The sequence below is a fragment of the Taudactylus pleione genome, unplaced genomic scaffold (genome assembly GCF_031769625.1).
Source record: "Taudactylus pleione unplaced genomic scaffold, aTauple2 ptg000711l, whole genome shotgun sequence".
NCBI classification, from domain to species: Eukaryota; Metazoa; Chordata; class Amphibia; order Anura; family Myobatrachidae; genus Taudactylus; species Taudactylus pleione.
The window spans coordinates 5,813,992-5,958,170 of record NW_028285113.1 but is presented as its reverse complement, the minus strand read 5'-3'; the positions used below and the strand labels follow the sequence as shown (position 1 = coordinate 5,958,170).

Sequence of the window (144,179 nt, the reverse complement as noted above, 5' to 3'; positions counted from 1 at the left end):
CAGGGGAAGGGAACAGGCTCAGGTGTGCAGCACAGGACCGGTGCTGGAAGCCTAGTGCCGGTCCTGTGTAAATGTGTAGCGCTGACCGCACTCATTTCGGTCGGCGCTACACTGGTGGCTAACTAGGGTGGGCCGGACCGTGGCTTTCCCACAACTTCCAGAAGTGAGCAAAGTCTCTCCCCAATATTGCATCGTACATCAGACCATGCACCAAACCCACAGAAACTATAGCAGAACCAGATGGTGTCTCGATGTTCACCTCGGCAGTAACATAATATCGAGTATCCCCATGTATGCAGGTCACACCAACAGTTTTCCCCTCATGCCGCAAGGGGTTCACCAGCTCAGCTTTTATAAGTGTCACCAAGCTACCAGAGTCTAACAGTGCCTCTACTCGGTTGCCATCTACAGTGAGTACACACATGTGTTTATCAGTCTCAGCCTGCCAGTCAGCCGTACAGGCTATCTGTGCAAAGAAAGACCCCCTGCGGTAGACATGAGCAGTATCACATTGCATAGGTTCAGTTGTAAGTGAACAATTAGCGGCAATATGGCCGAAGCCACCACATCGGAAACACTGAGTCATATTAATGTCTAGTCGTTTACGAGGCAAGAACCTTCCTGGCCTGGCAGGCCTGTCTCCAGGTTCTACACCCTCAGTCTTAGGTACATTCCACCGCCCAGCACCCTTCTCCCCTGGAACAGTCTTACCAGTGTCTGTGGGAGTTCGCCGGTGCGCCATCGGGGCTCGGTGGGGCATACTCATCAGCTCCTCAGCCGCCACGTACCTCTCCACCAGCTCGACCAACTGGTCCGCGGACTTAGGGTCTGCATGGCTCACCCACTTGCGCAGAGTCACAGGTAATGATCGCAGGTACCGGTCCATCACGACCCTTTCCACGATCTGTGGTCCCGTCAGCGTCTCGGGCTGTAGCCATTTTGAGGACAGATGGACGAGGTCATGCATCTGTGAACGTGGAGGCTTATCCCTATGGAACTCCCAGCGGTGAACCCATTGGGCACGAACAAAGGTGGTGACTCCCAAGCGAGTTAGGATCTCCTGTTTTAGTTTTTTATAGTCCTTGGCATCAGCCAGGCATAAGTCGAAATAGGCCTTTTGTGGCTCTTCAGACAAAAAAGGTGCCACCAGACTTGCCCACTGCTCCTTGGGCCAACTCTCCCTTTCGGCCGTTCTTTCAAATGCGGTGAGGTAGGCCTCCACATCATCGCTCGAAGTCATCTTTTGGAGGAAGTGACTGGCTCGTATGGAGTGAGTGGTGGCGGGAGGACCAGTGGTAACATCTCTGGGCTGGGCGACCAGGTGCTGTACCACCTCTTTTATGGCCTGGCTGTTTTCCGCTAAGGCCTGGCGGATTTCCTCGACGGCGACCTGTTGTTGCCTCTGGGCTGTCTCCAAGGCCAACAGTTGCACCCTGGTGGATTCCTGCTGAGCCCAGGTAGATTCCTGCTGAAGTTTGTTCGTCTCCTGCTGAGCTCTGGTATATTCCTGCTGAAGTTTGTTTGTCTCCTGCTGAGCTGCTGTAGCTTGGAGCAAGGCCTTAATAATGTCCTCCATTTTGTCCTGGGGTGTAGGTTGGAAGCTGAACCTTGCCTCTCTGAGCATTGGCTGACGCCTCCTCTATGGGACTCCAAGGACACAGTGTTATTTCCACACTCACAAATTGGGTGTCTGTCCCTTTAATTTTTAAACGGAAAGTTTTCCTCTCGCTGCAACTTCAGTGTGTGTGGTTGCCCGCATTCTCCACCATATTGTGACACAGTTAGGTTAGGGGGTCCCTCTCCTGGGTAGAGGACTCCTTCCTTACACACACAGCAGCAGGGAAGCAGCACACCAGTCTGGATGCAAGTACAAGCTGGTCGGCGCCAGTCTTTATTGTACAATGTCAGAAATATAAAGAAAACATAAATATAAATCCTAGCCCTGTCAGGGCACTAACTTCACAGGTAGTTCCCTCACTACCAGCACCTGGCAGGGCCTAATGCCCTCGCCAGCAACAAAAGCACAGCACAACACTCACAGTTAGGTTTCCAAGTGTCTCTGAGCAAACTCCCTGCCTGCTCTCCCAGGTGAGACAATCAGCCCTAAACACACTAGGCTTACATTGGCCACTCTCAGGTGGAAACCCTAACAAGCCTGTTACCAAGCTAAGAGAACCAAAACCTGGAGTGGCCGTGGGTGGAGCCCTCCCTCTCCTCTCACCCACAACCCCCAGGTCCCAAACCGGCTTTTCAAAAAACGAGACTCGAGCCTGCTACAGTGCAGACTTTCTCCTGGGGGTTTAGAACACATAAGACAGGAATCTGGGACCAATGTACCTGCCACAGACCACTTTACCAGTGATCCTATCACAGTTGTTATAGCAGAATGAATGTGATTACGTGGCATACATCAGGGCTTAACAGTGCCCTATGCTGACCCCACCCCATTTGCACATGTCGTCGTGGATAGGGGGCTGGGCCACCTGCACCCGGAAATGCAGCAGTGCCCGGTGTGGATACAAGTACACTTAACAGGGTGTCTGCCTGTAGAGTACAAAGGACGCCACGAGCAGCACTGACACAGCGATGCTGGCTGTAGAGTGACGTTCCAAGCACCCTGCTAGCCAGAAGCCATGACCGTGGGGCAGCGGTCGCAAACTCCTAGTTGCAGCCCTGGCATATGTTGGCATATACTTTTTTCAGCACAGTTTAAAATAATTTTACATTTAGGGGTCTATTTAACATAGGCAATAAGCACTAAATCCTACAAGAATAGGAGATGACTTATTTCAGGACCATAGAAGGGCACTTATGCACCCTGGTCCGGCCCCTCCACCTCCCGGGCATATCCGGGACTATTAACTCAGCACTTGGTGATGCACAGGGCAGCCCTCCAGGCTGCAACTGGTATAAATAAATATAAAGTAAATCTTTGCTGCTTGATACTCCGGCCGTCGGTTCTGGTTCTAAAGCAAAACTGACAGTTATCATCCATCGGGTTTCAGCTTGAATTGAAGCCTGAAGCCTATGTCAGCCAGTTTTTGCTGCTCTAAATGCTTTAAGTTGAAAACCAACGGCAAATAGAAGTTTAAAACTGACGACAAACCCGTCCAAACAGAAGTACTTCACAGATCTGTGCAGGCTTCCTTAGGTACAAAATTTGAGAAAGAGTTAAAAAACTAAAAAAAATGATTGCCCCCCCCCAAATCCATAACGAGCTCCAGACCTCTCAGCCGGGATGCAGTTATTATACCGACATGCGGCATCCCGGCTAAAGAAATCCTGGCGCCGGAATGCCACTGCCTGGCTACAAGACCAGCGCCGGAATACTGACAGTAGGTGACATCCCGTTGCCGGAATCCCGACAGCAAGGATGCCAAACGTAAGTATAGCGGGGCTGGTTAGGACAGCCGCGGGGGGGGGGGGGAGGGTTATTTTAAGCATTTACGGTGGGGGGTAGGGGTAGGCTAGGAGAGGGGGAGGTTAGGGTTAGGTAACCCCGGGGGGGCTAGGGTTAGGCACCACTGGGGGAGTTAGGTTTAGGCAGTAAGGGGGAGGGTTAGGTTTAGGCACCAAGGGGGGAGGGTTAGGTTTAGGCACTAACGGGGAGGGTTAGTGTTAGGATGTCGAAACAGGGTTAGGGGGATGAGGGGGGAGGGTAATTATACTTACTCGACCCTTGTCGGGATCCTGAGCATCGGGATGCCGCTGTCGGTTTATTGACAGCAGGCATTCCCACTGCCGGGATTTCATACCCATTCCTTCTCAGCCTAGGCTGGTACTGGAAAATAGGAGGGGGGTGGAGAGAATGGCGTAGGGTTCCCACCAGTTTCCAATAACCAGCATCAGCCGGGGGGAATAATGCCTAAGCAGGGGGGCACAGTGAGTGGTGTCTCCATGCCATCACATTAACCAGCCCCAAACTGGTCAGCCCAGGGCTGGAATTCCTCGAAAAGTGGGGACCTCAAAAATAAAATGAGGTCCTCCTTCCCGAGGAACTACCAGCCCTGAGTTTCTGTGGCAGTGTTCGCTTTCAGCTAATCAGCGCTTTCCCATACATTCCTATGAGAGTGTCCCCAAGTGAGACCTATGGGTGCCTATATTGACCGCAGAGGACCGCATCCATGGATTTGGTAAGTTTAAAACTGTTATTGTTTATTTATTTATTTCAATAAAGGATACCACAGCCCGCAGTCCACCTGTAATGGACATTATTACTTACTTTTTTTTTACCATTAATCCCGCACCCACCATCACCAGGGGGTGGTAGTTCCTCTGGAGGGGGGACCCCATGGCTCAGCACCATTCCCCCCCCTCCCCCGATTTTCCAATACCAACTGGTGCTGGTTATGGAATTTAGGGGGAGGGGGGGCACAACACATTTTTTTTCCAAATTAGCTTTCTTAACTTTTCAATCTAACAAAGCCTGCACAGATCACACTGATCTATGCAGTGCATCTACCAAACTCGCCTGCCCAGGCGGGTCTATTGTTTGGGTGGCTTTCCTGCCATTTTGCATTCAGTTTTTGGTTGGTTTTAAAACCGACTATAATTAAATCTCCAGATCCTATTCTCTATGTTGAAAAAATCGAAATTTGGTCCGATGTTGTAAAGTGTTTTTAAATCGGGTCTTTGGTCCTTTTTCTATTATAGTAATTGGACGGTTTGCAAAACCGAAGGAAAAACAACCAAAAAACCCCAAAGTGACCTGTAGTAAATAAACCCACTTTGTATTTTTCTGTGTTTGAGAAATTCAAGCAAGGGAAGGATGTATGCAAAGAAACCTGTCTGATAAATAAATACAGACAGGTCTGATGTATGATCTATTCGGTAACAAGAGCATCTACACTTTATGAAGCACAATGATTTAATAAGTTTTATTACACTACACTATAAATCACCTGCTCATTTTTATTGTTCCAGAAATATATACACTAACTTCTACCTGTCACTCTCACTGTAAAAATTATTTTCAAGTGTCCATGTATGGGTTCTCCTCTACAATCTTCTGCTTGTATATTTTTCTGAGTGTTACGGGTTTTTTTTGTTTATCTGCATTTTCTAAGGGGGAGATGTGTCAAGCCTTGGAGAAAGATAATAGAGGTTGCCCGAAGTAACCAATCGGCATCTAACTGTCATTTCAAATCCTGTGCTAGATAAATGACAGAAACTGATTGGTTGCTTTGCACAACTCTCGCTCCAAGGCTTGATACTGTACATCTCCCCTCCAGTCTTAAAGATTGCTGTATGTTTGTCCAGTGCACTTGTCAATTATTTTACCACCAAACTGCTGGGAGACTGTTCCATGGCCCATGGCAGGGGCCTGTCACCCATTCTGTAACAACGTTCTTCCCTACTCTATGTTACCGCTCAGTCTTTCGGCCTCCAATTTTCAAGTGTGACCCTTTGTTCTAGAAAACCTCGTATTTGTAAAAATGCTGATCCCAGGAGCACTAATGACATCCTTAAAAGTTTCTATCCTATCACTTCTGTCTCCTCTCTCCTCTTCCTACCCTAACCCTCCCTTAGTGGTGCCTAACCCTAACCTCCCCACTAGTGCCTAACCCTAACCTCCCCCCTAGTGCCTAACCATAACCTCCCCACGTTAGTGCCTAAACCTAACCCCCACTCCCCGCACCCTAAACCTAACCCTCCAGGGGGGGTGCCTAGCCCTAACCCCCCCTAGTGGTGCCTAACCCCCCTTTCCCTACCCTAACCCTCCCAGGGGGGTGCCTAACCCTAAGTCCCCCTGGGGGTCCGTAAACCTAACCCTCCCGCCAGAATCTGTATGATTTACCGCCGGGTCCATGCCCGGTGGTTGGAATCCCGACAGCGGCATCCCGGCAGAGGAGGAAGTCCAGATCGTCCGAAGGAAAGTATATACTAACCTATTTCTACCCCCTAACCGTCCCTTAGGGGTGCCTAACCCTAAACTTCCCCCCCAGTGCTTAAACCTAATCCCCCCCTCTCAGTGCCTAAACCTAACCCCCCCTCCACGCCACCTAAACCTAAGCCCCCCCCCGGGGGTGCCTAATGCTAACCCCCCCTTCCCCTAGCCTAAACCTAACAACCCGGGGGGTGCCTAACCATAAGTACCCCCCCTGGGAACCCTAAACCTAACCCCCCCCCCCTCGGCGCCCGATGTCCCTTCGATCGGGATGCCGGGTGTCGGTCTCCTAGCGTATGTCTAATGACAGACGTCGGCATATCGACGCCTGTCTTTAGGCCCTTGCTGGGATATGACAGTCGGGAAGCTGGCTGTCGGGATTAGGTCTGCCGGCTTCCCGATTGCATACCCTCCCGCCCCTGCGGCTAATCGCTAAAACACCTGGCTTGTCTTCGTTCGGTATGCCGGGTGTTGGGATTTTGCAGTGGGGCCAATGATAGGCGCCGGGATTTCGACGCCTATCTTTAGTCCCATGTCGGGATGTCAGGGTCGGGATAGCGGCCACCGGTATCCTGACTGCATCCCGTTTAACCATACTTGCTGAGATTCTGGGGCAGCCAGGTTGGCACAGCGAGAGGGGGCGTAGGCATGACACTGCATATGGTGGTGTGGCCAGGGACATGAGACAGCATTAAGAACAGTGCAGGGGGCATGAATGCGCAATCGTATCAGCGGGTTCACGATGATGCAGTTCAGCGCAAATCATGTCATCACCCCTCTCCCCTGTGGCGGGCATGGGGAGATCCGGGGGGTATGCGGCTGCGATTTTTGGGAGCCTCATGGGGAGTAGGCAAGTATGATTTACCTAATTTGTAGTTGCCTGATTCAGAAGTGTGCGCGGTGTTGATATGCCCGATATTTTACGTCTACGTACTGCATCTGGGTCGCACTGCGCATACGCCCCGATGGTTACCGCTGAAAGTTCGAATTGGACATAGAGGGACATATTCAATTAGCCGCGATAAGCCATTTTCTGCAGAAAAGTTCAGCTGATGATGTCATTTCGCCAGGCGAAAACTTATCCCTGTATTCAATTCCAAAGACTTTTCGCCTACGCTGAAAATGAATGCATTGGTATAGGCAAAAAATATTCGCCTATGAAAGCAGGCGGAAAAAAGTGCAGAATTGCAGTTTTGGGGTGCAAAAGTGGGAAACTACCCTGCACCCTTGGGACAGTCCCCCAAAGGTTAACTGCGTCAAAAAAAACAGAAAAAAATTAACGAACATCCCAAAAAATTACTTTGAAAAATGGGGCAAAAAAAAAACAAAACAAAGTTGGGGTGCAAACTTAAAAACTAACGAAAATAAGCTTTTGGGAGGTTCGCAAGTATGGGGGAGGTGATTTTTATATTGCAGGTGCTTGCTGAAGGTGCGTTTTTAAGGTTTTTTTAAAACTTCACTTTTGCGATTTTTAACCATGCTTGCACCCATTTTCATGTACCCCAAATTTGCTGGGACTACTTATTTTCTCCCAAAAAAACTGCTAAATGCAAAGACGCTAATTAGCAGCTATTGAGAGCATTTGAGTACCCCATATAGCTTCAGCAGGGCTATACGGGGGCATCAACAATGATCCCCAATGTCAGTGCATCTTTTGGGGGGTGTCAGGCTGGTTTTCCCAAATCTGATAGCACTTTTCGCCTGTTTGAGTTTCGCCGGATCCCGTTTTTGCGCCCTTTGGAATTGAATAGGGTGAAAAGCGGGGCCGCACCCAAAAAGTTTTCGCCTCCAAAACACGCGAAGTCGGCGAAAAGTACGTCAGGCAAAACCTTTCCAACTTTTCGCTGCTAATTAGAGAGGCAAATTCAGTGGGTGTTTCTGGATGTGGCTAGCCATATGCGGACGTGTCGTGGTCAACGACTGAATCTTTACCGCAGTTACACTGCCAACAGCGGCCATGTTCGGATGGAAGTTCCGCCCCTCCATAGGACTGGTGCAATGTCCAATGGTGCCACCATTGGTGCGTCTAAATATGCATAGCGGTGCAATGTTAGAAATGAAGGGATCGCTAATGCAATCACTTCATTTCTCCTTCAGGAGCTGGGAGCACTACTACATGTGCCCGGCCTCCTGACCTGCCATGAAAAGTGCTGGGGAGGGATCCTATGGATCCCTCTCTCGGTAACTCTTGTGATCTGTAGCCTATAGGCGACCATGGCTATCGCTCCTGAGTGCATCACATTCCAGAGCTTGGTAAATTCAACAAAAAAAAAACAGCCCCCATAGAAACCGATAGGGGCTGCTTTTACAAGCAAAAACTGGGGGGCCACAGCAGATAAACATAGATACCTGTTTGTGGGTACCAGGGATATCACACAAATATAATTTGATAAATAGACCCCTTAATAATAATCTGAGGGACAAATGAGCAAGAAAAATGACATATAGAATAAGAGGAATCGATATGTAATGCCGCCGGATCTATTCCCGGCAGACCAAATACCGACGCCAGAATCCCGAACAGTGAAGATCCCTACTAGGGATGGTAAATACCCTATCCCTCCCCTCTCCCCCCCCCTAACCCTCCCTTAGTAGTGCCTAACCCTCCCTTAGTGGTGCCTAACCCTAACCTCCCCAGGGGTGTGTAACCCTATCCTCCCCCCAGTGGTACCTAACCCCCCTTCCCGCACCCTAAACCTAACCCTCTCTGGGTATGCCTTACCCCATCCACCCCCCAATGGTGCCTAACCCTAACTCCCCCCTTCCCTTAGCCTAACCCTCCCTGGGAGGTCCCTAAATCCACCCCGGGGGAGCCTAAACCTAACCCTCCCTCCCTAACAGAAAGTCCCTGCTGACCTTCGTTCGGGATTTCGGCGTGGGGCTAAAGATAGGTGTCGGGATTTAGGCGCCTAATTTTAGTCCCTGGTCAAGCTTCCAGCATCGGGATTCCAACAGGCGACATTCCGGGCGGCGATATGTTAACTGCATCCCAAATAAAATTTGATCTATTTATTATAGGAAATAAGCGGAAACTCCCTATTTAACAAAGCTCTGGCATTGGGGAAACCTAATTAAGCAGGGTCACAATCCCCTTATCGCTCTCGCTGTTAAAAATGTCTATACCGAGGGGCATGCAGTAAAACAAAATGCTTCATCAGGGACTGAAATGAATAATACATTTCCTCTGTAAAGTGTCATATTATGTAGGCGCTCTATAATTTACTTCTAGTAGTAACTGCAAAACACTGATTTGGCTACAGGCAGAATTCATCAAGCTTTGCAGCAGAACGTGAATTAGCGCAGGATTTTCAACCCCAGGCCGCACTGAATTAGCATAAATTGTGCTAAAGTGATCATCTCCCTTGAGAGCAGCGAGTTATTGCAGTTTGCCAAGATACATGTCAGTGAGTCATAGAAACAACATAGAAGTTGGACCTAGTCCATGATAAATAGGGACACTTTTACTTTCATGTTATTCTTATGATTCATGAGGATCTCTGAAGCCTGTGCTCAATAAGCGATCCGTGATATCCTTCGCATACTGGGCCCGATTCAGCAAGGATCGCTATTGCGATTACGCACACAGAACGGCCGATTGCTGTGTACTGCGCATGCGTATACATCACAGTGCGCCCGCACGAAGGCACATCGCAGTGACATCACACGGCGATCGCAGTGACCACGCATACCCATCGCAGAGTGATTGACAGGAAGTGACCGTTTGGGGTGTTGACGGGGGGGTGGGGGTGGCCGGGGAAACGCAGGCGTGTCAGTGCGTTAGAACACCTTTACAGGGGCGTGCATAAATTAGCCACTGCGATGCCGTACGCAGCTTGTGCGTTCACTGCGTGCGATGAGGTTAGCAAATTCCTGAGTAAGGTCAGACCTGTTGTAAGTGTGCGTGAGGCTGCGATGGTACTCGATATTACCGATGGTTTCGCAGACTTGCAAGGTGTTACGGATGTAAGGGGAAGTGTGCGTCCTTAGGTTGAGCTGCGACGGCATAGCGATCGCATACGTTCGCAGTGGGTCTGTGGGCCTGATTCAGAGCCGGACGCTATTTGCGCTCGCTCGTTCAGAAAAAGGGGCTGGTTATTTAAATGAACCATTCACTCTTTGCGGTCTGTTCTGAACGAGCGAACAAAGCATGCGAACGTAATTTAAAAAAAAACGCCCCCTGGCCGCTCGCATCATACGTCATGTCCGCTATTTATTAGATTAATCGAGTACATCGAAAGGCGTATGAACTGCTCGCTATTCTTGTGGTTGGTTATAAAACAGCCAAGTGACGTGGTCAATGACGCTGCTTTGTTAAGTATGCACACCCTTAAAACACCCGTTTTGACCTTTAAGCACGTCTGCGTTCGGATCTCCACTCCCCGTTTTCAAGCACCTTCCCCTGTTACCACCCACAAACTCCTCATTCTGTCACTCAAAATAGCAGGCATTCGCTATTTAGCGAGCACACAATTTTCGGCCGCACTGACTGGTTCGCGCATGCGTATTAAAATCCGTACGCATGCGCAGTTGTGCGAACATCGGTAGGAACGAACGAGCGGCTGCTTACGAGCGGCTCTGAATCAGGCCCTGTGTGCGTAATTGCAGCTGCGAGCGCAATAGCGATCCATAATGAATCAGTCCCACAGTTTGCAGTCTGTCACCCTAGTCACATGCACCTGAAATAGTTATTGCACATCAGGCATTACAAGCAAATTTTAATCAGCATTAATAAACTCTCTATATAAAGCTTTCTTCAGGTGCATTACTACTTCCCATAGCAACATTTAGCTAGGGACTTTCCCACCAGTACCCAACACTCTGCTGTAAATAGAACAGAATGAAAGCCTCTTCGTTCTAAGGGCCATGTGCCAATCTGGTGTATATTCCAAAGTGCCCCGGAGGTCACGTCTCCTGCACATATCCTCTCCCACTGGTTCTCATAGCCTTAGGGACAATGGGGGCGATTCAGACCCGGACGCAAAGCAGCGCACTTTTGCAGCCATCAGGGGCAGGGTATGCAAATTCCGCAATCACACAGCCAGGCTTAAGGACGGCCTCTATGTCTTAGAGAGCGACGGCAGAGCGAGCGCAATCCGGTCTAAAAACACCCACTTTTCTTTCTTAACACACGTCATCTCCAGGAAGTGTATGATTCATCAGAACCATCGAGAGCCATCGGAGCTGTTCGCAGCCCTTGAGGTCAACCCTACCCCACCTGTACCCCAGACTGTAGGCTGAAATGCAACCAAGTGACGTGTACAATGACGCTTCTATTCTAATTATGCACACCCATAAAGCGCTGTTTTGACGCCCAGACACGCCTGCGTTCGCAGCACCACTCCCCGTACACAAGCACCTTCCCGTTACCACCCATAATAGGCACTGTCACTCAGTAGCGTCCAGTCTGTGTACTACGAGCGCACAATTCCCGAGCGTAGTGAGTGACTCGCGCATGTGCATATTGACGCATACCCATATGCAGACGGGCGACTATCGGCCATAGCGTGCGTTCACGGCTTAGCGTCCGGGTCTGAATCAGGCCCAATGTCTTCTCCATCACCCCTGCCCCATTTATTTTATTGACACATACCTCAGGAACGGTAGGGATTCACAGGCACCCAAATTATCTATGCACCATTTCTAAAATGTGCAAGGGCTGAGACGCCCAGTTTCCGCATCCGTAGTGGCAGCATCTTTAGGTGAACGCAGGCATGCCAGTTCGTTTCAACACCGTTCCAGGGGCGTGCATAAATTATCCACTGCAATGCCATACGCAGCCTGAGGCCTCATAGAGTGCGCTGAAGTGAGCAATTCCTGAGTGAGGTCTGACCTGCCTTAACTGTGCGTATGGTTCCGATGTTACCGATTGTTTCGCTATATTGCCCTAGTATACGGATGTGAGTTAGGGGAAGTGAGCGTCCTTATGTCAGGCTGCGATCGCAATGCGATTGCAAACATTTGCATTTCACCGCTGATATTAGCAACTGCGGTGCGAGCGTTCTAGCAGAATTGTGATCCTTGCTGAATGAGGCCCTGAGTACGGCCTCCGCTGTGAAGTGTCTGAGTGTGCAAACACTTTAGTGACACGCCCATAAGACAGACCTTCCCCGTGCATCTGTTTCGCCACCTCCCAGGAACGCCCGACACTTTTCCAAAAAATCTGTGATCACAAGCGCGCCTTTGTGCATACACTCTGTGTAACGTATATGCACTGTGGGAGTTTTTAGTGATTTTGATGCATTGTGCAGTAGCAAAAAATCGTTAAACTTCGCGAACATCAACATTTCCTTGCAAAGACATCCTCCTTCGTCTGTGGCTTCTGAATGAAGCTTAGGAGCCGTACAGTGATAATCGCACTCTTCAGTCATCTCTTTCATCTAGAGTCTTGCTGTAAAGCACAGCCCCTGACCGGCCGCGGCCGCCGCTCCAGTCCCCGCCTCCCGCTGCTTCACTGCTACGGTGCTCCAGTGCCTACGTGACCAGCAACAGGTAAGTTGGGGGGAGGCACACAAAGTAAATTATATATTGCCCCCCAATATAAAATGGTTCCGACGCCCCTGACTGTGCCCTAGACATCTTCTACTATATGATCAGAAGCAATTTGCCAAACCCATGGTCCAAGGGACTGGCATGAGCAGTAGTGTCTCTATCAGTGTTTCAGCGCCCAAGTTAAATCTGTTGTCTTTCTCGGATATAACACATGCGTCATTACCTTTGGCTGTGCCCTCAGCTATGGTGCCAGGAGACGCTGGGACATTTTGTTTGGTGTGTGCAACTGTTTCCAGTGCTAGGAAAAGATTTAATACCAAAAGTTACAACTCTGGTATTAACTGCTACTTTTTTCCAAAGACAGTGATTCCATTTATCCCTGGACATCCCCTCAGGGCTTCCAGGTGGGAGGCCCCTCTCTAGTCTCTTCTCCTTGGCAATTAATAAGACTTCAAACAAGTCCTGTAAACCTCCAGCAACTCCACTAACTTCCCCGTTTGTTGCTACTATGTAATTTTAGATTTTAAGTTGCACCCCTCTAGGGACCACTGACCACCAACCAAGTGGAAGGATCTACAGTATTATCTGTTGGAATGGGCAAAGCAGACAACTCTGTGTAAAGAGCTGGGAACTTTATGTACTTAGTGCCTGATTCAGACCCGGTCGCAAAGTAGCGGCCGCACGCAATGAGCGTTTTTTCGCAAACTGCGCATGCGTACAAGCCGCAGTGCGCGTGTGCGAACCGGTCAGTGCGATGGGAAAGTGCTCGCCCGTAGCCCACAGGCGGGCTGCTATTTTGAGTGGCAGAATGTGCCGTTTCTGGGTGGTAACAGGTGAAGGTGCTTGTAAACGGGGGTGTGGATGTGTGAACGCAGGCGTGCCCGCTCGTCATAACGGAGTTTAATGGGTGTGCATAATTAGCAAAGTAGCGTCATTACACAGGTGACTGGGTTGTATTTTAGCCTGAACTGCTTGCAATGTTGTGGTGGGAAAAGGCTACCACAAGCGCTGCGAGCAGCTCCGATGGCTCTCGATGTTCCTGATTAATCCAACAACTGCCGGAGATGACGTGTGTTGCGAGTGGCAAAGGGGCGTCTTAATACAGGTGCGAGCGCATAGTGCGGCCGCTCGCTAATACTTAGTGGGCGGCTTTACGCGATGCAGAGCGAGCGCATGATTTAAATAGCCGGCCCCTTTTAGCCAGCGAGCGGCCGCAAATAGCGTCCGGGTCTGAATCAGGCCCTTAGGGCCTGATTCAGACCCACTCGCGAGCGATTAGCGCTCGCAAGCGAGTCGATGGCCGGGCACTGCGCACATGCGCCGTGTGCACAGTGCGAGCCCCCGAGCAAGCGAGAAATCACTCGCTCCGGCACTCGCATCCAAAAGGGGCAGCTGTCGATCAACATCACCCCGTTTGGTAGGCGGGTCGGGGGGGGGGGAGTGGCTGGCCAAACGGAGGCGTTCCTGAAGGAACGCCTGCCGTTTGGGGGCGGCCCCACTGACATCACGAGTGATGTCAATGGGGAGCTTCTGGCTCTATTAGAGCCTTAAGCTCACTGGGGCTTGCAGCAGATGAGATCCTACCACAAGGGTCTCATCGCAAGCCCGATGATCGCGACCATCACCTGGCCGCTCGCAAAAGCTGTGGGTGGTCACCCACAGCTTAACGAGCGGCCAGAAGGCCGGACCAAAAAAGAAAAAAAAACGCCCTTCAGACCTGCGAGCTGCAGCGAGCGGGTCTGAATCAGGCCCAAAGGCAATGTTGCTTTTCATCCCAATATTTTTTACTATGCATGTGGGGAAACGTAAATGCTACACAGGAGTATATCAGTTCAGTCCACAAAAGAGCTGTTTCCACTATGTGTTTGTGATAGATGCATTACAACCGAAAAGACATCTACATTTGTAAAGGGATAAATTTGCTAAGCTGCGTTTCTTACAGTTCCCACGCCTTCTGTGGTGTTGAACACTTGATTTCAAGGGGCAATCATTTTAAATTTAAAGCATGCCGGGTTTGTCCTGCATTGTCCCAGTCTGCCCAGGAGCTGGATGGTATGACCCAGGAATGGGTGCCGCACAAATCTGCCAGCTGTGCTTGCAGCAATGTAAAGGCGATTGTGAAAGACAGGAGGAGGTGAATGGGCAGCTTAGTGCTTTTTAGCGCTACTCAGAGGTGTAGTCACGACCAGTAATGTGACCACACTCCTTTAATATCATGACACCGCCATGACCCGACTCAGGTTGCTACCATGCTGGGGGATATCCAATAAAGGTAATTTACTAAACTGCAAAGCACACAGAGTGCATAACTGTTCATATACATACCGATCCGCCCTCACCTGTTGTCAGCTGTGTCACATAGGTATCATAGTTGACAACAGTTTAAAATAATCTCCTTGGACATTTTCACTGCTGAGTATGTCCACGAGGGTCACCCCCAGTACTGGCCCTAGAGGAACATGAAAGACTATGAGAGCTAACGATGCACAGAACGGATGAGGGGAGGAGCCACAGCACGATAATCGTCGCACTTCCATACTGTATACTGCAAGATGTATTGAAGTAATCGTTCAGCTTGGAATCAGCTGAATGATGTCTGAAACGATCAGACAGCTGTTATTCAGATGTTTTCAGGCTGTGAATGATTACCGTTCATTTCCACACACCGAGCGATGATGGTTCAGAACAGTCATTTCATCGGCTAATCAAAATGGTTATTGTTCATTGTGTGGCCAGTTTAGACCACCATCGGCCTCCTCAGACGTGGGAACTGCTGTGCATGGCCAGCTGCAGCAGCTCTTCATATCGTTCGGTGGCCAGTCTCCCGGGTATGAGTATGTGACATAGAGGCTTATTTGTCACACCTCTACCTACAGGGTGATAGGTAAAAACCCAAGGTGTCTGCAAAAACAGGAGGCAGACCGGGCTAAATGCCCTCTGGGTTTCTATTGCAGTACACAAACACACAGGTGCTCCATATGGGGGTAACTGATTTCTTGTTTTCTGTGATTGGTTTGTAGTGCTTGGATGGAGGATAAAACGCTGCTTGTGCTGGTGGGCGGGGTGACCGATGGCAGCTAGTTCGCCGGTGACTAGGCAGCTGATTTGTGTCTAGCTAGGCGAGGGTCGGATAAGTAATGCACAGGAGGCGTGGTGCAGCTTTGCAATAGCGATCCTTGCAGAATCAGGCCATCTGTGTGGTCCACACTACACTGACTAAAACCACTGTCTTGGGCTGTGGCTGGCGGCGCCCCTCCGTGCCGCCAGTCCGATGGCGCCTATGGCACATGCCCTGTTCGGCCCCCCCTAGTTACGCCACTGCTAGAGAAGCTTGAGAAAATGGGAGATAAAAAGTACTGTTTGGGAGAATAAACTTCCATCAGCTAAATGGATGGGGAAAAGACAAAGGCAAGCTGCTCAAGTTCCAATCCAGAACCAGCGCCATGTTTTTGCTTTTTGCCAACTCCCTCTAGAGTGGCCTAGAAGGAATTAGCAAATAAAGCCAGAAAACAGGCACAGAATGTTTTAATGATTTATTATTCAGCATCTTCACTTGGTGGGCAGTGGCCTTTAACCTCTTTTGCATGCCGCCGCCCCCTAGGACTTCCGGGGTCTTCTATCTTCATCTGATGGGTGACGGCTGTAAGCTCTTCAGGAGCCCTTCTCAGCTCCTCCTCTTCTGTTGGACTGCCTGCCCCTGCCTAGCGCTGGCAAATTTAAGCAAAGCCAAGGCTCACCATGGCCATCTTGAATTTCAAAAGTGGTGTAGTGAGCGAGCCAATCACAGCTCACGGCACCATTTTTAATATGAGCTTTGCGTCATAGTGCCGCTACCGCTGCCCTACGCCCGCTGCAGTCACTAATAACTGACGGGGACTGGATCCTTCAGAATCCAGGTCCGTCGCCGGTCCATGCCCCTCTGAAACTGAGACACTAGGGCGTCCCGAAACACAATGTTCGAAACGCCGGGATGCACGTCTGGATTCTGGGACCCTCCCTGTGTGCGCCACTGGGGTTATTTCAGCAGTATGGGGTCAAGGTAAGTTGATGAGTGAGGGTTATTTCAGTGGATCACGTATGGAGTCAGGGAGCAGTGTTGAGTGACCGATATTTCAGTGGGTTAAGGGATGATGAAGTGGTGATGAGGGGAATTACAGTGGGTGAGGTATTGTGTCAGAGAGCATTGGTGAACGAGGGGTTATAACAGTCGGTCAGGGAGTGGTTGCGAGCGAGGGTTATTTCAGTGGGTGAGGTATGGTATCTATGAGTATGTGGGTAGTAGTGGGTAAGAGGTACTTTATCCAGAATTGATGGACGGGGAAAAGGTATTTCAGTGGATGGATGATATATTTGGAGAGGGGTAAGTATGGTGGGTGAGGTAGTGTAGCACAGACAGCAATACTTACACCTAAGCCTGAACTGACATTGGGCCTGATTCAGACCCACTCGCAAGCGGCTGTCCGCTCGCAAGTGGGTCGATGGAGTGCACTGAGCATGCGCACGACGGAGGGAGCTCCGTCGTGCGCATGCGCCAGACGCGACGAGCAAAGGAAAGTCCTTCGCTCGTTGTGTCTGATCAAAGGGGGCGTGCTGTCGATGTTGATTGACAGCACGCCCCCTTTGGTAGGCGTGCCGGGGGCGTGCCTCCCTGACGGGGGCGTTCCCACGGAAACGCCTCCCGTCAGAAGCCGGCCCACTGACATCACTAGTGATGTCAGTGGGAGTGATTTTGGCTCTGATAGAGCCAAAATCACTCCGGAGCTTGCGGTTGAAAACCTCAACCGCAGGCTCCGGCTCGCAGTTACGATGGTCAAGACCATCGCGGCCATCAAACTGCACGCTCGTATAGCCTGTGGGTGGTGACCCACAGCTATGCGAGCGTCCAGGAGGACGCTCCATTTTCATGGAGGGCGGCCCTCATTCAGAGCGTGCGCTCTGCTCAGAGCGTACGGCTCTGAATGAGGGCCATTGTCTGTATCTCAGCTATTCACTCCTACATACATGCTCCATGTAAAGCTGGGTACACACCTACCGATATGTGTACTCAGTGATGTGACGCCCGACGGGCCGACATATCGGGCAGCTGGTACACATTACACGCTCCGGGGCCCGACTGCCCAATATATGTCGGGCACCGGCGCCATCCACTATGCCGGCGTCGGCAGCTGGGTTGTTCCGTCGGCCCTACGTGCAGGCCGACGGAACGTCCCTGATGGACGTCCTGTGGGAGAGTGCATGGTCGCCCATAGTGGGAACACATTTGCTGATGTGGACGGTATGTCGGCCTATCCTGCTGGATCGGGCAACATATCGTCTAATGTGTACCCACCTTGTGTAGTACACACACACACACACACACACACAAGAACAGTGTCGATAGATTACACAAAATAATAACAAAGCCATAGTAAGGGGGTAAGGCTCTCAGCCGATATGTGCCCCACCACCATGCGTGACTAGTAGCGGCTCACGAAAATGGGGGAACAGAAGGTTACAGGTGTTCTTTCTTGCCCAGGGTGCTAAAACCCCTGGTCGGGTAAACCACTATCTACATATCAGAGCCTGTGACTAGTTAAATATGGGGTTTTTAAAATTGTACAAACCCTAAAAGGTACTACTAACACGAAGAACAACTCGATCTATTATGATTAACAATCAGATGTGCGATTAACCACACACACTGTGCTATAATCTAATCTGCCTGATTAGTACAATGCAAAAAACTAAATTCAGTTTTGTTCTAGTACAGAAACTAGTGGCATACAGGACATTGTAGAAGCCATTGGATTAGCATCACAGTGAATATTTAGCTCCTCTCTGGGAGACTAGGCTGCTTGCAAACACCATGTTTATATATTGGGGTATATATTGTGTGACAGGAGGACTAGAACCTGGGAAAGATAAACGCGTATACCAGGGGCTGTTGTCTCATTCTGGAGCCATGAAGAAGGAGACAGGAAAAGATGATTGGTAGATAAACATTCCAAGCTGTGATCTTCCCCAAGCTGTGTCAACAGAACAATAAAGACACACACACACCTTACAATCTATTTGCCTGGGAATCGAATTTCAGGGGCATTCACTCTGTTGTCCCGCATTACTTTCGGCCCACCATTTTACTAAAATGCAGTATCATGGAGATTAAACGTGTGGAGCCTATTTGCCTTAAGCAAATGCCAACCATCTGCTTTGCAAATTGAGTATTGGTGCAATTACGATCTGTGTCTTTCTTTGTCCAAAGCAAATATTTCTGATTGAACAGTGACAAAATAAAAAGAATACAACCAAAGCTGGGTAAACATTACACGATGTGTGTATCCGGCCGACGCACGACTCGATGAATGACATATCGCGCGGTCGTTTGACACCGCGCCATCTGGTGACTGACCGCACGATATGTCATTCACCAGCCGCACCCACGAGCATGGGGTCATTCATCAAATTGACAGTTTGAGCAGCATGTAGGCTCGATCTGTCCATGCGACGAACGACCAATTGGGAGCGTGCCTGGTCGCTTATAGTCTATATATACACTTGGCGATGTGAATGGTATGTTGACCAGATCCGCCAGATTGAGCGACATATCGTCTAATGTGTAAAGCATAATTGCCGACATTCAGCTCCCTCCTTCCAGGAGGGAGCTGAATGTCTGTATACAGTGGGGGGCGTGGCCTGGCGATGATGAAGTATTGGGGGCAGGGCCGGGGGCGTGACCGCGTCATCATGGCACTGCCCCCTTTTCAGAATGCCGAAAATTAACAGCATTGTGAAGCAGGGGGCAGGGCCACAATGATGCGATTCACTGCGAATTACATCACTGTCACCTTCCCCCCGCTGTGTTTTTTCTTTATCGTTGCTGCGGGGGTAAGGGGGGACGTGACGGCGGGCGCTGGGAGTCTTGCCTGCCTTTCCAGGGGGCTGGGAGCGGCACCCGATATTTGGGAGGCTCTCAGCCAAATCGGGAGGGTAGGTAAGCCTGGTGTAATGTACCCAGCTTAACAACGCAGATCACATTATCTTCACTATCTTTTCTAGCATACACAAAAGATAATGTTTCAGTTGAACTTATATGTGATTTTACTTTTACATAAAATACGAATTCCCACACTGTGCCTACTTACAAAAAACGCATACGCATATGTCAGTATATAAACTTCTGCGTAATGTTGACTTGCATCTCCTTGCACTTGTAGAGCCAATATGGAAGAACGAGATCATCCTGCAATTATGGTAAGCGAGTAATGGTAACAGAAATACATACGAGGCATCCCGCAGTACATTGCAGTGCATAGCTTATAAAACCAACACACGTCAGGTGCTATTGTCCTTAGACCGCATTAAAATTGCATAGTAAACGAACGCACCTGTCACAAATTATAAGGCACAATGATCCCCATGGGTACATACATTTTCTGAAAATGTTTACTGTTTTTTCATAAACAAGTAGATCTTACTGACTGCTTTTGGGCTCATTTACATTTGTATGTGAGGCAATTTCATGACACGCCTCCCAGATGTAGCAGTACACACCCACTTTCATGACACGCCTCTCAGATGTAGCAGTACACGCCCACTTTCATGACACGCCCCTCAGATGTAGCAGTACACGCCCACTTTACCGCCGCACTCATAGGTGTTTCTTTCACAATCTCTAGGCAAGTATGATGCTACTGTGCCCCCACCCACTTCTACTGAAGTGCACATGGGGAGGGGGGCATGCCAAGCATTTGGAAGTAAGTTCAATTTTTTTATTTACTACCAGTTATTTATATAGCACACCAGTGGCGTAACTAGGGTATTTGGAGCCCAGCGCAAATGTAAAAATGGAGCCCCCCTCCCTATATGCGCTGAAAGCCTAGCGCCGGTCCTGTGAAATGTGTAGCGCTGACCGCACACACTGCAGTCAGCGCTACACTGGCTAACTAGGGCGGGCCAGTACCGTGGCCGATGGCACCCCCCCTCGCTGCCGGTCCCACGGCGCCCAGGGCATGTAACCTGCTCGTCCAGCCCTAGTTACGCCACTGTAGCAAACACATATTCCGCAGCGTTTTACAGAGAATATTTGGCCATTCGCATCAGTCCCTGCCCCAGTGGAGCTTACACTCTATGGACCTGAGTCAGACCCGCTCGCTAAGGCCCGATCGCTCGCTCTGAGCAATTTTCGCCCATCTGCGCATGCGTCTAATTCGCAGTGCGCATGCGCAAGCCATTCGTTGCAATCTGGTTTTGGAAGCTCGTAAGCCACTATCAGGTCGCAGCATTGAGTGACAGACAGTGCCGTTTGTGGGTGGTAACAGGGGAAGGTGCTTGTGAACGGGGGAGTGGATGTGCGAACGCAGGCGTGTCTGGCCGCCAAAACGGCATTCATAATTAGCAAAGTAGCGTCATTGTACACATCACCTGCATGTATTTCGGCCAGCACTGATCGCTGTGATTGCGGCAGGCTAAGGCAACCCCAAGGGCTGCGAGCAGCTCCGATGGCTCACGATGATCCCGATTAATCCTTTATTTCCCGGAGATGACGTGTGTTGCAAGTGGCAAGGGGGCGTCTTCAGACATTTGCGAGCGCACTTTGCCGTAGCTCGCTAAAACATAGTGGGCGTCCTTACGCAATGCAGTGCGAGCGCTTAACTTAAATATCCGCCCCCTTTTTACCAGCGAGCGATCACATCTTGCGAGCGGGTCTGAATGAGCTCCTATGTTCCCTATCACATGCACACACACTAGGGTTAATTTTGTTGGGAGCCAATTAACCTACCTGTATATTTTTGGAGTGTGGGAGGAAACCGGAGCACCCGGAGGAAACCCAAGCAAGCACAGGGAGAATATACAAACTCCACACAGTTAGGGCCGTAGTGGGAAATGAACACTCAACCTCAGTGCTGTGAGGCAGTAATGCTAGCCAATACACTGTCTGTGCTTCCCAAGTGATATAAAAAAGTGCAGTGTCAGACTGGGAGGGGCCCACTGGAGAAATGCAATTATAGGGGTCCATGGAACAGTGCAACAAATGTCAGCATGCCACTTCCTTCATGTTACCACACTGTGATGTGAGCATGGGTGTGTACAGAGATCCAGAACATGTATCTGAGCAATGAAAACATTAATCTGCATCCCAGTCACCCGTTGTCACACACGCACGCACACACACATGCCATACATGCAGACATTCAGTTCCCTCCTTCCGGGAGGGAGCTGAATGCCTGTGCAGGGGGCGTGGCCAAGCGATGACTCGGTTTTAGGGCCGGAGCCGGGGCAGAGCCACACGATCGCGTCATCATGGCTCCGTCCCCTCTTCACAATGCCGAAAATATCGGCATTGTGAAGCAGGGGGCAGAACCACGATGACGCGATTCAGTGCAAACCGCGTCATCGAGCCCCCCGCTGCAGGGCTTTCTTGTAGTAGTTGGGGGGGATCAGGCGGCAGCCGGGAGACTTGCCTGCCTTTTCCTTGGGGTCGGGAGCGGCACCCGATATTCGGGAGGTTCTCGACCAAATCGGGAGGGTGGGCAAGCCTGACGCGCGCACACACACACACACACTTTTGCCCTAGGCTGCAGCATAATCAGCCTAATGTTTGACCAGACATTGTCTATAACTTACACACACAGGAGGCAGCCATTTTGTGGGCTGCACCTATGTTATATTTACCTACATTTAGGACCAGAGAACCCAGCGGGGAAGTCCTTGTGGTAAGTGTAAGTGGCGCAGTGGTGGGGGGCTGTGTTGTGATGAGGTGGTACTTGCCATCTCATCACATACCTCCACACAGTACATGCCCTCCACTGGGCCAGCATGAACTCTCTGCAGCCCTGGCAAGTGCAGATGGTGGTGGCAGCACAATTTGCTCCACGACGGCCCCACGGTTATGAATAGTGGGCCTGATTCAGATGTGGACGCAATGCCGACAGTTACGTAGTTGTGTTTATCGTCCGACTACGCTTGCGTCATGGTCGCACTGCGCACGGTACCGCAGTGATTCTGCTCGCAGACAGGATTTCTTTGCAAAGTGATTGACATTCTAGGACAGTTTGGGGACAGTTATGGGGAGTGGTGGCAAAAACACCGGCGTGTGGTGACTGTTTTCGGGGCGTGTATCTGCCTACATCTCCCCCGGCCATTCTGCATGACCATAGGGCTAATCAGGTGGTCAATTATTGAAGGCTCTGCGACTGCCGCGCATTTGTATCCAGTTTCTTGGATATGAGAAGCCGGCGGCGGGCGCCTCAATACATTTCCAGGCGGTAGCGGCATTAGCGCATTTTCGCACGGCAGCTGCGTACAGGATCGTATGCTGCGATTGCATTAGCGTCCATCTCTGAATCAGCCCTGTGAATATTACTATTTGAGTTTTAAATTTGTAATTAGCCTTGGACAACTCACTTGGATGGGGACAGATTGTGCTCAAACTCAGTAGCTGATTCAGACCCGCTCGCTAGGATGCGTTCGTTCGTAGCTGGCCGATATTTGCAATCTGCGTATGCATCGCAATGTGCGTGTGCGAACCACTGCGAAAGATCGGGATGCGTTTGCTCGCCCAGCATAGACTGCCCAGCAGAGTGAGTGACAGGAGAAGCCGTTTGTGGGTGGTAACAGGGGTAGGCCACTAGTAACGGGAGAGTGGATGTGCGAACGCAGGTGTGCCTGAACGTCTCAACGCCGTTTCAGAGGCGTGCATAATTAAAAGGCAGCATTATAGTACACGTCAACTGGTTGATTTTCACACTGAAGTGACCACAGTGCTTGCGGCAGGGTATAGTCAACCTCAAGTGCTGCGATCACATCCGATGGTGCTCGATGTACCAATGGTTTCAAGCACTTCCAGGAGATGACGTGCGCAAGTGGGCATCTTATGAATGGCTGGTGGGCATCTGCATACACAAAGTGATCGCACGCCAAGACATAGTGGGCGTGCTGATGCCTTGCCGTGCGATCGCTGCCTTGCTGGGCGTACGCAGGAATTGCATACGCTAGGTGCGAGTAAACACATCTAGTGAGCGGGAATGAATGAGCTCCTTAGTACAAACCTTTTAGTCTAATGACAGTTCTAAAGTTTTCAGCACATTTTTGAACACTGGAGCTGATTGGAGAACCGCTTTTAAACCAGTTTATTCAGCTTTTCTCCCCCGTGTTGGCACTAATTCCCAGTACACAGGTTCTCAAACTCGGTCCTCAGGACCCCAAACAGTGCATGTTTTCCAGGTCTCCTCACATAATCGCAAGTGAACTAATTACCTCCACCTGTGGATCTTTTAAAATGCGTCAGTGAGTAATGGTTACACCTGTGCACCTGCTGGGCGACCTGGAAAATATGGTATGTGTGGGCTCCTGAGGACTGAGTTTGAGAAGTGCAGTGTCTGGACAGGTAGGACTTTGATAGTCCAGCTACAGGCACCAAAAGGAGGCTACCACCGGCGTTTATCATGCCAAGGTTACATTGGGTACAGGGAAAGTTCATCTGCAGATAGGGGCGTTTCAAGAGAGACGGAAACGGACGGAGACTGCACATGGGCCCCCTCCTCTCTCTCCGACAGCCGGCAGCGCACCGGTAGACTCTGGGCACTAGTCTGTACCATTTTCCAGATGTTTTCCATACTGCGCATGCACAAAACGCCGGGAAAATAGTAGAGATGAACTTCGGGGATCCGAGGCAGATACGAGTCGGCTCAGGTTTTCCCGCCTGACTTGGATCTGAAATGAGGCAAAACGTCATTATCCTGCTGTCGGATTCTCGCAGGTTTTGGATTCTATAAAGGTCCCGCAATTCGCTGCCATTTTTCATACCGGCTGTGGAGAGTGAAGAGAGGGGGAGCTGGGAGCTGTGCTGTGCTGTTGTTATTGTCAATACTTAATACATGTTACTGGCTGGCTGTTGTCTATAGAGGGGCTGGCTGGCTGTTGTCGTGTCAATAGAGCTGGCTGGCTGTTGTTGTCTTGTCCATAGGGGCTGGCTGGCTATCGTCCTGTCCATAGGGGCTGGCTGGCTATCGTTGTCCTGTCCATAGGGGCTGGCTGGCTATCGTTGTCCTGTCCATAGGGGCTGGCTGGCTATCGTTGTCCTGTCCATAGGGGCTGGCTGGCTATCGTTGTCCTGTCCATAGGGGCTGGCTGACTATCGTTGTCCTGTCCATAGGGGCTGGTTGTTGTACTTGTCCTGTCCAAAGGGGCTGGCTGGCTGTAGTGCTGTGTTGTCCAGGGGATGCCCTCTCCTTCAGGGGTGCTCTTCACCCACCCCAGTGTGAAAAAAAAAAAGAGTGTTAGCCACACTTGTCATCAGTGCAGGGGTGCTGTGCTGCTGTCTGTTAAGGGGCTGCTGGCTCTTTTCAGGGGTTCACCCCAGTGTTAAAATAAATAAATAAATAAACACATTTTTTTGTGTGGCGCGTTAGCCACACCTGGCTGTCACTGTCATCGGCGTAGCTGCGCAGGGGTGCTGTGCTCCTGTCTGTCGAGGGGCTGCTGCCCAAAATAATAAAAATAAAACCAACAAATTTTTTGGTGTGTGGTTGTGTGCGTAGTGAGTATGGAGAACAGTCATATGACCAGAGAGCAGGATCCACAGACCAGTCTTGTAGCTGCCAGCAGCAGTCATGATGACGATGCAAGGCCGTCAACATCTATGAAGGCCAATGTACCAGGACTTAAGTCAGGCCAAAAAGTCAGGCTAAAAAAATCAACTTTTACCCTGTTAAAGCAAAAACAAATGTAAAGCTAAGTCAGCTTTAGAGAAACAAAAAATTGGCAATATGCCATTCAATACACGAAGTAGCAAGAAAAGGATAAGGCATTGGCCTGTATTTATGATGACTGATGGTTCTAATGATAATTTGAGCCCCACTGCTTGTAGGAGAGGTACAACAAAAATAAAAATTGTTAAGATGAGTAAGACCCCGGAACCAACTGTGTGCTCTGAAAAATCAGAAATCCCCGAGGAGAGTCCAAGTGTGTCTGCTGTTGCCATGTGTGAGCCTGGCCTTTTTAGTAATAGTGTACTTGAAGAGGATCCTCCTTCCACCATCTGTGTGCTTCTGACATAGAAATCGAGGATGCTTCTGTGGAATTGCACGAGGAGGATGAGGAGGATATTTATCTAGTTGGCGATAACAACAAGGATGACGAGGATGTTGATGATTATGAGGATGTTGATGGCGAGGATGTTTGTGTAAAATCTGTAAATCAGGCAACAGTTGTTGCCCATGGTGGGAAAAATCCCATTGTTGGCATGCCTGGGCAAAGGACCAAAAAATCCACTTCACATGTGTGGAATTATTTCCACCCAAATCCGGGCAACCATTGCCAAGCCATTTGTAACCATTGCCACGTAACAGTGAGTAAAGGTAAGGACCTTAACCATCTTGGAACCTCCTCCCTGTTACGTCACTTGCAGTGCATTCATCAAATTGGAAAGGGTATTTCAAATTCTAAAACTTTGGGGTCAAAAAAACGAACAACAATCAGTTCAGTGTCACATAGATGCTCCCTTCTATCTGAATCCAAGCGCCTGCAATCTCCACAACACCTGCATCATCATCAACATCCTCATTCATGATCGGAAGTAATTTAAAAAAAACAATTGACTATTAAACAGTCCTTTGATAGAGGAAGTAAGTATAACAGCTGTCACCCAGTTTCACAGTGGATCACTGACACCATGACGGCTGTGCTAGTATTAGATGGTGAAATAATAAAAAATGAGGATGATAGTGTGGGGGAAGTGCAAAAGGAAGATGAGGGGGACATTTGTGTCCTATCTGACGCTAATGTGGATGTTGATGATGAGGATGTCATGTGCGTAAATCAGCCACCAGTGGCAGCAGTTCTTGCTAATGATAAAAAGAAAGCCAGAAAAGCCAAGTGTTGGGTGTGGAATTATTTGAATCTAAATTCTGACAACAGTTGTGAAGGCATCTGTTCCATTTGTAAAGCCAAAGTTAGCAGAGGAAGGGATGTTAACCATCTAGGCACCTCCTCCCTGTTACGTCATTTGCAGCGAGTTCATGCAATTTGTTTAATAAAATTATAATTTGTAAATTAATAACAAGCAGTATCAGCTACCAGCAGTTTGGACCATAACATGCAATCTCCACCACCAACACCCAAATCTTCAACCTCCTCCTTAATAATTGAAGGTAGTCCTTCCAAAAAATGTTTTGTGGAGGCCCAAACAAACCAAGGAGTTCAGCCTCGAAAGTGTCAGTCCTAGTGGCTAAAGTGCTTGGTTTGTTAAACTGTGCATGTCTTTTTTGTGGGTGGGAGGGACAATTCCATCTTGCACCTCTTTACATTTGGAACAATTTGGGGCATTGCCGACTGACATTATTATAGTTTATTAAACTGCCATCCTGTCTGCCACTGCTGTGTGGCAATGTTTCATAGATGTCCTATATTTTTTTAAACTATCGTGTGTTTGTGCCGCTGCTCTGTTGCTTACTTTACCCAGCCAGCTCGCTGCAGCCTTTGGCCTATATTGGTGAAAAATAGTGAAATCCATATTGTGAGCTATGAGGTGGTTAAAAATGCCTAGAAATGCCTGAAAATGATTGTTATTAAGGTTAATATTACTGTAGGAATAAAAACAGGCCCAAATTATGTAGTTTTAGCTGTTTATATTATTTTTGGGAAAAATACAGATCCAAAACCAACAAAACCGAAAAACAAATCACTAAGGAAAAAAATCCAAAACCAGGGGAGATCCAAAACCAAAACACGGGGGTCGGCGCACATCTCTAGTCACAATCTTTCAAAACTAATGCTCGCCAACTATTGTGTTTTTTTAATAAAAATATAAAAAAAATTAAAAATCTTAATCTTATCTAGTATAACTTATCCAGTCTCGCTTTATTACTTTTTTGTTCCACCTTGTAAAGCGCAACGGAATATAAATAACTGTTAATAAAGAGTACCTTAGTATATTCTTAAAAAACTGTACACAGATAAAGCCTCGTTCATGCGAGCGGCATTTATCCGACAATTCGGGAATAATTGAAGCCCATGCAGAGTTGTTTTTGTTTATTAATTTTGGCAAGAAAATCATGGGCGCCGAGGAAAGAAGAGTGAATACAATAAAGGAACAAAAGTGCGGGTATGTTATTTGCAGATATACGATATGCACGTGTCTAAGTAAATATCCGTCCTAAGTAAAAATGCGCTGCGTTCACAAATGGGTGGACGGATTGTGTAGAAGCCGGATAAATAGTTCTCATGTAAGCAGCACCTTGATGCTCCTATCCCCTTATGTGTATTGGCCGTCTGACCTAGACAAGCTGATTAAGTGAAGCACTTGATTGATGGGTGCAACACTGCCCCATTCATCCACAAAAATGAAAACAGAATCTTCCCTTATTTTTTGAAAGAAACCAATTGTTTGCTTACGAAGGGGGTTACGGCCTCCTGTCCACAGCATGCAATAAGTCCGCTGATAATCTCAGCACAATGAGAAGTTTAAATCTCCTCACGGACAATGCAATATCTGGGGAATGTATTTACGCAGAGGTATTGCATATTAATACGTCCCAAAGGCTTATTTTTTTTTTACCGTATTTATATTTTCCCCAACACAGACAATGAGACGTATTCTACTGCAACACCTCAAACACACCCTTAAATTAAGTCTGCAATTTTTTTAGGGATACTGTATTTATGTATATTGCTATATATTTGGGTGAATAATGTATGCAATAATAAAGTTTCAAATAAATAAGGCATTTCCCCTACCCTTTAAAGTGTAAGCTCTCACAAACAGGACCCTCTTCCCCATGTGCTTTTCCTTCACTTACTATTACCTTCAGCACCTAACTCTTGATTTCTGCCACCACCATATTCACCATACTCAGGGCCGTATCAAGACTTGTGGGGGCCCTGGGGCAACTAAGTTGTAGGGGCCACAACCAATAAAGTTAACATTGACCTTCTCCACCACTACTATGCCCCTGCATGATAGTAGGACACGAGAGGTGGCATACAGTGGGGGGGCAGTGCGGCCAGCATGGAGGGTGGTCTCTAGGCAGCGAGTCGCTGTCATTGCAATTGGCTGGGGGAGGGCACACACACTAGAAGACCAGGAGCAGTGCCCGGTCCGTTACCTCAGGACCCCGGACGCTGTGACTGGTGAGTATTCTGCCCTTTTTTCCCATAACTACAGCAACATTTTTGTATTTTTATTTAACTGTAGATATGTTTTTATGAAATAGGTCATATGATAGCATGGCTATGGGCGTAACTACCATAGGTGCAAGGGGTTTCTGACTGCTGGGATACCCAGAGCTTAGGGTGTCCCATCTTCCTTGTCAAAGTTACGTTTGTTTTATACATTTCCCACCATTGGGTGGTACATAGGGCATGCTTGCCTACCCTCCCGATTCACCCAGGAGCCTCCCGAAAATCGGGTGCCGCTCCCAGCCCACCGGAAAGGCAGTCAAGCCTCTCAGACCCCGGCAACCCGTCCCCCCACCCCTGCAGTTACAGTATAAATCCTGGCAGCGGGGTTTGGGGCGGCGACGCGATTCGCACTGAATCGTGTCATCGTGGCCCCGCCCTCTGCTTCACAATGCCATTAATATCAGCATTGTGAAGAGGGGGCCACGTAAGTAATGGAGACTTCTGCATTCTAACTGGAGTACTGGGCAGCGATGTCATTACATAGAGCATCTAAACAGACAAGTATTGCGCTTCAGCAGGCCCAAAAGAAGGGAAAACACCAACTTTGAGGCCTTGAACTGCTAATAATTGTCCATGGACACACATGGAGCTGTCAATAACAATTTGTGCCTCAGGCCTCAGCTTGTCTCTTGTGATTCGATTGGTTGCAGCATTTCCGAGAACATTGGTTGAGCGACACAAAATGGCTGCTTCTACTGTGCACAGATGACTTTAAATGTACATACCGTGTTAGTGGATAAAATTAGCTTGAAAAGTGGATTTCAGCTGATGCTCATCTCACTATACAGCACAACCCTTTTTTTGACAAAATGGTGACTCGGCATATTTCGCCCTGGCTTTATGGAAGGGTCACATTATCAGGAGTCAGCACATCTTACCTCCAGTCTGCACTTTTCCCTTAGTGAGTAGGACATTTCTGTGGCTTCAATTCATGCATCTGAGGAGCCTGAACAAGACAGTGCAAACAAACAATCATTCTGGATGAGTAAAGAAGATGGAAAAACGACTGGTGGAAAGATGTGCGGTAATGTGACTTGTATTACCAAATAGTCGAGGATCCAGAGTCTTTGAATTGTGATAAGTGTTTTTTATTCAAGATCCAGCTGTCCTTGCATACTTACTCAACAATAAAAACACTGTGCCACTTTTTATTATCATTATACTCTGTTTAACTCACTTGAATTCTAGAAGGTCCTAGCCATTAACCTCCCACAAATCGTCCCTGATCCCACTGTAAAAGAGGTGCCTGGCGTCACGTTAGGTGTGAACAACATCTGCCATCTTCCCACCTCTCTTCAGTTCTGCTACAGCCGTGGGACAAGAAAGCATCAGGTTCCCTGACCATGGTGATACAGTCACAAAGACTTTTGTTTTTTTATTGCCCTCATCCATTTTGACTATTTCCAGAGTTTGTTTACCTATGAATGGGTGACATTTATTTCCTATGGTAGGAAAAATTTACTTTATTTTTACTGTGCGTATGTTTACTGCCTTTTTATGGCCGGGGGTGATGCTCTGTGTTACTATATACTGTCTTGTGTTATCCTCAAACATTGATCTTTGAAACCACAGTACTTTCTGTTCTTTTATGTTCTGTACCATGATATACTGCTCAGTGTGATTACATTTTATGTGTCTGTACGCAAGGCCATTGAGATAGCCGCATGGGCCTGGTTACTGAAGGGGGTGTGACCAAATCCATGGTGGCATGGCCATGCCACTTTGGAAACAAATGAGGGAAAATGCTATGCTATACAAAGGAAGACATTCATCTCTCTAAGCAGTTGGTCTTGGCCTATCCAAGAGGCCATAGGTTCTGGTAATCAGTACCTGCTCCCGCCCCATCAGCGCCCCCTACCTTTACCATGCTATACTGTTCATTATATTTACACTCTATATGTACTGTACCTTCATATACTATTCAGTGCAGATACATAACAAAAAGCCCTGGAATCTGGTGCAAATTTTGGGTATTTCTCCCTTTTCATTTGTCACTAACGCTACACTTATTTTGATGTCTTTTCTGTACTGAAATCTCCAAAAGTATGGTGTACCAATGGGGTCCTGTTGTGGTACAGCTTTAAAGCATGTTTGTTTGGTTCTATAGAGGAGCTCTGGTATTCCTCATTCCGAGAAGCAAATTGAACACTGACAAAAGATTAGGGACTCCTTAATTTGGAAATCAAAACCAGGACATGAGCAACTGTCTACGAGACAGAAGCTAGGAACCTGGGGCATATATATCTCCCCTTGACAACTTCCACACTGTTTCTGTCACATTATATATACAGGGATGCAGTCAGGATACCAGCGGTCGCTATCCCGCCCGATGATATCCCGACACTGACATCCCGACATGGGACTAAAGATAGGCATCAAAATCCCGACACCTATCATTAGCCCCACTACAAAATCCCGACACCTAGCAAACCGAATGAAGGTAAGCCGGGTGACTTAGCGTTTTGCTGCGCGGGGGGGGGTGCAGAGGGTAAGTTTTAGGGGGGGATTAAGGATAGCCCCCCGTGGGAGGGTTAGGGTAGGGAAAGGGGAGGTTAGGGTTGAGCACCCCTACCCGGAAGGGTTAGGTTTAGGGTGCGGGAAGGGGGGGTTAGGGTTAGGCACCACTAAGGTATGGTTAGGGTAGGGAGAGGAGAGGGTTAGGGTACTTACCTGCTGCAGTCGGGATTTCAATCCGTCGGGCTGTCGCTGTCGGTATTTGCTCGGCGGCTAAACAGTCGGCTGGCATTACATACCGATTGGAAACCCCCTTCCCATCTAGAATGGCCGACCTCCATGTCACAGACAAATGTTGAAATACAGCAGCAAGTTCAAGTTGAAAAAAAGCTTAGGAGAAATACAGCCAGTGGGAGGAGGAATGAATAGCAATGTGTGCCATTGAGAGGTAGGACAATAAGTAATACAATGTCATACAATTTTCTTTTGGTGATTTCTTTGTCAGATTTTGGAAAGGGTATTTCTGTGGATGGGGTACTGTATAGTGTCAGGGAGTGATGGAGAGCAAGAGGATTTACAGTTGGAAAGGCATGGAGTCAAGGACGGGTTATGGGCATAGGCATGCACCTGCGCACCCCTTGTGCAGCGCCAACCCAAAGAATCGGTCACTAAACCAGGATCAGCAGGCACTCATCCCGGCCGTGTACCTGGGGACGGAGCAGCAAGGCAGTGACACCCCTAGGAATAAGCGAGTGGGCCGAGTTGGGGGGCGTGATGGTGCAGGAGCGTGGCAGTGTGGGGCCATGGCTATGCACACTTAAAAAGAAAACCCTGCACATGCCTATGGTGGTGGGTGATAGGTACTAGGGGAGACATATTGTCAGGGTGGTGGGTCTCCATGCTTGAGACATAGGGCTTTCGGAGCCTATTTTTCCATCGTTGGTCCCCTTCCTGCTGGTTACACCACTAGCCCCACACTACTATTTGTTCCAATTAAGTAAAACAGTTACAGGTGCTTATTCCATCTTATTCCACTCCTTTGGTTTCACTAAAAAGCAGAATGATGGATGGGAAAATAGGCAATATAAGTGCAAGATTTCAGAGTTTGCTAGTATCAGCTTTCCTATTTGTAGTTCAGTCATATTAGTAACATTTCTTATCGTCCTGGGCAGTAAAATAATGCTCGATGTACAATCTCTGATGAAGGCCCCTATTGCAAGTAGATTTAAAGCAGCAATAATTTAAATGGCAAAACCAGGTTGACTTTGCCTTTTAAATTACTGCCGCTTTAAATCTACGGATTAACTTTCCAGGAATCGCTCCAGTTCCTGCAACTCGCAGGCTAATACGTATGGGCCGAAACCTTGGAAAGAGCAATAACTGATTTAAAGAGACTGTAGATTTGTTGCCTAATGTGCAGGAGAAAGATAGAATTTATGAAGAAAATCCTAGTTCCATACATTCGGTCCAATAATTTTTGAGGACAAGAAACACTACGCTGTCCAGACAAATGGTCATCTGTAATGTATATTGCAATTGCAGATTACATTAACCAGAAAGATATATATGGCACTCGCCCCCGTTCATTTTCCGGAATCTGAGAGTTTCCAGAGCCATAACTAGACTTTTTAGTGCCCTGTGGCAGAGAGAGCATTGGCGCCCCCCATTCATTAAATAGGGACATAAGATGCACCAGAAAAAGGGCCATGGCCTCATGGGGAAGGGTCAGGAAGGGATAGGGGAGGCCAGGAGATGCTGGGGATAAAGGAAGAGGAAGCTACAAGTGAGAATGATAATAAACAGGAGAATTGACAGGCCCAAACAGCGCCCCTTGTCCTGCGGTGCCCTGTGCCATGGCACCAGTCGCACTCAGGGGCGCCGAGAGGGGAGGGTCCGGGCTTGCTGGAGGGGCATGGCGGGGTCTGGTACTGCTCCCCCCCTCTTTCAACACAGCAGCCCAGCACACCGCAGCGTGCTATGAGGCAGCAACAGCAGTCTCCTATGCCTGTATGCCGCTTGATCGCTCCCCCCACTGGTTATGCGCTGGGCTGAGGGGACTCAGAGCGCCCTCCTCGACAGTAGAAGTGGCGCTGCAAAACTTTTTTTTTCCCTTAAAGGGGTGTGTGGCCACGCCTCCCACGATTAGGCCACACCCCTTTTACCCAGGCCCGCCGCGGCTCTCAGCGGGCCTGGTCGCACTATCCTAGTTATGGACCTGAGAGTTTATATTATAATGTGAGGAGATACTTTGACCAAGAACTGTACCTGCCTATGTGGCCGCTTTAGTGCCGACAGAGACGGTGACCCGGTGGCTGCTAGCAACACCCCCTGCGGTGACCGACAGTACAGTGCCTCCAACTCACGGATGTGTATGGTCCTAGAGAAATATAATGCAACAGCTAAATCATAGCTAAATCTATATTATTAGAGCTAATGTATCAATTCTTAGATATTCCTCCCATCCTGTAATATCATGTAATGCTCAGAATTGTACTAATTCAGTATTTGGGTCAAATGCACATATAGGCAGCGGTTCCACCTTTGGATAGAATTACCTTTTCAGTTTTTATCTTTTTTATTTTTCTGGTGAAACCATGCTGTACTGCAGGTGGGGCAGATGTAAAATGTGCAGAGAGATTTAGATTTGGGAGGGAGGTGTCCAAACTGACATCTAAATTGCAGTGTAATAATAAAGCTGTGCAGTATTTGTGGGCTACATACAAAAGCAGCCAGTATTTACATTACATGCAAAAAAATGTATGTATTACACCCCTTGCATTGTAACATGGTTTGTCCAGGTACACAGTTAAGTGCTAATTCTCACTCTGGGCCTGATTCAGACCCGGTCGCAAGCGCTGAGCGCCCGCAACCGGGTCCATGGTGGCCCAGAGTGCATGCACACGACGGAGCCGGCTCCGTCGTGCGCATGTGCGAGACCCGGATAACGACGGGCAATACGTCGCTCCGGGTCTCGTACCAAAGAGGGCGTGCTGTCGATGTTGAGTGACAGCACGCCCCCTTTGGTGGGCGGGCCGGGGGAGTGGCTGCCCAAATGGTGGTGTTCCCATGTGAACTTCTCCGTTTGGGGCGGCCCCACTGACATCACGAGTGGTGTCGAGTGATGTCAGTGGGAGAGATTCCGGCTCTGCCTGAGCCGAAATCTCTCTGAGGCTTGCGGCAACGAGACCCTACCACAAGGGTCTAGTTGCAAGCCCGATGGTCGTGATGATCTTGACCATCGTGACCATCTACCTGGCCGCTCGCTATAGCTGTGGGTGGTCACCCACAGCTATGCGAGCGGCCAAGAGGCCACTCTAAAAAAAAAATAGCCCGGCCCTGATTCAGAGCGAGTGCTCTGTCAGAGCATCCGGCTCTGAATCAGGGCCTCTATTCCCACAGCTGAATCAGGCCCTCTATTCATAATCACTTAATTTCTAAAATTAACATTTTCACCTGCAGTTGCAGAAATTAAGTTTTCAGGCCATTCATAAAGAAGGTAAAGCAGGAGATCTCACATATATCTCCTTCTTACCTTCCTCTGGCGGAATAGCCCGCTGTCCCCATACACTAGTATCACAGATATCTCCTGCTTACAGTACCTTTCTCTCCAGGAATGGCCCGCTATCTCATACATGAGTATCACAGATATCTCCTGCTTACTTTTCTCTCCAGGAATAGCCCACTGTCCCAATACACCAGTATAACAGATATCTCCTGCTTATCTTTCTCTTCCGGACTGGCCCGCTGTCCCCATACACTAGTATCGCAGATATCTCCTGTTTACCATTCTCTCCAAGAATAGCCCGCTGTCCCCATACACTAGTATCACAGATGTCTCCTGCTTTCCTTTCTCTCCCGGACTGGCCCCCTGTCCTCATAGACTAGTATCACAGATATCTCCTGCTTACCTTTCTCTCCAGGAATAGCCCGCTGTGCCCATACATTAGTATCACAGATATCTTCTGCTAACCTTTTCTCCAGGAATGGCCTGCTATCCTCATACACTAGTATGACAGATATCTCCTGCTTACCTTCCTCTCCCGGAATGGCCCGCTGTCCTCATACACTAGTATCACAGATATCTCCTGCTTACTTTTCTCTCCAGGAATAGCCCACTGTCCCAATACACCAGTATCACAGATATCTCCTACTTACATTCCTCTTGCAGAATGGCCCACTAACCCCATACACTAGTATCACAGGCATCTCCTGCTTACCTTCCTCTCCAGGAATGACCCGCTGTCCCCATACACTAGTATCACAGATATCTCCTGCTTACCTTCCTCTTGCGGAATGGTCCGCTGTTCCCGTACACTAGTATCACAGATATCTCCTGCTTACCGTTATAAAATATTTTTACACTGGGGAGAGCTCCTCAGCCCGATCCACAGCCGGTGGGCGGCGCGATCAGCTTTGCTGTGATGTAAGGGGGGGGGTTTGGCGCCGGACCCCTCGAGCAAGCTAAATTGTGGTAATAAGGGAGTTATTATTGCCACAGTATGATTGTGAAAGTAGCTGTCATCACAATCAGCGCGTATATGACCAGTCTGTGTGTACATACTACTGTGCAGGGCCATAACTAGCTATGGGCAACGAGCACAGAAGCTCTGTGGGCGGCACCATCGCAACCCCACGGCCCTTTCTCTTGGCTAGCAGGGTGCCCCTAAATGGCACACTGCAGCCAGGATTGCTGCTGCAGCAGAGCGCCCTGTGGACGCTCCAGATGGGTAATCTGCACAGAATATGCAGCCGATAGGGTGTCCTGAGGACTTACTGGAGCTGCCAGTCACGCCCCCTCTGCGTGATGTAATGATCATGTGCGTGACATCATGATGTTGCACCCGATCAGGGGGCGGGGCCGGCACAAGGCACAATTATGCCCTGTTACGGCTCTGCTACTGTGTATACTGTGGCTCAGATATTTATAACCTGCATTATTGTCAAATGTATCACTGGGACCCGTTTTACAATCCACAAATGTCTGCACACACTAATAGCGGCCATCTACCTACTGCATCTCTTATTATTCCCAATAATAAATTTGACAGGTGGTTAAGGGAAAATATTGCTATCTATGGACCCAGATATAAATTATTTTGGGCGAATGTCTGTGAACACTATAAAGATTACCTTTTGAAAATAAGAGATTCATATTTCAGCCCTCTGCTCATTTCAACTCCATGCTTTTAGTTATGTCACTAACTTTTTCACCCTGAGCGAGTCTGAAGTTCCTACTAATGAAATATCTTCTCAGCAAGGGACTCATTAATAACTCTGTTTCATTGCCATAGGGCTTATAGTAAACATAAGTGGCACCTTGTATTCTTTAAAGGCAAAACAGTAATGAAGCAAAACATTAATGCAGTCTGTGAATTGTGTCAAGGAAAACAGGACGTTAAATAAACCTCACAGATCCATAACTGGGCAGGTTCATGCTTGTCCGTCTCATCAGAAATCCCTGCTCTCCCATTATCCTTAATCTGCAGCTCATGTTTTCAAAAGTATTATAGCAGGGGGGATGTAGTCAGCAGGTTGAAAGTAACAATTATGACATTTATAAGTCGACACCACAACTGGTCGCCATTGTCAGAATGTCGACATAAGGGTTAGGCGCTGTGCTAGGCTGAGAGGAGGAGGGTTAAGCTGAGTCCTGACTGAGCGATATCGTTTAGTGTTTTCCCGGCAGTGCTGTGCTCAATGTTGTTAACGACTACACTGAACAATATCATTAACGATATCGTTCAGTGCCGGCACCCTCCCTTATCTCCCAACCTGCACAATCTGACGATATCGTCAGGTTGGACAGCAGGTTAAGGCAATGAACAATGTAGTCAATAACCAGGGGGAGCGCACTGAACGTTGACGGCATATACACTGGCCGATAATATTGGCTAGTGTGTATGCGGCTTTAGGCTGTGTGTGTGTTTGTTGGGGGGGTTAGTTAGTCACTAGAGGGAGGGTTAGGGTCAGGATTAGCCTACCCTCCAACATGACCCGATCCATTAGGTACAAAATGCTCTGTTCCTGGACTTCCCACATAATTAATGATTGCAGTCACCTGTGGTGAGGTAGGTGATTGATGAGCCAAGTGTTTCTACACAGGTGGTTGCAATCATCAATTAATAAGGAAGTACAGGAGCAGAGCATTTTGTACCTAATGGAACGGGTCATGTTGGAGGGTCTGGATTAGGGTTAGGGGAGAAATACTCACCTAACGGCAGAGGATCGGAGCTCTAACCCGGAAGTGATGGTCACATGACCGCCAGGACTCAGAAGACAGTGCTAGAATCGCTGCAGCCATGAGAGCAAGTAAGTCACCGCTGGGCCACTGGGATGACATTCTAACACCAACCTTTCCTTTCATAAAGGAAATATAGAATTTGCATTTTAAAACAGTTCCACAGAATATTTGCCTCAAAGTGAATTTGGCTGCAGAATTTTGCATGTTTCTCTGGCAGAAATGTACCTTAAAGTGTTCCTTGGGGAAGTCCGCCCATAATTTTTCTTCCACTTCGATTTCTTCCCCTTTACACGCCAAACACACCAGCAGAAAGTACTACATTATTATTATCCTTTATTTATATGGCGCCACAAGTGTTCCGCAGCGCCTTACATAGTAAATGAACTAATAGGTGAACAAGAACCAAGTAACATACAGTACATTACAGTGCAGGACAAGGACACAACTTATATACATTGCTGAAATAGTGATTAAAGCACTCACAATAAGCAGCCGGGAGTTGGCAGTCCTGTGTTAGGTGCCCTAATGGGGAGTAGAGAGTAGAAGAAAATGTAAAGAGAAGCACATGAGGGAAGAGGTACCTGCTCGTGAGAGCTTACATGAGGCCTAATTCAGAGTCAGACATAAATCCAAGTTCCAGCTTTTTTGGGCTGCAACTTGCAATTTTTTGTTAGCGTGCATATGTGTATTTTTGCACCATGCATCTTTTTTCAGGGGTATGCCACACTTGCGCCTGTGTATGACTAAAGCTGGGTACACACTATACAGATATATCTGCAGATGATGGTTGTTCGTATACAGGCCCGCCAAGAGCCGTGGCGGGCCCCGGTAATAGGGGGTGTGGCCTAATCGCGGGAGGCGTGGCCACGCCCCCTTGCCGAGAAAAAAAAAAAGATTTGCAGCGCCGCGGAGCGGCGCTGTGCGCTGGGGAGAGGGGGCGCTCTGAGCCCCCTCAGCCCGGCGCAAAGCCAGGGGGGGCGCGATCAGTGTGATCGCTCCCCCGCACAGGCATAGGAGGCTGCTGCTCAGCAGCCACGAGCAGTCTCCAACTGCGGTGCTGGGCTGCTGTGGGGGGGGGAGTGGCGCCAGACCCGGGCCCCTCAGGAAGCCCGGGCCCGGGTAATCTGTACCCGCTCCCCCCCCTCTCGGCGCCCCTGTTCGTACAGACTGAACAACCATCATCTGTGCCTGCCCGCAGGTCCCAACGACCACGGGGCGTGTCCCGAGGGGCGTGTCCTGTCCCCCTCGCGGCTGCTGCTCTGTGTGTATGGGCAGTCTGCCGACTGCCTGTACACACCTGCCAATGGACAGATATGTCTGCAGACATCTGTCCATCGGCTGTGCAGCATAGCCAATGCGAAATCGACATATCGCGGGTACACACTGCCCGACGGGCAACAGATACATTGGCCGTTCAATTGATTGGCCAATATATCTGTCAGTGTGTACTAGGGATGTGCAGGCTCGGTTCTACTCGGTTCCGTTCGGTTTTTTTTACCGAATCTTATTGGGTTTCAGCTGTCACGAGTTTTGGATAGCCAATAAGATTCGGTAAAAAAAAACGAACGGAACCGAGTAGAACCGAGCCTGCACATCCCTAGTGTGTACCCAGCTTTAGGGGCCAGGACTGGGATGGGCGTGAAGATGTGGACAAAGTACAGAAAGGGCGTGGTGTGGCAGTGTAGTCGTGAATTGGGACAAAAATGGTCGACGAAACGTAGCTAGTTTTAGGGGTCAGACTTGTACTGCGGGTGCTATAAAACTGGTGCAAATTGCACAGTTATGATGACTGTGCCTGAATGGTCGTAAAGTTTTAAAACACACCCATTTACGCAGAAAACACTAAGACTGCTGGAACAGTGCAGGCTCGTTTTACACATATAAAGAACGCTTCATACTTAGGGGCCCATTTATCATTGACCGTTTTTGCAATGCGATCAGGACATGCCAGTAATGCCCCTGATCACATTGCAAAAAGCGATCTCTATGGTCTATGTATCATCCTGGGCATGCAGGGACACGGGCTCCAAAAGGAGCCCGTCCCTGCGATGTCTCCGGTGTCGAAGCTGGATAATTGGCTGAGACAAGATCAGCTTAAAATTAGATCACAATGACGCCATCTTGCGACTGACTGCAAGACGCCATCTTGAAAATGAGATCGCAAGATGCCATTTTGCGAATGGCCGCCCAGCGCCATTTTAGCTAAACTCACACTTAAGTACATATGGCGATGTTACTATTAGCATTATGCGATTGCATTTTTTCACTATTTCTCATACACACATTAATACACACAATTGCGCTGTTAACTAGTCACACATTAGCGAATGCATAAAATCTTGTATGAAAATGCTGTTTATTAGCCTCATGCGCTCGCATCTGCCCCAAGTTAACAAGGGTCTTTCTATCAAACCCCACATACTTACACATTACATATTTACATACAAGGTTCCATAAGCTTTAAAGTATAAGATTCAAGTTTGTCCATTTATTATAATTGCTGTGAAATAAAGGTTATTTAGTAGCTCAGGTTTAATACATGATAAGTATGTCGTGCTCGGTATTATACGGATCTGCATCCTCTCAACAGCTTCCCGGTATCATCGGTGGGATTTGCATTAGGCGGGAAACAGAGGCAACCAGCTGTCGGAGGCTGGACTGTGTCTATTTGAATCAACCTGTTAAATGCTCTGTAACAGATGCGTCCCCCTTGGGAACCAATGGCATCAGCGACTACCCTCTCTTTTATGCTGTCTGTTTCTGTGAGGGTATAAATGTGTGTGTTGTGACCCCAGTCGAAAGTCTTCTTGCTGAATGCTGATTGACGGAGGTTTCTTGCTGATGCCAGGATCTGGTCCAGAGCGCATGCGTATGTATAACTGTACTTGGGTCTGTATAATTTCTTGGTGCTAAATTGTACTTAGATCATAGCGTGTAACTGACTGTACTTTTACTTGAATAATACTTTGTGCTTTGGAAACACAGGTTCAAGGTCTAAAGTCTTTATTGTATGACTGCGTATGCAAATAGCAACCTTAGAGGTTTATAGGCAGGATATTAGAAGGTATAGGCAGGAGTGTATAGAGGTTCAAAGTCAGTATCGTTAGTTGGGGGCTCGTAGTGGAGGTCACTTACCTGCTCACACGATAAAATACGGTTATCGATATCTCACCAAAGGATAGTGGCCACACGCAGTTTTCCCTGCAACCACTCGATGCTGAGAGATCGCTATCCGTTATCATGTGAATCAAGGTACGCTGACTAGAATCCAGGGACAAGAGAGGAAAAAGTTTGTTTTCCTTTGTTGATAGTATTTTCCGTTAAAATGGGGGCGCCGCAGTACTGCGTACGCAGCTGAGTCGCAGTTTTGCGTGAACGGTAAAGATGCACTTTTGCAGTAGTCGCATTATTGTGTATGCGACTAGTCGCACAATAGCGTATACATATTTCCGGTTGTGCTGCCACGTGTTTAAACAAAGCCGTTGAGGTTTACATTTTTCAATTGTTGCCAATAACTGGGTTAACGTGTATTTTTCTGCGCAGGAAAAAAGTGTGTAACTGTGAGTGTTTGTTTAGGGCGTAACTCGGGACCTAAATATTAAGGGTATCGTAGGACCCTTAAGTGCTAGGCGCAGGAAGGTGGCCTAGTGACTCGGTAGCAGCATACGGTTTACTTTTATACAGAGCAGGTGTCTGGTTTGTTATTTTTGTTAGGGTTCGGCTCCCAGCGTGATTATAGTGTTCAGTAATCAATGTGTGTGATCTGTTAGGCTTATTTGAACATTATAATTGAACCACATAATCTTGGCTAGATTGTGATTGTGAGCTGGTGAGAGAGTGGACGAAATCAACTGGAACAAAAAGGGTACTTTGCTGCCCCCTAGCAGTTGAAACGTAGTCAAAAAGGTATTTTATTGTATGGGAGCATCTTCCTTCCATAGGTGAGTGAAGGCATCTAGAGGTCCTTCATAGGGTTTGGTGGATACACCCTTTTTCATAGGCGTCCGCAGGTAAGTGAAAGTATCTTGACTGTCTTTCACCAGTTTAAATCTTTATTGAAAAATGAAGGAGTTGTCTCAAGATGGGAGCCAAGCAAACAATAGAGATGTTAGACAATGATGTGCTGCTAATGGAAGCGCCGCTTGGATCGGCCCGTCGTATCATGCATACTAAGTACGGTACTTATGCAATAAGGTACTGTGATGTATGGTTTAAAATAAGGGTGAAGAGTGCTAGACCGTTTCCCAGAATTGGTAGTTTTGATAAAGATGTATTGAATAATGTCCGGGACCATATCAGTCTGATGCGGTCTTGAGGTAAGAAGGTCAAATATTATGAATGTTTAATATTGTGGCAGTATGAAGGGGATGCGTGGCTTAAAAATGTGCAAGCAACACAAACTAGCGTCGCGAACGCATTGCCAGAAAATACACCCACAGCGCTGGATTGCAATGCGTGCGAGCTGCAAAATATTGCGCACGTGCAGCAAGATAGTGTTGTGGAAGGTATTGCCAGCAGTTCACGCGCACCACTGCCACCTTATGTGGATGGGGGTGCAAGTACAGTTATTGAAAAAAAAACATAATAATGTAACAAGAAATTTGTACCCTCTCTTAAGCAACCATAAAGAAAATGTTCATGATGTGGATGATGAGCCTATTGTAATGTATGCCATTTCCCATGCTGTACAAATGATAGATGCTGTACCACGACAATCACGGGTGGTGCCGCCATCTCCATCGGTAACAGCAAGGGAAGTGCTAACACCCTCTGCACCCGTAGAGGAACTTGTTAATACCATATGTAGCAGCAACAGATTAAACCCCCAGCCAGGTAACAAGGTCAAAGGTAGCAGCGCTGCTGGTCTGCATCCCATTCGGACAATAACTGTTCCGAATTGAAATGCAGATGCGAACGGTGTAGTGTCTTGGACAAGAGCAGAACGAAATTCCATCATAAATGATTTCCCCGATCCCAAAAAGGAACTAGCCAAATGTCAAAGATTTTTGAGAAATTTGGGTAGTTCTCATGAGCCAACTAATAAAGATTGGCGAGTGGTGTTAAGGGCCTGTCTACCACGTAATATCGACGTGACAAAATTGATCACGGATTGTGTATTGGATGGTGACGTTCCCTTAACAGACCAAGTAAACCAAGGTAACATTTCCCGCATTGTAACTCAATTGGGTATATATTTTCCAGTAGTAGTTAACTGGAACAAAATTTTCACCATAAAGAAAAAGGAGAGTGAATCTGAAGAAGATTATTGCGACCGGGCTCTGCAGGCTATAACCCAGTACACTGGGTTAGAGTATATTAAAGATAGCACTCACCACAGGGGAATGATAGTCACCATACTCATGGACGGTCTTAAAGAGAACCTAAAGACCCGGGTTCAGACCTCACAGCCTGGCGGGAGGGAGTCACAATAGATACCCTCATAGAATCTGCCATAGAACATGATAAAAACATCTCAAAGAAGAGAGAGACCCAGAGCGAAAAACTAATGGCTGTTAGTATCCAAGCTCTGGAAGGAATGACGGTAACATCACAGCCAGCAGACACACTTGCACCCACACACACACTTACACCTGAACAGTTATACGCCCTCACTAATCCCATGCAACAGCAAACACAGCTCTATCCCACATACCCTACACAACCACAGGTCCCATACTACCCACACACTATTTGCCCCACCAATACCCATATCCTCCATATCCCTACCCATATCCACCACCTCTCCCCCCTGCTCAAATCTCACAACATTGTTGTTTTAATTGTAAACAAATAGGACATTTAAATAGAAACTGTCCGGTAAAAAGGGTAGGACCCCCAAACCAGAGAGTACCTGGATATCCCCATAAAGGATATGGACAGAGACCAGCAAATGTCCAACAGGCACCAGCTCCAATTGTGGCCGTTAATGCTTTATTGGAGAATGGTAGCCAACGCTAGGGGTCAGGTCATACCTGTAGTCTACAGATAGTCAGGTTAACGGGAAGTACTAGGGAAGAACAGGTCATGATGGTTGATGTAGCTGGTACTAAATATCCCTTGTAGACACAGGGGCAACCAGGTCAGTGATAAAATCTCCCGTTAATTTACAGGAGACCAACGAGACAGTACCAATAATGGGTGTAACAGGTAAAGTGCAACATTATCCTTTAACAAAGTCCACAGAGGTTACTATCAGGCCGTTGCATACCAGCCATTCTTTTCTTCTGGCTGCAGCGGCTCCTACTAACCTGCTGGGTAGAGATCTGTTATATAAGATGGGATGTGTCATATATTGCACCCCTGATGGTGTATTTCTAGATATCCCAGAGAGAGTTGCGAACGAGGTGCGGGATATGTTGGACACTCCCCAAAGGATAATGTATCACTCTACCAGTTTAAATGAAAATCCATCTCAGGTAGATCAAATGTTGTCCCAAATTCCAGATTCCCTTCGGACTAAGGATGGACAGGACACTGGATTAATGGCAAAAGTCCCGTAATGGTAAATTTAAAAGCGGTAGGCAAGCTCCAAAAATTCCCCAGTACCCACTAAAACAGGAGGTAGAATTAGGGGTTTTTCCAATAATTGAGCGATTATTGCAACAGGGAATTTTAGTTTGTACAGCTAGTGTAGCCAACAGTCCTATCTTTCCGGTGAAGAAGAGTGGTGGGAGGGGTTATAGGCTGGTACAAGACCTTAGAGGTGTTAATAAGGTAGTAGAGAGCCAATTCCCCGTAGTGCCAAATCCAGCTGTCATTCTTATGCAGATCCCACCAAATGCAACCCATTTCACTGTCATTGACCTCTGTTCTGCTTTCTTCTCTGTGCCTCTCCACCCTGACTGTCAGTATTTATTCGCATTCACATACAGAGGTGTACAATATACATGGACACGGTTGCCCCAAGGTTTCATAGACAGCCCCAGTATCTTCTCCCAGGCCTTGCACGACTGTTTACAATCTTTTCAACCTGCCAATGGATCTGTTCTAATTCAATATGTGGATGATTTATTGCTATGTTCTGATTCGTTTATGTCATGTTTGCATGATACTAAACTTTTGTTGCTTCATCTCTTGCATACAGGACACAAGGTTGCTAAGGACAAACTGACAAACTAAGTGCCAATCCAGAGTAAAATATTTGGGACACTGCCTAACTCAGAAAGATTTGCAGCGCCGCGGAGCGGCGCTGTGCGCTGGGGAGAGGGGGAGCTCTGAGCCCCCTCAGCCCGGCGCAAAGCCAGGGGGGGCGTGATCAGTGTGATCGCTCCCCCGCACAGGCATAGGAGGCTGCTGCTCAGCAGCTGCGAGCAGTCTCCAACTGCGGCGCTGGGCTGCTGTGAGGGGGGGGAGTGGCGCCGGACCCGGGCCCCTCAGGAAGCCCGGGCCCGGGTAATCTGTACCCGCTCCCCCCCTCTCGGCGCCCCTGTTCGTACAGACTGAACAACCATCATCTGTGCCTGCCCGCAGGTCCCAACGACCACGGGGCGTGTCCCGAGGGGCGTGTCCTGTCCCCCTCCTCGCGGCTGCTGCTCTGTGTGTATGGGCAGTCTGCCGACTGCCTGTACACACCTGCCAATGGACAGATATGTCTGCAGACATCTGTCCATCGGCTGTGCAGCATATTGGCCAATCAATTGAACATTGGCCGTTCAATTGATTGGCCAATATATCTGTCAGTGTGTACTAGGGATGTGCAGGCTCGGTTCTACTCGGTTCCGTTCGGTTTTTTTTACCGAATCTTATTGGGTTTCAGCTGTCACGAGTTTTGGATAGCCAATAAGATTCGGTAAAAAAAAACGAACGGAACCGAGTAGAACCGAGCCTGCACATCCCTAGTGTGTACCCAGCTTTAGGGGCCAGGACTGGGATGGGCGTGAAGATGTGGACAAAGTACAGAAAGGGCGTGGTGTGGCAGTGTAGTCGTGAATTGGGACAAAAATGGTCGACGAAACGTAGCTAGTTTTAGGGGTCAGACTTGTACTGCGGGTGCTATAAAACTGGTGCAAATTGCACAGTGATGATGACTGTGCCTGAATGGTCGTAAAGTTTTAAAACACACCCATTTACGCAGAAAACACTAAGACTGCTGGAACAGTGCAGGCTCGTTTTACACATATAAAGAACGCTTCATACTTAGGGGCCCATTTATCATTGACCGTTTTTGCAATGCGATCAGGACATGCCAGTAATGCCCCTGATCACATTGCAAAAAGCGATCTCTATGGTCTATGTATCATCCTGGGCATGCAGGGACACGGGCTCCAAAAGGAGCCCGTCCCTGCGATGTCTCCGGTGTCGAAGCTGGATAATTGGCTGAGACAAGATCAGCTTAAAATTAGATCACAATGACGCCATCTTGCGACTGACTGCAAGACGCCATCTTGAAAATGAGATCGCAAGATGCCATTTTGCGAATGGCCGCCCAGCGCCATTTTAGCTAAACTCACACTTAAGTACATATGGCGATGTTACTATTAGCATTATGCGATTGCATCTTTTCACTATTTCTCATACACACATTAATACACACAATTGCGCTGTTAACTAGTCACACATTAGCGAATGCATAAAATCTTGTATGAAAATGCTGTTTATTAGCCTCATGCGCTCGCATCTGCCCCAAGTTAACAAGCGTCTTTCTAACAAACCCCACATACTTACACATTACATATTTACATACAAGGTTCCATAAGCTTTAAAGTATAAGATTCAAGTTTGTCCATTTATTATAAATGCTGTGAAATAAAGGTTATTTAGTAGCTCAGGTTTAATACATGATAAGTATGTCGTGCTCGGTATTATACGGATCTGCATCCTCTCAACAGCTTCCCGGTATCATCGGTGGGATTTGCATTAGGCGGGAAACAGAGGCAACCAGCTGTCGGAGGCTGGACTGTGTCTATTTGAATCAACCTGTTAAATGCTCTGTAACAGATGCGTCCCCCTTGGGAACCAATGGCATCAGCGACTACCCTCTCTTTTATGCTGTCTGTTTCTGTGAGGGTATAAATGTGTGTGTTGTGACCCCAGTCGAAAGTCTTCTTGCTGAATGCTGATTGACGGAGGTTTCTTGCTGATGCCAGGATCTGGTCCAGAGCGCATGCGTATGTATAACTGTACTTGGGTCTGTATAATTTCTTGGTGCTAAATTGTACTTAGATCATAGCGTGTAACTGACTGTACTTTTACTTGAATAATACTTTGTGCTTTGGAAACACAGGTTCAAGGTCTAAAGTCTTTATTGTATGACTGCGTATGCAAATAGCAACCTTAGAGGTTTATAGGCAGGATATTAGAAGGTATAGGCAGGAGTGTATAGAGGTTCAAAGTCAGTATCGTTAGTTGGGGGCTCGTAGTGGAGGTCACTTACCTGCTCACACGATAAAATACGGTTATCGATATCTCACCAAAGGATAGTGGCCACACGCAGTTTTCCCTGCAACCACTCGATGCTGAGAGATCGCTATCCGTTATCATGTGAATCAAGGTACGCTGACTAGAATCCAGGGACAAGAGAGGAAAAAGTTTGTTTTCCTTTGTTGATAGTATTTTCCGTTAAAATGGGGGGCGCCGCAGTACTGCGTACGCAGCTGAGTCGCAGTTTTGCGTGAACGGTAAAGATGCACTTTTGCAGTAGTCGCATTATTGTGTATGCGACTAGTCGCACAATAGCGTATACGTATTTCCGGTTGTGCTGCCACGTGTTTAAACAAAGCCGTTGAGGTTTACATTTTTCAATTGTTGCCAATAACTGGGTTAACGTGTATTTTTCTGCGCAGGAAAAAAGTGTGTAACTGTGAGTGTTTGTTTAGGGCGTAACTCGGGACCTAAATATTAAGGGTATCGTAGGACCCTTAAGTGCTAGGCGCAGGAAGGTGGCCTAGTGACTCGGTAGCAGCATACGGTTTACTTTTATACAGAGCAGGTGTCTGGTTTGTTATTTTGGTTAGGGTTCGGCTCCCAGCGTGATTATAGTGTTCAGTAATCAATGTGTGTGATCTGTTAGGCTTATTTGAACATTATAATTGAACCGCATATTCTTGGCTAGATTGTGATTGTGAGCTGGTGAGAGAGTGGACGAAATCAACTGGAACAAAAAGGGTACTTTGCTGCCCCCTAGCAGTTGAAACGTAGTCAAAAAGGTATTTTATTGTATGGGAGCATCTTCCTTCCATAGGTGAGTGAAGGCATCTAGAGGTCCTTCATAGGGTTTGGTGGATACACCCTTTTTCATAGGCGTCCGCAGGTAAGTGAAAGTATCTTGACTGTCTTTCACCAGTTTAAATCTTTATTGAAAAATGAAGGAGTTGTCTCAAGATGGGAGCCAAGCAAACAATAGAGATGTTAGACAATGATGTGCTGCTAATGGAAGCGCCGCTTGGATCGGCCCGTCGTATCATGCATACTAAGTACGGTACTTATGCAATAAGGTATTGTGATGTATGGTTTAAAATAACGGTGAAGAGTGCTAGACCGTTTCACAGAATTGGTAGTTTTGATAAAGATGTATTGAATAATGTCCGGGACCACATCAGTCTGATGCGGTCTTGAGGTAAGAAGGTCAAATATTATGAATGTTTAATATTGTGGCAGTATGAAGGGGATGCGTGGCTTAAAAATGTGCAAGCAACACAAACTAGCGTCGCGAACGCATTGCCAGAAAATACACCCACAGCGCTGGATTGCAATGCGTGCGAGCTGCAAAATATTGCGCACGTGCAGCAAGATAGCGTTGTGGAAGGTATTGCCAGCAGTTCACGCGCACCACCGCAACCTTATGTGGATGGGGGTGCAAGTACAGTTATTGAAAAAAAAACATAAAAATGTAACAAGAAATTTGTACCCTCTCTTAAGCAACCATAAAGAAAATGTTCATGATGTGGATGATGAGCCTATTGTAATGTATGCCATTTCCCATGCTGTACAAATGATAGATGCTGTACCACGACAATCACGGGTGGTGCCGCCATCTCCATCGGTAACAGCAAGGGAAGTGCTAACACCCTCTGCACCCGTAGAGGAACTTGTTAATACCATACGTAGCAGCAACAGATTAAACCCCCAGCCAGGTAACAAGGTCAAAGGTAGCAGCGCTGCCGGTCTGCATCCCATTCGGACAATAACTGTTCCGAATGGAAATGCAGATGCGAACGGTGTAGTGTCTTGGACAAGAGCAGAACTAAATTCCATCATAAATGATTTCCCCGATCCCAAAAAGGAACTAGCCAAATGTCAAAGATTTTTGAAAAATTTGGGTAGTTCTCATGAGCCAACTAATAAAGATTGGCGAGTGGTGTTAAGGGCCTGTCTACCACGTAATATCGACGTGACAAAATTTATCACGGATTGTGTATTGGATGGTGACGTTCCCTTAACAGACCAAGTAAACCAAGGTAACATTTCCCGCATTGTAACTCAATTGGGTATATATTTTCCAGTAGTAGTTAACTGGAACAAAATTTTCACCATAAAGAAAAAGGAGAGTGAATCTGCAGAAGATTATTGCGACCGGGCTCTGCAGGCTATCACCCAGTACACTGGGTTAGAGTATATTAAAGATAGCACTCACCACAGGGGAATGATAGTCACCATACTCATGGACGGTCTTAAAGAGAACCTAAAGACCCGGGTTCAGACCTCACAGCCTGGCTGGAGGGGAGTCACAATAGATACCCTCATAGAATCTGCCATAGAACATGATAAACACATCTCAAAGAAGAGAGAGACCCAGAGCGAAAAACTAATGGCTGTTAGTATCCAAGCTCTGGAAGGAATGACGGTAACATCACAGCCAGCAGACACAATTGCACTCACACACACACTTACACCTGAACAGTTATACGCCCTCACTAATCCCATGCAACAGCAAACACAGCTCTATCCCACATACCCTACACAACCACAGGTCCCATACTACCCACACACTATTTGCCCCACCAATACCCATATCCTCATATCCCTACCCATATCCACCACCTCTCCCCCCTGCTCAAATCTCACAACATTGTTGTTTTAATTGTAAACAAATAGGACATTTAAATAGAAACTGTCCAGTAAAAAGGGTAGGACCCCCAAACCAGAGAGTACCTGTATATCCCCATAAAGGATATGCACAGAGACCAGCAAATGTCCAACAGGCACCAGCTCCAATTGTGGCCGTTAATGCTTTATTGGAGAATGGTAGCCAACGCTAGGGGTCAAGTCATACCTGTAGTCTACAGATAGTCAGGTTAATGGGAAGTACTAGGGGAGAACAGGTCATGATGGTTGATGTAGCTGGTACTAAATATCCCTTGTAGACACAGGGGCAACCAGGTCAGTGATAAAATCTCCCGTTAATTTACAGGAGACCAACGAGACAGTACCAATAATGGGTGTAACAGGTAAAGTGCAACATTATCCTTTAACAAAGTCCACAGAGGTTACTATCGGGCCGTTGCATACCAGCCATTCTTTTCTTCTGGCTGCAGCGGCTCCTACTAACCTGCTGGGTAGAGATCTGTTATATAAGATGGGATGTGTCATATATTGCACCCCTGATGGTGTATTTCTAGATATCCCAGAGAGAGTTGCGAACGAGGTGCGGGATATGTTGGACACTCCCCAAAGGATAATGTATCACTCTACCAGTTTAAATGAAAATCCATCTCAGGTAGATCAAATGTTGTCCCAAATTCCAGATTCCCTTCGGACTAAGGATGGACAGGACACTGGATTAATGGCAAAAGTCCCGTAATGGTAAATTTAAAAGCGGTAGGCAAGCTCCAAAAATTCCCCAGTACCCACTAAAACAGGAGGTAGAATTAGGGGTTTTTCCAATAATTGAGCGATTATTGCAACAGGGAATTTTAGTTCGTACAGCTAGTGTAGCCAACAGTCCCATCTTTCCGGTGAAGAAGAGTGGTGGGAGGAGTTATAGGCTGGTACAAGACCTTAGAGGTGTTAATAAGGTAGTAGAGAGCCAATTCCCCGTAGTGCCAAATCCAGCTGTCATTCTTATGCAGATCCCACCAAATGCAACCCATTTCACTGTCATTGACCTCTGTTCTGCTTTCTTCTCTGTGCCTCTCCACCCTGACTGTCAGTATTTATTCGCATTCACATACAGAGGTGTACAATATACATGGACACGGTTGCCCCAAGGTTTCATAGACAGCCCCAGTATCTTCTCCCAGGCCTTGCACGACTGTTTACAATCTTTTCAACCTGCCAATGGATCTGTTCTAATTCAATATGTGGATGATTTATTGCTATGTTCTGATTCGTTTATGTCATGTTTGCATGATACTAAACTTTTGTTGCTTCATCTCTTGCATACAGGACACAAGGTTGCTAAGGACAAACTGACAAACTAAGTGCCAATCCAGAGTAAAATATTTGGGACACTGCCTAACTCAGGGGTTACAACATCTCACAAATGACAGAATCCAGGCCATACAGAACATGACACTGCCGCAGAACCAGCAGCAAATTCATACCTTCTTGGGAATGTGTGGATACTGTAGAATGTGGGTCCCAGGTTTTTCTATTTTGGCCTTGCCTTTACAGGACTTAGGGCCTGATTCAGACCCACTCGCGAGCGGCTGTCCGCTCGCAAGTGGGTCGATGGTCTGCACTGAGCATGCGCACGATGGAGGGAGCTCCATCGTGCGTATGCGCCAGACGCGACGAGCGAAGGACTTTCCTTCGCTCATTGTGTCTGATCAAAGGGGGCGTGCTGTCGATGTTGATTGACAGCACGCCCCCTTTGGTGGGAGTGCCGGGGACATGCCTCCCTGACGGGGGCGTTCCCAAGGGAACGCCTACCATCAGAAGCCGGCCCACTGACATCACTAGTGATGTCAGTGGGAGTGATTTTGGCTCTGATAGAGCCAAAATCACTCCGGGCCTTGCGGTTGAAAACCTCAACCGCAGGCTCCGGCTCGCAGTGGCGATGGTCACGATGGTCACGACCATCGCGGCCATCAACCTGCATGCTCGTATAGGCTGTGGGTGGTGACCCACAGCTATACGAGCGTCCAGGAGGACGCTCCATAATTATGGAGGGGCGGCCCTCATTCAGAGCGTGCGCTCTGCTCAGAGCGTACGGCTCTGAATGAGGGCCTTAGTCTCTTCCTCAAAGCCCGATCTCGTCATACACACAGAAGAATCAGAGCAGGCTTTCCTTAATCTTAAGGATAGTCTGACAAAAGCACCTGCATTGGGAATACCTGATTATGAAAAACCTTTTGATTTGTATTGTACGGAAGCCGATGGTTGTACTGCAGGTGTCCTCACACAAAAATAGCATACTACAGTACCCAATTGGACATTGTGGCAAGATCGCTCCCCACCTGTTTGAGAAGTGTAGCAGCTACTGCTCTATTTTTGAGAAAAACTGAGGACATAGTATTGGGCCATGATATGATTGTCTACACTCCCCATGCTGTATCTGCTCTGCTGAACTCTGCCCAAACCAGACATGTTTCTTCAGCTAGGTTTACCAAATGGGAACTAGCTCTAATTGCACCTGCAAACATCACTGTTAAACGTTGCAGCACGCTGAATCCAGCAACGTATTTACCATATGTACAACATGATGTACAAAGGGTGGAAGGAGACAAGTTGCTGGCGGGAGATGAGTTCAGCGGACATAATGATGCACACGATTGTATGGAATATCTAAATCAGACCTTTACTGCTAGACCCGACATACGTGACACACCTTTAGAGAATGTAGATGTGACTTTTTACACAGATGGGAGTTGTCATAGACAAACAGACACAGGTGAGTTATGTACTGTTGTAAATGACACAGACATCATAGAAGCTAAACCTCTTGGTCCTCCCCACTCAGCCCAGGTGGCAGAGTTAGTAGCACTAACAAGAGCATGTGAACTTGCAGCAGGAAAGTCTGTTAACATTTACACTGACTCTAGGTATGCTTTCAGGGTGGTGCACGATTTCGGGGCTCTATGGCGTCTGAGAAATTTTATAACAGCAAGAGGCACACCAGTTGCACACTCCAGACACATAAAACAATTATTAAAAGCAATTCAACTGCGCAAAACAGTGGCAGTAATTAAGTGTAAAGCCCATACATGTGAGGATGATCCGGTGTCACAGGGCAACAACAGAGCCGATGAAGTTGCAAAATGGGCAGCAGGGTTAAAAATGTTTTCTCCAACTGAACAAATTATGTCTTTTCAAACAATTGACATGCTGAAATTAATTGAGATGCAAAATTTGTGTTCAATCCAGGAAAAGTCCATCTGGAAGTCCAAGGGATGTGGGCAAGAGTCCTCCAGGCTCTGGAGGGATGGACAAGGTAAGCCAGTAGCCCCCAAAGCATATTACCCCAGCCTGGCTGAGGCAGCCCATGGTCTGACTCATCTGGGAAAGCAAGGTATGTCTAAATTGGTGAGGGCATACTGGTGTGCACCAGGTTTTTCTTCCCAAGCAGAAAAGAGAGCAATTTCCTGTCTGACCTGCTTGAGGAAGAACATAGGGAAAGCAATCCCTACCGAACCATCCCACATTCCACCGACTGATTGACCTTTCCAGGTAATACAAATTGATTTCATCCAATTACCACCCTGCAGGAATCTTAAGTATGTATTAGTGTGCACTGAAGTATTTTCCAACTGGGTTGAGGCCTACCCAGCAGCCACTAATACTGCTGCGTTTACTGCCAAGAAAATAGTTCAGGAATTTGTATGCAGGTACAGTATCCCTAAAATCATCGAGAGTGACAGGGGTACTCATTTCACAGGTGATGTTTTTCAAAATATGTGTAAGCTGATGGGTATTAATAGCTGACTTCACACCCCCTACCGACCGCAAGCCAGCGCCAAGGTAGAGAGGATGAATGGGACTATTAAAAACAAGTTAAGTAAAATCATGGCAGAGACTGGACTAGGATGGCCAGAAGCGTTACCATTGGTTCTGCATAGTATAAGGACCACTTCTAGGCCCCCTTTAAATCTGTCCCCCTTTGAAATACTGTTCGGTAGACAACCTCATTTGATTATAAGTCCACAGGAAGACTTGAAGGGTAACAACGAGGTAACTGTAAGGTATCTTATATCAATGAGTAAGCAGTTAAAACAACAGCAGCAGAAACTGAAATTGTTGTCCAATGATATGCCTGAAACTAACTGTCATGATGTTGAACCAGGAGAATACAGTATGTTATGATCAGAAATTTCTTGCATTCAGGTTGCTTGACTGATCGGTGGGAAGGTCCGTACCAGGTGCTGCTGACAAGTACTACATCTTTGAAGGTGGCTGAGAGAGATACCTGGGTCCATTCCACTCACTGCAAAAAGGTCAATCAACCGGTGAAGAAACAAGTCGGAGACAAGGCTGATAACGTGGACCTGTCTATCGCGAGCTTGTTCCAGGAGGATTGAAAAGGTCGTAGTGAGATACCTGAACTAAAAGAAATTTGCAGGTCTTTGTTGTGACAATGGACTGGCCTGCTGTGTTCATTTTCATATTCTTTTCCAGAGTTTTCACCATTCTGGTTGGTTCGGGGATATCCGATTTCTGTGACGGGGGACCAATTGAGGAAATGGCAGTGCTGATGGAATGGAGTCAGGAGGAGCGCAATGCCAATCAGGGGAGTGTCTGACCAATATTAGTACTGTTATTGTTAAGAGAGCTGTAATTCCGGATACTCGGGGACGGTGTGGAGGTTTATCGTCTGAAGATTCCTGTATTTGTGAGCTTTGTGGGTCCCTAGTTGATGAGAACTGTATTCAACGGTGCCAGTCTAAATATAACCCGTACTGGGGTGGGTATCCTTTAGAGGATTATCATAGCATGGTAGGCAAAGTGTTAAATCAAACTGATTGCTGGGTGTGTTCACATGTGCCACGGGGACAGACTGGAGGGTATTGCGTAACTTTGGCCACCCAATTTGGAGTAAAATGTTGCACCTATGTCACCAATGATACCAGCGACCCCAAAGAGGTGATAGACCGGAAGATGGATGAAATTCTGCAGCTAAAATGGGAGTTTTGTAAGAACCATAATGCTTCAGTGGCTGAAGTAGGGGAGAAGATAGAAGGAAGGGTCTCATGGTTGAACCCACTGAAATGGTTCTCAGGCCTAGGGGAATGGGTCCAGGAAGTAATCGCCAGCATAGGCAAATTCTTGATTCTTATACTGATTGTCATCATAATAATTGGCCTATGTGTCCGGTGTGTTCCTATTGTGTTGAAGTGTGGAAAATGTAAAAATAGAGTAAAACGAAAGAAGGAAATTATGATGGTAGTCAGTAATAGCAATATGAATACTGAGGTAAATATAGAACTGCATTACAACCCTGAACTAGGAAATACCATCATCTAATGTATTATATTTAGACATGCATAGAATGTATTATTGAAATGTTACTTTTGAAACACCTCAGATAATGTAAAGTCTCAATTTCCCTTCAAGACTGCCTTTATAGGATTGATGCATCCCCACATCACCCACATGATCTTCCAAGATCCGTAGTGTGCGTATAATAGTAGTTTTATGTCCCCAATCAGAGACACATTATTGATGGATTAAGAACCACCTTGTGTCCATAATAACATTAAATAATATATAAATGTAAGCCTAAATTAATTTTTTTAATCAGATTGTGATAGCATGTTGTTTGCTATCAAAGGGTGGACTGTCGAAGCTGGATAATTGGCTGAGACAAGATCAGCATAAAATTAGATCGTAACAACGCCATCTTGCGACTGGCCACAAGACGCCATCTTGAAAATGAGATCGCAAGACGACATTTTGCGAATGGCCGCCCAGCGCCATTTTAGCTAAACTCACACTTAAGTACATATGGTGATGTTACTATTAGCATTATGCGATTGCATCTATTCACTATTTCTCATACACACATAAACACGCACAATTGCATTAACTAGTCGCACATTAGCGAATGCATAAAATCTTGTATGAAAATGCTGTTTATTAGCCTCATGCGCTCGCATCTGCCCCAAGTTAACAAGCGTCTTTCTATCAAACCCCACATACTTACACATTAAATATTTACATACAAGGTTCCATAAGCTTTAAAGTATAAGATTCAAGTTTGTCCATTTATTATAATTGCTGTGAAATAAAGGTTATTTAGTAGCTCAGGTTTAATACATGATAAGTATGTCGTGCTTGGTATTATACTGATCTGCATCCTCTCAACAGCTTCCCGGTATCATCGGTGGGAAGATCGCAACATGCATCCGCAACTTATGGACCGCAGAGACTTAAAGCACCGAAATGTACATGATATGACCAACTGTTTAGATTTGCATGAGGCGGGAAACAGAGGCAACCAGCTGTCGGAGGCTGGACTGTGTCTATTTGAATCAACCTGTTAAATGCTCTGTAACAGATGCGTCCCCCTTGGGAACCAATGGCATCAGCGACAAGCCTCTCTTTTATATTGTCTGTTTCTGTGAGGGTATAAATGTGTGTGTAGTGACCCCAGTCGGGAGTCTTCTTGCTGAATGCTGATTGACGGAGGTTTCTTGCTGATGCCAGGATCTGGTCCAGAGCGCATGCGTATGTGTACTTGGGTCTGTACAATTTCTTTGCGCTAAATTGTACTTAGATCATAGTGTGTAACTGACTGTACTTTTACTTGAATAATACTTTGTGCTTTGGAAACACAGGTTCAAGGTCTAAAGTCTTTATTTATTGTATGACTGCGTATGCAAATAGCGTCAACATTAGAGGTTTATAGGCAGGATATTAGAAGGTATAAGCAGGAGTGTATAGAGGTTCAAAGCTGTGGGCAATGGGCAACTTCTCCATGTTATCTATGGGCAATGGGCAACTTCTCCACATGATCTCTCTCCAAGGTTTGATAAATCTGCTCCACAGCAACGGCTGGATTAAAAAAAAACTTCTCCCCACTGGCAACCACAAGGAAGGATCACAAAGTGACCGCATGACAGACATGGGACAGGCCATCCCAGGTTATTATATAGATAATAACCATCAGTGATCGCACTGAGTGACAAAATATGTTGGTCCCAGAGACCATATCTGATCATTTCTGGGTCCCTTCATAAATTATGCTTTGGAGCTCCCCATATGACCCTCAGACCATCCCACATCCCCCTAGAATGCCCATCTGATAACCCCAACAGCATCAGATCTCCCTATATGCCCCTTAGATGCATGTTTAATGCCTCCATGATCCTACAGGTGATATGACTTGTCTGTACACAAATCCCAACCCATAGTGAATAAGGCATTAGGTAATAAGAGGCATATTTATCAAAAAATATGTGTGGTATATCCCAGAATACAACAGTTTTCGGAGGTGGTATGTAAATATTAAGAACTACCAGGATGTATGTACAGAAGACCACAGCAAATATTCCAGATATATGCTGCAATTCCCTAGTCTTCACGTTAGGGCAGTCAGGGAGCCTTACAGAAAGGGGCCACTTCATGTGCGCCCAAAAAAGGGGTATGGTCACTCAGGAATGGGGGCATGTCCTGAGATCCCCCCGCTTTTCATCACTGTAGGGGGCATGCCAAGGCCCCCAAGCTCTCCCTACACTGTGAATAGATGCCATGCCATGCCGGTCACTGCGGCCCACAGGTGGGGACGGCTGTTTTAGATTTTCACTGTATAGTGTCCCTTATTCACGTTACAACACACAATAGTACCCTTTATTCACGTGACACCACAGTAGTGCCCCACACCCTTATAACACATTATGCCACGCAGTAATGCCTTTACACATTTATGCCAGATGGTAATGCCCGGCCTTTACACATTATGCCACACAGCAATGCCCGGCCTTTACACCTTATGCCACACAGTACTACCCCTTACGCATTATGCCACCCAGCACTACCCCTTACACATTATGCCACACAGTAATGCAATACCTTTACATATTATGCCACACAGTAATGCCCCTTATACGTTATGCTCCACCCCCTCTCCCTTCCCCGTCTCCCCAGCAGCCGCTTACCTAGCTCTCATCAGCAGGCCCGGCACCCCCACGCCCGCTAGGGCCGCTGTCATTCAAATCTGGCGCCAGTCGCAAGCCAACCAGAGCTTGCGGACCAGCAGTCGCTTCTGATTGGCTTTCGGGCCGCGAACTCTGATTGGCTCGCGACTGGCACCTATTTGAATGACAGGAGTGCTGTCCATTGTCTCTCTCTGCTGGGTGGCTGGGCCAGGTCCCCAGGAACGTGCAGTGCTGCGGCCAATTTCTGACAGCCTGTCATGGATGTCGCAGTACAGCGTGTCCCTGGGGGACCCGGCCCTTCTCTATAAGTGAGTCCCTGGTCCTCAATACTTTGTAAAATATGCATATTTGCGATCACTGACCATCAACAGTCACCTTATGCCAAGCACAAATATGACCAGATTTAAAAAACTCATTATTATATTTAATTAATATAGTAAAGGTAACTAACTGCCAGATACAGTATGTGGACACACAATAAATTCTACTGTTCCTCAGAGGACAGTACTCTGTCCAGAGGGCTGCCCAGTTGCATTTTTCTTCATTTTGCCAAGAACGTGGACGCCAACATGGAACGAACAGGACCGGTACCAAGGGATGGCTGAGTATGTGTTTTTTTTTGTACAGGTCCTGATTGTGGATTCTACTGGACAAGGGGACAGACCGGCGCAAGGGACAAAGTACTGTAACTATGTAGTGTGAGTGAATGTATGTATGTATGTCAAGGACGTACAGTCAGGGTAGGCAGAGCCTTCCCTGTTATACTCCCTCCCCTATCATACTACCTGTCATGCTCTGGAGTTTTGATATAAAAACGATTAGAATACTACAAAGAAGATATGTGTGCCACCCCAGCCATTTAACTCACCGCACGTCACTGATGTATGTGTAATAAATATGTACAATATATTGTGTGCGTGTCTTGTCATTTTTTTTATATTGAACTAGAGGTACCAGCGGGCCCTTAATAACATGCATGCTGGTACTTGTGGTTCTCCAAATACCACCATGCGGTGGAGACTTGCCTGGACCTCTAATCCTCCTGTAAAAGATAATATTATTTTGTATCTTTTTTTACACAATCAACCCCACATCCACCGTTTAGGGATACGGGCGATAGCCCTGGGCTTCAACCCCAGGCTGGGGTACCCTAGGGCGGTAGGACCTCTTTATTGGGGGGTCCCCATCTCCCCAGGGATCCCTGGCCTGACTAATGTAGGGTGCTGAATGTTTTGGCTGGGGGACCCCTTGAAGTGTATCCCCCAGCTGCTGCACTACACCCACACTAGTTAGAGCCCAGTGCTGGTAGTGAATAATATGGGGAAACCCTACTCATTTTGTCCCCGTATTTTCACAACCACGACAGACTCACACAGCCAGGTGATAGTTGTGGGGGTTTTTTTATGCGACCCCACATTATTTTGTCTTTGTATTTTATTTTAAGACTTTCAATGGCTTTTTATACACAGAAGCCTTCATGGATCTCACTGATCTGTGAAGGCTTCTGTGAAACTCGCAACTTGTAATGAAACTCGTATTACAGGTTGCGAGTTTTCCCCAAGAAAAATACGCATTTACTCGTATTTCTTACACACTTGCATCCTCCAACTCGCCACCTATTACATAGTGCGAGTTTCAGTACAGACTCGTATCATACTCGCTGCGAGATGATGCGAGTCTATACTAGCAAAAATTATTATTATCGTTTATTTATATGGCGCCACAAGTGTTCCACAGTGCCTTACAAAGTACATAACCAAAAAAGTGACTTACAGTACAATACAATACAATACAATACAATGCAGGACAACGACATGGATAATATACATTGATACATTGGTGGCCATAACACTCAAATAAGCAACAGAGCATAAGCAACCAAGTGTTGGGTGTCCTAGTGGTGTGTAAGAAGTAAATGAAAATAAAGTAAGGAGAAGCACAAGAGGGTAGAGGGCCCTGCTAGCAAGAGCTTACATTCTCAAGAGGATGGGCAGACATACAGGCATGATACAGATGGGGAAGACAGGGAGGAGGGAGCATGTAGTAGCAAGTTAGGATGTGAGCTGGAAAGCATTGATGAAGTAGTGGGTCTTGAGAGCCCGTTTGAAGGATTGTAGACAGGTGGAGAGTCTGATAGGGAGACGAAGAGAGTTCCAAAGGAGGGGAGCAGCACGGGCAAAGTCTTGGAGGCGGGAGTGGGAGGAAGTAATCAGTTGGCAGGAGAGGCGGTGTGCATTTGTTGAACGAAGAGGGCGGACAGGAGAGTGAAGGGAGATGAGGTCAGAGATGTAAATGGGAGAGGAGTGTGTGAGGGCTTTGTAAACGAGTGTGAGAACCTTGAATTGGGTTCTGAAGGGGAAGGGGAGCCAGTGGAGGGCTTGTAAGAGAGGGGAGGCAGATGTAGAGCATTTGGAGAGAAAGAGGAGTCGAGCAGCAGCATTGAGGATATACTGGAGAGGATAGAGATGGGAGTTGAGGAGGCCAGATAGGAGGAGGTTACAGTAATCCAATCTGGAGATGACCAGTGAGTGTATTAGGGTCTTAGTAGCATCCTGGGTAAGAAAGGGTCTGATCCTCTAAATATTTTTGAGATGGAAACGACATTACTGTGAGAGGTGCTGAATGTGTGGTTTGAAGGAGAGGGATGAGTCCAGAGTAACTCCAAGACAGTGCACTTTGGGGCTAGAGGAAATAGTTGTGCCATAAATTGATAAAGAAATAGTGGGAAGTGAGGTTATGTGGGAGAGTGGGAAGATGATCATCTTTGTCTTAGACATATTACGTTTAAGAAATCGCTGGGCCATCCATGAAGGGATAGCAGAGAGACAGTTGGAGATATTTCAGGGGAGGAAAGGTAGATCTGAGTATCATTAGCATAAAGATGATAATGGAGGTCAAAAGAGCTGATGAGTTCACCTAGAGAGGACGTATAGAGGGAGAAAAGGGGTGGTCCAAGAACAGAACCTTGGGGAACACCTACTGTGAGAGGGTGTGAGGGGAGACAGAGAAAGATCGGTCAGAGAGGTAGGAGGACAGCCAAGCGGTGTCACGTAGACCAAGGGTGTGAATGATTTGCAGTGGGAGAGGGTGGTCCACAGTGTCAAAAGCAGCAGAAAGGTCAAGGAGAATGAGCAGAGTAGTGGCCTTTGGATTTGGCAGCAAGGAGGTCGTTGCTGACTTTAGTGAGGGCAGTTTCAGTGGAGTGGAGAGAACGGAAGCCAGACTGAAAGGGGTCAAGGAGGGAGTGGTAAACAATACACTCAAGGAGTTTGGATGCATAAGGGAGGAGAGAGATGGGTCGGTAGTTAGCGAGAGTGTTAGGATCAAAGGTAGGTTTTTGAGAATGGGGAATACAAGGGCATGTTTGAATGAAGAAGGAAGTGCCAGAAGAGAGGGAGAGATTGAGGAGGTGGGCAAGATGGGAACAGGCACAAGGAGAGAGGTAGCGGAGGAGACGTGAAGGGATAGGGTCAAGGGGGGAGGTGGGAGGACTGGATAAGCGTCATGACTTCCACTCCCGATACAGGGGAGAAGGATGACAGTGTAGGTAAAATGGAAGGGATGATCCAGGAAAGGAGGAGGTGTAGTGCTGGGGGACTGGAGGGAAATGATATCCTGATGTATGGAGTCAATTTTAGATGTAAAGTAGGTAGCAAAGTCAAGGGCAGAGAGCAAGGAGGGAAGGCGAGGAGGGGGTGGGCAGAGGAGGGAGCTCAGGGTAATAAAACTCAGACCCTATTACATTTCGCCCTTTATTTTTCTTGATCTGTTCACAATAACCAGCCTAGCGTTGCCACGTCTACCTTTGGTACAGAAAAACAGAGGCAGTCTCATTACGTTTCAGTCAGCCCTTGTACTTTCATCATTATTTATTAATATGGCATTACTTAACATAAAAAAATCTGCATCATTTTAAATATTATTTGTAAACACTATTGACCCAATAATAAAATCTTTAATTATGGCTCATTATTATTGGGGGCCATAATTGAGTATTAAAGAGTGACAAAGTAATACAAATGCTTAATGTGGCTCTTTGGGCCTAAGTCAGCGGTGCACTGCTGAGCGCATATTCTTGATTACAGGGAATCTACGCGTGCACAGGACCTGTTCTGCGCAAGTGCAGAATGGGCCCTACGTGATCGCACGCAGGCCCCCGTATGTCTCTGCTTGATTGACAGGCAGAGGCGTTTACGCGGCGGTGCAAGGTGCAGGGACGGCCTGTGTACCCGGAAATGGGGACATCCTTTTCTGAGAGTGGCAAGGCCAGGACTTGCATCCATGGACACAGGTTCCTGGGCTCGTAAGCCGGCCAGCCTGCGTAAGTTGAGGCTTATGCAGCTGGCCAGCACTGTCCAATATACACTGTGCGATAGTCGCGAAGGTGATCCCAGGCTGGGATCACAGATGCAGCTGTAAGTGGCAGACACTACCCAAGCACCCTTTTTCTTGTCAGACACCTCCTGCTGTATTTGCATTTTAGCAAGGATGGAATTATAAAGCTGCTTGTGTGCGGCTCTGCATCAGTGCCGGCTCCAGGGGTTGGAGCACCCTGTGCCGGCTTTTAAGAGAGCACCCTTACATCGCGCGCGGCGAAGCCGTGTGCGCCCGACAATAGGGGCGTGGCATAATTGTGACGTTATTTGGAGGCGTGCCCGCATGGCACACCTCCAAATAACATCAGACTGGGGGGAGCCTCACTAGCTGGGCTTCCCCCAGCCCTCTCCAGTCACTGAATGGATGCCGCGCGCAGCATCCATTCATACTCCGGGGTCTGGTGCCATTTTTTACTCATGGGCTGGCTGCTGGCACTGACAGGAAGGCTGTATGTGGTGGGGTGCGCCGGAACATAGTCACACACAGACACAACCTGCCCTGCCAGTGCCAGCAGCCAGCCTGAGCCCATGATGATGAGATGAGCGCATTCACTTACCGTCTCTCCTCCGCACGGACGCCCTCGTCGCCTCCTCCAGGCCTCCGCTTCTGCCCAGTACTTAGCCTAAGGGACCAGGGTGCAGACATGCTGAAGGCGCTCACAGTGAGCCCCACACACCTGTCCAATCCGGTGGCCAGCCGGCCGCCCACGCTAGCTGTGAAGCAGCAGCCAGTGCCCACTGTGGAATCCACAGCCACCGCCCACCTAAATCGGAGACTGCGCAGCCAGGGATGGCGTGTGACGTGACACACGGCCCGCCCAGCTCAATCTAGGAGGAGGGACTGTCGGCGCTCAGCGGCTGGTGGTGGTGTTGTAGGGTAGGGCGAAAGCGCAGCAGTGGGGTGGGGCTGGGCAGAGCCGGCATGACAGTGACAGGGCCGGGCCAGCCAGGGAAAATGGCAGCTGAAAATCGATGCATGCACTGTAGGTGGCGCCCTTGTGCGGCCGCTCAGGTGGAACATGCCTGGAGCTGGCCCTGCTCTGCATACCCGTCCACTGCTGAATCACCCCCTCTGCTACGTTCTGCCTGGATGGATAGCTCAAAGTGCATGCAGTCTGAGCAATCTCGCCTGCCAAAGACACCTCTTTTTTTCAAGGTTATTACATCTGCTGACTTGTATGTTTAACAAAATCAAGGCAACGACTTGAATCTATTTGAGAATGATTCTGGCAACTTTGCTTAGTTGCATTCTATTACAAACAGCGGCTTCAAACTAGGGGTGAGCGGGTTCGGATTTCTGAAATCCGAATCCCTCGAGCCCCCCGATTCGAGTCAGGCTCGACTTTTCCCGCCTGACTCGGATCTGAAATCGAGGCAAAACTTCATCATCCCGCCTTCCGAGTCTCGCGGGTTTTGGATCCTATATAAGGTACCCGCGTCGGCGCCATTTTATCACTCGGCTGTGGACAGTGAAGAGGGAGGGTGGGAGTTAGGGCTGTATAGTGTAGTGTAGTGCAGAGCAGTGTTGTGCTGTGCTGTGCTGCGCTGTGCTGCTGTTGTCCACTACTTCAAAGTCCATAGGGGCTGGCTGTGTTGTGCTGTGCTGCTGTTGTTAATAGGGGCTGTGTCCACTACTTCAAAGTCCATAGGGGCTGGCTGGACTGTGTTGTGCAGTCAGTTCTCCATAGGGGCTGTGTCCACTCCAAAGTCCTGTGCAGTGTCCCAGTCCTAAAGGGGTGCTGTAGTGTTGTCCAGGGGGTGCTCTGTTCATCAGGGGTGCTCCCCCCAAGTGCTAAAAAAATAATATATTTTCTGTGTTTGTGAATTGTGTGCGCAGTAGCCGCACGTGCATCAACAAAGTAGTGCCAAGCGTGCGCCTGTGTCATAAGTAAAGGGCCGGCTGGCTTGACCGTTAAAGGGTGCTGTAACCCCCGAAAGTACACTCCAGTCCAAACCAAAAAAAAAATTATTTTCTGTGTTTGTGAATTGTGTGCGCAGTAGCCGCACATGCATCAACAAAGTAGTGCCAAGCGTGCGCCTGTGTCATAAGTAAAGGGCCGGCTGGCTTGACCGTTAAAGGGTGCTGTAACCCCCGAAAGTACACTCCAGTCCAAACCAAAAAAAAAATTATTTTCTGTGTTTGTGAATTGTGTGCGCAGTAGCCGCACGTGCATCAACAAAGTAGTGCCAAGCGTGCGCCTGTGTCATAAGTAAAGGGCCGGCTGGCTTGACCGTTAAAGGGTGCTGTAACCCCTGAAAGTACACGCCAGTCCAAACCGAAAAAAAAATTATTTTCTGTGTTTGTGAATTGTGTGCGCAGTAGCCGCACGTGCATCAACAAAGTAGTGCCAAGCGTGCGCCTGTGTCATAAGTAAAGGGCCGGCTGGCTTGACCGTTAAAGGGTGCTGTAACCCCCAAAGTACACTCCAGTCCAAACCAAAAAAAAAATTATTTTCTGTGTTTGTGAATTGTGTGCGCAGTAGCCGCACGTGCATCAACAAAGTAGTGCCAAGCGTGCGCCTGTGTCATAAGTAAAGGGCCGGCTGGCTTGACCGTTAAAGGGTGCTGTAACCCCCGAAAGTACACGCCAGTCCAAACCGAAAAAAAAATTATTTTCTGTGTTTGTGAATTGTGTGCGCAGTAGCCGCACGTGCATCAACAAAGTAGTGCCAAGCGTGCGCCTGTGTCATAAGTAAAGGGCCGGCTGGCTTGACCGTTAAAGGGTTCTGTAACCCCCAAAGTACACTCCAAACCAAAAAAAATATATATTTTCTGTATTTGTGACTTGTGTGCACTGTGGCTGCACGTGCATCAACAAAGGAGCAGCGCCAAGCGTGCGCCTGTGTCCCATAAGTAAAGAGCCGGCTGGCTCATTTCTTAAAGGGTGGTGTAACCCACAAAGTGCACTACTCTCCAGCAAAAATAAAAAAATATTTTCTGTGTTTGTGTGCGCTTTAGCCGCACGTATATATCAATATAACATATTGGACCAAACTTTCTCCGATAAAAATAAAATAGGGAAAGATCAAGAACCACTTCCTCCTAGTGCTGTTGCTGCTGCTGGGAGTTGTTCATCATCCCAGAGAGGAAGTAGGAACATCACTACTTTTACTAAACAATTGACCCTCCAACAGTCCCTAGCGATGAGGATGAAGTACGACAGCAGTCATCCTGAAGCAAAACGTATAACTGAGGCCTTGACTGCTATGTTGGTGTTAGACGTGCGTCCGGTATCCGCCATTAGTGCAGTGGGATTTAGACAATTGATGGAGGTCATGTGTCCTCGGTTCCAAATCCCGTCTAGATTCCACCTGCATCCTCAAAGCAGCAGCGACAAGCGTGCGTCTGTCTGTTAAAGGGTGGTGACATCCTCAAAGTGTGCTACACAAACAATAAAAATATTCTTCTTTTTTCTGTCTTTGTGAATTGTGTGGGCTGTAGCCGCACCTGCATCCTTAAAGCAGCAGCGACAAGCGTGCGTCTGTCTGTTAAAGGGTGGTGACACCCTCAAAGTGTGCTACACAAACAATTAAAATATTGTTCTTTTTTTTTCGGTCTTTGTGAAATGTGTGGGCTGTAGCCGCACCTGCATCCTTAAAGCAGCAGCGACAAGCGTGCGTCTGTCTGTTAAAGGGTGGTGTAACTCTCAAAGTGCTCCAAAAAATAAAAAACTATTTTTTTAATGTGTTTGTGACTTGTGTGCGATGTAGCCGCACTTGCATCCTCAAAGCAGCAGCGACAAGCGTGCGTCTGTCTGTTAAAGGGTGGTGACACCCTCAAAGTGTGCTACACAAACAATAAAAATATTCTTCTTTTTTCTGTCTTTGAGAATTGTGTGGGCTGTAGCCGCACCTGCATCCTTAAAGCAGCAGCGACAAGCGTGCGTCTGTCTGTTAAAGGGTGGTGACACCCTCAAAGTGTGCTACACAAACAATTAAAATATTGTTCTTTTTTTTTCGGTCATTGTGAAATGTGTGGGCTGTAGCTGCACCTGCATCCTTAAAGCAGCAGCGACAAGCATGCATCTGTCTGTTAAAGGGTGGTGACACCCTCAAAGTGTGCTACACAAACAATAAAAATATTCTTCTTCTTTTTTCTGTCTTTGTGAATTGTGTGGGCTGTAGCCGCACTTGCATCCTCAAAGCAGCAGCGACAAGCGTGCATCTGTCTGTTAAAGGATTACATCGGTGACAGCATCCAAGTAGGCATGTCAGACAGTCCGTACCTGTACTGGCAGGAAAAAGAAGCAATTTTTGAGGTCCCTGTACAAACTGGCTCTATTTTACCTGAGTTGCCCCCCCTCCAGTGTGTACTCCGAAAGAGTGTTTAGTGCAGCCGGGAACCTTGTCAGCAAAAGGCGTAGGAGGTTGCTTCCACAGAATGTGGAGATGATGTTCATAAAATTAATTATCAACTCTTCCAGGGAGACCAGCCTCCAGAACGTACAGAGGGACCTGTGGTTCCAGCAGGGCCGAATTAATACTCTGTGAGGATGAGGATGTACACACTGAAGAGGGTGAGGAATCGGTGGATGAGGAGGATGAGGATGACATCTTGCCTCCGTAGAGCCAGTTTGTGCAGGGACAGATTAATTGCCAGCTTGTTTTGTGGGGGCCCAAACGAACCAATCATTTCAGCCACAGTTGTGTGGCAGACCCTGGCGCTGAAATGATTGGTTTGTTAAAGTGTGCATGTCCTGTTTATACAACATAAGGGTGGGTGGGAGGGCCCAAGGACAATTCCATCTTGCACCTCTTTTTTTTCTTTGCATTATGTACAGTTTGGGGCCTAGTTTTTCAAACTGCCATCCTGTCTGCCACTGCAGTTTCACGCCTAGATGGGTCACGTGTTTGTGCCGCCCACTCGTGTCGCTTAGCATAGTCATCCAGCTACCTCGGTGCAACTTTTTGGACATAAAAACACTATTGTGAGGTGTGAGGTGTTCAGAATAGACTGGAAATGAGTGGAAATTAAGGTTATTGAGGTTAATAATAGCATAGGAGCAGAAAAACCTACAAATTCTGTGATTTTAGCTGTTTTTATGCTTTTTTTTAAAAAAATACAGATCCAAAACACAAAACCCAGAACCCAAAACACGGAAGGGTGGTTTTGGCAAAACCAATCCAGATCCAAAACACGAAGAAAGATCCAGATCCAAAACCAAAACACGAAAAGTGGCCGGTGCACACCCCTACTTCAAACTCAAACGTTTTTGAAAAACAGAGGCTATTATATTCCCTCCATTAGGTCGACATTAAAAATTTCAACGTTCATATCGTCCAGTGTGTATGCACCAAACAACCAACCATACATGATCCCGCGGGTCGTTAACGATGTTTGCTGTCGTGCAAACTATGGGTGAGCGGGTTCGGATTTCTGAAATCCGAACCCCCCCGAGCCCCCCCGATCCGAGTCCGATCCGAGTCAGGCTCGACTTTTCCCGCCTGACTCGGATCTGAAATCGAGGCAAAACGTCATCATCCCGCCTTCCGAGTCTCGCGGGTTTTGGATCCTATATAAGGTACCCGCGTCGGCGCCATTTTCTCACTCGGCTGTGGACAGTGAAGAGGGAGGATGGGAGTTAGGGCTGTGTAGTGTAGTGTAGTGTAGTGCTGCTGTTGTCCACTACTTCAAAGTGCATAGGGGCTGGCTGTGTTGTGCTGTGCTGCTGTTGTTAATAGGGGCTGTGTCCACTACTTCAAAGTCCATAGGGGCTGGCTGGACTGTGTTGTGCAGTCAGTTCTCCATAGGGGCTGTGTCCACTCCAAAGTCCTGTGCAGTGTCCCAGTCCTAAAGGGGTGCTGTAGTGTTGTCCAGGGGGTGCTCTGTCCATCAGGGGTGCTCCCCCCAAGTGCTAAAAAAATAATATATTTTCTGTGTTTGTGAATTGTGTGCGCAGTAGCCGCACGTGCATCAACAAAGTAGTGCCAAGCGTGCGCCTGTGTCATAAGTAAAGGGCCGGCTGGCTTGACCGTTAAAGGGTGCTGTAACCCCCAAAGTACACTCCAGTCCAAACCAAAAAAAAAATTATTTTCTGTGTTTGTGAATTGTGTGCGCAGTAGCCGCACGTGCATCAACAAAGTAGTGCCAAGCGTGCGCCTGTGTCATAAGTAAAGGGCCGGCTGGCTTGACCGTTAAAGGGTGCTGTAACCCCCGAAAGTACACTCCAGTCCAAACCAAAAAAAAAATTATTTTCTGTGTTTGTGAATTGTGTGCGCAGTAGCCGCACGTGCATCTACAAAGTAGTGCCAAGCGTGCGCCTGTGTCATAAGTAAAGGGCCGGCTGGCTTGACCGTTAAGGGTGCTGTAACCCCCGAAAGTACACTCCAGTCCAAACCAAAAAAAAAATTATTTTCTGTGTTTGTGAATTGTGTGCGCAGTAGCCGCACGTGCATCAACAAAGTAGTGCCAAGCGTGCGCCTGTGTCATAAGTAAAGGGCCGGCTGGCTTGACCGTTAAGGGTGCTGTAACCCCCGAAAGTACACTCCAGTCCAAACCAAAAAAAAAATTATTTTCTGTGTTTGTGAATTGTGTGCGCAGTAGCCGCACGTGCATCAACAAAGTAGTGCCAAGCGTGCGCCTGTGTCATAAGTAAAGGGCCGGCTGGCTTGACCGTTAAAGGGTGCTGTAACCCCCGAAAGTACACTCCAGTCCAAACCAAAAAAAAAATTATTTTCTGTGTTTGTGAATTGTGTGCGCAGTAGCCGCACGTGCATCAACAAAGTAGTGCCAAGCGTGCGCCTGTGTCATAAGTAAAGGGCCGGCTGGCTTGACCGTTAAGGGTGCTGTAACCCCCGAAAGTACTCTCCAGTCCAAACCGAAAAAAAATTATTTTCTGTGTTTGTGAATTGTGTGCGCAGTAGCCGCACGTGCATCAACAAAGTAGTGCCAAGCGTGCGCCTGTGTCATAAGTAAAGGGCCGGCTGGCTTGACCGTTAAGGGTGCTGTAACTCCCGAAAGTACACTCCAGTCCAAACCAAAAAAAAAATTATTTTCTGTGTTTGTGAATTGTGTGCGCAGTAGCCGCACGTGCATCAACAAAGTAGTGCCAAGCGTGCGCCTGTGTCATAAGTAAAGGGCCGGCTGGCTTGACCGTTAAGGGTGCTGTAACCCCCGAAAGTACACTCCAGTACAAACCAAAAAAAAAATTATTTTCTGTGTTTGTGAATTGTGTGCGCAGTAGCCGCACGTGCATCAACAAAGTAGTGCCAAGCGTGCGCCTGTGTCATAAGTAAAGGGCCGGCTGGCTTGACCGTTAAAGGGTGCTGTAACCCCCAAAGTACACTCCAGTCCAAACCAAAAAAAAAATTATTTTCTGTGTTTAGCCGCACGTATATATCAAATCGATATAACATAAATGGAGGACCAAACTTTCTCCGATAAAAATAAAATAGAGAAAGATCAAGAACCACTTCCTCCTAGTGCTGAAGCTGCTGCCACTAGTCATGACATAGACGATAACATGCCATCAACGTCGTCTGCCAAGTCCGATGCCCAATGTCATAGTAGAGGGCACATACAATCCCAAATGGCAAAGTTCAGGAAAATGACCTTGAAAAAGACATTTAAATCAGCTGAAGAGAAACGTAAACTTGCCAATATGCCATTTACGACACGGAGTGGCAAGGAACGGCTAAGGTCGATCCCTAGTATGTTCATGACTAGTGGTTCAGCTTCACATGACGATGGAAGCCCTCCTCCCACTAAAAAAATCAAAAGAGTTAAGCTGGCAAAAGCACAGCGAAGAACTGTGCTTTCTAAGAAGATATCACAAATCCCCAAGGAGAGTCCAAGTGTGGTGGTGGTTGCGATGCCTGACCTTCCCAGCACTGGACGGGAAGAGGTGGCTCTTTCCACCATTTGCACGCCCCCTGCAAGTGCTGAAAGGAGCACCCACAGTCCACTTGCTGATATGCAAATTGAAGATGTCACTGTTGAAGTACAACAGGATGAGGATACTGGTGTAGCTGGCGCTGAGGAGGAAGTTGGCGAGGAGGATTCTGATGGTGATGTGGTTTGTTTAAATCAGGCTCCGGGGGAGACAGTTGTTGTCCGTGGGATGAAAAAGCCCATCACGTTCATGCCTGGGCAGAAGACCAAAAATTCCACCTCTTTGGTCTGGCAATATTTCTATCCAAATCCGGACAACAACTGTCTTGCCATATGTACCATATGTAAAGGTGAAATAAGTAGGGGTAGGGACGTCAACCACCTAGGAACATCCTCCCTTATACGGCACCTGCAGCGTGTTCATAAAAAGTTACTGTCAAGTTCAGAAACTTTGGCTAAGACCGTAAGCAGTCCAGGGACACCTAAATCCCGTTGTCCTGTTGTATCCAAGCGCCTGCAAACCACACCGTCAACTCCCTCCTCGTCAATTTCCTCCTTAGTCAGGATCGGAAGTAGTCCTGCAGGCCATGTCACTGGCATGACTGACTCTCCTATCCGGGATTCCTCCGGAGGATCCTGCATTGCTACGCCTACTGCTGCCGCTGCTGCTGTTGCTGCTGCTGGGAGTCGTTCATCATCCCAGAGAGGAAGTAGGAACGCCACTACTTTTACTAAACAATTGACCCTCCAACAGTCCTTAGCGAGGAGGATGAAGTACGACAGCAGTCATCCTGAAGCAAAACGTATAACTGAGGCCTTGACTGCTATGTTGGTGTTAGACGTGCGTCCGGTATCCGCCATTAGTGCAGTGGGATTTAGACAATTGATGGAGGTAGTGTGTCCCCGGTTCCAAATCCCGTCTAGATTCCACTTCACTAGGCAGGCGATACCGAGACTGTACAGAAACGTCAGAAAAAGTGTCCTCAGTGTCCTGAAAAATGCCGTTGTACACAATGTCCACTTAACCACGGACATGTGGACAAGTGGAACAGGGCAGACTAAGGACTATATGACTGTGACAGCCCACTGGGTAGATGTATCACCTTACGCAGTAACAGCAGCAGCGTCACCAGTAGCAGCATCTCAGAAACGCCAGCTCGTTACAAGGCAGGCTACGCTGTGTATCACCGGTTAAGAGGCACACCGCCGACAACCTCTTAGAGAAACTGAGGGAAATCATCGCCCAGTGGCTTACCCCACTTAGACTCTCCTGGGGATTTGTGATATCTGACAACGCCACCAATATTGTGCGGGCATTACATCTGGGCAAATTCCAGCACGTCCCATGTTTTGCTCACACAATAAACTTGGTGGTGCAGAATTTTCTGAAAAGCGACAGGGGCGTGCAGGAGACGCTTTGGGTGGCCCGAAAAATTTCTGGCCACTTTCGCCATTCAGCGACTGCGTGCCGAAGACTGGAGCACCAGCAAACACTCTTGAACCTGCCCCGCCATCACCTGAAGCAAGAGGTTGTGACGCGGTGGAACTCAACCCTCTATATGCTTCAGAGGATGGAGGAGCAGCAAAAGGCCATACAAGCCTATACATCCACCTATGACATAGGCAAAGGAGGGGGTATGCACCTGACTCAAGCGCAGTGGAGAATGATTTCCGTGTTGTGCAAGGTTCTCCAGCCCTTCGAACTTGCCACACGTGAAGTCAGTTCAGACACAGCCAGCTTGAGTCAGGTCATTCCCCTCATCAGGCTTTTGCAGAAGCAGCTGGAGAAAGTGAAGGAGGAGCTAAGACGGAGCGATTCCGCTCGGCATGTGGGACTTGTGGATGAAGCCCTTCATTCGCTTTGCCAGGATTCCAGGGTGGTCAATCTGTTGAAATCAGACCACTACATTTTGGCCACCGTGCTTGATCCTAGGTTTAAAGCCTATGTGGTGTCTCTCTTTCCGGCCGACACAAGCCTGCAGAGGTGCAAAGACCTGCTGGTGAACACACTGTCAGCTGAAGCGGAACGTGACACGTCAACGGCTCCTTCTTCATTTTCTCCCGCAACTGGGGCTGCCAGGAAAAAACTTAGGTATCCTAAGCAACCCGCTGGCAGTGATGCAGGGCAGGCAGGACCAAGTTTGGACATCTGGTCCGGACTGAAGGACCTGGCAACAATTTCTGACATGTCTACTGTCACTGCATATGATACTGTCACCATTGACAGAATGGTGGAGGATTACATCGGTGACAGCATCCAAGTAGGCATGTCAGACAGTCCATACCTGTACTGGCAGGAAAAAGAGGCAATTTGGAGGCCCCTGTACAAACTGGCTCTATTTTACCTGAGTTGCCCCCCCTCCAGTGTGTACTCCGAAAGAGTGTTTAGTGCAGCCGGGAACCTTGTCAGCGAAAGGCGTAGGAGGTTGCTTCCACAGAATGTGGAGAAGATGATGTTCATCAAAATGAATTATCAGCTCTTCCAGGGAGACCAGCCTCCAGAAGGTACAGAGGGACCTGTGGTGGTGGATTCAAGTGGGGACGAGTTAATACTTTGTGAGGATGAGGATGTACACACTGAAGAGGGTGAGGAATCGGTGGATGAGGAGGATGAGGATGACATCTTGCCTCCGTAGAGCCAGTTTGTGCAGGGACAGATTAATTGCCAGCTTGTTTTGTGGGGGCCCAAACGAACCAATCATTTCAGCCACAGTTGTGTGGCAGACCCTGGCGCTGAAATGATTGATTTGTTAAAGTGTGCATGTCCTGTTTATACAACATAAGGGTGGGTGGGAGGGCCCAAGGACAATTCCATCTTGCACTTTTTTTTTTTCTTTGCATTATGTACAGTTTGGGGCCTAGTTTTTCTAACTGCCATCCTGTCTGCCACTGCAGTGTCACTCCTAGATGGGTCACGTGTTTGTGCCACCCACTCGTGTCGCTTAGCATAGTCATCCAGCTACCTCGGTGCAACCTTTTGGACATAAAAACACTATTGTGAGGTGTGAGGTGTTCAGAATAGACTGGAAATGAGTGGAAATTAAGGTTATTGAGGTTAATAATAGCATAGGAGCAGAAAAACCTACAAATTCTGTGATTTTAGCTGTTTTTATGCTTTTTTTAAAAAAAATACAGATCCAAAACACAAAACCCAGAACCCAAAACACAGAAGGGTGGTTTTGGCAAAACCAATCCAGATCCAAAACACGAAGAAAGATCCAGATCCAAAACCAAAACACAAAACATGAAAAGTGGCCGGTGCACACCCCTAGTGCAAACACGCATGCCAATCTGACGATATCGTCAGAAAGCGCCTGTTCGGGGATGTGGCAGGATGACGTCACTGAACGATATCGTTAATGATATTGTTCAATGTATACACCCAATATCTTTCACTAATATCGCTCATACAGAACATCGTCTAGTGTGTATGAGCCTTAAGTCTAGTATACTGTATATGTACATTAGCCTCTTAATTATCGCGCAAGGCCAGAATACTAAACAGCAATGCAAGCAGTCTGTGAATTACATATATCCCCATTGTCTTATCTGCAGGTCTTCACCTGGATGTGATCATCTTATCTGTGAATCTAAGTACCCCGCAGGCAGGGTTACCCTGAAGAGTCCCCAGTCCCTGCTGTCTTCTGGCCAATCTGGGGAGAGAGACAAGTAGATACTTTTCTCCTGCAGAAAAATCCTGCTGGAACTACAGACATTGCCTGGAGTTGGACAGTCTGGAGCATATACTAAATAAACACATTATATAGACAGAATAAGGACACTTCATTGTACTCATACCCACATTAGTGAGAAGAGTCAGAACCATCACCCAGTGGCGTAACCAGGGCACGGTGAACGGGGCACGTGCCCTGGGCACTGTACGACAGGCAGCGCCGCCGTCCATGGTCCAAGCCCCTTCCCTTACCCAATAGCGCCAAGAGGAGGGTGGGAGGCGGGCTCAGGCTGTGCTAACACACACATCGCCACCAGCGAGACAGCGATGTGTGTGTTAACCAGCAGCCAATGAGAGTCAGACAGACTCTCATTGGCTGCTGCGGTGGCGATGTGTTGGTGAATCAGCAGCCAATGAGAGTCAGACAGACTCTCATTGACTGCTGTAGCGTCCACTGCAAGAGCCGGGCTGTAGCTCACTCATGAGCTCCGCCTTCCGGCTCATGCAGTGGGTAATGGGAGAGATGTCATGACATCATGATGTCTCTCCCACAATGCTGAGCGCGCCAGCCCGGGAGGACCGACGTATGGCGGTAGGAGCGGTGTCCGGAGCCGGAGCGTGATTCAGGTAAGTGTATGTTGTTGTTTTTTTTTTAATGTGACTGCACTACTGGGGGCACAACGGGGGAGGGGGTGGATAGTACTGGCGGCACCATTACTGGGGGGGGACCTCTACTGGGGGTGGGGCACTACTGGTGTCTACTACTGGGGGGGGCTACTACTGGGGGCACTTCATCGGGAGGGTGAACTTCTACTGGGGACTACTACTGGAGGGGAAACTACTACTGGGGGCACTATATAAGGCCCCTTCTACTAGGGGCACTGCACTGGGGGGACCACTACTGTGGGTAATAATAGGAAGGACCACTACTGGGGGCATTGTATAAGGGGCACTGGATAGGGGGGAATCACTTACTGGGGTTAAGGTGCATATAGATAGGAATGTTCTGAGTGACGATAAAGGGGGGGGGTATCATGTTGACACGCCCATTTTTCGCCACTGCCAGCACCTGATTGAGAATTGGCTCAACTTGTACGCACCCTCCTGTATCCTGTCCACTGCACCTTTGTAGAGATTTTTTACATTAGCATGCCTCCACCACCTGCGGCAAATTGCCAATCAAGTTGGCACGTCCCCTGTGCTTGCCTCTTGGACTTCCCTCCAGGATCTCCCCAAAGGGAGTGATAAAATGTAGGCAAGAATATTAGTAGGATTAACTGATCTATATGCAAATGTGTCAGGAACTTATCAGTAGTAAATATATGGTATTTGTTAACAGGTTGTCGGATTAGAGGAAATAGATCTCAAGGCTAGTGCGCAACGCAGGAGAGAATCCAAACTGTCTGCTAACATTGCTGAGCACAGTAACATGTTACACACAGTAAGGACCATTTACAAAGCAGCAAAATAACGGCTGACATTTAGGGACTTCAGGTGCCGGGTGCTTGCATAAAGGGCAGGGGCACAACTTAGTGTGTGACAGGAGAAGCAGGGCAGAAAAGACCTCAATTTGGACTATGCGGAGGAGAAAGCTTCATAATCTGCTCACGTGCGAAGGAGGCGGAGGGGGGACCCCTACAACGTCTATTTGTCCCTTGTAGCCACAGAAGCCCCTTCCCCTTGATTTGTACTCATGTCTGATGGGAAAGATTGAGTTTTGTCCTATACTATCCATGAAATAACTTGACCTGGACAGGTGTACTTTATACAGAGGGGGCTTATTATCCTAAAGGCAAAAACCACCCTCTGCACTGGTCTAATTATAGTAAAAATAATTCTATATCATATAGCACTTACACACACACGGCTTCCTCAACCAGCATTTACCGATACATAAAGTGTTTAGAGATTACTCCCTAATGTGTACAGTGATTCAAAGTACCCCCTAATCTGAGTAATATCAAGGGAAGTTTTATGTTTTACGCATTTGCACGTGTAGATTTAGATGTGTGCAAAATGTATGCACTGTGCATGTGCTCATCCCGTGCCTATCTATAGCTGGGCGCAGCTTGAACTTGCAGTCCCTGAGTCGGACCAGAGGCATAACGTGCGGTACAGTAAGGGCGTGCAGACACAAGATAAGCATGCCCCTCGCAGATGCATCTTATTATACGTTACACGGGATCTAGCGTACATTAACAACAAAATAAATCAGATGAGTTACTGATGATGGTTGTTAGATTTCGGTGTATACTAGGCTGCATTGTGCCTTTAGATGCATGCAAAATGCAGTTGTGTGCAGATGCTTATTTTCTCTTTACTTTTGAACTCTAACTCAGGCCCCACGCATTCATATACAGTGCCGAAGCAAGACACAGAGGTAGCCTGAGCCGGTACTCCTACCTCTCCGCATGTGACATAATAGAACAAGGGACAAGCACCATGGGAGCACGAAGAATGGTGCTGGGCGCATCCTAAGTAAGGGAAAAAAAAACCCTAGATATGTAATACCAAGTCTTTGTCTATAATAAGCGTTATAGTAACAATATAACCTAAGGGAAAGGATGCATTGATCAACTGTGTGTTAGACAGCAGGGGATCCTTATCTATACCGTGTAATATCACAAACAAGACAGTTTCTAAAATATATAAGCATGCCATCTTACCCCCCTTCAAAGGACTAAGAGAAAAAGTTTAGCTTTTAGACTCTAAATGGCATTGAAATGTGTAAATAGTCAAAAGTTACAGACTTCTATTGTACGTTTATCTCGGCCTCTTGTTACCAGCCGCGTTGCACAATTCTGCACGCTTGTTAGTGAACAGTGATCTGCAGAAGTACTTATCAAAGTGATTTGTTTTTGTGCCCTGCAGAAATGTCACTTGCAAGAATCTGGTTGTTCAAGTTCCCTCTGTGAACCCAGGACCTGTAAAAAATGACAACTGAGCACAAGTGAGGCCAGTGAAACACTTACTAACATTTGTCAGTGGAAAACAACTTGGGCAGTCTACCCCCATTCAGGAGATGGGATAAGTTTGCAAACGTTTATGCTTTTCCAATAGCTTCTTTTATTAAAAAGGAAAAATGCTTTTGCCTGTCACCTACACATGAAACAAATATCTGATCACACATACACCACAGGCATTTTCACATGTCTGCATGAAGCTAGCCATGTTCCGGATCCATATACATGAGTGTTATTGAATGTGACTATCCCATGAACTGGCCGAGTATCTCCACTTGTGCTCCTGAGAACTCTGTCACATCATCACACGCTGCAGAACATTTATGAAGAGTCCTCTGTGTCACCGCAAAAATCATTGGCTTTGCACCCGTGCACCTAGATGGCATTCATCAAGGTACATGCCTATTCTTAGCTCTTGGGATATGCCACCACAAGCTGGAAGTTCATCTAGATCAGGCCTGGCCAACCTGAGGCTCTCCAAGCTATGGTGAAACTACAAGTCCCAGCATAACCTGCCATAGTTTTGCTACTAGGAAGTGCTAAAGTTGTGGCAGGGCCTGATCTAGATATTCAGACAGGTGTAAAGCTGCCCATCCACTAGCAGACCTCAAAACGACTGCACGATTACGACATTGTAATCGTGCAGTCGTTTGTCAGTCTGTGATGAGCCCGCACTGAACTAGCAGTCTTTCAGTGTAAGTACAGCAATCATATGCAAACATGCTGAACCTGACGATATCGTCAGGTTGTCCAGCATGTTTGCCCGATCATAGATGTCTAAACGACCAGCGGGAGCGCGCATCGCTAGTTGTTTTAGACATTTTTTTAAACGATGTGCAAACAATTTGCAAACGATTATTGAACGATCGTTCAATTACATCGTCGAGAGAGAGAGAGATAGACAGATATGGGGCAGCTTTGATCAGATGTTAACTGTTTATGTTTTTGAAGGATTATATTTTATTGGGCAAATTACAGAGGCACAAGATGTATCCAATTAAAAGCAAGGACCGATCTCCGCCAGCTCAGAGCTGCTGCAAAAAATTCACTTTTGCAAAATGGAAATGACTGTGTGGTCCTATAAATGTGGTTTCTCCACACTGCAAACCTAAATCTCCTCTTTGCACTGCTGTGTATAACCTGGCACTCAGGTACATGCTCTGTAGTTCTGCACCAAACTCCTTCTCCGCTAACACCAAAATCATGGTCAGCAAATCTATGCTGCTTGGTGTAAATATGGACATGCTGGAACAAATCAAGGCAAATGGCACTCCCCAAAAGTATTTTCTGCTGCACTTTGACCTCTGTGCCGCTCTCTGTTCTGGAGCTATACTAAGGATTCAGGGCACCTGCATTGAGATGGGTCTTCAGTAAAGAAAACGGACATTCTTGGGACACTAATATTCGTTGCATCACCAATTAAGATGACCTTCACATGTTACAACTAAGGAGCGTACTGTGTTTTTTATTTATTGCACCTGTGTTTGTTTATGTCATTTTTGCTCGCAATGGTTTATGACTAAATTGGCCGTGGTGCGTGTGCATGCCGTAAGGAAATTAGACTTTAAGTGTCTCTGCGGCACACATGACGACTGAATAATAAACTAAACAAATAAAGAAATAATAATAACTGGATCACTCCACAACTTATGTTTAATACATGCAAGTCAACCAGGGCTCTGTACTAAGTTAAAGGCGATATATAGGTTATTAAAACTATTCGTAAAAATGTTTTATTTATCAGACTGATTGGTCCTTTATGAAACAGTGCTGATAAATATTGGGTTTTAATGCAGGTAAAGGACTCTGTTACATGGTAAAACACCTCTGTATACAGTATGTCATTTTAACTGGCACATTTTTATATCAAATGCAATAAACAACAACATCCCTCCCATGCAATTGTATCTACAGCCATAAAAGAAAGAACAGAAATAAATAAATAAATACAAATGTTTGACATAAGAAGTAACAAAAATAAGGCTGAATGCAGATTTTTCCGGATCATCCTTTCTGGTACGGACAATTATAGGACATTAAATGGTCACCAGACACAGCTGCATGTGTTATTAACTGCATCTCCTCTCGTGTTGTAGTCTGTGTCTTCAAAAGATCCCCCCACCAAAACAATGATATAACACAGTCACATGACGTTTCATTGGGTCCACAATCAGATAGGAGAACGTCTGCCCATGAGGAGTTACTGATGGATAGCACACTCCATTCTCATCCTGTAAGTCATACAGAAGTAACAAAACATAAAGCAAGATCAGCCATCGGTGGTTGTGCTCATGTGAGATCATTACAGAAAACACAAAGCATGCGTCACTCGGTTAACCATGACCACAATCTATACAGCCAAAAGTATAAATAAAAGTTTGAGGTTTTTAACTTCCTTGTGGGCAAATCACATATTGGTTTATTGAGGGCTTGTTCTGCAGTCTCCACTCCGCTTGCCTAGGAGATCAAAGCTGTTTTTTGCATCCACTGTGACGTCTCCCACTTCTAAAGCTGTATCGGTATTCGCAGCAGTTTCATGCAACTGGCCCGATATTGCAGTGTGTGAATCCCCTGAACGTTAAGGATCTAATGAGAAGGTGTACGTTATGGCGTACTCGTACGTCATGTTTCTACTGCACTAACAGGCCTCGGTGGCACTAGAACAGTGTTTGGGGAACAGGGTTAAACTACCCCACATGGGGTAATAATGAAATTCCTGGGGGTAATGGACGGACAGCCGGGCATGCATATGAATCATTCTATAATATTCATAATATTCATATGCATGCCCGGCTGTGCCGCAGGGAGGCTCTAAGCCGGAGACCCGCTGAGATGTTATTACCAGCGGGCGCCCGGCTCCTTCCCTGCAGCGCTACGTTACCCGGAGGCTGGAGTTCTTTTCTGAACTCCAGCTTCCGGGTCTTTCCATGCGCACTATGGGAGAGACGTCATGACGTCTCTCCCATAGTTCCGAGGAGCAGCCGGGCGGACAGGACGGCGGCGGACGCAGGGGCGGGGATTAAGGTAAGTTTTTTTTGTACAAGCGGCACTACAAGGGCATTATATGGGGGCACTACTACAGGGGCACTACTACAGGGTCATTATGTGGGGGCACTACTACAGGGTCAATATATGGGGGCACTACTACAGGGTCATTATATGGGGCACTACTACAGGGGCATAACTATGGGGGCACTACTACAGGGGCATAACTATGGGGGCACTACTACAGGGGCATTACTATAGGGGCATAACTATGGGGGCACTGCTGCAAGGGCATTACTACATGGGCATAACTATGGGGGCACTACTACAGGGTCATTATATGGGGCACTACTACATGGGCATAACTATGGGGGCACTACTACAGGGGAATTATATGGGGGCACTACTATATGATTTCCTTCCTTTCAAATTAAGGGGGTAATGTCGGCGTATCTAAATATATTTTGGGGTAAAAGGTAAAAAAGTTCCCTGACCCCTGCACTAGAAGAAAGCAGGCTGTGTGCAGAATGGCCAGATTGGGCCAAATTTGGCCACACACGGTGCTCGTCTCTCAGAACAGACGCTCTGCATAACAACTGAGACTTTACTAGGAATGAAAAATACAAGATATATAAAAAATACTGTGAAAGTCCAAGTGAATTGAAAAATCGGTCAAAAGTCTATAAAATCTCTAAAATGTCACATTGCACTTCCTTTGTTACAGACAATAATTTAATGTAGAAGCCTGAATTTTTAGTTACGTATATTGATTTAGTAAGAGGTAATACCAGAGCAATTAGATAGAAGGTACTATATACAGTGTGATAGGACAGACTTACGTATGCTGATACTTTGAAGACGGAGGAAATTATATTGATCTGTTTTGTCTCTGGATCCTTTTGAACACTAAGAAAAATAAAAGGGAGACAGAAATCAACAAAAAAAGTGCAAAAACAAAGGATAATAATTGATTATCTACTATCTCTAGATCAAAGTACCTGCAAAGACTTCCCCAGGCAGCGGATTTGCTACTCAGGCCGAGATCAAACCCAGATAACTACGATGAGCGAGACAGCTGTCTCAGGCTGCTAATTATCTTGCTGCTGATGTAGAGATTAGGGGTTTCTATCTTTGTAGATTTACTAATGAATATTAGTTTTATAGTGGGTAATACACAAATACACATGTTTATGTTAATGTAAGGGATTAGTGGAGCATCATTTCAGTTTTCTTTTCAAGTATGTCTACTAATAACCCTGTTTATTTGTGACAGTCCTGCTCTACTATAATATGCCAGGGAAGTTTGGGGTGTGGTGTTGCAAATTTAGGGTGCTGATGAGCAGAATTTGACTGTGACAGAAAGCAGAGTGGTTTAAAGTGTCTAATGATGATGGGACCCAAACCCTACAGATAACCATGTATAACATCTGGACTTTATGGCCCTAATTTAGAGGGGTACACTGCAGGTCTCCCTATTATAGCAAGACCAGCCTAGCCTGGTGTTGGCTGCTGCTTTTGTAGAGAGACCCAGACCTCATTGTCCCCCTGTTATAGCGGTAACCGGTCCAGATTATAGCATCAGTGATAATGATGACTTTGGACCAGTCTTTCCTCTGCTTTCAGGAAACACCTTCATAGTATAAATGCAATCCCAAGAGACACTGGGGTATATCTACTAAAGTACGGGTTTTTAGAAGTGGAGATGTTGCCCATAGCAACCAGATACTTCTTAACATGTATCTAGCACCTTCTAGAAGATAATAGCTAGAATCTCACATCTTTCCTCCGTGCACTACAAGTCACGTTAAATATAACTCATGAGCGCCATGCGACTCGATAGCGCCAAACGTCTTTCTGTGCGACTTGTTACCTTGAAATGCCTCTTCCTCCGCTTACAAAATAGGCAGCATAAGTAGCTTCTGCTGATTAAGATGATATGCAGAAACATCTGGACAATTGTCTATTGATATCTGATTGTTTGGCCTGGTGCGCGAACAATTGAATCAACGCCATACTTTCTACCACATGCATGGTCAAAATATTAGCTCTTCCAATCATTCAGTCCATTCCTTTACTTCTGTGCTAGTTAATCCCCATTTGCTATTGTCTTCACACTGTGGATGCGGCCATTTTGTAAGCTGAAGCAACATTTGTGGGACTGCAGCCTTTCATTTTACTAGGAACAAAGTGCCTCTTTGATGTCGCTGGTTCGGAGTATCGATACTGTAGGCTCCAGTATTCAGAATATTCCTACTACCTCTACTATGAATAAGTAACAGGTGCACTTTTATGAAACTGGGTGGAAATTCCCTATACAATGTTTTATTATTTCTACTCATCACTCTCCATGCCACTTTCATTTCTGAAGGTGGTTTATAGCGCCAGATTACTCTTATCTTCTAAAATAAACAAGGCTGTGATGTGTAGTGATTAGAAAACTGACACAGAAGATCAGCAGTATAAGCTACACATTAAGGGGTCTACTCCCCACTTTAACGCACTGCTCAGGGTCAACGCCTCAGAACAAAATGGCTTCCAAATTTGCTCATAGCAGTAAATATGACAGAAGGTGCCACTTTGTGACTGAATCATATAATACATGTTCCCAGTTAGCCTGAAACAAAAAGAAAAACACAGGATGCAGAGATGATGGTTTTGTCATATAGTAATTTCCCTTTAAATAATTATCCAGATCAATACTCAATGTGACAAGAGCATGTTAACAGCTTTACGAGGTGATAACTGCCCATTCCCATAACATAGACCATGATTTATCTTTGTTCAGATATTTGTACAACAGGCACTTGATATGGAAGTCATTATTCTAGAATGGAAATACATCTGTTCCCAATTTACTTAAATGTGGTCAAAATAGGTTCACAAAATAGATTACAAAGGACTTGGGTTTCATATCACCAGCTTTCGTTCTATCCACTTAGTCAATTAACAGTTCCTCCATATTAACATCTGATTTTGATTTTAAGTGCCCCTATAACCTACATATAGAACTGCTATGGGCTGAACCAATATTCAAACAACTTTACTAGTAATCAGTCATGAAGGTACAGGACAGCTGGAAACTATGGTAATGTTCCCTCTAACCAAGATACCAGAGCTAATGAGGCTTGCAAAAGACCACTTGAGGCAAAAAATAGGATTCTTAAAATATGGAGACTAAAGAGTAACATCAATGGGCCTCTTTCATTTCTGCACGTCATATAATTTATTTCTAAGTATCAAGATTTTTAGTCAAACAAGTAGACTCAATAGTCTAAATTCTAGAATTTACCGCATCCCCCAATTATTTCCATTGTGGAAGAAACTCACCCCTGCCTGTGCCTATAATACCATGATGCCCCAGGGCTCATAGTCTGGAGTTTCACTGCAGATGCAAGTTACTGACTTACATAAATATCTGTGCTAAGAAGAAGTTTAGAAAAGTCGTTCAGTGGATATGCAGTGAACGACCAACGGCGGATAGCAAATTACTTTTATTTAATGAAAATTGACTCCATTCATTAAAAATGTCCACTCTTGTCTCTTCAGCGACAATCCTTGGTCCTTGGTCTTTAAAGATATCGTTCACAAAGTCTTTCTTGTTTGTCAAAGATTTTTGCATGAAAGACTTTTTGTTGGCAGGAAAAGTATTTGGTCTTTGACGAAAAAAGTCTTCTAATGGATAGGCCCCTTTAGGTCTATATGAACCATGGTTAAGGTCTGAATCAGAGATTATTATTATAGTTTATTTATATGGTGCAACAAGTGTTCCGCAGTGCCTTACAATGTACATAAACAAATAAGTGACCAGTGACTTACAGTACGATACAATGCAGGACAAGGACATGGATAATATACCATAACACCCAAATAAGCAGCAGAGCATAAACAACCAAGTGTTAGGTGCCCTACTGGGGAGTAAGAAGGAGATGAAAGTAAAGTAAACAGAAGCACTAGAGAGTAGAGGGGCCAGCTCATAAAAGCTCACATTCTAATTTTGGCAGACAAACAGGGGTGACACAGATGGGATAGACAGGGAGGAAGGAGCATGTAGCAGCAAGTTAGGATGCGAGCTGGAAGGCTTTGATGAAGTAGTGGGTCTTGAGAGCCAGTTTGAAAGATTGTAGAGGTGGAGAGTCTGATGGGGAGAGGAAGAGAGTTCAAGGAGGCAGAGAGCAGCATGGGCAAAATCTTGGAGGCGGGAGTGGGAAGAAGTAATCAGTTAGCAAGAGAGGCGGCGTGCATTTGTTGAACGAAGAGGGCAGACAGGAGAGTGGAGGGAGATGAGGTTAGAGATGTAAATGGGAGAGGAATGGATGAGGGCTTTGTAAGCGAGTGTAAGAACCTTGAATTGGGTTCTATAGGGGAAGGGGAGCCAGTGGAGGGCTTGTAGGAGAGGGTAGGCAGAAGTAGAATGTTTGGAGAGGAAGATGAGCTGAGCAGTAGCATTGAGGACATACTGGAAAAGAGAGTGATGGGAGTCGGGGAGGCCAGATAGGAGGAGGTTACAGTAGTCCAATATGGAGATGACCAGTGATTGTATGAGGGCTGTAGTAGCATACTGGGTGAGAAAGGGTCTTACCCAGGATCTTGGAAATAGGAAATATTTTTGAGATGGAAACAACAGGACTGCGAGAGGTGCAGGATATGGGGTTTGAAGAAGAGGGAGGAGTCCAGAATAGCTCCAAGACAGCGCACTTTTGGGCTAGAGGAGATAGTTGTGCCATCAACTGATAAAGAAATAATGGGAAGTGAGCTTATGTGGAACGGTGGGAAGATGATCAGCTCAGTCTTAGACATATTAAGTTTAAAAAACGCTGTGACATTCATGAAGAGGCAGCAGAGAGATAGTTGGAGATACGAGTAAGGAGAGAGGTCAGGGAAGGAAAGGTAGATCTGAGTATCATCAGCATAGAGATGATATTGGAGGTCAAAAGAGCTGATGAGTTTACCTAGAGAGGACGTATAGATGGAGAATTGGGGAGGTTCAAGAACAGAACCTTGGGCTGCTAATCTCAGCCTTCTCTATGTGCTCCACGGAGTGATGGAGTGTGGTGAGACACCCACTTTCAGGCTGTGTGGTCTGTGCATATGCAATGGAGATTGTAAACACAACAACACTGACGCAACATCAGTCGCACCCTCGACATTTGCGCTAGCGTACGTTCTACTCTAGCTACTCTCCTCTAATCCAACTAAACATGGCCTCTGAAGCTGTGGACGTAATTGACAAGGCAGCAGCGATCCCTGAAACACCCGTGACACTCCCATAACAAGCTCATGATACGGACCCTTTTTACGATCACTTTAGGTCATCTCCCAGTCTCCACCCTGATACGCCCAAGAATCGCAAACCCCTTCTCAAGTGTTAGCGATGCTGTAAGGAAACTGCGAACAGTAATGTACTCATTGGTTCCAGCGGGAGTAGTAAGAGATTTCTGGACTTTTTGCGTATTTTCAAAACATCGCTCAACTGTATATATCGGCACTGCGTCCATCTCTTACTCAGGCCCTTGGTTGCCATGGGCAACTGCTCCACTGGCACACCTCCACTCTTTTCACTACTTCATACACCCACCCCTGAGTAACCATCGGATGCAATCACAACTTGCATCAGTCCCATGCTAGGTGCAGATTGCCCGTCAGAGTATGGCCTCCAATGTGATGACCTGAGTTTGCAATCACATGCCTGCGACACTCCCGTACCACCTCCCTCTCACCTCCCAGTCACCAACCAAGAACTAGAATAAATACATTAAGACATTTCTGAGACCATGGTGCCTCAATCACAACTGCCCCTCTGTGTGCACAGACTCATGCGCAGCGCGACTTAGATGCCAAAGCAGTAGTAAAAAAAAATCGTTCACTGCTCCCGACACTGTGTCCGACTCAGAATCAGGCGCTATAAGCAAACTAAGATGCAAAATTGAGGAGAACATGCGCAGCAGGGGATTTGCACCAGTTCAATATTTTTCAAACAATGCAGCAATTTCAGCATTGCTACAAGAGAAAGCAAAGCCGCGTCAGAGAAAACCCTACTGGTAAGTTATTACACCCTGCTATAGTAGTGTTACTATGTTGTAGCATACTAATCAGTGTGGTACAATACACAGCAGGGGCATATCTATAATGGGTGCAGGGTGTGCGGAGCACATGGGCCCCTGGATCTAGGAAGGGGCCCACACTGCACACCTTGTATCCATATTTTTAATACTCACCGCTCCGGAGTCCCACGTCGGCTGTATCAGCGCTGTAAAAATCGCATAGGAAAATGCTTTTGCGCAAGCGCAGTAGGGAAATCGCTACCGCACCATTTTTTCCGGTGACCTGCACATGCGCAGTAGACTCTGGGCACAGACTATTGCCCTGAGTCTACTGCTGCGGCGCTTCCAGAGAGAGATGAGGGCGCACCGGATGGAGACTGCACACGGGCCCCCTTCTCTCTTAATACGCCCCTGATATACAGATCTGGAAATTGCGAACCAATGAGTAAATAATCCCACAAATATATTATAATCATGTTATAATATGAATGCTAACAGCTTGTTGCGTAATATATTTCTAATGCACTGTAGAAGAACAACTCTTGTCCTCTTATGAACGAAATGGGAAATAACACATCTATAATAAGCTAAACAGAAATAATACTAAAGGTGGGTGTGTTTCATTTAAAAGGGTGTTCAATATAAAGATTTCCTTCTATCCCTGTCCCTGTTGCAGAGACCTAATGAGATCTGCCATAATACCTTTTGCAATATACAGGTGTGTCTCCCAAATGCGTAGTACACCAGAAGTGGAGATTCCAGTTTAGGCAAACGTCTAATATCTTACCAACGCCTGCTCTATAATAAACTCTACTATTACCATGCTAGGATAAAAGTTATGGGGGAGTATTTGTCAAGATTTCTGGTAACGTCACAAGACATTCCTCCTTTCTATGCCGAACATCAGAATGTCCCAACTGTATTCTGCTGGGACCGTTCTTCCGATAAACAGCTCTCCCAGCAATCCACGTACAGGTATTGCTTATGCAATGCAGTATTGTAATGTGCGCCTTAGCCAAATTAGGGATGATCAATCAGCAGACCCAAATCGATCTTTGCAGAATCCAAAAATCACGATCCATTGGCATGAACATCAATCTTTTTTTTTTTAAATATTGGAGAACGATGCCCATCCCGATGCCGAATCTTTTTTGGGCATGTGCATTGACTGATCAAGGCTTTACTGCGTCCACTTGGCTAGAAGGCACCGGGACAAATCCTAAATATGTATGTTTAATGTAATAGTTTAGCCTACCCAAAACTTATAAAAGTAGTATTCTAATTATCATTTTTTTTTTTTAAATTAAAAATAAAATAAATATTTACAGAACTTAAAGAACGCATGATATATTGGCAACATCTCCTGTGTTACCTCTTCTCACATACAGACGAGACTTTTAAAAATGTGTTAGTATTAAGGACGCTAGGGACCCATCTGATGGCGTTTACCTTGACGTGGTGGATGGGCAAATGTTTTTGGCCAAACATTTACTAAAAACCTGAATGAAAAATGGATTATTACCATGCCCTACGCAGTTCCAACCAATATAAAGTGGAGAAAACCGAAGGATATCAGTAGTTAAACATGAAACTTATGTATTTATTAAATAGATAAAATGATGAAATAAAACATGGGTAAAAAATGGGTCACAATCACATTAGGACATATAATAGCCCAAAGATAGCGTGCACGCTATATTCAGTTCAGTAATCGAATGGATTTCAGAAATAAAGGGAAGAAAAGGCGGTTTCTACCGCATGTAGTTAAGGTTCCCCAATCTAAAGTACACTAAGCATGTATAGATAAGGTACAAGCAGATATAGATAAGGTACAAGCATAGACGAGTATAAACGCCGTTGATGGTATGTCCAATATTCATTTATAGTATGTTCATATATATATTTATATATTGTGATAAGGTCGGGGTAGGGGGTCCCTCTCCTGGGGTAGATGGACACCTCCTTACACACAGCAGCCAGGAAATAGCACTCCAGTCGTGAATTTTCTTGCAAGCTGGTCGGTCCAGTTTTTATTGTGCAACATCAATAATCAAAGAAACAAAACATAAAACAAACCCTAGCCCCGGCTGGGCACTAACTAGACAGTAAGTTCCCTCACTACCAGAACACTAAATAAAGCACAGTACCTTCTGGTTTGTAGCCAACAGTGCTAACCTGCGGCCCGCTGTCCCTGGTATGAGACACTCAGCTAAAACAAAACCCAGCGTATCTGAGCCACTTTCAGGTGCAAGCCCTAACGAGCCTGCTACCAGGCTGAAAGACCAAACACCTGGAGTGGCCTGTGGATGGAGCCCTCCCTCTCCTCACATCCACACCCCCAGGACCCATTCCAGCTTTTCACTAAAGCAGACATCTATAGTCTGTTTTTCCAAACAGACTTCTCCTGGGGGTTTTAATACACATAGGAAAGACATAGGCGCCATTCAAAACTGTTCCAGTGCTTCTATCACAAACATATATATATTTTTTTTTTTCTGTCCATAGAGTCGGCACTCCCATTCACATAATGAAAATACTGAGGTGCCAGTCATGAGTTAAAATAGCAAGAACAATAAAGCGGCACTCCACTCCACGAGCGGAGCTTAGCACACACTCTGCCGGAAGTTTCCGGAGGTGGGGGCAGGTGCCGCAGCAGACAGAGCCAGTGGTGATTCAAGTGCCAGGTGGTGATTTGATGGAACTTGTTTGGAATCTTTTTATTAACCCGTGGAGTGCCGCTTTATTTATATATATATATATATATATATACATACATACACATACAGATAACAGTGGATGTCACTCGGGTAAACAACGAGGCTAAATCACAACTTAGTGGAGGATCAACGTTTCAGGGCGCAAACCCTCTTGGATCTTGGAAGAAAAGGCGGTTTCTACCGCATGTAGTTAAGGTTTCCCAATCTAAAGTACACTAAGCATGTATAGATAAGGTACAAGCAGTGCATAGACGAGTATAAACGCTGTTGATGGTTAATCCAATAGTAATATATAGTATGTTCATACATATATGAAATCCTACCCGAAGAGAGGTGTGGAGCCAGCGGGTGTTTGGCTGCAGGATACCCTGTTTACCCTGCAGTGGCTCTGGTTACTTAACCCAAACGGGGAGGGAATCCTGTAGAAAAGCTTAGGGTCCAAGAGATGACACAGGTGCAGGTGGGCGACGTGTTTCAAGATGCAAGGTCTCTTCCTCATGGCTGCTGCTTACCTGTGTGTCTTGTGTCTTTTTATAGCAGTCTGTGGAATGAGGTGGGCTTGTTAAAAGTTTCCTCCTGCCCCACTTCTGGTTTTGGGACCAAAAGGTGGGCGAAAGTGAGCCACAAGGTTTCTGGATCTTTTTTAAGTTGATTCTGCCGTTTGTGTTCTAGATGGTCATATCGCGGGATCTTCAGATGTGTTATAACACCTTGACTCCTCCAATGATGTAAATAGTGGTTCTTTACTGCCAGAACAATTACATTTTTGCCGTGACCGAAAGTACTCTGGTGGCCATCTTGGTGCCGGACATTTTGCTTAAAGCAGGAAGTACTTTAGTCGCCATTTGGGGTGGGATTTTTTCTATTTTCTACTTATATATATATATATATATATATACACACATATAGTAGTCCCAAGGTCCGGCACGCCACAGAAAACTCTCAACTGTCCCCGTGCTCATCGAAAATTTGATTACTGAACTGAATATTTTAGACTCATGCACTCTATCTTTGGGCTATTGTATGTCCTAATGCGATTGTGACCCATTTTTTACACGTTTTATTTCATTTTATCTATTTAATAAATGCATAGGTTTCATGTTTAACCGCTGATATCCTTCTATTTTCTCCACTTGATATTGGTTGGACCCGAGTAGCGCCCTAGGGTATGGTAATAATCCATATTTTATTCAATTTACAGTAACTTGGTTTCCACTATGGAAAACCATTTACCATACACGGCCCGCTTACACTCAGGAGCCCCAAGTTTCACATACACACCACATCCTCATTTACTAAAAACCTCACTTATACTCCGCGCTACACATAAAGCAGGAGTTCCGTGTAACTCGGTAGCGCCAAGCATTTTTTCGTTCAACTTTTTACCTTCAAATGCATCTTAATCACAGAGTGATGTGAATAGCTAGAACAGACAGCGTCTGCTGATTAAAATGATATGCAGCATGCCTATATTTACTTTGTGATTGCATGTGTATCTGCATGCAAAACGCTACGTTACAGTGTTACAGCTGCCGACACTGTAACGTAGCATTTCACAAGCAGACACACCCGCAATTGCTCACAGAACATAGGAATGCTGCATATCATTTTAATCAGCAGAAGCGACTAGAAGAGCTGTATAACGCGCCAGGAGGCTAGATGTAGGAGGACACATCTGTATACTAATATAATATATACAGTGCATCTGGAAAGTATTCACAACGCTTCACTTTTTCCACATTTTTTTATGTTACAGCCTTATTCCACAATGGAATAAATTCATTTTTCTCCTCAAAATTCTACACACAATACCCCATAATGACAATGTGTAAAGTTTTTTTTGAGATTTTTGCAAATTGAAATAAAAAAAATGTAAAAAAAATATATCGCATGTACATATGTATTCACAACCTTTGCTCGATACTTTGTTGATGCACCTTTGGCAGCAATTACAGCCTCAAGTCTTTTTAAATATGATGCCACAAGCTTGGCACACCTATCTTGGGGCAGTTTCGCCCATTCCTCTTTACAGCACCTCTCAAGCTCCATCAGGTTGGATGGGAAGCGTCGGTGCACAGCCATTTTCAGATCTCTCCAGAGATGTTCAAATGGATTCAAGTCTGGGCTCTGGGCTGGGCCACTCAAGAACATTTACAGAGTTGTCCTGAAGCCACTCCTTTGATATCTTGGCTGTGTGCTTAGGGTCATTGTCCTGCTGAAAAGATGAACAGTCGCCCCAGTCTGAGGTCAAGAGCGATCTGGAGCAGGTTTTCATCCAGGATGTCTCTGTACATTGCTGCATTCATCTTTCCCTCTATCCTGACTAGTCTCCCAGTTCCTGCCGCTGAAAAACATCCCCACAACATGATGCTGCCACCACCATGCTTCACTGTAGGGATGGTATTGGCCTGGTGATGAGTGGTGCCTGGTTTCCTCCAAACATAATGCCTGACATTCACACCAAAGAGTTCAATCTTTGTCTCTCATGGTCTGAGAGTCCTTCAGGTGCATTTTGGCAAACTCCAGGCAGGCTGCCATGTGCTTTTTACTAAGGAGTGGCTTCCGTCTGGCCAATTTACCATACAGGCCCGATTGGTGGATTGCTGCAGAGCAGCTGGTTGTCCTTCTGGAAGGTTCTCCTCTCTCCACAGAGGAATGCTGTAGCTCTGCCAGAGTGACCATCGGGTTCTTGATCACCTCCCTGACTAGGGCCCTTCTCCCTCGAAAGCTCAGTTTAGACGGCCGGCCAACTCTAGGAAGAGTCCTGGTGGTTCCGAACTTCTTCCATTTACGGATGATGGAGGCCACTGTGCTCATTGGGACCTTTAAAGCAGATATTTTTCTGAACCCTTGCCCAGATTTGTGCCTTGAGACAATCCTGTCTCGGAGGTCTACAGATGATTCCTTGAACTTCATGCTTGGTTTGTGTTCTGACATGCACTGTCAAGTGTGGGACCTTTATATAGACAGGTGTATGCCTTTCAAAGTCATGTCCAATCAACTGAATTTACCACAGATGAACTCCAATTAAGCTGTAGGAACATCTCAAGGATGATCAGTGGAAACAGGATGCACCTGAGCTCAATTTTGAGCTTCATGGCAAAGGCTGTGAATACTCATGTACATGTGATTTCTTAGCATTTTTTGTTAAATTAAATTTGCAAAAATCTCAAATCTCTATTGTGTGTAGAATTTTGAGGACAAAAATTAATTTATTTCATTTTGGAATAAGGCTGTAACATAAACAAAATGTGGAAAAAGTGAAGCGTTGTGAATACTATCCCTGATTCAGAGCCAGACACTCCGACAGAGCGCTCGCTCTGAATCAGGGCGTCTTTTTTTTCTTTATGGAGCGGCCTCCTGGCCGCTCGCATTGCTGTGGGTTGCCACCCACAGCTAATGCGAGCGGCCAGGATAATGGTCGCGCTGGTCAAGATCATCGCGACCATCGGGCTTGCGACGAGACCCTTGTGGTAGGGTCTCGTGGCTGCAAGACCCAGAGAGCTTTCGGATCAAACAGAGCCAAAAGCTCTCCCACTGACATCACTTGGCCGCCCCCAAACAGTAGGCGTTCTCATGGGAACGCCTCCGTCTGGGCAGCCACCCCCCTGGCCCGCACACCAAGGGGGCGTGCTGTCACTCAACATAGATAACACGCCCCCTTTGGTGCAAGACCCGACAGAGTGCGCATGCGCTATGGGCCACCATTGACCCGGTTGCGAGCGCTTGGTGCTTGCGACCGGGTCTGAATCAGGCCCACTGTCCGGATGCACTGTATATTAACTATATACTAATATATTGTTGTACTTAACTTAGACCTTCACTTACATGTTGTGAACACAGTTGTGTCAGGACATATCTTTATTAAATAATGAAATGCACATATGAAGTATAATTGTGTACACCTCTCCATAAATATTAATTGCACAGAAAACTTTTTTTTTTAAACCAATCTATAATTGAATACGCAAGTAGATTTATACTCCAATATTTTAACTACAAACAATAACCATATTACATAACCTTTATAGGTGTAGCTTTCTTTGGGCAGCATATCATCTGCCATAGGCTAGATCTACTAAGCGGCGGGTCTTACAAGCCGCCAATTCTTTGCAGTTTTGACACAGAAACTGAAAGCGGCAATATTATGAAGCGCAAAGGTGTGTTTTGCATTTAATGTTATTGTTTTAATTTCGGGGTCAAAACTGCAGAGAATTGGCGTCTTGAAAAAGCTACTGCTTAATAAAATAAGCCCCATGACTAACGTCTCTCAGCTCGTTCTGCAACAGTGTCTTCTGCGGTCAGAACCTTTATTCCCTTATGAGGAGTCAGCTTCTAGTCACACTAACTGCTGGAAACCATAGTAAAAGCTATCTCAGTGCGACACGGTGTCCCATATAGGACACGCCTGCCCAAATCATACACAACTGCGATCCATGTCACACTAAAATAAAGTCCCTGGTAGGCGTCTGTCGTTTTGTTCGGGCTAATCTCGAGAACTACTGGACAGATTTTGATGCAGTTTTCACTATTCTATAGAACGTGCCGCGGAAGGATTAGGTGTGTAAAACATTAATGTATGACAAAAGGGAGCCGAGCAGTGATGGTTTTAGTGAAGCAAGTCAATGAAACAACGGCCTTCCGAGCTCTTTCTTGGCTTCCAATTCCCGTTAAGAGTCTGCTTTGGCATGACAATAAATAAAGCACAGCGCATGCGCCTGACGACCCTTGCCTGCATAATTAGTAAAGGAGCGTCATCGACCACGTCACTTGGTTGTCTTTTAGCCTGAACTGCTCGCAGTGATTGCGGTAGGAAAAACCTACCACAAGCACTGCGAGCAGTTCAGATGCCTTTCGATGTACCCGATTAATGTAATAAATCCTGGAGATGACGTGTGTTGCGAACGGCAAAGGGGCGTCTTTACAAAATAGCGAGCGCATTTTTCGTTCGCTCGCTCGCTCAGACATAGAGGCGTCAACAAACCGCAAAGAGCGAGCGCTCAATTTAAATAGCCGGCCCCTTTTTTGGCACGACCGTCCGCAAATACCGTCCGGCTCTGAATCAGGCCCACAGTTCAGAGCGGCGGTGGTGGGGGAGCAGATTTTTTTTTTCTTCCCCTGGCCTCCCCCTGATTGGCCGGTGACTGAGAAGGAGGCGGGGAGAACAAGGAGGAGGCGGGGAGACAGGAGTTTCTCTGCTCTTCTCCCCTCAGGAGGTACATTACACTGTCCTGAGAGGGCAAAGTTTTTTGAAGAAGAGAAACGGAAAGTTGAGCTTACCGTGCTTCTGTGAATCGCTCTCTCCATACTACTGTATGGGGAAATTATATCTACCATGATCAGGGGCACCGCTGGAGAGATCTCCACGTTGACCCCTTCTCTGAATAGGAGAAAGCAGTGAAAAGCCCTTACTGATCAACGGCTTTTCACGCTATATGAAGAGACCCCAAAATCAAATTGTGTTGACGTCAAGAAGAAAGACGAGTAACGTAATCTACAAAGAAATCGTATACAAAATACTATCGCTGTAAATTCAGTGTTGCTTAGGTGCAATTTTTTTATATATATATAAATATAAAAAAGAGTGGCAATCAGGAAAAACTGGCCACAGAGTTAGGCTTTTATTCCAGCCCCTGTTTTCGGTACTACCCTAACAATCTGCTGTTCCAAGAGCCTCTGAGTAAATCATCCTGACAGCACGGTTGGGTTTATGTCAGTACCACTCGGGAGGTGAAGGTACCCATATGAATATAATGAGCTGCACATGTGGAATTCTAACAGTGGAGACAGCGGAGGCCATACAACAATCTCTCCTTGTACACCAGTAATGAGAAAAGTCCAGTAGCAATCCTTACAACAACATTTCCCTTCCAATACGTCCCTGCCACTGCAAGAGGAAAAAAAATGCTTTTATGAGGCAAAAAAAAAATAAAAAAAATTAGGTTATGTGAAACTACTGTGAAATTGAGGAGATTACGGAGAGACAAATGAGACACGTTAGCTTTTACAGTTACAAAAAACCACAGATTTAGATTTCAAAGACGATGGATGGAACAGCCAAGTAAAGCTGTCCTGGAGTGCAAGAGCTGGACGGTAGCTTAACGATTTCAAAGGGCAATTAAGGGGATTGCAGAATGACAGACTGGCTGCAAAAGTGACTTTTGAAAGAAACAAAAGGGAGATTTGGAGTTGACTGGAAGTGAAGTTGATCACAGAAGGTGTGAATGCAAAATGGGTCTGGGGAGAATAACCTAGTATTGGGTTTAGGTAGCCTAAAAACAACAGCAATTTAACTTGTGCACGTTGCTCTCAGAATTCCATCAGTGCCTGCAGCAAGATGGCAGCTATGCGGAGAAGCAAAGCAAGTGGGGGACGTGGGCAAAGTGAAGGAGTTCCTTACCAAGTCCGTGAATAAGTATGGACTAAGGGCCTGATTCAGACCCGCTGGCTAGCAAGCGGCCGCTCGTTGCAGACGATGTTCGCTAATGTGCACGTGCGTAAACTAGTATGAGCGATCAGATTTTGCTTGCTCGTCCTGCAAAGACAGCCCAGTGGAATGAGTTACAGGAGAATGAATGATCGCTCGGCAAGACATAGTGGGCGTGCTTATGCCTTGCCGAGCGAGCGGCTGCCTTGACGACACTTTGCAAAATTTCCATACACTGGGAGCAAGCGGCCGCATCTAGCGAGTGGGTCTGAATCAGGCCCTAAGTGCATTTGTCCACTTACATTGAGTTCAGCTATCGTGCACTGTAACAAGGCTGCTGCCTACTTGATAATCAGTTTTAATTCATGGCTCACTGGACTCTTCCAATGGATTGGTGAGATTTCCCTAGGCATTTCCTTCTCCGTATTGACCGACCTGGATCCCCGACAAGGGGGTTAAGTGGGGTGGGTCTCCCCATCATATAAGTGAGTGTGAGGGGTTTATAAGTGAGTGTGAGGGGTTTGAAATGTACTGCTCGTATGTTTTTGGAGTTGGCAATGCTGATTTCTTTAATTTGAATAAGTATTTTTGTTTTTTTTTTGTTTTTTTAATCATCGTCTATTTAGAAAGGACATTTGAAGAACCTGTCATATTCTAAAGGGCCACATACACGGTGCGTTGTAGCTTGGAGAACCACAAGTACCAGCATGCAGGGCATTATGGGCCAACTGGTACTTGTAGTTCCACTGCAAAAGATATATAAAAAAGAGACAGAACACACACACACACACCGTGAAAGTAAAAGTTTAATAAAACATACATATGCATACTCACCTATGTATCCCTGAAGCCCATCATCTCCCCTTGTCCAAGTAGATAATCTATAGGTACCTGTAAAAGAAAATTCTACACTCACCTCCTATGCGTGGATCACGTCCTCTTCTGTCCATGTAGTCATCCATAGGGCTTGGCAAAACAAACCGAAAATTTGCGGACCAGTGGACATTAGTATTGTCCTCTTAGGACAGTACTATCCGAATGACAGCTCAGGGGCGAGATTTAACTATAGAAATCCCGGAGCTGAGCGTTCATTGGCTGAGAGAGGCAAGCCTTCCGCCTCTCACTCAATGAGCGGTTCCTATCAATGAAGTCAATGGTGAGAGCCGCAAAAGTAACTTAAACTTATTATAGTTGTTTATTTGTACAGCACCACAGTGTGTGGCGGTGCCAGAAGGTGAAAATAGCACACACATAAAATAGGGACATGCAGGATAGACAAGAAAGCGATTTATGCTGGTGATGGAACAACAATACCTCAGGGTGCAGTGGATGTCTCCTTGTCATCTGCACAGTTCTCGGTATAGAAAGTTTGTAAGACAAATCTTTTTATAGATGTTGGGTTTATTTATACTCACTAATTAGGTTACTAGCCAGTGCGCCATGAATCAGTAAAACACTCCACTTTTATGTGCGCTGTAAAGTGTTACTGTCTACCTACCATCTTACTATTTGTGCATTCCCAGTGATGGACTCTCACAATCCAGTAAAAGAAAGAACCAGGCTTATGGACTTACTTTAAATACATGTGGAAAACCTTTTTAAGACGATAGTTGAAGCGGACAAGTAGTGGGACTGACAGAAGAAGAATGTTATAGAAGCCTATTCTATTGTTCTGATCTATAAGCTGAAGCCAAAGTACTGTCATTCAATGAGAGACTGACACTGCATGATTGATGGTTGTTGATGGTAAATAAAGTTCCATTTATTTTACTTTTAACACTGGCGTCCCTGCAAGGACTCTAAAGGAAGCAGTCAAGGACCACTCCAAGGTTAAACATATGACAGGTGCATTATACTGTGACGTGTGGATAAATATTAACGGTTAAGATGGGTCCCTTGAACCCCAGAACAAATAATATAGGGCCAGACTCAGATTTGGGAATAGAGTAAAAAAAGAGCAAGTAACTGTGCATCTTGGTAAAATTATGTTGCACTACAGCAGGGATGGGGAACCTCAGGCCCGGGGGCTGAATAAGGCCCCCCGGAAACCATTTGGTCTGGCCCTCTGAACTTGCTGACTAAGTATGACTGTGTGTGTGTCCTGACTAAGTGTGACTGTGTGTGTGCTAAGTGTGACTGTGTGTGTGTGCTGACTAAGTGTGTGTGTGTGCTGACTAAGTGTGACTGTGTGTGTGTGTGCTGACGAAGTGTGACTGTGTGTGTGCTGACTAAGTGTGACTGTGTGAGTGTGCTGACTAAGGGCCTGATTCAGACCCACTCGCGAGCGGCTGTCCGCTCGCAAGTGGGTCGATGGTCTGCACTGAGCATGCGCACGACGGAGGGAGCTCCGTCGTGCGCATGCGCCAGACACGACGAGCGAAGGACTTTCCTTCGCTCGTTGTGTCCGATCAAAGGGGGCGTGCTGTCAATGTTGATTGACAGCACGCCCCCTTTGGTAGGCGTGCCGGGGGCGTGCCTCCCTGACGGAGGCGTTCCCACGGGAACGCCTCCCGTTAAAAGCCGGCCCACTGACATCACTAGTGATGTCAGTGGGAGTGATTTTGGCTCTGATAGAGCCAAAATCACTCCGGAGCTTGCGGTTGAAAACCTCAACCGCAGGCTCCGGCTCGCAATTTCGATGGTCGCGATGGTCTCGACCATCGCGGCCATCAAAATGCACGCTCGTATAGCCTGTGGGTGGTGACCCACAGCTATACGAGCGTCCAGAAGGACGCTCCATTTTCATGGAGGCCGGCCCTCATTCAGAGCGTGCGCTCTGCTCAGAGCGTACGGCTCTGAATGAGGGCCTAAGTGTGTGTGTGCTGACTAAGTGTGACTGTGTGTGTGTGCTGACTAAGTGTGACTGTGTGTGTGTGCTGACTAAGTGTGACTGTGTGTGTATGTGCTGACAAAGTGTGACTGTGTGTGTATGTGCTGACAAAGTGTGACTGTGTGTGTGTGTGCTGACGAAGTGAGACTGTGTGTGTGTGTGCTGACGAAGTGTGACTGTGTGTGTGTGTGTGCTGACTAAGTGTGACTGTGTGTGCTGACTAAGTGTGTGTGTGTGTGTGCGCTGACTAAGGGTGACTGCATGTGTGCTGACTAAGTGTGACTGCATGTGTGCTGACTAAGTGTGACTGCATGTGTGGCCAAACGGAGGCATTCCCATGCGAACGCTTGCCGTTTGGGGGCGGCCCCACTGACATCACGAGTAATGACAGTCGAGAGCTCTCTGGGGCTTGCGGCAGACGAGACCCTACCTCAAGGGTCTCATCGCAAGCCCCGATGGTCGCGACGGGGTCGACCATCGCGACCATCTCCTGGTCACTCGCTAAAGCTGTGGGTGGTAACCCACAGCTTAGTGAACGGCCAGGAGGCCGTCGAAAAAAAAAATGCGGCCGCACTCATTCAGAGCGAGCGCTCGCATTTGGCGAGCAGCTCTGAATGAAGTCCTAAGTGTAACTGTATGTGTGTGTGTGCTGACTAAGGACCTCATTCAGAGCCGTACGCTCTGAGCAGAGCGCACGCTCTGAATGAGGGCCGCCCTCCATAATTCTGGAGCGTCCTCCTGGACGCTCGTATAGCTGTGGGTCACCACCCACAGCCTATACGAGCGTGCAGTTTGATGGCCGCGATGGTCGTGACCATCGCGACCATCGAAACTGCGAGCCGGAGCCTGCGGTTGAGGTTTTGACCATCGCGACCATCGGACTTGCGACGGAGACCCTGCGGTAGGGTCTCCCTGCCACAAGCCCTAGAGTGATTTTGGCTCTATCAGAGCCAAAATCACTCCCACTGACATCACTAGTGATGTCAGTGGGCTGGCTTCTGACGGTAGGCGTTCCCTTGGGAACGCCCCCGTCAGGGAGGCACGCCCCCGGCACGCCCCCGGCACGCCCACCAAAGGGGGCGTGCTGTCAATCAACATCGACAGCACGCCCCCTTTGATCAGACACAACGAGCAAAGGACTTTCCTTCGCTCGTCGCGTCTGGCGCATGCGCACGACGGAGCTCCCGCCGTCGTGCGCATGCGCAGTGCACAACATCGACCCACTTGCGAGCGGACAGCTGCTTGCAAGTGGGTCTGAATCAGGCCCTAAGTGTGACTGTATGTGTGTGTGCTAAGTGTGACTGTGTGTGAGTGTGCGATTGTGTGTATATATATATATTATATATATATATATATATATATATATTTATAATCTGTGCGTGGTCGAAGTAGACATTTTGAAGTGGGGGTATGGAAATATCAGGGGGGCTTTATAGGCAGGCCCAAATCCTGAGCCCCCTGATATTTCCATACCCCCACGTCCTCTTAAACACCGCACACATTCCCTCACAGTCACTGCACACCACACACCACAGCTCATAGCATACTTCACACCACAGCACACTGCCCACCTCACCCTGCTCTGGTAATCGTGGTCGCTGCGCTCCCCCCTGGGCCCTTCTCCAATCTTTCTCCTTGATGGTACTGGCATTTTGAATTCAGCGCCGGCTGTGAGCAAATGACAGCTAGCGGACTGTCAGCCAATTGGGTGGCCACGTGGCCGCTCCTGATTGGCTGCCGGTCCGTTAACCGTGATTGGCTCGCGGCCGGAGCCAAATTTAAACATGCAGCTGCTTGGTGATCGGCGCTGAGACAGTGATAGTCCCAGCCCCGGCCTTCCCTGATTGGCTGCTGCTCTGCAAGCCATGATTGATTCGTTGTCGGAGATAAATTTAAACAAGCAGAGAGCAGCCGCTTGTTGACCGGCACTGGGACAGTCCCAGTGCCGGACGGGTGCCGAAGTGAAGTGACGGCATGACATACCATTTCATACCCGCACACTTCAAGCAATGTATATAAATATTTTTTTTTTGTCAGAAGGTGAAGAACAAGCGCCTTATAGTGTAATATATTCAGTGTCATTGAAGTAAATAAAGGTAATTATGATGTGTAACATATAGGTTCAAAAATCAGGCATGTAGTAGTTTACTGTGGTACACACCCCCAACATTACTGTCATGCCCGTTTTTAAAATTGCACTCGCCAGTAGAAAAGCAGAGCCACTTGTTCTAGTTTCCCCCCTAGGCTGAAAGTTGCCAGCCAGCCCCTGTATATATATCAAAATGGCCCTCGGCTAGATTTTGGGGGGGGAGGGGGGGGGGGGTGTGTGCCCAAACTGACATCTAAATTATAGTGTAAAAATAAAGCTGTCCAACATTTATGGGCTACATGCAAAAGCTGCCAGTATTTACTCTGCATGCAATTTTTTTTTTTTATGTATTTGCACCCCTTGCATTGCAACACGGTTTGTCCAGGTGCACACAGTTACTTGCTCTATCTTACTCTATTCCCAAATCTGAATCAGGCCTATTAGTGCGTCCACACTGAGCAATCCTTTCAAACGACTGAACTATATATCTTGCAACATTTGGTCGTCAGATGGTTAAGATATAAAGTTAACATATCGCCTGGTCGTGCGATAGGGCGTACACACTAGACGAATTTGAACAAAATCGTTAACAATATCTTCAGATCTGCTTGATGCGATGAACGACGCATGGGAGCACGCAATAATGCGTACACACTGGACAATGTGGACAATTTCTCGTTCCAATTCGCCTCAGACCGACAAATTGTCCAATATATCGTCTAGTGTGTACCCAGCTTACAATGTTCATCGGTGCCCAAAATTTTAATACCTGGCACTGTGATTTCGCTCTCTCTCTATACTCCCTTAGCTGGCAACCAGGTAACGCTGATATTGGTCTCACGGTTAAAAAGTGATGCAGATGAAAAAACACAGAAGAGAGAGTGCCCTGGTGGGTCCAATACCATTACTACTGAAACGCATCTTCATTTCTCAATACTGTGTACCACTGTACCCTGTGGCACATATACTAAGCACTGATGTGACCCTATTTAATGTTTCGCTGGCATAGAGTCTTTCAGTATTTAATCATGTCATTGGAAGGAATAGCGAAGATCAACACTGGCCACAGCGTCTCCTCAATTTCTGTAACAGTGCAACGTTTATAGGAGGACTGGCACAGTACTGGTGAGTTCTGCACCAGTACAGAGCTGGCACATTTCATGGGCATACCCTGCTTTGCTGAAAGATACACAGCCATTGCTTTCTAGCAAATGCTGACATTTGTAGGTAAGCACTCTAGCCCTACTCCTACCCCCCCCCCCCCCGCCCCCCTCAGCCTAACCCTCACCCTAGTTCCTAACCCTAACACTTATTGCCAGGATCCTGGAGCTGGGATTTTGACACCGGCATTCTGACCGCCAACATCACCACCATCGGGATGCCATCTAAATCCCAATTGCACAGATAAAGGACATTTGTAGAAAAAACTTCTTCCATAAATAACTGTAGATAGGTCCCTGTTGTGAGAATCAGTCCATGACAGCAAATTCGTCTGTATTAGAGCTCAAAATGTGCTCCACCACTGGTTTGGCATAAGCCACTTGGGCCACATAAGAGAAGTTCGATCATGACTGAGCTGTAGCAATCTTTTGTAGAGCATCACTGTTAGCCCTCCTTCGTTTTGGTTTGTCAGACAGCCACGGGCACTTGGATGGGCAAGAACACTGAAAATGTTTCTGCTTGGAGTTTGCAAAAGTCCACCAGGCTGTGACCCGTCCCTGCATCATCTGGGCATGCTAAAAGTCTTTAAGCTGTTGCATGACGGTCCCCATCCATAGTAATGTCCTTATTTATTACCAGCTATTTACATAGCACCAGCATAATCCATTGCAAGTCCTTGCCATCAGGACTAGACTTGATACCACTCTAACATCAACTTCTAGCGGGCGCTTGTGAGGCAGTGACAAGGAGACAGGAGATTTCCACGTTTGTGTCTTTTATTGTTAAAAGCGCAGAAACTCACTGAAGTAGCAGAGCCACAGCAAGTAGGTGCAAAAAAAAAGCCACACACAGCAGCAAGTGCCTTATATGGTAATAGGTGTCTGGGTATTCAGGCCTAGAAGCAGCACTGATAGAGGTTTTGGAGAACTGTGCAGACTGGCAGACTAGTTCTCTCTGGGCTATCAGGCCTTATAAAGGTTATACACTGCCTTGGCATGTGAGGTCGGAGAGATCACAGTCCATGAGAACTTAACTCCTTCTCCACATGTAGCAGATCTACTCCATGCCACATGAAAGAAAAGTCATCCAAAAAATAAAAGCACATAACTAGCCTCACTGTAATGTTTCATTTAAGTCATTATAGGCTAAATCAAGCACTGTTTTAACAGAAAAATAAAAGGTATTATATGATGAAATAGGCTGTGCTATCCACTATTACACATCTGTGCTGTGCGCATATTTAGATTTTTCCACTATTTTCTCTGTATCCCAAAGTGCACATTTTATTTATTACCAGTTATGTATATAGCGCACAAATTCCGCAGCGCTTTACAGAGAATATTTGGCCAATCACATCAGTCCCTGCCCCAGTGGAACTTACAATCTATGGGCCTGATTCAGAGCCGAACGCTCTGACCAGAGCGCTCGCTCTGAATCAGTGCCCTCCTCCATGAAAATGGAGCAGCCTCCTGGCCGCTCGCATAGCTGTGGGTGACCACCCACAGCATATGCGAGCGTCCATGATGATGGTCGCGATGGTCTTGACCATCGCGACCATCGGGCTTGCGACGGAGACCCTGCGGTAGGGTCTCGCTGCCGTAAGCCCTGGAGTGATTTTGGCTCTATCAGAGCCAAAATCACTCCCACTGACATCACTACTGATGTCAGTGGGGCCGGCTTCAGATGGCAAGGCGTTCCCATGGGAACGCCTCCGTCTGGCAGGTACGCCCCCGACATGCCCACCAAAGGGGGCGTGTTGTCAATCAACATCGACAGCACGCCCCCTTTGGTGCGAGACCCGTAGCGATGGAGAGCCCGTCGCTCGCCGGGTCTCGACGGAGCTCCCTCCGTCGCGCGCATGCGCAGTGGGGGAACATCGACCCGCTTGCGAGCGTCCTGCGCTCGCGAGCGGGTCTGAATGACCTCCTATGTTCCCTATCACATGCGCACACACATACACACTAGGGTTATTTTTTGTGTTACGCAATTAACCTACCAGTATATTTTTGGAGTGTGGGAGGAAAACGGAGCACCCGGAGAAAACCCACGCAAGCACAGAATATACAAACTCCACACAGGTAGGCCCGAAGTGGAAATTGAACCCACGACCTCAGTGCTGTGAGTCAGTAATGCTAACCATTACACAGTCTGTTCTGCCGTCTGTGCATCTAGGTTGTGCTGAGGGGTCCATTTAAGGGCACATGCAAATCTAAGGTGTATCACCTGATTCAGGGATGGACACTAATGCAATTTTCACGCAGATCGATCGATTGTTTGACACTGCACGTGCTCCGCGATCGAATTGCGATCACGCACAGAGGAATCCATCGCTACGTGAGTGACAGACTGACAGACTGGGGGTGGTAATGGGGAGTGGTCACAAAAACGCAGGCGTGCCTGTCCGTTTAAACGCCGTTGCATGGGCGTGCATAAATTAGCCACTACGATTGCATTCGCAGCTCTGTGTGTCAGATGAGCCACCAAGGCTGCGGCAGGGTAAGATGGCCGCTGATGTGCTTCTATGTTACGGATGTTTACGTAGGTCTGCGTCGTCGCATGCAGGTAAGAAGGCAGCAGTGGGCGTCTTTATGCTCAGATGATCTTTGCTGACATTTGCATATTTTCGCAGCTGCGTTGCGTATGAAAACACAGTTGCGATCGCATTAGCGTCCGTCTCTGAATCAGGCCCGCAGTGCGCTTCATTGTGAGCCTCAGTTAGAGGTGGGCGCATTTGCGTACTGAATATACGCAGAAAAATACATATATAATCAAAAAGTGTAATAATGTCATAATTGACGACTTTTTAAAAGCCCCCCCAGGGAGAGCAGTGGAGGGGGCGAATGTGTCTACGTTACTGGAGTACCAATGGCAATCTCATTTCCGGCAGTAATCCACATAGAAATGACAAATAAGTCATTGAATAGACGGCCGTGACTTGCCATAATATAGCAGCAAGGCTAATGATTCAGATGCTATCCGCTGTCTATATGGTGCTGCTGGTGGTTGTCAACACTGCGAATCCCCAGAGTAGCTGCAAGAGAGACGAGAACTACAGTCTAAAGTGGGGCGTGTAAACTGAGCAATAACAAAGTGACTGCAAAGTAAATGGCAGGTGCATCTGCCCTAGATATTTTATGCCATGTGAGCCAGATCAGCCTGTCTCACACCCTATAATACCACTCGTACAATCCATTCTGTGAATGGGAAAACAAATAGCAGAGGAAGTTCACTGTGCTGTAACGTGCAAATAAAACAAAGAGCTGAATAGAACAAGTCACATAACATACATCAAGGATTACATTTTCTGCCAATTAGTTTGATGTACACTTAATTGGTTCCAAATTGAAGAGCGAATGGGCTCAAATAGTTTGACGATGATTGGTAAGTCCGATCATAGTACAGATGTGCCCGCATACATCTATCCTCCGTGTGCTACAAGTCGCGCCACACAACGCGGAAGCTCAGTGTGACTCAGTAGCGCTGATAGTCTTTTGTGTGACTTTTTACCTTCAAATTTGTCTTATTCGCACAGTGATGTCTATAGATAGCACACACAGCTCCTGCTGATTAAAATGATATGCAGCATGCCTATGTTCTGTGTGCGTCTGTGGGTGTATCTGCATGTGAAATGCTACGTTACAGTGTTACAGTCGCTTTCAATTGCAGACGCACAGAGAACACAGGCATATAGAACATGCTGCATATCATTTTAATCAGCAGAAGCCGCTTGTGCTAGCTATTCACATCACTGTGCGAATAAGACACATTTGACGGTAAGAAGAAGCATGAAAAGACACTCTGCACTACCGAGTCACGCCACGGCATGGCGCGACTAGAAGGGCTGTTTAACGCGCCAGGATGTATGTAGACCCATCTGTATGATGGCATCAGACCAGTTTTATCCGGGTGCTCTAGTGGAATGGGATTGAAATGCCGGCGGCAGTTCAAGTCCCAACAGCGGCTGCCCGACAGGATGAAAATCCCGACAGAGGCAGGTAAGTATCCTAACCTCCCCTGTCCCCCCTCCCCCCCTAGTGGTGCCTAACCCTAACCTCTCCTTGGGGGGTGCCTAACCCTAACCCCCCCATACCGCTCCCTAAAGCTAACCCTCCCAGGGGGGTGGTGCCTAAACCTAACCTTTCCCTGGGGGTGCCTAACCCTAACCCCACCTAGGGGTGCCTAACTCTAAGCATCCCCTAATCCTAACCCTGCTAATTGCCATAGACCTAACCCTCCCCGCCCCTCCCCCGCAGCTAACAGGACGGGTGCCCCAGACTTACTTTGTTCGGGCAAGCGTCGTCCTGGATTCTGGCATTGGGATTATGACAGGCGTCAGTATTTCGACGCCCATCATAAATCCCTAGTCGGCATGCTGCTGTCGGGATTGTGACATAACTACATCCCGCTCTGGTTTCCACACTTACTCCAAAAATACATTGGTAAGTTCCTCAGTATGTAAGAAAAAAGATAACCTAGAGAAAATGACTATGGTACCTGCAAACATCTCACGTATGGTGTCGGATAACCATTGCAATGTTACAAAATAAAGGATAGGTGCACTTTTGTGGCTAATCGTTTTTTCACATATCAGCAGGATTACCGGCGGTATATGTGCTAACCTGGGGGTCCAGCATGTGCAGTGGTGTCAGTCAGGAGGTAAGACACAGCGCATCAGTACTAGGCTGATGTTCTTCGGAGATCCCTGAAAGTCCCGAAGCGCCTGGGGAAGGGGGGGGTTCTCTCCAACACTCCAGCGGCCGTGATGTAAATAAATCTTGGCATCATCGCTTCCGGTTTTCGGCTCGATAAGAGGTGAAGTATGAAGAGCTATATCGGCACAACACATCTGCCCCAAAGACTGCAAGCTCCACTGGGGCAGTGACTGATATGAATGGCTAAGTATGCTCGGCAAAGCGCTATGGAATATGTGTGCGCTATACAAATAACTGCAAAATGACAGCAAAACAAAGCTAAATTGTACACTGCTCTAGGTAACCTCCCAATATCTGATTCTATAGAATGACCTGCCTTCCGTTACAGTAACAAAAATGCTTATTGTCACCAATGTTCCATGTACAGTACGCAGACCTGCTTTCAATTGATATGACCACCGCATCTATAAACATGGTATGGTGGCTTAGGTCGACATTTATAATACTGACATGAGAATGTCTACATGGTCATTATGTTGACAGCGAACATGTCAACATGCCCATCATGTCGACACCGACTAAATGTCGACAATGTAGTTTTAAAGTAAGTCTAACCCTAACGTCAACAATTTTGACAATGTCAACATATCATATGACGACATTCTATGCGTGTCGATATTTTGCAGATGTCAACATTTTTAGCGTCGTCGCCAATCTGACTGCATACTGGTATGGCGGTCTGATTAAGGAGCAGTGCCGTCAGATTCCAGTGCCTGGGCCATTTCACAAGGCTTATGGGGCACAGATGCTACACCAGTCTGGGAAAATTTCAAGCTGAATGGAAGCTATTATGTGTAAGTCTGTGTGTGACTGTGTACAAGGCAAGCCTGATATAATAAAGCACATACAAGGCTTGTACTGCTTGTTTCCTTTTCCTCCTTTAATAACTATTGGTAAGAGAACGATAACAGTGAACCTTTGAGTTTTTTCTACTCCTATTTTCCATCATAAAAGTAACTTATAGGTTTTTGTGTTTGTAGTGAATGGTTCACTTAGAGGTCATGTTTGCTATATTAACTTCCATGAGGTGCTATGTTCTAGGCAGCCATAGATTTGTTTTCTTAAATGAATAATTCCTAATGTTAAACCTCTTTCACTCACACCAGGCCCACACTGTACTAGACAGACAAACATCATTTATAGCTAAAACATCCACAGGAATACCATCGCAGCATCATTCACCATGTACGGAGCACTCTGGGAGAGATCACGGACGCAAAGTAAGAATAAACGGTTCACGGTCACATGACTTACATAAAGACCCCTTTATACTTATTTTTGTCTGTTAGATCTTTAATTAGCCAAATTGTCCTCATTAAAAATCCTGTTGTCCCACATTTCCCATCTGTTTCCCATTTCCCACATATATTGGGTTATGAATTTCATTTGTCAAAATGTTTTAATAAATAGCGGGCTTTCATGCCCTTAAACACTGTATTACACCAAAAAAAAAAAAAGTTACATTATTTAGAAATTTTCAGTAGGCTATATTCTGTAATAATGCATGACCTTGGAAGCATAGGTTTATGAACGTACACCAGCTCATGCAAGCTAAATAGATCAGAAAGCTTGTAATTTTATCAATTCCTCTTGACGTTTAAAATAATCTTGGTCATATACTGTAATTTCTGAGTTAGGTATATTTTGTTGACATTTATAATACATACATACATACATACATCTATATCTATAAATATTGAAGTAGGGTTGGAAAGGACATGCGCCTAATAGTGTAGTAATTTATGAGAAATTAGCACATGCTCAAATATAAATGTGCGTACCAGAAAATAAAACTTTTTCGCTTATCTGTGGTGTTTTTACTGGAACTCCATGTGGTGAAATAGACCCGGAATTTCACCACATGGTTTCAGTAAAAGCACCACAGATAAGCGAAAACGTTTTATTTTCTGGTACGCACATTTATATTTGAGCACGTGCTAATTTTTCATAAATTACTACACTATTAGGCGCATGTCCTTTCCAACCCTACTTCCAGATCACATTTATCCTGATTGCCATTCGGGAACACGGAAAGACTGCTGCCACCTTCACCAGAAGGACTAGAGTGTTACACCTGTTAGCACCAACTGGACTGTATATAAATATATTTTGCACTACGGTGCAATATTATTTGAGACTTTAACTAGATTGCCATTCTATAAATCCTCTACAAATATATATACAGCCCACATCACGGGACCCCATTTCTCTGCAGGTCCTACACTATCCGTCATACTTATGGGAACCTGTAGCTGCTATCACAGAGTTTAAACTGAAGACATGTTAACAGTGTCTTACCTTTTAAAAGCCATAAGCCAGTTACCAAAAACATAGCTGATATCATACTACCAAAATAGCATCTGACACAGGTTAAAATAAATGAGTTTACACAGGGATGCATGACAGAGCTGTGATCACAAAATTGTTAATTAAAAATGAACTAAATAAACAAAGTCATAAATCCACTGCACTAGCCACTCCTAGATTTGGGGTGCAAACCTGCGCTCACCATTCTCAGGCCTGGGGTGCGAGGTGGTCACATGCCACTATGCAGACCCATCGTAGAGTCATCAACAGTAAATGCCGTTTGTGGGAGTTGACGGGGTGGGGGGGTGAGTGGTCTGCGAAATGCAGGTGTCCTAGTGCGTTCGAACACCGTTACAGGGGCGTGCATAAATTAGACACTGCGATGACGTACGCAGCTTGAGGACTCATAGCGTGCAATGAAGTTAGCAATTCCTTAGTAAGGTCAGAGCTGGTGTAAGTGTGCAGGAGGCTGCGATGGTACCGATGGTTTCGCAGTTTTGCTAAACATTATGGATGTGTGCTAAGTAAAGTGGTGCTGCGATGGCATTGCGATTGCAATGGATTAGCATATTATCACAGTTGAACTGCATGCGTAATCGCAATTGCATACGCAGTTGCGATCCATAGGGAATCAGGAGCTTTGGTAAAGAGAATGCGAGTTTTCTGACGGGGTATATTTACTAAAGTGAGGGTTTTTAGAAGTGGAGATGTTGCCCATAGCAACCAAACAGATTCTAGCCATTATCTTTTAGAAGGTGCTAGTTAAATGTTAGAGAGAATCTGATTTTTTGCTATGGGCAACATCTCCACTTCTAAAAACCCGCACTTTAGTAAATATACCCCTACAAGGTCTTCTCTTTTTTTTATTAAAACACCATACAGCACACTTAGTTGCATCTTTGGGCTAACTAGAAAAAGATGGGCACATACTTGCACCCATATGTAGATTCAGGACGTCTAGCGAACAACTAAAAAAATATAGAATTCAAAATAGTGCTGAAGCCAGGTGTACCGGGATGTGTATTTACACCTGACAGAAGCATTGAATACACGAGCATTAGGTGTTGGTACGGGAAGCAGACGGACGGAATCTCGACCGCCGGCTTCCCGGCTGTCTAATCCCGGCAAGGGTTAAACGACGGACGTCGAAATCACGACGCCTGTCATTTTACCTTACCGATCGAAGGGAAGCCGGGCACGGACAGCTGTGGGGGGGGGGGAGGGTTAGGTTTAGGGCTCCCGCAGTAAATCATACCGAACCCGTTGGTACTAAATGCAGAAATTCCATTACAATATTTGCTCACAATCTACAAACCCATTACTATATTGTGTACAAAAAGGGTAATGTGGTCAGACAAACAAGAGAGAAAAAGGTCTCATTATTAAATATTGCTAAAATACATGTATAATGCAAAAGTCACGTTCACCATAACAAAAACAAAAAGAACAAAAACACAGCTCCTCACATCCGTACTCCTTTAACAATGAAATGGTCATGGTCTTCCTGTAGCAGTCCATGTGGATATGGCAAATAAGTAATGCAAACAGCATTCTGCTAAATTCAATAATTAATTTTAATCTAGCTACAATGCTAACGATATAAGTACTAATCAGCTTGAGGTCAACCTGCAAACAGCCAACCAGCAGCTATATAATGCTATTAACAGTCATTATCATCATTTTGCATATTTCTGCCAGCCCACCGGCACCCGGAAAAGCGACACTGCCAGACAGATGCATCTGCGTCCACGTTTAATTGCTCCAGTACTATGAGAAAATCTACAATCAAGTGTCTGCCATGCTCAAGAGAAAGGTTATACGGGTTTAAGAATTCCTTACTAGGTATGTAATTCAGCAAAAGGGCAGTAAAACGGTGATAGTACAGATCAGCATACCAAGGGACTACTTTCTGTGAGGTCACAAGGAAAAGGGAGGGTAAGACCGTGAACATTGTTTAAAAATAATGAAATTGATGTCTTTACGTTCTTAAAGAATTCACCTACAGATGGGTTTGGTTTTTCTAAAATGCTACATTTCTGCAAGGAATTGTGTGGTTTACAGGATCTGCGATTCGCTCAAGTTATGATTGTATTTCGGGGGTAACTGAAGGCTTCACAATAGTGTCAGGTTTTTAACTAAATCTTAGTGCTGGCAGAACTGTGTATTTAGTGGTCATTTTAGGCAGACCACATAGTATTGTTTTCATGTTGATAAGCCCTTTCGCACCCACATCATGCATGCCCAGATGGGTCCTAATCTTCTCCTGGATTGTTCCCCACCATGCCTGACCAGACTCTCCCTCTCAAAATCCACCTCTTCACTATATCCCATTATATGCCCACATATTACTTCTACTCCACAGGTTCTACCAGCTCCAGTTCCAGGTACACTCCGAGTCCCTAGAATCTGATTGGTTGCTATGGGCAACATCTCCACTAAAAACTGTCACTTTAGTCAATTTACCCCTTAGATCAGGATATAAAGGCATTCTTGTTATGGAGTTTGAATATCAATGAGGTAGAGCACAGCTGGACTAAAGGAAAATAGGAGGAGCCTACATTGCTTATGATTGGTCACCAGCTGGTTCTAAGGTAGGTATCAGAAAGCTCATCTAGATATATAGCAATGAGAATAACCATTGGCCACCAATCACCTGACACTGGAAGTACAAATGCTGTTCAAGGTCCCACACGTTTCAGATCTAGGGGGAGATGTCAAACCTCCTAAATAGAAAAAGTGGGGCCCATAGAAACCAATCAGCTTATAGTTACCATTTAGTGCATTCTATAAAATAAGTTGAAGCTGATTGATTGCTATAGGCAATATCTCCATGTTTTCTCTAGAGACGATCCCTCGCTGGTTATTGATTGATGACCATTGGATTTTTCTGTCCATGAAGTATTGTTTGTTTTAGCATAATTAATAAGGCAATTATACGGTGATCTAAATATTCCTTGTATAGACCACACCTGGATTCTCTTTCTTAAATTTACTGCTACAAATGTGTGCACATACATCTATCCTCTATGCTCTATAACGCGTGAGTGACGTGCGACTTGGTAGCGCTGAGCTTCTTTTCATTTGACTTTTTACCTTCATATTGTCTTATTCGCAAAGTGATGTGAGCAGGACGCACAAGCAGCTTCTGCTGATTAAAATGATATGCGGCATGGTCTATATGCTGTGTGCGACTGCGGGAGTATCTGTATGCAAAATGATACGTTACAGCTGTGACACTGTAACGTAGCATTTCGCATTCAGATACACCCGCAGTCACACACAGAATATAGGCATTCCGCATTTTACTCAGCAGAAGCTGCTTGTGTGTTCTATACACATAGCTTTGCGAATAAAACGCATTTGTAGGTAAAAAGTTGCACGAAAGGACAGTCTGCGCTACAAAGCTACGACATGGCACTACTAGGGCTGTTTAATGCATAAGGAAGATGTGGACACAACTGTATCTCCCAGTTATAAGGACATTTGCCACATCCTGTATTAAAGTATGTAGATACCGCCATCATACCTCAGTAGTTCCTTGTATATTGATTTTGTGGTTTCTATATATGGGTCAATCACATCCTCAAACTGGCAGACGGCTCCCCCAAGACACAGGTGCTTGAAAAGACGGAAGAGAAACTCTTCTCTATCTGATGGGCTGAAAATGTCAAACTTTTCAGAATCTTCCAGAAGTAACACCTTATACACAAAGACACAACGGGAAAAGAAGTAATACTGTATGCCTTAACAAGAACATTGTCTATTTATACAGAGACATCATCAACAGTGGCCTGAGCCGTAGAAGGAATCCGGCTGCTGAATAATTGGGAACTTTATTTCTCTTCGGTCGGTATCCTAATAGAAGCTGTAATTTGCAGCAGCTAATTGATCAGGCAGGGGCTATCCAATTAGTCCCAAAAGCCGGCACTTATCGGGGATTGTGTTTCACCTGCTTCAGGCAGGCGAAACAAAATCCCCAAAATCAGCCCCGTTTTTGTTGCCATGATTGCGAAAATGCACAGGTTTCACGGAACCGGTGTGTTTTGGGGTGAAACGGGAAATTTTTCTGATGAAAAAAAAAAAACACGGTGGCGGCACTAATCAGATAAATTGTCAAAAATGGTGTTAAAATCCCGTTTTTTCACGAGAAAAATTTACGTGGAAATAGGATACTAATAATATATATATATATATCTATCTTTCTTGATCAAAAGTGGACTGCACAATTGACCAGCTTTCTGAAGTAAGTGTGATAATTGAGTTTTATGAGACCGTCACACATTGTCTTAATAAGGTTCAGAATAAATTCCTTATTCTTCATGTTGTCCTATAAGGACAGTTTAAAAATTCTTCATTTTATACACTGCATTTATGAATACGCAAGGGGTAACATTGACAAATAATGCCGCGGTCCAGGGAAATTTATTTGGTTACATATTATAAAAGTACATAGACGTCCTCCCCTTGTACACCATACAATTGATGGTTGCTAATGCATAAAGGGTCAATTGCTCAAATCTCAGAGATTTACAGCAGCATAGTATCAGCAACTTCTCAGCTCTAACTCCCGTGCCAAGGCTTGGACAAACCGACTAACCAATATAAAGAACATACTTCTAAATCAATGGCCTACATACTGTATGTGCATCATGATACTAGGGGGTCAATTTACTAAAGTGAGTGTTTTTAGAAATGAGTTTTAGTAGACATGTTGCCCATAGCAACCAATCAGATTCTACTTCACATTTAACTAGCACCTTCTAGAAGAGAATAGCTAGAATCTGATTGGTTGCTATGGGCAACATCTCTTCTAAAACTCACTTCTAAAAACTCTCACTTTAGTAAATTGACCTCTAGGTATTTATTGTGTACTGAATTTGTGTGTTTATATATAATACAGATCAGGGTTGCCTACCCTCCCTATTCGGCTGGGAGCCTCCCGATAAACTGGTGCAGCTCCCGGCCTCCCAGAAGGCAGGCAAGCCTCCCAGCTGCCACCGACCCCCCCCCGGCCCCCCCGCAATTACCTGTTAAACCCCCGCAGCGGGGGCCGGTGACGCAATTCACGCTGAATCGTGTAATTTTGGCCCCGCCCCCTGCTTCACAATGCCTGTTTTATCGGCAGTGTGTAGCAAGGGCGGGGCCAAAATGACGCGATTGCGTAGCTCCGCCCCCATCATGCCCCGCAAATGTCATCAGCCCACCTGACCACGCCCCCTTTTTGCCGGCCACGTCCCCCTGTCCTGCCGATCTGGCTGCTCCCTCCCGGAAGGAGCAGCCAGATAGTCGGCAAGTATGATACAGATACAGACTATAGTAAACATACAGATAATAACACATAGAAAATAATTTGGATCTGTACCTTACGAAGTTCGTCTGAAATAGTGAAGTCATCAACATATTCATCGAGGCACTTTGAAATAACTCCACCTTCCCGGACGATATTCTCTTTGTACAGACAATCAAACAAGGACATGGACAGCTGAGTGCATGGGATGTCTGTTGCTTCAGTTCTTTTCACTTTGGTCCCTGGAATTAAAATGACATAACAGTGATCATTACATGTGTTAAGCTTGTTAAAATAACAAGGAACATATAATAATATATTTATATAATTATTATACACACATCACACTTCTGAACGGTCACAAGAAAAATAGAAAATATTCCCTCAAATCTGTGTTTTCACACCAGAGCCGGATTCCGACACGTGTAATCTCTTTTCTGTAGGCCCATGGCAGTCTACGCATCACGCATGACGTTGAATTGCCACTCCCACGAAATGGGGCCGTTCCTTGACAAAACATGGTCTCCGCCAAGAAACTCCCATTTCACGTAATGTGCAGTCCGTCAAAATACAGATAAATCTGTTCGCTGTGATGTTCTCAGTCAGTCAATGTAAGTTAGATCTGGCGCATGCCCAGTCGCTAATTACTTTCTTTTGCGTTGTGTATATTATGCTGAAATCCACAAGATCCATCCGCATCTGCGGATAAGTCAGCCTCAGTATCAAGCCCTTCATGGCAAACTGGGCAGCACAGTGTTATGAAACTCCTGCACTGTTACATAAGACCCCTAGAGTCCCTCTATAGAGGGTCTTGTGCCTATAACAACCACCTGCTGTTCCCTTAGTGTTAGAAGCACACACCAGTACTTAGGAGGCCGCCAGGTCTTCTACATCCGAATAGTAGAGGCTTATGCGACAGGAGATCACAAGGTAATAACTGGAATAGTAGTGTATAAGCAACAGTAATATGGCAAGGACACAGTTAACTGAAGTACTGACAACAACCACTAGTTTTGTCCAGTACACTGGCACAAGGGTGAAATATGCAGACAGAGGTTATGGACATCATTATTATTATTATCATTTATTTATAATGGCGCCACAAGTGTTCCGCAGCACCTTACAAAGTACATAAACAAATTGTAGACAAGCAACTTACAGAACAATACAATACAGGACCAGGACATGGATAATATATATTGCTACATTAGCGAACATAACACCCAGATAAGCAACCAAGTGTTAGGTGCCCTAGTGGGGAGTAAGAAGTAGATGAAACTAAAGTAGGGAGAAGCACAAGAGGGTAGAGGGCCCTGCTCGTAAGAGCTTACATTCTAAAAGGGAGGGGAAGACAAACGGGTTTGACACAGATGGGGACGAAGGAGCATGTAGCAGGGAGTTAGAATGATAGCTGGAAGGCTTTGATGAAGTAGTGGGTCTTGAGAGCCTGTTTGAAGGATTGCAAAGAATCATGTAGAGTAATACAGTTCTTGAAGTGCAGCACAGGTGGAATGCAAGTGATACTAGATTCAGATCTGCACCACAGTTCTTAATGCAGTAGCAATGGTTAAACACAGCCACTATTATTGCAGCAGCAGCATAGCACAGTAACCCAATACAGCAGTGGTATTAAAACAGTGATTCCAGCAAGGCACAGGTGGATTGCTCAGCAGCTAATGAAGTCACAGGTCACACAGCAGTAAGGAGTACATATCAGCAGAGGTAATGCACAGTGGTGAAACACTTAGCTGAGTAAATCCTTCAGGAGGATATCAGGAACAGTAACCAAGAACAGGGACCGACTGACAAGGCTCCAAGAAGAACTATCACCAGCATGGAAGTGTTGAACTGATTTCCTTTTAACAGCACTGAAAGCCAATCAGCTTAATTAAAAATATGAATTGCAGCTGCAGTAACAAATATAGAACCAGAAGGCACTGCAACTGCAAAGAGTCCCGGTAGCCTAGCAACCACTGGGACCACCAAATAATGCAGCTTGCGTAACGAGGTGTCCCGGTCGCCTAGCAATGACCGAGACCCGCAATGGAGGAGAGCTGTGACGGCGGCTCATGAAACACGGTGGTACAATGATTAGTTTACCGCCTCACAGTAAGCTAATGCATCCAAATACCTAGAATATCACCCAGCGCATTCCCATCATGGTGTCTGCGCACAACCGCACAACCCATTGAGCCGCATAACTCTGGAATGCATTGGGTGTTCCTGGGCAATAACTAAACAGATGCGAGAAGATATTCCGTCTGATGGGTGTGTTATGGGAGTGTAGCCGGTGTGTCGCAGGAGAGCATACATTGGAGGCCATACTGAGATTCTGCACCTAGCATGGAGTTGGTGCAAGTGCCTATGGTGCTCCCAATGGCAGCCACCTAGATGCATGTTTGTACGCCAGGGGAAGGACTGATTCTAGCATAAGCATAAAGTCACAGACACGGCTACGACAGAAGACACTAAATACTAGCTAGTTTTTCTCAAGTACATCCTATGGGCGGAATTCAATTGATTTTGCGGCCCGCATCTCCCGTCTAAAGTGACAGGAGATCGCGGGCCGCTATTCAATTGTGCCAGCGTTTCACGCTGATCGCACCCAAAGTGGTCGGGTTTAGCCGCGTAAAACGGCTAACCCCGACCAAAGTGCTGGGCGCGATCACGAAAAGTGATGTTTGGGCGCCCAAACATGTCACTTTTCGCACATTTCAGCTCTCATCCCCCAGGGGCTGCGAGCTGAAATGTAGCGCTTGGCAGCTGATCGCGCCCGACAGGAGCAAGAATAGAATAGCTCAGTCGGACGCGATAGGGGATGAAAAGAATTGAATTCCGCCCTATGAATATTGCTAGGTAGAAGTCGATTGGTTGCTATGGGCAACGTCTCCATTCTTTAGGAGACTTGATATTACGGACTCTGAAAGCAATAACAAGTTACACATGATTTATGTTTCTCCTAGGGAATATTTAATATATACCAAGGTAGGTTATGGTCTCCTACCAGCAAAGTAGTTACTGCAGTCAGTGGCAGCAGAACAGAGCGATCTAGCATGTCAGTGACAGCCCAGAAAGAGTAAAGATGGGTACACACAGGAGTGACAGGCATTCGTTCTGACATCGGAACGAATGTCCATCAACAGCGATTATGCGTCCACACTGAACAACTTTAATAAATGACTTAACGACCACCATTACGCAATTAACAATGCCCTGGCCGCTAATGAGATCGCTAGGATTGATGTGCAACACATCAAACCTGGCGCCCGGCACTAGCGACCGCGGGAGCGTGCAAACATGCGTACAGGCTGAGCGATGTAGGCAATATGTCGTTGCGAAGCGGCATATCGGCCCGACATCGCTCCATTGTGTACCCGCTTAAGTAAGACTTGGATGATTGTGGTAAATATCCATTCATACAGGAGAATACACAGAGCAGAGTTGTCTTTGATGTTTTGAGTCATTAATACAATGAAAGTCATAGTAATATTTGCTTCAGTATAATGGGCTGTAAGGTTCAGACTATTGGTTTGGTCACATGACATGTAAATGAACTAATTGTTGAAACACGAGCAGCGCTGGAACGCAGGTCAGAGGCGATGCCAAGGATCTGTGTGAGCACTACTTTCTCACATTGCCGTGTTTAGTTTTGCCAGCAGCATTTAGGGAGAGGTTTCCATTTGTCAGCACTCAACATGGGAAAATGATTGAGAACACTTCTAACATGTTAATTAGAACAAGCCCTAAGGTGCATTACCAGAAGGTTGAATGAAGCTATCAAGAAGTGATAGACGTATCTCTATGACGTGTGCAGTAACTATTCTCACGGAAGTTGTACAGACCATGAGGCTAATTTACAGTCTGACAGGAGACCACTTGCCCCACGTAATAATGCACTTTGGTGTGCTGCTCATGTACCAAAACTGGAGCCTGAAGTTTGAGTTCCACTGCGCCTGGAGAGGCAGATTTGCGGCCATTCACTTGCAACAGTAAAGTTAAGCAGGCACCTTAGAGACGTGTTGAGTTATGCTGGTTACACACTAGACCGTCCTAACTGATGATTGGTAGGTGTCCGCCCAGTCACAGCATTTAAATTTGCTCACCCAGTTCAGCTGTCACTTACTGCCTGGTCGTCCGTACACACCAGCAGCTGCACCGATACATCTGCAGATATACAATATGTCTGTGGCCATATGGGGAGGTACACAACTAACGACGCAACTGCGATATATCAACCGTTCGATTGAACGGCCGATATATATAGCCCAGTGTGTACCCAGCTTTAGAATTACAGCAACCGTAAGATACACCTTTTTGGAGGCATATCTTCTGCACATCCATAACATTGGTGCAAGTTTAGCATTGGATGATTATAACGGTCTCATCTTGTGTTTTAAAATATATAACTAAAATAAATAACCCACAACAACCCTCACCCAAATCCCCCAGATGTAACATCAATAACCAGAGCTATACAGCCGTAGCTGGTTCACACTAAGGGGGGCACCGGTTTTAAATTTGAAAAAAATCTCAGCACCTCAGATGAAACGCGTCAGTAGGGAGACATATATGCCAGGCATTGATGTATTAAGTCCAAAGTAGCAAAGTGGATCTACTATAAACACTTACAGGTTATACATACATAGTGGTGAGGCAAGGCTGCAGGGTTCACATACTTGTTGATGGCAAGCTGGAGTTCCATAACATATCATTACCTACTTGGTAAGTGTGTACTTTAAGTAAAAACGATCTGGAACCGACCTACATTTTCAAAGGGAGGGGCTTATTGTTTTATGCCGCTCCCTTTGGCAATTGTCTATTCCTAACTACTGTACACAATAGCATTATTTATTGGAGTTCCACATTAACTTGCATTATTATTCTCCTCTCATGTCTGAAGCATATACATTTCATTTCAATTGTTACCTTATGTATAAATAAACTGTTTGAAGATCTCAAGTATTTTCCTGTGTAATTTTATAAATAGTTTAAGTGTGAGTTAAATAGTATATTTTTACCTATAAGGATTATCTAAGAAGTCAGTTGTAAGAGTGATAATCAAAAGAGACTCAGATGTAGATCTAAAGGTGGCCATACACGGTGCGATGCACAGTGTAGGGCGTCTGCCAATCCGTCGGCAGACGGATCGTGCTGTCACTGGTCCCCACAGACCACACGATATGCCGGCTTCCCCCTCCTTCATCTGAATGGGATCGTACATCGCATCCCAGGTCAGATGGTTTTGCAGGAAGACCTGGGGATGTGATGTACGATCCCGCGGGAGTGCACAGCATGATATCAGGTACGATATCGTGCCCATACACGGCATGACATAATACCTATATATTGTGCCGATCTGTCGCATCGGCATGCATATTGTGCCATGTATGGGGGCCTTAAAAGGGCAAGAGGGAGAGTATTTTGAGATGAGATTGGCATTGTAAAGGGGTTGGGCACGGTATCCCGGTGATTGGGATATAGGCAATCAGAATACCAACAGCGGCAACCCGGCATGATAAGGTAAGCATGCTAACCCTAAACCCTCCACCACTGCAACCTAATCCCCCCCACACAATCTATCCCTCCCCCAGCAGCCTAACCCTGACCGCCCCCCGCAGCCTAACCCTAAATGCCCCCCACAGCCTAACCCTCCCATGCAGCCTAACCCTAACCACCCCCCTAGTGCCTAAACCTAGCCACTAACCCTCTCCCTAATACTTACCATTGGGATGCCGGCAGTCATTATTCTTGTGCTGGGATTTCGGAGCCATTATTTTGATCGCCGGGCATTCCGGCCTCCAGGGTGCCGAAAACTTACCTTGTAAAGGGCTTTGTGAGTGAGAAGTCATTTGAATACAATTCCAGGAGATATGAGGAGCCAGTGGATGAATATACACAAACACACATCCAACATGTATATCCCAAGTGGTTGTCTTCGGTTATAAACCATATCTAGGCCATACTAGGATCCCTGCTGTGTTTGTCTGGTACAGTATGTATAGAGAAAATGTTTCATGTCCGTGCTCACCGTTCTGAATAATAAAATGTGACTAGGAGCTCATTCATATAAAACATATGTTCTAAGGCCTTGTGGTCATATTATAAGCAGTTCTATATATAAGCTGAATGATGTATTCAAAACAGGTCAAATGACAGAGGCACAGTGAGACACGTGCCAAAAAGAGGGAATCCTATTTATAATATGGCAAGAAACAACAGACAATTTATATTTCAGCGGACATGTGGAAAAGGGATGGATGTGGTATCATCCGTATAAACTATACTGCAATATCTTATATATAATCTACATGGAATTATAACATATGGGACAAAAGCAAGGCTACTTCCATTCTTTATAAAACCTTAAACAAATGCCAAAGTAGGGGCAATTTAATGATAGTCCCTGAGACTTGGCTGATAATCCTTATCTATTGTGTCTGAAAGGCTGGGTATGTCCTCAGGGAGTATTGCGCAATAGTATAGGGTGTCATCACCCGGGTGTGGATAGCGATTGTCAATGTGACTCAATCACAGGTAACACAGGATGCAGAAGGTGTGGGCCCACATTGATTTATAAACTTGCCAATACAATGACAGATATGAACAGTCTAATGATAATTAATACCTGTAAAATGACAGCATGTCACATACAGGGCCTGATTGAGAGTCGGAGACAGCCAGAGTGACTACCTTATGCTAATGTGAGCAGTCACACAATACTAATACCCACTGTCTTACCATCAGCAGCTGCGACGGTCATCATTAGAATCGGCACTAAAGCTGGGTACACACTACACCATGTGACAGTGCGATGTGATGTAACCATACATCGCGTCCGCCATACACACTGCCCGATCCGGTGTACAACGGTCATTCATTGCATTGTCCTGTTCGGAACATCAGATGGGAAAATATGTATGATATATAGGTTTGATCTGCGGAGGAGCGATATATTGTATAGTGTGTAACCAGCTTTACACCGTATCCCGTGCTGGGTGCAAAAGATCCGTCATAAGCCAGGCGTCTGTCATACGTGCGCCTGGAGTCAGGATACGTGCCCATGATTCTCCCATAATACAGATCTTTCCCATAGTAGCTGCCACAATGAGATCTGACCACGCACTGAGCGAACCTGGTCGCTCTTATTTATTACTCAGGTCTGTGAGGCAGTAATATGCTAACCATTACGCCAACCATGCTGCCCACCATCATATCCTCTGTCTAGGTGCACTTGTGCAGTCCGCTGATAATAGTGAGAAACGTCTGCAGCTAGAGGTGCGTCAGAATCAAAATCAGGCCCACAGTGAGGCTCACATATGGGGAAGAGGACTTTTATTTGGGTGAAAACATGTTTGTCTGCTGTGAGTGTACATAGGTGCACGCTGACTTACTGCTTTGTGACGTATCCAAGGGCGAACTCTCTGCGTCTGAGACGGAAATGTACATGCTGGAAATAGTCACTACTTCTACTATCTGTATCCCACCTACTATCCCCTGTACTAATTACAATGGACATTCTCAAACAAAAAGAAAATTAGTGTAAGTGGTCATCAATCAGTCATAATTTCATGCATCATTTTCATATATATTTGATTTATTACATTGGTATGTGTAGCTTCTGAATGATGGTGACATAGGGGGATCTCACACCACTCTTAAATCTACACCCTTCAGACCTTGAAATTAATTTCAAACAAGTGCAATGCTGCAGAGATAGGCGCAAAACTTCACAAAACAGTGTATAAGATGCTGACTCACATTTCCGCAGTATCATAAATGACCACTAATATTTGTAGTTCGTTAAATTGCACAGTTTGTAGGAGATTCTGGGGTATATTTACTAAAGTGCAGGTTTTTACAAGTGGAGTTGTTGCCCATAGATTCTACTTATCATGTATCTAGCACCTTCTAGATAATAGCTAGAATCTGATTGGTTGCTATGGGCCACTTCTAAAAACACGCACTTTAGTAAATATACCCCTGTGAGTTGGGATCTAAGCAAAAAAAAAAGTAACTGTCAAAACCATGTTGCACATCAGATAGGGCAATGTAAAATTTGGGAAGGGCACGTCTACATTCAAATATAAATTGCAGTGTAGACATAAAGCTGTCTAGCATTTGTGGGCTACATGCAGGACCAGTTTCCAGACCAAGTAGAGCCCAGGGCGAGAATTTCCATACTCACTGTCCACTAGCCTGACACACACACACACACTGCCCCCATAGCTTCACACACACACACGCTGCCCCCATAGCCTCACACACACACTGCCCCCATAGCCTCACACACACACTGCCCCCATAGCTTCACACACACACACTGCCCCCATAGCCTCACACACACACTGCCCCCATAGCCTCACACACACACACTGCCCCCATAGCCTCACACACACACTGCCCCCATAGCCTCACACACACACTGCCCCCATAGCCTCACACACACACTGCCCCCATAGCTTCACACACACACACTGCCCCCATAGCCTCACACACACACTGCCCCCATAGCCTCACACACACACTGCCCCAATAGCCTCACACACACACACTGCCCCCATAGCCTCACACACACACACTGCCCCCATAGCCTCACACACACACTGCCCCCATAGCCTCACACACACACTGCCCCATAGCCACACACACACTGCCACCATAGCCTCACACACACACTGCCACCATAGCCTCACACACACACTGCCCCCATAGCCTCACACACATGCTGCCCCCATAGCCTCACACGCACACTGCCCCCATAGCCACACACACACACACACTGCCCCCATAGCCTCACACACACACTGCCCCCATAGCCTCACACACACACTGCCCCCATAGCCTCACACACACACTGCCCCCATAGCCTCACACACACACTGCCCCATAGCCACACACACACTGCCACCATAGCCTCACACACACACTGCCACCATAGCCTCACACACACACTGCCCCCATAGCCTCACACACACACTGCCCCCATAGCTTCACACACACACACTGCCCCCATAGCCTCACACACACACTGCCCCCATAGCCTCACACACACACTGCCCCAATAGCCTCACACACACACACTGCCCCAATAGCCTCACACACACACTGCCCCCATAGCCTCACACACACACTGCCCCCATAGCCTCACACACACACTGCCCCCATAGCTTCACACACACACACTGCCCCCATAGCCTCACACACACACTGCCCCCATAGCCTCACACACACACTGCCCCAATAGCCTCACACACACACACTGCCCCCATAGCCTCACACACACACTGCCCCCATAGCCTCACACACACACTGCCCCCATAGCCTCACACACACTGCCCCATAGCCACACACACACTGCCACCATAGCCTCACACACACACTGCCACCATAGCCTCACACACACACTGCCCCCATAGCCTCACACACATGCTGCCCCCATAGCCACACACACACACACACACACACACTGCCCCCATAGCTTCACACACTGCCCCCATGGCCTCACACACACACACTGCCCCCATAGCTTCACACACACACACACACACTGCCCCCATAGCCTCACACATAAACACTCTGCCCCCATAGCCTCACAAACACACACACTGCCCCCATAGCCTCACACACACACACACTGCCCCCATAGCCTCACACACACACACACACACTGCCCCCATAGCTTCACACACACACTGCCCCCATAGCCAGCCACACACACACACACATACACACTGCCCCCATAGCTTCACACACACACACTGCCCCATGGCCTCACACACACACACTGCCCCATAGCTTCACACACACATACTGTCCCCATAGTCTCACTCACACACACTGCCCCCATAGTCCCACACACACACACACTGCCCCCATAGCCTCACACAATCACACACTGCCCCATAGCCACACACACTCACTGCCTCCATAGCCTCACAACACACACACTGCCCCATAGCCTCACATACACACACTGCCCCCATAGTCTCACACACACACATGCTGCCCCCATAGCTTCACACACACACTGCCCCATGGCCTCACACACAAACACTGCCCCATAGCTTCACACACACATACTGCCCCCATAGTCTCACTCACACACACTGCCCCCATAGTCCCACACACACACACACACACGCTGCCCCCATAGCCTCACACACATACTGCCCCCATAGCCTCACACAATCACACACTGCCCCATAGCCTCACACACACACTGCCCCCATAGCCTCACACACACACTGCCCCCATAGCCTCACACACACACTGCCCCCATAGCCTCACACACACACTGCCCCCATAGCCTCACACACACACTGCCCCCATAGCCTCACACACACACTGCCCCCATAGCCTCACACACACTGCCCCCATAGCCTCACACACATACTGCCCCCATAGCCTCAAACAATCACACACTGCCCCATAGCCTCACACAATCACACACTGCCCCATAGCCGCACAACACACACACTGCCCCATAGCCTCACATACACACACTGCCCCCATAGTCTCACACACACACACATGCTGCTCCCATAGCCTCACACACACACACACACTGCCCCCATAGCTTCACACACATACACTGCCCCCATAGCCTCACACATACTGGCCCCATAGCCTCACACACACACACTGCCCCCATAGTCTCACACACACACTGCCCCCATAGCCTTACACACACATACACCCCCATAGCCTCACACACACACTGCCCCCATAGCCTCACACACACACTGCCCCCATAGCCTCACAAACACACTGTCCCCATAGCCTCACAAACACACTGTCCCCATAGCCTCACACACACTGTCCCCATAGCCTCACACACACACACACTGCCCCCCTAGCCTCACACACACACACTGCCCCCCTAGCCTCACACACATACTGCTCCCATAGCCTCACACACACACTGGCCCCATAGCCTCACACATACACACTGCCCCCATAGCCACACACACACACACACACACACACTGCCCCATAGCCTCACACATACACACTGCCCCCATAGCCTCACAAACACACTGTCCCCATAGCCTCACACACACACTGCCCCCATAGCTTCACACACACACACGCTGCCCCCATAGCCTCACACACACACTGCCCCCATAGCCTCACACACACACTGCCCCCATAGCTTCACACACACACACTGCCCCCATAGCTTCACACACACACACGCTGCCCCCATAGCCTCACACACACACTGCCCCCATAGCCTCACACACACACTGCCCCCATAGCTTCACACACACACACTGCCCCCATAGCCTCACACACACACTGCCCCCATAGCCTCACACACACACTGCCCCAATAGCCTCACACACACACACTGCCCCCATAGCCTCACACACACACTGCCCCCATAGCCTCACACACACACTGCCCCCATAGCCTCACACACACACTGCCCCCATAGCCTCACACACACACTGCCCCATAGCCACACACACACTGCCACCATAGCCTCACACACACACTGCCCCCATAGCCTCACACACACACTGCCCCCATAGCCTCACACACATGCTGCCCCCATAGCCTCACACGCACACTGCCCCCATAGCCACACACACACACACACTGCCCCCATGGCCTCACACACACACACACACACACACACTGCCCCCATAGCTTCACACACTGCCCCCATGGCCTCACACACACACACTGCCCCCATAGCTTCACACACACACACTGCCCCCATAGCTTCACACATAAACACTCTGCCCCCATAGCCTCACAAACACACACACTGCCCCCATAGCCTCACACACACACACACTGCCCCCATAGCCTCACACACACACACACACACACTGCCCCCATAGCTTCACACACACACACTGCCCCATGGCCTCACACACACACACTGCCCCATAGCTTCACACACACATACTGTCCCCATAGTCTCACTCACACACACTGCCCCCATAGTCCCACACACACACACACTGCCCCCATAGCCTCACACAATCACACACTGCCCCATAGCCACACACACTCACTGCCTCCATAGCCTCACAACACACACACTGCCCCATAGCCTCACATACACACACTGCCCCCATAGTCTCACACACACACATGCTGCCCCCATAGCTTCACACACACACACTGCCCCATGGCCTCACACACAAACACTGCCCCATAGCTTCACACACACATACTGCCCCCATAGTCTCACTCACACACACTGCCCCCATAGTCCCACACACACACGCTGCCCCCATAGCCTCACACACATACTGCCCCCATAGCCTCACACAATCACACACTGCCCCATAGCCTCACACACACACTGCCCCCATAGCCTCACACACACACTGCCCCCATAGCCTCACACACACGCTGCCCCCATAGCCTCACACACACGCTGCCCCCATAGCCTCACACACACGCTGCCCCCATAGCCTCACACAATCACACACTGCCCCATAGCCTCACACAATCACACACTGCCCCATAGCCGCACAACACACACACTGCCCCATAGCCTCACATACACACACTGCCCCCATAGTCTCACACACACACACATGCTGCTCCCATAGCCTCACACACACACACACACTGCCCCCATAGCTTCACACACATACACTGCCCCCATAGCCTCACACATACTGCCCCCATAGCCTCACACACACACACACACACACACACTGCCCCCATAGCTTCACACACTGCCCCCATGGCCTCACACACACACACTGCCCCCATAGCTTCACACACACACACTGCCCCCATAGCTTCACACATAAACACTCTGCCCCCATAGCCTCACAAACACACACACTGCCCCCATAGCCTCACACACACACACACTGCCCCCATAGCCTCACACACACACACACACACACACACTGCCCCCATAGCTTCACACACACACACTGCCCCATGGCCTCACACACACACACTGCCCCATAGCTTCACACACACATACTGTCCCCATAGTCTCACTCACACACACTGCCCCCATAGTCCCACACACACACACACACTGCCCCCATAGCCTCACACAATCACACACTGCCCCATAGCCACACACACTCACTGCCTCCATAGCCTCACAACACACACACTGCCCCATAGCCTCACATACACACACTGCCCCCATAGTCTCACACACACACATGCTGCCCCCATAGCTTCACACACACACACTGCCCCATGGCCTCACACACAAACACTGCCCCATAGCTTCACACACACATACTGCCCCCATAGTCTCACTCACACACACTGCCCCCATAGTCCCACACACACACACACACACACACACGCTGCCCCCATAGCCTCACACACATACTGCCCCCATAGCCTCACACAATCACACACTGCCCCATAGCCTCACACACACACTGCCCCCATAGCCTCACACACACACTGCCCCCATAGCCTCACACACACGCTGCCCCCATAGCCTCACACACACGCTGCCCCCATAGCCTCACACACATACTGCCCCCATAGCCTCACACAATCACACACTGCCCCATAGCCTCACACAATCACACACTGCCCCATAGCCGCACAACACACACACTGCCCCATAGCCTCACATACACACACTGCCCCCATAGTCTCACACACACACACATGCTGCTCCCATAGCCTCACACACACACACACACTGCCCCCATAGCTTCACACACATACACTGCCCCCATAGCCTCACACATACTGGCCCCATAGCCTCACACACACACACTGCCCCCATAGTCTCACACACACACTGCCCCCATAGCCTTACACACACACACACCCCCATAGCCTCACACACACACTGCCCCCATAGCCTCGCACACACACTGCCCCCATAGCCTCACAAACACACTGTCCCCATAGCCTCACAAACACACTGTCCCCATAGCCTCACACACACTGTCCCCATAGCCTCACACACACACACACTGCCCCCATAGCCTCACACACACACACACTGCCCCCCTAGCCTCACACACATACTGCTCCCATAGCCTCACACACACACTGGCCCCATAGCCTCACACATACACACTGCCCCCATAGCCACACACACACACACACACACACACTGGCCCATAGCCTCACACATACACACTGCCCCATAGCCTCACACACACACACACACTGCCCCCATAGCTTCACACACACACACACTGCCCCCATAGCCACACACACACACACACACACACACACTGGCCCATAGCCTCACACATACACACTGTCCCCATAGCCTCACACACACACACACACTGCCCCCATAGCTTCACACACACACATGCTGCCCCCATAGCCTCACACACACACTGCCCCCATAGCCTCACACACACACTGCCCCCATAGCTTCACACACACACACTGCCCCCATAGCCTCACACACACACTGCCCCCATAGCCTCACACACACACTGCCCCCATAGCCTCACACACACACTGCCCCAATAGCCTCACACACACACACTGCCCCCATAGCCTCACACACACACTGCCCCCATAGCCTCACACACACACTGCCCCCATAGCCTCACACACACACTGCCCCATAGCCTCACACACACACTGCCACCATAGCCTCACACACACACTGCCACCATAGCCTCACACACACACTGCCCCCATAGCCTCACACACATGCTGCCCCCATAGCCTCACACGCACACTGCCCCCATAGCCACACACACACACACACTGCCCCCATAGCCTCACACACACACTGCCCCCATAGCTTCACACACTGCCCCCATGGCCTCACACACACACACTGCCCCCATAGCTTCACACACACACACACACTGCCCCCATAGCTTCACACATAAACACTCTGCCCCCATAGCCTCACAAACACACACACTGCCCCCATAGCCTCACACACACACACACTGCCCCCATAGCCTCACACACACACACACACACACACTGCCCCCATAGCTTCACACACACACTGCCCCCATAGCCAGCCACACACACACACACATACACACTGCCCCCATAGCTTCACACACACACACTGCCCCATGGCCTCACACACACACACTGCCCCATAGCTTCACACACACATACTGTCCCCATAGTCTCACTCACACACACTGCCCCCATAGTCCCACACACACACACTGCCCCCATAGCCTCACACAATCACACACTGCCCCATAGCCACACACACTCACTGCCTCCATAGCCTCACAACACACACACTGCCCCATAGCCTCACATACACACACTGCCCCCATAGTCTCACACACACACATGCTGCCCCCATAGCTTCACACACACACACACTGCCCCATGGCCTCACACACAAACACTGCCCCATAGCTTCACACACACATACTGCCCCCATAGTCTCACTCACATACACTGCCCCCATAGTCCCACACACACACACACACGCGCTGCCCCCATAGCCTCACACACATACTGCCCCCATAGCCTCACACAATCACACACTGCCCCATAGCCTCACACAATCACACACTGCCCCATAGCCGCACAACACACACACTGCCCCATAGCCTCACATACACACACTGCCCCCATAGTCTCACACACACACACATGCTGCTCCCATAGCCTCACACACACACACACACTGCCCCCATAGCTTCACACACATACACTGCCCCCATAGCCTCACACATACTGGCCCCATAGCCTCACACACACACACTGCCCCCATAGTCTCACACACACACTGCCCCCATAGCCTTACACACACTCCCCCATAGCCTCACACACACACTGCCCCCATAGCCTCACACACACACTGCCCCCATAGCCTCACAAACACACTGTCCCCATAGCCTCACACACACTGTCCCCATAGCCTCACACACACACACACTGCCCCCATAGCCTCACACACACACACTCCCCCCCTAGCCTCACACACATACTGCTCCCATAGCCTCACACACACACTGGCCCCATAGCCTCACACACACACACTGCCTCCATAGCATCACACATACACACTGCCCCCATAGCCACACACACACACACACACACACACACACACACACACACTGCCCCATAGCCTCACACATACACACTGCCCCCATAGCCTCACAAACACACTGTCCCCATAGCCTCACACACACTGTCCCCATAGCCTCACACACACACACACACTGCCCCCATAGCCTCACACACACACACTGCCCCCCTAGCCTCACACACATACTGCTCCCATAGCCTCACACACACACTGGCCCCATAGCCTCACACACACACACACACACACACTGCCCCCATAGCCTCACACACACACACACACACTGCCCCCAAAGCAGAATGAGAATCCTCAAAATGGCGAAGCAACAACGGAAGTTGCAGATTGTATTGCCATAGCTATGCTCCTCTGTGAAACGACATGTTCTGCCACAAGACACAACCCATGTGCAATATTTACACATAAGCCTATACAGCTTCGAGTTAACATCAACTGCAGCCATAAATGTGAACTAAACGTGCAAATATCCACAGTTTCCAGCAACTGGGAGAAAATAAATTACTGAACCAAGCCCATAACATGTATCACTTAGCCTGCAAGTCACAGCGCCCCCCGAAAGACCATACAACACAGACTCACTCACTCACTGCCCCCATGAATCTCCTCCTTTAGCTGCTCCAGGCGAGACCACTCCTCGCACTCTTCTGTGTGGTGAGCCGGGAAAAGCCCGTCCCCACTCACAATGCAGAGGAGGCAGGTCGTGCTGGGAGTGGCAGAGAGGGCGGCCGATGACGCCCTGACAGGGACGTCACCGGCACAGCGTCTCAGAAGGGCCAGAGGTTCAGCTGGGGATGTAGGGCTGCGTAGTTCAAGGCTACGGCAACGGCCCTGTCAGCCTATGCTTTGAGCCGCCCCCTGGCTACATGCAAAAACAGCCAGTACTTACTCTGCATGCAAAAAGTGTATTTGCACCCCTTCTATTGTGTCATGGTTTGTTCCAGATACAAAGTTACTTGCTTTTTGTGCTTTGCTCTCAAATCAGATCCTTATGAGCTTAGGGTCATCTACACACAGTAGAAGTAATCATTTAAGTCCGTCCTAAGGTTTGTACTGTCTCCTCAATCCGTGTGCAGTGGGAGCTGGCACTCATGCCCCAACAGCTCCCACTGCAAGGGAAATAGGGCAGACCTAGCACCGCAGGACCCAGCCGGCCACCAGGAGTAAGTATAAAAGCAGGGGGGCAGGACGCAGCCGGGGATCAAGCAGCAATCAGATCGGGGGGCAGTGCAGAGGAAAGAGGGTGGGGGAAGGCCGGACTGAGGTGATAAGGTCCCTTTATACATGTGTGTTATATTAGAGGTCTGTAACCCCTGTGTTATCAAGTTGGTAATTTTATGCATAATAATATAATGCATGCAAATCAGCAGTCCCAAAATCTCACATAGATTCTAGAACTTTGGGGGACTGAAGTCATAACTAGTCAGGAAATAGGTATACTTCACCCCAAAACCAGCCTGGTTGTTCCTAAAGAAGAATTGACATTTTAAATCTCTCTGCTGCCCACATATAGCAGAATATTTGAGCAGCTGAAGGAATATAATCTTCAAAAAGTTAATAAAAGTAATAAGTTTACCCAGTGTAGTCCATTGTCCAGAATTGGAAAGTAACTTCAAGTGGGAAATCACATTGGGATCTTGGAAGAAGGCCTGGAGATGAAAATAGATCTATTAATGAATTAACAAAGCAGCGAAGCATCGAAGTGCAAATATGTTCATGTTTAACAGTTAGCACAATAGTGTAACAACAAACGTATGTGCTACATAAGGGTTAATTATGCTGATGACTTACATCAGGTTTAGTAATACCTCCAACTTTTCTAGGGATCTTCATTGTGGTATTTTCGGGGCTTCTTTTTGAATTGTCAACAATGGGCCTGATACAGAGTTGTACACGAATGCAAACGCATTTGCGAGTTTCGCCGCTGAGCAATTGCTGAAATATTCTAATGCATCAGCTGGCGGATTTTTGTATTGAGACGCCCACCAGAGCCATTGTAGCTGCCAGCAACTGCTGGAGTGAGTCTATGCGCACGCAGAATGGCCGCGGCTTTGTTCTCTGCATGTGCGATCAGACACTGGCTAGTACACCCCCAGGAAACGGCCCCGACACGCCCGCATTTTGGCCAGAACTCCCCGTAACCACACACAAAACGTTTTTTTTCCTGTCAATAAATTGTGCGCTAATCCTCATATTGAGCTCGAACACAATTCATTCGCAGCGCGTGTGTTCAATGCGGCTGTGACGCATGTGCAGACCATTGATTTATAGCGTTCAACTCTGAATCAAGCCCAATGTTAATTGCCATTTCCAACTTTTTTATTTTTTTAACAGTTAAGGTGCGTACACATGGTACGATATCTATGAATGATAACGATAAATCGTTCATATCATTCATTTTTAAGCAGTAAACGACCAACGATGCGTGTTCCCGCATGGACCATAACGATATCTATGGTCATCCGTACATGCAGGCCAACTTGGATGATTTCATCACGATTTGCATGTTCAGAGATGTGGCAGGATGACTTCACTGAAAGATATCGATCATAGAGAACGATCAGTGTGTACACCCAGTATCGTTTGCCCTGAACTATAGAAAAGTTCAAGGGAAATCGTTAAGCGATAGCATTGGTTTACCCCAGGCTTGCCTACCCTCCCGATTTGGTCGGGAGCCTCCCGAATATCGGGTGCCGCTCCCGACCCCCCGGAAAGGCAGGCAAGCCTCCCGGCTGCAGGCTGCAGCCTGCCCCCCGCACAACTACTAGAAACCCCCGCAGCGGGGATGCCCGATGACGCGATTCGCGCTGAATCGCGTCATCGTGGCTCCGCACCGCGCTTTACAATGCCTTTACGGTCACGCCCCCGGCCCCGCCCCCAAAACGCCGTCATAGCCGGCCACGCCTCCCCCTCTATGCAGGCATTCAGCTCCCTCCCGGAAGGAGGGAGCTGAATGTCAGCAAGTATGGTTTACCCAGCATAAAACTATGCTAATTGGGGAACTTGGGCTACCATTGGTTTGAATGGCAAAAGTTCTGTTATTAACTTAAATGATCAAACAAATTGTAATAAACTTGTACATGACCTACTGAAACTGTAAGTGAATACATTGATTTATCTTCATCTTCTTTTTCGCTGAATGCTTTATATTGTCCAGGCAAAGTTGTTTATTTTATTTTTGTTGCTCTTTTACCCAAAGCACAGAGCTTAGCTCTATCGAATAGGATTCTGCCCACATAGGATGGCAGTAAGTAGTCACTAGAACCACAATAATCAGTCCCTGCCCTCCCGCTGCCCCCTTTGGCACATCTTTGGCAAAGGAGACAGAGGTGCTGATATCAGTGTTCTGAATAATGGGACAAGTAGTGTTATCCTGTATTGTTTTCCTGCCCCTGACTTGCCACTCTGTATGGTGACAACTAAAAGTGAGAAATGCAGAGGACTGACGAAGGTCTAGACAGCAGGCTGCACGAAAGTGATTAAAAGGGGGTTTTACGACTTTGAATGTGATTTTACACTCGCCTCTTCGGTATACTGCATAGTGCGTGCCTTCCCCGGGACACGTGCCATTTGTGCAATTATTATACTCCCTATTGGATTAGGATATTACCTGACATAGCCTTAAGACGCTCTATATGGAGGAGAAGGGTACTATACTACTTACTGGGTGCCAAATCCAACAAGTAGCACATAAATATATCAATATGGAAATGTCATTAACATACGTTATGTCTGCTGGACACAAAGTGCTTTTGCCCTGGAATCTGATAAAGTCATTTACAATCAATTTCACAGTCCCTTGCTACAAGCCTGCCACTAAATACATCTGCAGAGCTGTAATCTGCTATAATTGCTGTACAGTCATTTCACCTTCCATGCCTCTTTCACTTGCATTGTGTACAGTATATATACAGATGTGTCCTCATAAATCTAGCCTCCATGCGTGTTAAAAAAGCCTTTCTAGTACCGCCATGCCGTGGCATGACTCGGTAGCGCAGAGCGACTTTTTACCTTCAAATGCGTCTTATTTGCACAGCTATGGAAATAGATAGCACAAGCAGCTTCTGCTGAATAAAATGGTATGCAGCATGCTTATATTCTGTGTGCGATGGCGGGTGTATCTGCATGCCAAACGCCACGTTACAGAGTCAGCGGCTGTAATCTGTTTAAACAGAGTATGCAAAAAAATCGTTATTATAGATGGGGCAATAGATCTGGGCATTTGTTGGCTAATATGGAAACGATCTCGCCAATATATTAGGGCATTATGTAATCCTACTACATCAATCCGTGTGGTATCCACTCCTGATCATCTCCATTCCAGCGTTATTATGAGTCTTTGTATAGGCCCCTCAAGAACTTCCTGGCTTACATTGGAACCTGTTGAATGAGACAAGACTTCCGAAACTTTCTTCTGCCCAGAGAGAGATTATGACTCAGGATATTACAGAGATTGACATCTCTGAGGTTATTTCCCATCTTCATAAAAATAAATCTCCAGGTCCTGATGGTTTTTTTCGGGGGAGTATTATAAAAAGTTACAGCCACAATTACTCCGAATTAGGGATGTGCAGGCTCGGATAGGTTCGAGTTTGCACGTGGAGTTCGGATTTTTCCCTCCAAAAAAACGGAACTCAGAAAGAGGCAAAACGTCATCTTACATGGACGAACATCATCATTCCTGGACAAAAGTCCAGGAATGATGATGTTCGTCCATGTAAGATGACGTTTTGCCTCTTTCTGAGTTCCGTTTTTTTGGAGGGAAAAATCCGAACTCCACGTGCAAACTCGAACCTATCCGAGCCTGCACATCCCTACTCCGAATCAGGGTATATGGGAGGTCCATCTCCTTTATCCCAATTTTAATAGAGCATACACTAGTTATAACCAAACTATCCAAAGATCCAGAATTGGTTACATCCTATAGGCCTATTACACTTTTGAATCAAGACTTCAAAATATTGACCAAAATAACGGCCCACCGTCTTCAACTATTTTTACCTTGCATCCTAACACACCACCAATTAGGAGTCACATGTGGCAGATTTTCGGGAAAAGGAGTTTGAACGGCTCTGTCAACTATTGTGTCTCACTCACTTTCCCCACACCCTTTGGAAGCAATATTTTTGAGCTTGGCGGAAAAGGCATTTGACAGTGTCTTGGGGTCATTTACTTAAAATCTTTGAGTTACGTGATTTTCGTAGAACTTTCTCTGACCTGTTTCTCTTTTTATATTGTTTGCCGACCACTACCCTGATGAATTAATAGCACCTGTAGTTCCCCCATTACAATGACGAGGGGCACTCGACAAGTATGCCCTCTGTTGCCATTGTTATTTAATATAGCTTTGTACCCATTATTGTGAATTCTTCATTCCTGGACTGATTTTAAAAAGGTATTCTGGTGGGTTCCCAAGACTTTAAAGTCCAGGCCTTTGCTGATGACTTATTACTTTATATTTCATATCCAGAACAAACCTTACCCAAGATCTTTGATAAGTTGTCAGAATATGCTAAAGTTTCTGGCTTTAGTATTAATTCGGATAAGTCAGATGCGCTTTGTTTGGGAGCCACGGTGATGCCACATTGGGGGGTCCCTTATCCTGTTGTACAGGATACTACTTCTCTTGGATAGCTGGGAATCGAATTACCACGTCATATTGAGGATTTATAAGATTTTAATATGAGGTCGCTTATTCAAGAGTTAGTGGGTGAACTGTCCCAGTGGGGTCATCTTATGTTGTCCTATTAAGGTAGGATCCATTTATTAAAAATGATCCCCTTCCCTAAACTCCTCTACCCCTTACAGATGTTACCTATTCTGCTCTCACAGGCGAATGAAAAGTTTTTGTACAAGACATTTCGGGACTTTATGTGTAAAAATAAACACCCTCGAATTGGCTTGCTGAATCTCCAACAAACCCAGGCTAAAGGATGGGTTAACATCTAATTTAAAACTGTATAGTCATGCTGGAGTTTTGAGATACATACGGGACTGGATGCATAGGATGGACCTATATACTGATTCAAAGCTGAATCAGTCTTTTCAACCTGATCAGCACCTATTGGTGTTCATCCATTCCCATAAACAAGAATTATCTGAGGAAATTATAAGGAACCCACTGCTGATGGTTTCGTGGCGAGTTTGGCACTTTACAAGAAAGCAAATCCTGAGTTCCAAAACGGGGAGGCTTCCGCGCCTTTCTCATTCTGGACCGATAGGGGGATTCCTTACATCCAAGCATTGGCTGACACTGAAAACAGTCGGCCTTTCGAGTGGCGGAGTTAGTGGATAAATATGGACTGCCTTAATCTCATTCTTTGGCGCTATATCAGGCACAACACTATGAGAGTTCCATTCAAACTCTTTTCTCAGAAGATTGTTCCAACTTCTTATATCTATTATTAGCTAGACCTATGGGGGAGAAGGGGGGTAATTTATCTTCATTATAAAATTCTTCAGATCCCCTTAGCCCATACTAAAATATCTACAGGGTTATCTACTTGATGTACTGTATTCCCCCATATTACCATGGAAAGCCTGTTATGCTTATTCCTCTATTCTCAATCAGGGCTCCCATCCAGCATATATAGAGATATGCTCTATAACATTTATCACAATGGGTATCTTTACCCCCACAGGTACCTGATGGGATTGTCAGATACTAGTGTCTGTTCTAAGTGTGGGGCATCTGATGCAACCTTTACATTGGCCCTAAAACGCCAAATACATTTGTGCCTCCGGAGGGATCCTTTTTTTTTTTTTTTTGGGGGGGGGGGGGGGGGGGGCACATTTTCCCTCATCCCCACTCAGGGGGATTTACCTGCCTTGTTTAGATTGCTCTGGATACAATTTGCCATTTTTTTGCACTTGCCTTTTGATGGAAATATTCTTCTGATTGATACACTATATTACTTTTATATCTAGAGTAAACCCTTAATGGGGCTTTGTTCTATTTGTTAATTATTTTATTTTTTATATATAGGATGTGTAATTCATTATTACGCTGGTAAATAAAAGAAATGTTAAATAAAACTCCATCAAATATGAAATTCCTTCATTGAAATGTTTTATTTATTTATGTAATTAAATTACGTTGCTTTATTAATATTTTATTTGGGGAAAAATATTGCTAAGAAATGTTAAGTGTACCCAGGAAAAAAAAAAAAAAAAAAGAGTGCGGCATAATAATAAAATGTTTAGTTCTCCATAATGATGATGAAACCCAGTAGTATCAGATGTATTGAATTTACAAGGTACAAGAAATCACAATGCAAAAAAAAAAAAAAAAAGACTATAGCGCTAACAGTTGGAATTAAAGGGGACATATTTTACCATCCATTTCCTTCCAGAAACACCCAGTACTAGCACACCAGACCTTACTCTTCAGGCATCTCAGAGATGTAATGCACTCTGTGAAGGAACAGGTGGAATCCAATAAGGTGGCCAAGGCACTGTCCAATCAGGTACCTCCAGTCATACAGCGCTATAGGATTATCCAATCAGTGATGCTTGAAAAGAAATATATGGGAAAAGCTATATAGAGCCAATAGTCTGCTAGCAGGGAGAAGGCGTCTCTCCAGCACTATCATGGAGCTCCCATCTCCACTTACTAGTTTCAGAGCGCAAACCTATATAATGCAGAAATGTACATAGAAGGACATAGACCACTTACCAGGACAAAGTCATCCCTCTGATAGGGCTGGAAATACTGGTCATAGCGGAAAGCTTGGGCTGTTATTCTTCCATTCATGGACCTGACACAGAGAGATGGCAGAAACACGTAGCGCTATTGGTATGTACAACTTAACATATACATTTTACACATAGCATTTGCAACGAGCAACCCTTATGGTTCCCTATAGATCATAGGCGATGTAGTTATGGAGAATCTGGAGAGTCACAGTAGCGTATCTCCTGTATAAAACAAGTGCAGTTTACATGAAGATGTCGCAACGCACAAATAATGAAATCGAAATAGCCATACAATAAAACATAAGCACAACATGGCATAAAAATATAGAAAGAAGGGTAGGAAAGCAGTAATAAAACTAGCTTCCAAATCCAAACTAGGGAACAACAGAGGATGAACAATCCCTACCATAGAATATCTGTTTGTGCGACAGTCGCACTGCATTATTAGTAGTACGGATGTGCTGCCGTTGCTTATTTTCTAACGTCACAGAATTGTACCAGTTGTAGCCAAACAGCAACATTAGTGACTGTTGGGGGGTATTATAGGCTACAAGTAGACACGGGTCGCCTAAACTCACTGAAGGGGGCCATTTTGTAAGCTGAACTGCTATACATAACACTGCAACTGATCAGGTTACTGGGAACTAGCAATATCCCTGGTTCCTAGTACATGGATAGGCTAGATATAACCTGCATTCTCATGAATTTTGATTAAGCACACCAGATGGCTGCCTCTGCTTTGTTGCTCTTGCCTCATTCTGGCTGCATTCGCATGACTATTGGTTCGGCAAACAAGATGGCTGCCGCTGCTGTGTCGCTTCTTTCCTTCGTTCCAGGGCATTGATTGGCTGCATACTCATGACTATTGGTTCAGCATACGAGATGGCTGCCTCTGCTGCATCACTTCTTTCCATGGTTCCAATGGATTGATTGTCTGTAGTCTCATGAATAGCAGTCCACATCATTTCTACATCTATTCTTTTATTTTAATTAACACATAAGAGCATATGTTACTCAGTCTTATTAGTACTATTTTAATGGCGTCACAGATAGCAGAGAGTACACTGAATGTTTTATTCTTTAATATTTCATAGAAATTTTTTTAATACAATTAAATAACACATTTAGTAAATTCAATTATATAAATTAGATTGAAATATATTCAATTAAATAACCGAAAAATATAATGAATAACTTAGAAAAATATATATATTTTTTTTTTATATATATTAGATAAGGTTACTTTACATAAGATTTTGACCTTGACCCATAATATTTATGGACTACTATAGAAAGAAAGGCTGCCAGGTGCCCATGAATTTAAACCCTGGAATTATAAAGCAATATTAGATTTACAGAGTAGCCGGTATCCCCCATTTTAACAGGATCTCTCATTACATTACATGCTAATCTCAGCAAATGTGAGAGCCGTGTGAAGGTGTCACAGTGACTCCATACAAACAACCAGACTGATCCCTCGTATTTGATAAATCCAGTCCCAGTACTGTATGGGAAAATGGGAGTCTCTACAAAACCTGTAGAGGTACAGAGCAGCCACAGGACGGATTAATTAGAGGTTTGCTGAGTTATTTACCTCAGTTTATATGTGTGAGACATTCAGACAGGGTGAGCAGCGCAGTTAATGTTATTTACCCGCTATTAGCAGGCACATAACAAGGTGATTGAAGTCAATGAGAGTAGGAGCCAGTAAGGCACAGACAAGACTGTGTTAGGTCTCATCTGCCTGTGCTGCAAAAAAATTCACCATACATCATAAGCAATTAACCCATGCATAACCAGCTTGTTGTGGGGAAACGCGTTCATTTGCACATTGCTGCCACTCAAATATCACTTTTACAGCAGAATCTGATATTGAGGGGGGAGAAAAAAATGTATAGATGCAACATCTCATTTTTTATTTAATGAATCTTTAGTGATGCGCAGTACAAACTTGTGCTAATATGGAAACTGGCCCCAACACGGTAGCCCAGGTAATGCTTCAGTGTACGACTTTGTGGCAGAGACCATGTAAAAGTATACTGCACATGCGCAGGACATGTTGCGCATGAACAGAACAATGCATTAGTGGGCTACGCATGAGCAGAAATTATTTCCACACATCTCCATACACCAGGGCTCGACAAATCCCAGGGGCCAGATCGCCATGGCTACCAGATTTTGCAGTGAGGGAGGAAGCAGATCCTCATCAGCTCTGGCAGGGATTTGTGCCTATAGTATTCCGGTGTTCATATCATGCACAGGAGTTCATGTGCTGAGTGTCGCCTGCGGTGACTGCTGTGCCTGTGTCCGTCCCGGCCTGCGCTGACGACTCCTCTCCATCCTGGCCTGCTCGGATCCCTGTTGTCTTTCCCAGTCTACGTTGATCCTCCTGTACATCCTGGTTGTCTACTGTCAACTAACTCCAGCCGCATAGAGCTCTCCGGTAGTAGGGTCTATGTGTGGCCAGAGATTGCGGAGAAGCTTCAGAGGGATAGTGGTGTCACCATGAGGGGGAGGGGGTTTTGTTGTACTTCCTGGCACCATTGTTTTATGTGAAATGTGGTCCGTTATTACAGGAGGGTGGAGCAGGGGAGCTGTGCAGAGCCTCCATTTTACTGTATCCATTCAACTGTGACCATTTTGTGGACTAGTATAATGCGTATATAGGTTGCATAACACACAGAGCTGTGCTTCTTACTCACTCTTGTAATTTTTTGGGGGGGTCGTAGTCTGGCTCCTACAATTTCATCTTGGCTCCTAGATTTTAGAAAAAAATTGTCAAGCCCTGCCATACAGGGTATATGTGAGGCGATAAGGCCGGGCATGTCCAGTCACCAGCTTACTGGATTTGTCTTTCAGGTGCTCAGTACACTGCACAGGCACTGGTGGAACACCATTCTGAGATGGCGCTATGTTTGCTGCAAAAACGGCAATAGGACTAGCTTAATCCAGTTTAGCAAGAGACCACAATCCCCGTACTTCCTACAGGGGCGCAGTAAACTGCAATAGTGACAGGACCAATTTGGTAAATTGGCTTAAATGTTGAGAACACCTTTTCCTGATAAAAAAGGCATTAATCACTGCTTAGTAAATACCCCATAGTGAGGCTAAGCAAACAGTGAGAATTGAGGTGCTATGCAGCTTATCAATTCATTAGAAACCAGTGACAACTAAGAGAGACAAAGTAGTGCAGTTAGGGCAAACACACAAAATGGCTGACTGCGGAGTTGTTCTTGCATGTGTACATATGGAAAATCACAAAGGGAGTCAAAGGAAGATATTAAATGTTACACACTGCAGAAAGGGTTTTCAGCGCAAGTAGTTTGAGGGTAAAACACCTGAGTCCAGCTGGTAATATCTAACAAATGTTTTCAGAGACCATAACCTCTTTGCTTTGAGAGCCTAAGATGTAGTCAATGTGTTGACTGAGTGAGCCTCTAACCTAGACAGTGCCATGTGGGAGTATGTCTGCTTTATGCAATGCTTTCTATGGACTTTTGCTGTCCTCTATTTGGATCACCATACAGAACAAACTGATAACACATTTTCTAAACTGACCGGGTCTTCCCCAGATACACTGTGAGGTCTCTAATAAAAACAAACACAAAAAAATCAATTTATCGTCAGCTTCCTGGCACCAAGTTCTGTGGGTCCTGAAAGAAATCAGGAAAAATAAGGTCTTGATGCAGAAGAAATCACCTTAGGCAGAAAGATCTCATCATGTGCAAAGCTCCTATATTAGTATGTAACACTACGTATGGCTCAGAGGCCCCAAGTGCCAGAATCTCCCCTTCTGGATTTGCAGATGTCATTGTTATCGGGAAAATGATGTCTTGTACCAATAGACTGAGGTGGATCCTTGGGTAGCAGTAGGACAGCAACAGCCAACCAGATTCTTTAGCCCAATCACTACTAGGCAGCCAGAGAAACTTGCTGCACATGCACCTGCTGCATTTTCAGGTACTGAACCAGCAAAGCTCTAATTCCCAGAGGTTCCCGATATACAGTATCGCTTAGTGCCCATGGCTTCGGTGGGGTGGGCTGAGAACCCTGCTTGCGACAATCAGGACGGAAGCAAACCAGTCCAGCGAGAGGTACAGAAGAAATATCAGGATGGGCAGACAACAACTGGTTTAATTTCATGTTCTAGTGATTTTTTTTACTATATACACTTTTCAATGCCCCACTCTTTGAGGGGAAAGAGTCATTTCTTGGGAGCTGATGCATTAATACTCGCATTAATAGCTCTAATATTATTGTTTAATTTGGTGGGAAATCAAAACGAAAATCCTATATGCTTGACCGAATGTCTCCCAGCAGTGACATCGCGTATGAAAGCAGCGGCCACTGCGATCACTGCTCTTGACTGCTGCATGTGTGATAATATGTTTTTCTTTGTGAAAGTTATTGTTATTTGTGCACTCGCCGATTGAAGTTCTTGCACGTGTGAGTGACGCCGCTCCATGGAGGAAGGAAAATTGCTCCTTGCACGTGCCAGAACAGATCAAGGTAATGAAGTAATGCTTATCACCCCATGTTAAGTTCAATCCATTCCCCTGCTCCACTTACCTCTTCCACTGTGCCAGTTTCTCTGATTATTTACTTTTACTCCTGTACAACTTATAGTATGACTACTACATACAGCACCATAAGCATGTAGAAAAAAAAAAAAATATATATATATATATATACACACACATACACACACACACACACACACAAGGGTGAGTCAAAAATTATCCGCACTCCAGTTATATTAAAACTTCTGTTGGCCGCACAGTCTTATCAACGCTTTCTGTACTAGGTCGCTGTCTCCCCAGTCACTGCTGTGCAGGTTTGAACGTGTTACATCAGTTCATTTGTGACTGCCGTGCAAGAATAATGGCTGCCCCACTTGTGATTTGCATGAAAGAAGAGCAGAGTGCAGTGATACATTTTTTGTGGTCTGAGGGTGTGTCTGGTGCCGATATTTATCGAAGACTTTGTGCATAGTATGGAGAAACTGTTTTGTCGCACAGATGTGTGCATGAATTGACAAAGAAGTTCAAAGAAGGTTGCACAAGTGTCAGCCATGAAGAAGGAGCGGACGCCCGTCCACGAGAACATTGAGCGTGCACGTGAACTGATTCTGTTGGATAGATGAGTGACAGTGGATTATGTTGCAAATCAGCCATGATTCACGTCTGATGAAGATGTGAAGACAGCTGTGCATTCGTGGCTCGCAGCTCAGCCTAAAACATTTTTTTTTTAATGAGAGAATACGAAAGCTTTTTGACAGATGGGGAAAGTGCATTGAAAAGCAGGGAGATTATGTTGAAAAATAATGTATTTGCTGAAAGTTGATTAAAATAAATTCTACAGCCAGAGTGCGGATATACCCTTTCCCTTTTTAGACCTCTGAGGCCTACTATCGCAAAACATGAGTTTAATATATTTCAATATTACTGCAGTTACCACAGGCATTTACGGTTTCTGAGATGCTATGTGAAATATGTGCAATTTTATATTTCAGTAGACAGGGTCCGTCTTCTAAGAGGGCCCCCTCCCACTCATGCCAACACATGCACCGTAAAGACTCTGGCACTGTGCCAGGGCCTACTGCCCATATGCATATGTCCTGGAAAATGGTACTGACACCATTTTCCTAAGATCGGGCTGCAAGTATAGTGAACGGGTGCAGGGAGGGTATGAGGTAGGACCCCCCCACACACACTTGACTCAGGGGCCGCGCACACCCTGTACCCAATATAGAAAAGCCAGTGCCCAAATTAGATTTTTGTGATAACTCTGGGTAAAAGCCCCTCAATACATTCCACAGTATTTATAAAAGTGAGACAAGCAAACAGGTTCTGCGTATTTTTCATGAAAACAAAACTTTTGAAACATCAGCCCGTTCATCAAGCAACGACCACACGGTACATACCATGATGAGACAAGTGAGGCTCATACTTGCCTACTTTTGAAAAAGCATTTCAGGGAGATTGTGAAAACAGCACCTATGAGCACGGCGGTAAAGTGGGCGTGTACTGCTACATCTGAGGGGCGTGTCATAAACCTGACTTACATCCAAATGTAAACGAGCCCCAAAAACGGGGGGGCTTATTGCCCACCCCTAGATGCTACATGTAAGCGGCAGACTCGGCTGGTTGTCAGCTTATGACTGTAGTCACTGGTATACATCAGGGGGAGGCAACGTGAGGCACACCAACTGCTGGGGAACTACACATCCCAGTAGCCTTGTCACAGTTTCAGCATGCCCTAAATGCAAAATACTGGCAGGGCATGCTGTCAAGTGTAGTTCCACGTTGCCTGGTATACACAGACACAGGCAGAGCAGGGGGACACGGGTGGCTACACGGGTGCCGATCAGGGACAGGTAAGAGATATAATACTGCTCTTTACCATTTGGTCAGCAGCTCCCGGGTGTCCCTGCTCCCCAGGAAGCTGAAGGCCCGGTCAGGCAGAGAGCTGAAGGTGAATAATGTGGCAGCTCCGGACCGCTCATCTCCATGTGACATCTTGCCTGGGTCAGCTGATCAAGGCACCAGCGCGTCGCCGTCTCCTTGGAAACGGTGAACGGCCGGTGCACCAGAAATTAGTCCCCACGCTCAACCTGGACCCTCATCTAAACGTTCCGCGCACTTATTATGTCTGCCCTGATAGAGCAGCGTTGCAAATATTTTCCCTTTCACTTCCACAGGTAGTAGCTTCTGCCTATGGGCCCAGGTCAGCGGTGCATGCAGTTGCAGCTGCGTCAGCTTCTTTATGCTCATGCTGCAGTCAATGGTCTTCCTACGCAGATTCCCACAGGTTGGGCGCTAATACGTCGCAGTGCGTGTTGAGATGCACCATCGGTCGCATTATCGAAAATTGCAGCAGGCTTAAAGGGGCGCAGATTCATGCCTACTCTCCCGGCACGGTTGGGAGCCTCCCGAAAATCGGGTGGTTCTCCCGGCCCACCGGAAGAGTGGGCAAGTCTCCTGGCTGGCGCCAGGGTTGCCCCCCCTTCCTGGCATCCGCTCCCCCGTGTAAGTGGGCGGTACGGGGGATCCAATTACGCTATTCGCGCTGAATCGCGTCATTGTGTCCCCACCCCTGGCTATACGATGGCGGTAATCTTGGCATTGTGTAGTGGGGCGTGGCCATGCTGATGCAATCGCAAAGTCATGCCCCCATCCCTCCCCCAAATTCGCGTCCTCCTGAAAGAGGCAGCCAGATTGTCGGCAACTCTGCGCAGATTACCCGGCTGAAAATGGCCACTTATATCGGTGCAGTCGCTGACCGCGAGACAAACACATCTGCCTAACCACCACCCCCGTTACCTCCCAGGAGCGCGCACTGAAATCCACGACTCTGGCCTTCAAATTAATTCTGCATCTCTGTGTGGTAACCATCGGGATTCATGCGCAGTACTTACAACATCGGTCAATTGCGTGAATATCGGCATTGCGTGCAGTTAGCGCGCACCTCTGAATCAGGCCCTATGTGTGCAGATTAATTTTCACCATATGGTGGTGCTACATAATAATAACATAAACCACTCTTAAATTAACTGGATTTTTCTGTTGTTTTATTGGGATTTATTAGGATCAATATATTTTTTGTTGTTGAATATTGTAGAAAAATTAGCAAATAAATGCATGGTTTCACCTTTTGGTATTTTTTTACACAGTCAGTGTAACCCTACAGGGGGGTATATCACTTTTCCATGCACATCTTTCTTATATATTGAATGTTATACAGGAATGATCTAACGTCCAGGACTCCTTATGGTTCAGTAGCGTTACACAGCTCAGCTCCTGGAAGCGCTGCCTGAAAATAAAAAGGATGTAGCTGTACTTCTTGGTGCACATTTTCTGCATGGGCATGTAACAGTCC

General features: G+C 46.7%; 1 protein-coding gene across 1 annotated transcript; it reads right to left on the bottom strand.

Moving 5' to 3' along the window:
- Positions 1 to 77,676: 77,676 nt before the first annotated feature.
- Positions 77,677 to 142,917, bottom strand: CFAP300 (cilia and flagella associated protein 300). Its single transcript, XM_088456662.1, has 7 exons — positions 142,704 to 142,917; positions 136,282 to 136,363; positions 130,183 to 130,255; positions 112,673 to 112,839; positions 110,837 to 111,009; positions 79,866 to 79,932; positions 77,677 to 78,272 (listed from the first exon to the last, which is right to left on the bottom strand). The coding sequence occupies exons 1-7, from the start codon at positions 142,817 to 142,819 to the stop codon at positions 78,147 to 78,149; spliced, it is 804 nt and encodes a 267-aa protein (XP_088312788.1). The 5' UTR covers positions 142,820 to 142,917; the 3' UTR covers positions 77,677 to 78,146.
- Between the last annotated feature and the right edge of the window lie 1,262 nt (positions 142,918 to 144,179).

Excerpts from the sequence above, each read along its gene's own strand:
- CFAP300 (XM_088456662.1), bottom strand. The coding sequence starts at position 142,819 with ATGTCACATGGAGATGAGCGGTCCGGAGCTGCCACATTATTCACCTTC. Across the intron at positions 136,364-142,703 it reads CGGGAGCTGCTGACCAAATG|GTCCATGAATGGAAGAATAA; the intron begins GTAAAGAGCAGT and ends TCTCTGTGTCAG. Across the intron at positions 111,010-112,672 it reads TTTCAGACGAACTTCGTAAG|GTGTTACTTCTGGAAGATTC; the intron begins GTACAGATCCAA and ends TTTGTGTATAAG.